Source organism: Haemaphysalis longicornis, unplaced genomic scaffold (assembly GCF_048455015.1).
Source record: "Haemaphysalis longicornis isolate Haplotype H1 unplaced genomic scaffold, Haemaphysalis longicornis Haplotype H1 scaffold_8, whole genome shotgun sequence".
In the NCBI taxonomy this organism is placed as follows: domain Eukaryota; kingdom Metazoa; phylum Arthropoda; class Arachnida; order Ixodida; family Ixodidae; genus Haemaphysalis; species Haemaphysalis longicornis.
This window is the reverse complement of record NW_027526445.1, coordinates 187,630,872-187,744,143: the sequence shown is the minus strand read 5'-3', so window position 1 is coordinate 187,744,143 and position 113,272 is coordinate 187,630,872. Positions and strand designations below refer to the sequence as shown.

At 48.5% G+C, this 113,272-nt stretch overlaps 1 protein-coding gene across 1 annotated transcript; it reads right to left on the bottom strand.

Moving 5' to 3' along the window:
- Positions 1 to 30,356: 30,356 nt before the first annotated feature.
- LOC144148625 (uncharacterized) lies at positions 30,357 to 87,334 on the bottom strand. The gene is made up of 8 exons (XM_077680136.1): positions 87,321 to 87,334; positions 69,673 to 69,738; positions 65,641 to 65,886; positions 61,542 to 61,689; positions 53,050 to 53,171; positions 43,057 to 43,177; positions 40,431 to 40,604; positions 30,357 to 30,512 (listed from the first exon to the last, which is right to left on the bottom strand). The coding sequence occupies exons 1-8, from the start codon at positions 87,332 to 87,334 to the stop codon at positions 30,387 to 30,389; spliced, it is 1,017 nt and encodes a 338-aa protein (XP_077536262.1). The 3' UTR covers positions 30,357 to 30,386.
- Between the last annotated feature and the right edge of the window lie 25,938 nt (positions 87,335 to 113,272).

Below are 113,272 nucleotides of genomic sequence, written 5' to 3'. Positions count from 1 at the left end.
CTTCCGCCGATGCATGGATGTACATGTAACCAAATAAAGCAATGTATTAGCAATCTCCTCCCGCAAGAATTTTGTTAAAGCGATGAGTATTAGCTGAGAAATCGTAAATCAAAAACCGCGCATTATCGTCGCGCCGCGTTTCCTCCTCCTTTCAACTTGCTCTTCGCTGTTGACGGCGGCGAGCCTTCCCTCCCATGATGCTGCGCTCCTCAGCGGTGAGGTACTTCCGCTATTGCGATGCTAAGACTGCCGTCTGCTACGGGCAAGCTTTGTTGACACCATGAATCCCGCACTCCGCTCAAGGCTGGAAAAGCGAACGAAAAATCTGGCCGCATGTGTGCGGCGGCCTGGCCTTGCCCTTTCGCGGTGTACGTTGCTTCAGTTGCTATCGGCGGTGAACTCGCAGCCGCACGGGGAGGATCGTGCGCTCGTTCCCTTGATGCTCCGCGCACTGTTTATCCAAAAAGCGCCGTATCAGATGTGGCCCCGCTGGTGCCGGGTCTTATTTTGCGTCGGTGGTAATTCCTGCCGGCGGCATGTGAAAAAGACATTTTAAACCGATACAGAACCCGTGCACAAAACCCTTCAATCATGTGACCAGTTCAGCTTGGGCGACGCGTGGTGGAGAGCGCCAACGTTGGCAAAACATGCTCCCCCGCGGCTCTGAGCTTTCTAGCGCTGGAGCCAGCGCCATTTCTTTGACAATCTCAAACATCAGTTGCCTTGGCAACAAGGCACAAACCGCTCCAGAAGTCAGTTACGGTTCCGTGATCCCGGTTCAGCTCGGAACCCCACCTCGCGACATGTGGGCACTGCAGGCGTACCACTCGCTCCCATTGGGAAGTGCGAGATGCGTTTGGCATTACAGGAGGCGATGGTGTGTGTGTTGTGGACGCCTTTGTTTCGCGATGAAATGCGACGCTTTGCTTCTGCGGGTGAGTAGTGCTTCCCATGGTCTGGATTATCTTTGTAGAGCGACGTACGACTCAACCTCGCATGGGGTATGTGCAGTGTGCGTGGCTAAAAGCCATGTCGGCTTGTGCGCCAGAGTTAAGTGACTTGCTGTTCGTCCCCGCAAACCGCGCGCGAGGTGAGTGCCGAATTTACGACGGGCAGGAGGAGGCAACCCATCGTCTGTCAATCGCGGTTCAGACTTTCAACGCATGTTGTAACGTTGTGTTCGTTCGGAACGCATCTCTGGATTGTTTTGAAGTTGAATAAAGTGTGTGCGTCAAACCCGGAAATTCGGCTCGGGGAGTTATCTGCGATTGCACGAAAGAAGTGCCACGGGGCTTCAACGCTTTCTTTATGGAACGTACTCAGGTAAGAGAATATGCATGTCGTGTTATGGCCGTGTTGCATTCAATACGAACGGTTAAGCGTTTGTTTACACTTGTTTCGTTTGTCGTAAAATGCCCAAGCACTCCGGCACTCCGCTGGCAGATCAGCCGGCGAGCCGACGCTGAGCAGACGACTCATCTCTTTGCCGGAAGTGCGTGAAAAAGCCGCCCAATAGCAGGATGTCTCGCTCATGACGAACATATGGGAATCGATGACGTAGACATGTCAAGATGGCGGCGTCTAAAAACACGAAGGGATGGGTGAGAAAAAAGCGACAAACTTTGCAACAAAAGTGTGAGCTTTGCGCTGCGCGTAAAGAGTAATACTTGGCACAGACGACGTTGACGACCCAATCTAACGATTGCGCTACTTCATTTAGTGTGCTCAAAATGCCTTTTTGGGCCCCTTCAAGCTTTTTCCCAGAAATAAAAAAAGTGATGGCTGAAAGGGTAAAGTCGTTTAAAGCTGTGTGCTATTATTTACCTCTGTTTGTGTTGGAACCGGATGTTCTGAAACACTTAAGACCGAATTAAAACTGGGTAAGCGGTCCTTCGACCTCCTCATACTCCTGCTCTGAATATACACCACTGGTCTCTAAGGAAACGGTCTCTGCACTTTTTGAGCCGCTTTCAAGTTGTTGGAACGCTTTCAGAACGTAAACGACGAACGCTTCCATCACATTAGGTGGCCAGCTTATTTCTAAGGCAGATGTTACTGCGAAGGCATGAACAGTTAACAATCCGGGATTGTGGCCAAGAGATGGCACACAAATAAGGACAAGGCTAAGATTTTTTTTAACATATCAAGGAATGCTTTTATCAGCGTAAAGTTATACGCTGATTTAAACAAAGTAATTCAGCGGAGAAAATTAGGATAATTTGGGTTTCCCTACTAGACGAGCCTGGCGGGTACACTGTTCACAAGAACGTATCGCCAGTGGACCCAGTAATTGCGTCGAGGCCTTTGAATTGGAGACGTGGGCTAGGAACATGTATTGAAGCCTACATAAGTGGCTTAAGGACGCCGATAACGCAACTGCAATTCGACGAGTACTGCAGCGGCTTCCCACTGAATGTCACCGTTGCTATACTTTACCAAGCGAGAAAAAAAAAAGATAAAGCACAATGAGAGAAAGCGTTCGCTGATTTGACACAAATGTTTTTGCAATCCCCAAATCATAAGGAGTGTACAGGTGTTTTCGCAATTTACGCTTTACATCGCATGTCTCCACATTTTTACAACTCCATACATTCTATTTGCCGGTGTGATATCACATAGGTTGTACTGCACTTTTTTAGCCTGCTTGCGGTCAGTTGCTTAAAAAGCATTCGATGGCCAAATTGAGAATAATCGCAGCAAATCAACTTAAAGAAATCTTGAAACGCTTCGGTTGTGGCAACCACGGAGCATCGTGCAAGAGCAGCATGTTCATGTGGAGCAGCCACTCTGTTCGCAAATGGGGTGTGTTTACGAGAGTGTAAATGTTTCCGACGCGATCTTAGTGTGGTGCATTCGGCCTGCGCAAGCGCGGAGTGTGTTTCACAGGCCAGCATCACGGAACCGTCATATGCATGGAGCTGGTTGTAGTTACACTGCCCTGAAATTTCCTGATAGTGTCTCCATATACAGCTTTTCCTCACATGTTCATGCCACGGCTACACACTACGATGTAAATCGGTTTTGTGTGCGTACATAACCTAGCGGAGCACTCATACCTGGAAGCATGCCAGTTGCATTTGCCAATGTTGTACTTCCTATATTGACCACCACCATTGACAAACCAGTGTGTCTTAATTTCGCGAACGTTCAACGAAAGCTCGATGGATAATGCAGACTTATACTCGGGGATCAGCACACGATAAAGGGTCGTCTTGCCGTGACGTGAGCACCCGTAAGCATTGATCTGCTACACATATCCTCCGCGAGAAGCGCGGAGATGGAACACAATCTACGTTTGCGACAAAGCGCTTCCTCGAAACATCGTCACATGGCACAGGAAGCCTGCAGAATAAAGCACAAACTAAAATCAGGCGGCCTTATCAGATACAACCATGTTCCAACGACACCTTTCATCGCTTGTGAACTGCCTATCCTGAATGCTTCCAAAAATGCGCCCACTGAACGACCAGCTGTTCGGGGAAGTCGAAAATCAAAAGGTTTGTGCGTTTGCTTACTAAAACGTTAATTGCTTGATTTCGCTCCGAATTTGTACACCCACAGCGTCCGCCTCCCCCGCCCATGTCTAGCGAAAAAACTCCCACCTCCCCTCGCGGGAACCCCTGTGTAGATGCGACGCATAGGGGGTTCCGTTGTTGTTTCCGTTAGATTGATGCTCCCATCGCGTGAAACGTGCCGTGAACCCCCTGCCGCGGCTATGACGCAACGTGCCGCGGCTATGACGCAACACAATCCAACACAATCCACTTTAATCCAATCCAAATCCAATCCAATCCAATGCCCCTCGCGAGAGAGTGTTCGCTATCGGAGAGGAGAGGGGGTGAGAGAGAGAGAGAGAGTTGCTTTATTAAAGGGGCCCTGAAAGGCGTTTTGAGCACACTAAATTGACTAGCGCAATCGTTAGATTGGGTCGTCAACATCATCTGTGCCAAGTATTACTCTTTTACGCGCAGCGGAAAGCTCACACTTTTGTTGCAAAGTTTGTCGCTTTTTTTTCACCCTTTCCTTCGTGTTTTTGGACGCCGCCATCTTCACATGTCTACATCATCGATTCCCAGATGTTCGTCATGAGCTAGACATCCTGCTATTGAGCGGCTTTTTCACGCACTTCCGGCAAAGAGATGAGTCGTCTGCTCAGCGTCGGCTCGCCGGCTGATTTGCCAGCGGAGTGCCGGAGTGCTTGGACATTTTACGACAAACGAAACAAGTGTAAACAAACGCTTAACCGTTTGTATTGAATGCAACAGGGCCATAACACGACATGAATATTCTCTTACTTGAGTACGTTCCTGAAAGAAAGCGTTGAAGCCCCGTGGCACTTCTTTCTTGCAATCGCAGAGAACGCCCTGAGCCGAATGCCCGGGATTGACGCATACATTTTATTCAACTTCCAAACAATCCAGAGATGCGTTTCGACGTCACAACATACGTTGCAAGTCCGAACCGCGATTGACAGACGATGGGTTGCCTCCTCCTGCCCCTCGTAATTTCGGCACTCACCTCGCGCGCGGTTTGCGGGGACGAACAGCAAGTCACTTAACTCTGGCGCACAAGCCGAGATGGCTTTTAGCCACGCACACTGCACATACGCCATGCGAGGTTGAGTCGTACGCCGCTTGAGAAAGATGATCCAGACCATGGGAAGCACTATCCACCCGCAGAAGCACAACGTCGCATTTCATCGCGAAACAAAGTCGTTCACAACACACACACCATCGCCTCCTGTAATGCCAAACGCATCTCGCACTTCCAAATGGGAGTGAGTAGTATGCCTGCAGTGCCCATATGCCGCGAGGTGGGGCCCCAAGCTGAACCGGGATCACGCAACCGTAACTGACTTCTAGAGCGGTTTGTGCCTTGTTGCCAGGGAAACCGATGTTTGATATTGTCAAAGAAATGGTGCTCGCTGCAGCTCTAGAAAGCTCAGAGCCGCGGCGGAGCATGTTTTGCCAACGTTGCCGCTCTCCACCACGCGTCGCCCCAAGCTGAACTGGCGTTTTTTGCACGGGTTCTGTATCGGTTTAAAATGTCTTTTTCACATGCCGCCGCCAGGAATTACCACCGCCACAAAATAAGACCCGGCACCAGCGGGGCCACATCTGATACAGCGCTTTTTGGATAAACAGTGCGCTGTGCATTCAAGGGAGCGAGCGCAGGATCCTCCCCGTGCGGCTGCGAGTTCACCGCCGATAAAGAGTCGCGTGCCGCCGATAGCAAAGTTCTGCAGCAACGTACACCGCGAAAGGGCAAGGCCAGGCCACCGCACACATGGGGCCAGATTTTTCGTTCGCTTTTCCAGCCTTGAGCAGAGTGCGGGATTCATGGTGTGAACAAAGCTTGACCGTAGCAGACGGCTGTGTGAGCAGCGCAATAGCGGAAGTACGTCACCGCGGAGGAGCGCAGCATCATGGGAGGGAAGGCTCGCTCGCCGTCAACAGCGGAGAGTAAGTTGAAAGGTGGAGAAAACGCGGCGCGACGATAATGCGCGGTTTTTGATTTACGATTTCTCAGCTAATACTCATCGCTTCAACAAAATTCTTGCGGGAGGAGATTGCTAATACATTGCTTTATTTGGTTACATGTACATCCACGCATCGGCGGAAGGTATTTCAGGACCCCTTTAAAGAGAAACGAAAGTTGACTCACCCGATAACTGCCTCTCGGGTTGAGGGCACCTCAATCAAGACTGAGTCTAGGAGGGGGATAGAAGAGGGTGGACAGAAAAAGGTAGAAAAGAAATCGTCGACTATTGCGAGAGAGTGCAAGCGTAATGCGGACGACCGTCGAGACTGTCGGAGCGCGGCATGCCGCTTTATATTCACAGCCTTGTAAGACAACGGTTCAAGCCGCGCAGCATGGACAGTACTGACGGCATCATAGACGGTCCGAGAATCCCGTGTCTCTTAAAAAGTCCAGCAGGGCTCGGAACGCTTTTTCGCGATTTGATTTATGACAATCCGGGAACAACGGGTTTGTTGAGGTGCATGGAGGCAGTCCCAGTTTCGCATACGACGCTCTCAGCGCTGATCGAGCCTGCGAATGTTGTGGACACTCGCACAGTGCATGCGCGAGTGTCTCTATTGCAGGACAGTGTGGGTAGGCGGGTGAACTGGCGATGCCAAGCCTGTGACTTCTTTCCGCGCAGCGGTGACAGCCGATTCGCAGACGAAGGAGGAGAGCACGGTCAGCTCGGGTCAGTCCCCTCGAAGGAAGCACGTGCGGTGGCTTGCCAGATGCAACTCGCGAGTCAGGATGTATGGCTTGCAGGTCCCTTCGGATAAGGTACCGCGCGACGTCCAGGGGCCTGATTGCCTCACTCATCGAAGTGGATGGATGAAGCGCTTCTTTTGCCAGACGATCAGCCTCCTCATTTCCCTTGATGCCTACGTGAGCCGGTAGCCATTGCAGATGAATGCTAAGGCCTCTGGTGCTGAGGCTGTGCAGTTTTCTGGCAAGACTTTGCACAGCGAGACAGCTGAGGTGGGCCCGGTCGAGCCTCAGGAGAGCAGCCTTCAAATCTGAGAGGATTGCTACTTTGCGGTTGGTGAGGTTCGGCTCGCACTCCTTAATGATGTCCGCAGCCAAGTGAAGGCCTGCGATTTCTGCCGTTGTGGAGCTGCTGGCCACTGGCAGGCGGCATTGGAAGCGAAGGCAGGCGCGATGGATGCTGCAGCCGCCGCCCCCTTGTCTGGAAACACGGACCTATCGGTGAATATCAGCACGTGCCCCTCAAGGTTCTCCAGGCAGGCCGCTGCTTCATGCCTTAATTCACAGAGTGGAGTTATTCCTTTTTGAGGTCACGTGTGGTAGAGTTGCACTTATGGTGATCTTACTCGTCACGTGGGGTGGAGGAGGTATGATGTGATCCGTCGGGGGCTGGCCGATCACCGTTTCGAAGGTACGGACAATCATACCCATTCGAGAATGAGGTCGTTCTCGTAGCCGTGCGAGGAGGGCGCCTCCGTCTGGTGCCCTATGGAGCCGCTCGACGTGATTGAGAGCTCGCTGTAGGGCGCGAAGTGCGAGGGGCCAGGCACCGGCTTCAGCATGAGTTCCCGCGCATTGCAACGATCAGGGCAAACCTAGAGCGGTCCGAAGTGCATTTCTGTGCTCGATCTCGAGTTTCCTCCACCGCGTTGGCTTGACAGTGACAAGGGGCATAGCGTAGAGGACTGCGGAGCACACCATAGCATCGTAAATTCGTAGTGCCCAAGTGTGTGAGCACCCACGCCTCTTGGCCAAGAGTTGACGGATGGCTTTCAGGACACGACTGGACTGGCCGAGCAGCTGTTTGATTGCCGGGCCCCAGGTCAGGCGCAGCTGGCGCGGCGAGGAGAATGGGGGAGGGGCGGACAACATCGACGACGACGACGACGACGACGCCGGAGGGACAAGGCGAGTGAATCAGATGCTCTGCATTTAATAGCAGTGCATACCACGTCTACTTGTTCTGGTGAGACCTACCTGGCTTAAGTATCTATATATGAACGTCTTTACCATATCAGAAGCTGCACAGGGTTTTTTCATTCCGGTTAGAGCTATTCTGTTTCTTTCAGACCAGCACAGCTTTTATTTTTTCGCGGTTTCATTACCTTTCCTTGGTTCTTGCTATAAGGCGTGAGTGGGCACATATTTAACTTAGCACAGCCTTGTAATATACTTAACAGTTTCGCATGGCTTATGTTCTTTAAAAAGCATTATTTATTGTCTTGGATTAGCTAACCACGTACCCGAAACATATTTTTCTGCAATGTATATATTCGAAACGAAGCCGCATTCGTTGTCCATGCAGCAAAACGAAACCAACCTGATACTGGCACAGTATACTGTGCCAGTATCAGGTCTAAACTAGGCTACAGTAGAATGCACTTGTGCCTGATGTATTAGCAGCTGACATGGGTGATATGTTGCTGCCGTCGCCGACGCCCGGTAGAGGGGCGACGAGGCCCGCAGAAACGCGTCCCGTAGCTCTTGTTGGCGTTCGAGTACTCCACGTAGACCCACCCGCTTTCTAAATGACCTAAACGTGCCCTTTGCTGATAGACGTCACCATAGAAAGTTTTTATAGAGTGCGGAAATGCGAAAAGAAGCGAAACAGAACCGAAACACTGCACGACCCCTATCAGACACGCAGCGCAAATCCCGTAAACGCAACGGAGAAGCGGCGGCATGCGACGCAGCGAGCGCGAAGCTCGAGGCGTATACTTTGTGAGCACGCATGTAGACCATTTACGGCGAGCAGTGGCCACGCCTATTGGCGGTGAGATGTTTGAGTGGCGCCCCCTGGCCCTGACGTCGGCTTAGGGATTCGCGCCGCTGTCGTCTGCTACACTCCGCTTGTGAGGGGCAGCAGCATCTGTACTAGAAATCGCCCGCTGTGTTGCTTTAGTGCATTAAAATCACAGTTCTAGTAATTCAGTTATTTTTGCCAGTTTCTGACACATCTAAATAATTTCAAGATGCATCTCCCAAAAGTTTGCAACACACGAGGAGATAGAGAACAACTTTCTTCAGAGCATCGGTCAGAAGATCCCGTGTAGCTCGTGCCCTCCAGCCTAATAGCGAGGACCAGCGCTCAGAGCTCCTCGATAAGTACTCAAAATGCGTAGGCTCCCCTGCGGTATATTGATATGCTCTTATGAAGACTCAGAACTCTAACGCTACTTACGAAGCAGCGGGCCCCTACACGCGTATCGCACAGCAGGATATAAAACGGATGTCTTCTATTTCTTTCGTTGTTGTTGACTTGTAGCAGATGGTTTTTTTTTTTTCTGTGACCAACGCATTAATTTTTCTGCACCGTCACAAACGTCTTATTCGGAGGTTTGGGGATGTTTGGTAGGCTCACAAAGATAGTTTTGATTGTAGATGCGACGCTCAGAGCATCTCTTGTCGGCGGCCCTGTCCTTCCTGCGTGCGTCCGTTGTCCGCAGCCACTCTCCCCCTCTCCTCTCCGATAGCGAACACTCTCTCGCGAGGGGCATTGGATTAGATTGGCTTGGCTTGGCTTGACTTGACTTGGATTAGATTGGATTCGGATTGGATTGGATTAAAGTGGATTGTGTTGGATTATGTTGCGTCATAGCCGCGGCACTCTCTCCCGGGTCTCGTCTCCTTCGGGCGCTCTGCGCATATAACCGGTGTGCCGCTCTCCGGCGACCTTTCGGTCGACGGTTGCTCTCCGCTTGCGCTTGAACCCCCCTCAGCGTCGCACCACACCAGGGTTCCCGCGAGGGGAGGTGGGCGTAATTTTTTTCTTCAGGTTGTATGGCATACATTTACTTGTTCACAAATTGGCTTTCGTTACGGCTGCGCGCAAGAAGGTGCATATCGGCAGCGTGCGTTGTTTATTCACATGCAACTACAATGAGGACGTTTGTGCTACGCCACCGCGATCGCGCCCCAGAGAGAGAGAGAGAGAGAGAGAGAGAAACTTTAATCACAGTTGAAGTGAGCATATTTGTGGTCGAGGTCTTCAGTCCAAGACTCCGTTGGTACGACCGGCTGTCTTCGCCCTTTCCGCTAGCAAAAGCTGCGTTTCAGGAGAAGAGCTGGTCAGCGTACTCTCCCACTGCTCGCGTGAGGGGTTGGGGATGGGGGAAAGATCTGGGTTCAGTTGACATTCCCAGACAATATGGTACAGCGTGCCTGGTGCTTGGCAGTGAGTACATAGGGGATCGTAAAGAGTAGGATGGATGGCCTATAGTCGTGTTGGGTGGGGGTAGGTATTAGTCTGTAGTTGTCTCAGGATGACTTCCTGTTCTTCGCTCCGACTTATTCGCTCCGACTCTTCTTTCGGTTCCCGGTGGGCGAGTTTTCGGGCCAGGACGTGTGCCGTCTGGTTGCCGCGAAGAGCAGAGTGGGCCGGGGTCCAAATTATTGTGACCTGCTTCTGCGGTGGGCGTTGAAGGAGAATCCGAAGCGCTTGTCTTGAAACCCTACCTGCTTGGTATGCTCGGCAGGCGGCTTGGCTGTCCGTAATAATTACGCTGGCCTTTGTATTGGAAAAGGCAAGGGCGATAGCCGTCTCTTCAGCCTGCTGGGTGTTTGACGACCGAAGCGTCAGACAGGAAAGGAGGTCGGTTGAGGAGGTAACGGCCGCCGATCTTACCCCGTACCTCGCGTATTCCGCCGCGTCTCTATATACGACGTAGTCTTGTCCTCCGTACTGTTTTTCTAGCGCAGTTGCTCTGGCTAGGCGTCTTCCCTCGTGATGTTGAGGGGACATGTTCCGGGGTATTGGACGGACAAGAATTCTGGTCCTTAGTTCAGGCGGGATGTCCACTGCGTTTTCCGTGTGCCGTGTAACCAAGCGTAGCTAGCGTTTCCCTACCCGTTGGGCTTGCTCCGAGTCTTACTTTCTGCGCCGTTAGGTGGGCCTCCATGAGCTCTTCGATGGTGTTGTGCAGTCCCAAAGCCGTGAGTCGTACTGTGTACGCGCCCCAGACAATGTTGTCCAGAGTACTCGAAGGCGGCTTTTGGGCTCCGAATGTCTATCGTAACCGTTGTTATCATAATGATAACATGATTACTGTGTTGAAGGCACGGTATACTCGCTGACTAACGCAGTAAATAGCATATGTGCATATATTACAAGAATCGAAACTGATGAATATTCCCAAGCAGCTCTTTATTGGTTTCCAACCATTCGAGGTGCAATGAACCAATCCTATTGTACTCAGGATGGCATTCTATGAATTGAAGAAAATTACTCGTACTCTCTTGTCCTCGACCCGGCCCACTAACCAGTTCGATTACATTGTTAAATAAAGTTTTATCCTCCTCTGTCTCCTCCTCCTCTTGATTGCAGCTTTCCTTAACACATATCCGAATATTGGGAAGATATCGCTGTGGGAAATATACCGAAATATCCCTCCAGGTCTGAACAAACATATTGTTACTTTATCTTTACCGTATACGTGACTCGTTTTGCTCAACAAACCTCCATACTAGGTAGAAGCCTGGAAGCCTGGTATAAAACCAGCCTATACACACACTGGGTTCTTTGGAACTCAGCCTACAGGCTTTGCAGCCCATAGTGCATGTGGGCATACTGTCATGCCATGGCAACGCAAAGAGATATGATACAATATTTTCGAGCGCTCAGCAAGGTTGCAAGAACTGTTATACCTTACATATGATTACCGGGAATCGTAATGCCTTGTGTCAAAGCCGAGAGCCCTGAAGACCTACAATTTGTTTTGGCCTTGTGTTTTCGCTGTTGTCGCTTACTAGCAGCGGGCTATTCCCTTTGTCGAAAGATTACGTAATACAAAAGCTGACGCCTCGCTCTGAATCTTCGCGCTCCGCACAGGACAGGCTTCGTGAGGAATGGGGCTAGGCCGGCAATGTTTCTTCCGAAGCAATATCGAAAAGTAATACTTTAACTCACAACTTTAGTATGCGATTTTAGGCCTATTATTATGACAATAAGTTACGCACACGCCAATTCTGGTGCGGACAAGCATCAGACGTCGACTGAGCGCTAAGAAACAGCAGAGAGAGAGAGAGCCTGAGTGAAGAAGACGACAAATGCGACAATCCCTAAGCCGACGTCACAGAGGCGCGCTTCATAGCGCCGCCCGTGTTCGCGCTCACCGTCAATAGGGACCAGGCAGCTGGACGGGTGGCGCCACCACTCGGCGCTCCCCTCGTCAGTGGAATGAGTCGGTGCATTGGACTGCACAGCCTCCTGTTGTTTTTGTCGTGTTTGCTTCGGTGCTTTGAATGTTTTAGTGGTGTTGTGGGCGGACATATGAGATTAAACGAAGTCAAGACAGATGTGTTGGGTTCTTGGATGCAGTAATGGCTACGCAAACTTGTCGGACGCTTCTAAAGTTGGGTATCGGCTACAATGGCATGAGCGCTTTTTGCAGCGATCTACGCTTGGCTCCACCCGTTCTGAGTACGAATAAAAGTACTATTAGATGCAGAGCATCTGATTCACTCGCCTTGTCCCTCCGGCGTCGTCGTCGTAGTCTTCGTCGGCGTTGTCCACCCCTCCCCCATTCTCCTCGCCGCGCCAGCTGCGCTCTCCGCCGCTCACCCCCTCTCCTCTCCGATAGCGAACACTCTCTCGCGAGGGGCATTGGATTGGATTCGATTGCATTGGCTTGGGTTGGATTGGATCGGCTTGGATTGGCTTGGCTTGGCCTGACTTGGATTGGATTGGATTGAATTTGGATTGGATTAAAGTGGATTGTGTTGGATTGTGTTGCGTCAGAGCCGCGGCACGTTGCGTCATAGCTTCGGCACGTTGCGTCATAGCCGCGGCAGACGCGCTGGGGCCGGCGCATGTGCAGTACTCTCTCTTCCGCGGTTTCCTCTCCTTCGGGAGCGCTGCGCATATAACCGGTGTTCCGTTTTCCGGCGAAGCAACATCCACGCTTGGCTCAAACACCTAGGGTCCACGCCGCTTTACAAGTACGCGAACGTCGTCATCGACTGGGACCGGCTTACACAGTACCCTCAACGTTATGCGCGCTATAAAACGCGGTCCCTTCGCCGCTCCGCCTATGCGTCGCATCTACACAGGGGTTCCCGCGAGGGGAGGTGGGAGTTTTTATTAGTATTAATTTCTTAAATGCACTAACGGCTACATAAACTTATTTGACGTTTCTAAGTTTGGGAACGGGCTACACTGACATAAGCGCTTTTTGCAGCGCTCTGCGCATAGCTCCGCGCGATCTGAGTAGGAATAAAACTAGTATGAATATTAGTATTCATTTCTGCCACAATAAATTATCTTCACTGGCTTTAATGACTACGGTTTCCCCTCCAGCCTTAGCGCTGGAATACCTCGATACGTGTGCTTTGATGGATTACCGTGTAGCCGTAGAAATGTTGCGGTAGTTTACAATTTCTTTCTGTAACCGTGAGCTTTGTGCCTTCGGTTTTGTTGAGCGGCACTGTGACAGCATGGGAGCCTGAATTTAAAAGTGGAACTCCCACGTTTGTGGTGGTCATTTTATCAGCCAAAGTTATTCACCCACCCAACTCCCCAAGCTACAAACCATCCCTCCTCCCTTCCCGTTTTACCACCTGCGTGGAATAAATGCTGGCACCGATAGTTAGAAATGTGACAGTGTTAACGTCAGCCGGTGTTTTTTAATGCTCAAGTATTCTTTACAGAGTACCTAAAAAATCGTGTAATGCCTTGTGAAGACGCCAAAAACGCGCGATTAGTTGCCTCAAATTGGAGTGCATCAGCCCGAGTCCTCCAGCACAGACACATTTCCGACACGCTGGAAAAAGTTTAGCTTTAGAGAGTGGTGCATGGAAGTTCAAAATTAAACAGCAAGATCATCTAGCTCTCCATCTAATGATTACCATGGTTGAACGCAAAGCTTTCTTCGCACGAAATCGAATGGGAATTGGCCAAAGACGCTGCGATCAAAAGACCAAACTGCGTGCTGGTCAAAGTCGAAGCTCAAGTAGTCAAATTTTAAATCCAGAAGGCAACCAATGAAACCCGCACGAGAAAGTTTTGCGAGAAACCATCATCGTCGTTAGACGGAGAAGTGCATGATTTTTCAAGGGTACGTGGCAGCTTGTAAAACGACCGCGGCATTCAGTTGTGAAACTGGGTACAGGTTTTCGGCACCCTTCTGTCTATCGTCCTTCAGCCACGTAGGAATTGGTTTTTGAAAAACCATTAACCAATACTAGCCAGCAACCATTGCAATTCTTGTAAAGCAATGCTTCTCCACGACAAGCAATCACGTTCTACCATGCGGTATTTATTCTGTAAACAATTCCCGATGACTGCAGTAAGGGCATTTCTGTGAAATTAAGCACGTTTCAGCCATAGTTAATGAAGTTACGGAAGCATCGTCCATCACAATTTCTGTTTTGAGGTAAATCTTAGAAGGCACCCCCCAACTTTGTTCGATTGTGCACGACACTGTTTCGTCGTCAACTGCCAAAGGCCAGCGCCGCAGCATTCCTGAATCGGTTGCACACACAGGCTTTGTGGGAGCATTTAGCTGCAATATACTCCTCGATACGCGAAACTGCATGCAGGCATGAAAAAATTGCATGAACGAAAAGACTTTCACTTCCAGCTTGGCGCATTGAGCGTCGTCTGCTATTTCTAAATACTGAGTATGGGTGTAAACCACACACATGGCGTGCCTCGTAAAGGTCACATCCACGCTCAAGATTTATCTATCTGAAAAAAGCCCCTGTAGTTATCTACGCTTTGCAAACCGCACCGCAGCAGAACGACAGAAAGCTATGCACAACATCGCTGCGCTGACCACCACCGGCATTCCACTGACGAGCGGTTCGTCACGGGCGGCGCTGTTCGCTGAAGCGACGGTTGGGGCTGGCACCCCGATCGCCATCACTGGCCTTTGTGCACTGCTATTTCGGTTTCCGCCATTGACTGCCATGGTCCGCAGCGAGGTGCGTCGGCAGCAAGATATAGAAGGCGCGAGGATAAGCCACAATTTCATGCTGTCGACGCAGTCGCAGCAAAAGTTGGTCGTACAGAAATGGAACAATGTTCGAGGAAATGCTCCAATGTACGGACACATGCGAAGTTCTCAGCGCGCCGCCAGTATTATCGATTCCTATAAAATGAAGTGTCCGACTGACTGACTGACCGACCGACCGACGGACCGACCGACGGACCGACCGACTGACTGACTGATTGACTGACTGACTGACTGACTGACTGACTGACTGACTGACTGACTGACTGACTGACTGACTGACTTGACAGACTTGACAGACTTGACAGACTTGACAGACTGACTTGACTGACTGACTACTCATCAAAGCCCAGCTAAAACTGCTGCATCTGGAGACTTGAAATTTCGGGAGTACATTTGCAACATTACGTAGAGGCTCACTAATAGGAGACTTTTGGAAATTATACTCCTAACAAAGAGAAAGGGGGGAATTGTGTTTTCTTAAATTCGTGATTACGTCCTTCCCTCGCTCACATTTTGAAGCGCTTTTTGCTGATATATGTAACCGTTAAGAATATATAAAAAGTAGTATTTGGATTTGGCCCTAACCAACACTGTCGAGGCGATTCCGCATTCCGGAAAAAAATGGTGTTCCTAAAGGTTCTAAAGAAATCTTCCACCGGTTCTTTTATCCAACTGATTTTTGCCAGCATATGTTAGTCATACAAATTCGGGGAACATTTTTTAAGGATTTCGCCCTGCGACGCCGCTAAAGGGGCCAAATTGTTTTTTTACAAATGACACGGCTGGCGAGCCAAAAAGGCCGAACAGGTGATGTCCACGCCTAGCCAAACTGCTCTTTCAAGCGGTTTAGGATTTTATGAGCACAATGTCATTAGGGTGTTGGAGGTCAATATTGCTGAAAATTCTAAAACTTCCACCATGGGGAGAGTGAAAAGCGGTAAAATAGTTTTTCAGATATTAATTTTTTTGCGCATGCTATTTGAGATATTGAACTGGTTTTTATTGAGATAGGTAACTTCCTCAGGTATCTAAACACTGTTCAAAATTTTTCTATGACATCCACCTAATTGAGGCAAGTAGAACTTCGGGAAAACAGTGTTTTTACACATTCGTCAATCCCCTCGCAGCCAGTTGATACATCGCATTCAGTTTTGCTTGCAAACGGTGCCCGTCCAATTGCCCGAAAATCAATTTCAGCATTTTGTCCTAACATGCGGATAAAAAGCAAGCGAGGTTTTTAATTCACACCCCTCTGGTCGAAGAATTCAGCTGAATTTTCCCTCGTTCGCGTAGCGCTCGCCATCTTTTGGCACTTTCTGCAACCACGCACCTACCGTAGGAGCACTATCATCTATACCTATAAAATGAAGTGCCCGACTGACTGACTGACTGACTGACTGACTGACTGACTGACTGACTGACTGACTGACTGACTGACTGACTGACTGACTGGACTTGAAAGTCAGCGCTAGTCCTGTCCACTTCTTTCTTATTGTGTCCCTGTTAGTTCGTGCTGTTCCCCAAGATGACTGACTGACTGACGGACTGACCGACTGACCGTCTGACCGACGGACCGACGGACCGACGGACCGACCGACCGACCGACCGACCGACCGACCGACCGACGGACCGACCGACGGACCGACGGACTGACGGACCGACTGACCGATGGACCGACGGACCGACCGACCGACCGACCGACCGACCGACCGACCGACTGACCGACCGACCGGCTGGCTGGCTGGCTGGCTGGCTGGCCGGCCGGCCGGCCGGCCGACCGACCGATTGACCGACCAACCGACCGACCGACCGACCGACCGACCGACCGACCGGCTGACTGGAGTCATCAAGGACCAGCGAAAACTGCTGCATCTAGAGACTTGAAATTTCGGGAATACATGTGCGACACTGCGTAGAGGCTCACTAAGGGGGGACTTTTGGAAATTGTACTCCTAACCAAGGGAAAAGGGGAAATTGTGTTTTCTTAAAATCGTGATTGCCTATTTCCCCCTTCACATTTTGAAGCGCTTTTTGCTGATATATATGAAGCACTTAAAAATACCTAAAAAGTAGTTTTCAGAATTCGCCCTAACCAACACTATCGAGGCGGTTCGGCATTCCGGAAAAAAAAATAAGTGTTGCTAAAGATTCTCAAACAAATCTTCCACCGATTCATTCGTCCAACTAAATTTTGCTAACATATGTTGGTCATTGAAATGCAGAGAACCAGGTTTAAGGCTTTCGCCCTGCGATGGCGCTAAATGGGCCAAATTGTTTTTAAGTGCAGGGAACTTTAGGTGCTAGCCTTGTCGTCCTAGCTCGCTCGCTGGAACCAAGCATATCGCCACGGCACTACGGTGTAGCCTGTCACGGTACCTTCGCCGCGGGGTAACCGAAAGCCAAGCTGTTTATATAGTCATGAGCGCTTGAAATACGTGAACCGCCGGCGCTTAGCAGTGGCTTAGCTCGGCTATGCCAGGATATACGTAGCGTGAGCTCAGGTACAGCTGGTTATTCTTAGCTTTACTAGTTGTCTAGGATTAGGTTATTATCATGCTTACTGCTGCTCATCATCCAATCCAAATCTAATCCCAATTCAATCCAATCCAATCCAAAACTAATCCCATTCAATCCAATTCAAGCCAATTTAATCCAATCCAATCCACTCAAATCCAATCCTCGCGCTTGCGCAAAATGTGGCAATGCAACGCCGGCACGTGCGGGAAGGAAAGCACAAAGAGAACAGAACTCTCGCTGGCGCAGTTTGAGGCAGGGGGCGCGCGAGCACTGCGAAGCCGGGAAATTTGATTTGCATGGGGTGGCAGCAGTAGGCGGATAACGGCGGTACAGCTATTTATGGCGAATCACTGGTCTGCACATCCGACAGCTTTCACATTGAGTGGAACGGCTTTATTTTTTTTTACAAATGACACGGCTGTCGAGCCAAAGAGGCCTCACATGTGATGTCCACGCCTAGCCAAACTCCTCTTTCAAACGGCTTCAAATAACATGAGACCATTGTGATTAGGGTCTTGGAGGTCAATATTGCTCAAAATTCTAAACCTTCATCCACAGGGAGAGTGAAAAGCGGTAAAATCATTTTTCAGCAGATATTAATTTTTTATCGCACGTCATTTGAGATATTGAACTGGTTTTTTTTAGATTGGCAACTAACGTATCTAAACACTGACCTACAACATTTTTCTATTACACCCACCTAATAGCAGCAAGGAGGATTTCCGAAACACACTATTTTTAAGCATTAGTCAATAGCCACACAGCTAGTTGATATATCTCATTCGTTTTTGCTTGCAAATGCTGCCCGTCCAAATGCCCAAATATCAATATCACGATTCTGTCCTAACATGCTGATAAAATGGCAAGCGAGGTACTTCATTTACACCCTTTTTGATGTAGAATTCATGATGTAGAAACCGCGATGTAGAATAATGAATACCTTCTTCTGCAAACGGGAGAGCCGGAAGTGAATGTGGAGGAGCCCGAATGGGGAGCATAAAAATGAAATAGACTTTATATTATGCGATAGAAAACCCTGGCGTCGTGAACGATGTGGAAGTGCTCGGAAGGGTAAGGTGTAGTGACCACCGTATGGGAAGATCTCGAATTATGGCAGATTTGAGCAGGGACCATAACAAGCTAGTGCGAAAGAAGCCGATTAATGAGCTAACAGTAAGACGTAAACTAGAAGAATTCAGCATCGCGCTGCAGAACCGCGCTCTTACCGAGGAAGCAGAGTTTACGACACAGAAAGCCAGCAACAACTTTACACGCATTATCACGGAGTGTGGAGTAGAAGTCGATGGCACGATGGCTGGACAGGATACTAGTAAACTTTCCCAGGAGACGAAAGATCTAATAAGGAAACGGTAAACAATCACAATCTCCAACCCAGCTGACAGAATAGAACTAGCGGAGCTTTCGAAGTTAATCAATAGGCGTAAGACAGCTGACATGCGAAAGTATAATATGGAGAGGATCGAATACGCTGTAAAGAACGGAGGTAGTTTGAAAGCAGCGAAGAGGCGTCTTGGCGTGGGGAAAAATCAGATGTATGAACTTAAAGACAAGCAAGGCAATGCCATCACAAATAGGGATAAAGTAGTCACAGTAGCTGAGGAGTTCTGTAGGGATCTGTACAGTAGCCGGGACATCCAGGATAATGCCGAACGAGAACGTAGTTCAGAGGAGATAGGCATCCCACCAGTAACGACCGAAGAAGTAAGGAAGGCTTTGAAAGAAATGAAAGGGGGCAAACCACCTGGTGAGGTTCAGATAATAGCAGACCTCTTGAAGGATGGTGGAGAAATTGTACTTGAAAAACTGGCAAACCTGTATACGCAATGCCTAATGACCGCAAGTGTACCGGAATCTTGGAAGAACGCGAACATCATCCCAATCCATAAGAAAGGTGAGATGAAGGACTTGAAAAATTACAGGCCGATCAGCTTACTGTCAGTCGTCTACAGGGTACTTACCAAGGTAATCGCCAACAGAATTCTGCAACCTTAAATTTCAGTCAACTTAAAGACCAAGAAGGGTTTCGCAAAGGCTATTCAACAATGAACCATATTCACACGACCAATCAAGTGATACAGAAATGCGCTGACTATACTGAACCCTTATATATCGCCTTCATAGATTATGAGAAAGCAAGTGACTCAGTTGAAACCTCAGCAGTCATTCAGCATTACGGAACCAGGGGGGTAGATAAGCCCTCTGTAAAAATACTAGAGGATATCTACAATGGGTCCACAGCTACCATCATCCTCCGTAGGGAGAGCAGTAAAATATCTATAAGGAAGGGCGTCAGACAAGGACACACAATATCTCCAATGTTATTTACAGCATGTTTACAAGAAGTATTCAGAACGTTGGATTGGGAACAGGTGGGAGTAAGTGTTAATGGAGAATACCTCAGTAACCTCAGATTTGCTGATGACGTTGCCCTGCTAAGTAATTCGGAGGACGAAGTGCAAAGCATGTTTTCCGCACTGGACAAAGTAGAACCGTTGGCGTGAAAATTAATACGAAGAAAACCAAAGTAATGATGATTAACCTCGGGACAGCACAGCGGTGTGAGATAGGTGGCGAGGCAGTGGAAAAGTAAGCGAATGTATCTGCTTAGGCCAAGTTGTGACCCCGGATCCCAACCATGAGGCAGAGATAATTAGAAGGATAAGAATGGGCTGGAGTGCATACGGCAGACATTCTCAGATAATGGATGGCAGCCTACCATTTTCCCTGAAGAAGAAAGTCTATGACAACGCCACCTTAGCGGTACTCACCTGCGGGGCAGAAACTTGGAGGCTCACTAAGAAGGTTCAACTTCAATTGAGAACAACTCAGCGGGCAATAGAGCAGAAGATGATAGGTGTAACATTAAGGGACAAGAAGAGAGCGGAGTGGGTCAGGGAGCAAACTGGTGTTAAAGACATATTAGTAGAAATTAAGAAGAAATAAACGTGGGCGGGGCATGTAATGTGCAGGCAAGATAACCGTTGGTCATTAAGGGTAACACAGTGGATCCTTAGAGAAGGCAAGCGTTGCAGGGAGCATAGAAAGTTAGATGGGCAGATGAGATCAACAAGTTTGCGGGGATAAATTAGTAGTAGTTAGCACAGGACCGGGATAATTGGAGATTAATGGGAGAGGCCTCTGCCCTGCAGTGGGCGTAGATAGGCTGGTGATGATGATGTAAAATTCAGTTGAGTTTTCGGGCGTTCGCGTAGCACTCGTCATCTCTTGGCACTTTCTGCCACCACGCAGCTCCCCTAGGAGCCCTGTCATTTATCATAAATCTTAAAGTGCAGACGGACTGATAAAACCGCAAAGGTTAGCGCTCGCAATCTGTTGGGACTTCCTGCAAGGCCACACCTCCTGTAGGGAGCCCATGTTACTTATAAACCTGTACCGATGAGCATCGTTCATATCTGCTGAGATAGCACTTACGATGAGGAAGAATACCCCTCACCCAGTCGGCCTCCATCTTGTGTTAGCAGTGCAATCTCCTGCCGAATTCAAGTTGTGCTAACAACCTGGCACTCTGCCTCATATCATATTAAGAGTGCAAGCAAACAACCTCCCCCTTCTTCCATCCACTCTTCCCACCCATGACCTGCGGGAGAACCTGAGGACTAACAGCGATCTGGATGTCCAGACAATTCTTCCTCCAGAGCGAAGAGCGCCCGCTTATCACATGGCTTTCTGAAATTAGGAATCACTCCCACTCACCGGCTGAATAAAACTGTTTTCACTCACTGACTCCCTCGCTGGAGCGCATAATCTTGGCCTTTTCCATTTCTTCTTCATGCACGTTAACCTGTGATACGCCAGAATTTCGCTCTTATGATTCCATCCCGATGTACGCTGTGCTCATAGATGCCAAGGGAATTTGTAAAATCATTGACAGTATCAAAACATCGTCCGCTTTTGGTGTTGGCTCTATTAATCCCAAGTTCCTTAAAAGTACTAAACAGTGTTGTTTCATGATGTTATCTAAAAGTTTTCAACAAACATTAGACGACGGTGAACTGCCATCGGAGTGGAAAATAGGGAAGGTGGTTGCAGCATTAAAATCAGGGGACAGACATTCACCTTTTAACAATCGACCCATATCAATCACCAGCGTTCCGTGCAAGATTCTTGAGCACATACTTTTTTCTAGCATAGAAATTGTTTTGGAATCTAATTCATTTTTTCATCCAGCACAACATGGTTTTCAGAAGAAATTTTTATGCGAGACGCAACTACTGCTATTCACTCACAAACTGCATAGTATTTCTAACCGTAGTTGTTTTGCCGATTGCATCTTTCAGATGTTGTGAAAGCGTTCGATAATGTTTGGCCCGATTACTCCTATTAAATTTCAGAAATTTGGGTCGTGATATTAATAGGCTAAAATGGATGGAAAATTTTCTCGCTAACTGCCGACAATTTGTAATGGTTAACGAGACAAGCTCTTCATTCGAGCCTGTCCTATCGGGTGTCCCCCAAGGCACAGTACTAGGGCCACTACTTTTTCTCATATATATTAATGATTTACCTAACTGTATTTCTTCCCCAGTATATTTTTTCGCTGACGACTGTGTCCTTTTCGTGAAAAAACCACAATTACTGATGCGCATGCGCTACAGGATGACATTACGCTATCTCTCTTCCTGATGTGGTAAGTGGCAGATTACCTTAAACGTTGACAAGTGCAAATCCATGTGAATCTGTCGTGCCACTGCTAACCCGTTTTTATATCACATAACCGGCCCTCCTCTGCAATCTGATCCATCTTAGAAATATTTAGGCCTTCATATTACACCTCACCTATTACGGAAAGTTCACATCGAATTCATCGCCAACAAAGCTAACCGAATGCTTGGTTATTTAAAATGCAACTTTCACTCCGCCCCGTCGTCCGTAATACTTCATTTTTACAAAAGCATCCTGCGCTCGCCACTTGAATACGCATCATCCATATGAGATCCTTTCACGGAATCTCTTACTCATTTGCTGGAAATAGTTCAGAACAACTCGACACGTTTTATTAACTCAAACTACCACCGGACAACCAGCGTAACCACAATGAAAAACAATTTGGGCCTTCCACTGCTAAGTTCACGTCGAAAAATCGCACGTCTACGCCTCTTTCATAATTTTTTTTTGCAGCGCTTTGCGAGATTGTTTAATCAATTCGCCATCATATGTATCATCGCGTCTATATCACACGGGCAAAGTCGGCGTCATCAGTTGTGTTACTAAGGCTTTTTAAATTCATTCATCCCGCGTACGTTCAATGACTGGAACCACCATCTACCAGAAATTGTTGAAATTAACTATGTCAAATTGTTTCGCTCTCTATTGTGTAGTGTTACTTTAATAAGCCTGTCAAATTGTTTCGCTCTCTATTGTGTAGTGTTACTTTAATAAGCCTTGTTTCGTGCACACACAAATTACTGTATTACTCCCGAAATGTATATAAGTGTAAAATTTGTATGTCTATAGAAATGTGTTAAGTATTTTCTTCTACATTGCTCGAGCCAGCTTGCTAATTTTTTTGAAATACCTGCCTGTTTTCATGCTTTTTTTCCTTAAACCTACTACCGTCTGTAATGTATTACCCTGAGGGTACCAGTAAATAAATAAAAATAAACAAAGCGTAAATTGCGATGACCACTTCTTATGATTTGGGGATTGCGAAAACATTAGGGCCAAATCAGCGAATGCGTTCTTTCTTTGTCTTCATATCCTTTTTTACCTTTTTCTTCTCTCGGTTTGCTTAGTCATGCAAAGGCGACATTTCGTGGGAAGCTGCTGCGGTACTCGTGGAATTGCAGTTGAGGTATTGGCGTCCTTAGACCACTCATGTAGGCCTCTATACATGTCCCTAGACCACGTCTCCAATTCGAGGACCTCGACTCAATAACTGGGTCCACCGGCGATCTGTTCTTGTGAATAGCGTTCCCGCCAGGCTCGACAACCAGCGAAACCCAAATTATCCTAATTTTCTACACTGAATTACTTTGTTTAAATAAGCTGTATAACTTTACGTTGATAAATACATTCTTTGATTTTTTTTAATTTTTTAGCCTTCTTTTTTTTGTCTGCTAACTCTTTGCCACAATTCCGGATTTTTGACCCTCGATGCCTTCGCAGTAACATCTGCCTTAGAAATAAGCTGTTCACCAAATGTGATGGCAGCGTTTGCCGTTTATGTTCTACAACTACAACGAGCGATCCAAGCTAGGAAGCACCGCTGCGGAAAGCGCTAATCACTCTCCTACGCTCTTGCAGACGCACGGCCGCGGGAATCGTGGCCTCGGCAACGAGGGACGTCATCGAAATCGGACACGTGCCGACATCGAATGGTGGATACCGGTCGGATCTTGCAAGTCGGCGTGGCTTCAACTGGCCACGTGTGAGGCATCTGCGGCTGCGCACAAGAGGACAAGCGGCGACAGGCGACTACAAAAGGGCATGCCGAACCGGGGAGCCGGCACTGCCGGCACTACAACGAGCGATCCAAGCTAGGAAGCACCGCTGCGGACAGCGCTAATCACTCTCCTACGCTCTTGCAGGGTTGTGAAGCACGATTTTTTTTAATTTATTTATTTAGACAAGCTTGGATCTCTCGTTGTTGTTATGGCGGAGAAGGCACCCTCGTCGATAAAAGAGCTGTTGAAATTTGTTATCGACGCAAATGCGGCTTTAAGAAAAGAAATGCAAGACGAGAACGCTTCCGTCAAAAAAGAACTTGATGACGTAGTACGGGGTATGGAAAACATGAACAAGACTTTTGAAGAACTGCGCAAAACGAAACAGGAGCTTGATTCACTGAAAAAAGAGCACGCCACACTCAAAATAGAAAAGGAAGAACTTGAGCGATACGTGAGCGACATGCAAACATAAATGACGCAACTGAAGCAGTTCACTAGGAAGCAAAACATTGAAATAAAGGGCCTCCCACAAGAACCTAAGGAATCGCTAGTAGAAATCATCCAGAGAATAGGAGACAAAGTGGAAGCGAAGCTGAAGCCGTCAGACATAGACGTAGTTCACCGCGTGCCCACGAAAGAGCCGACCAAGACTAACATAATTGTTAGGTTTGGGTCACGGTCAGCCAGAGATAAGCTACTGCAGGCCGCAAAGAAGAAAAGGCTAACGACTAGCGATATTCGTTTCGCCGAAACATGTCCAATATATGTGAACGAGCACCTGTGTCCCGAATACAAAGTTCTGCTCGGCATGGCCACCGCCAAAAAGAAAGAAAAGAAATGGAAGTTCGTATGGGTGGCTGAATCGAAGATACTTTCCAGGAAGACAGAAAACTCCAGTGTAGTTCACATTGCTACTCGGGCCGACTTAGCCAAAATAGTGTGAACACCCATTTAGCGTTAACGGCAAACCGACAACTGCTATGGCGAACATTAGCTGCAGCACTTTAAACCTTCTTCATTGCAATGCTAGAAGCCTTAACAAAAATTTTGATTATTTAGTAACCTTAGTGTCTCGGCTCACGTTTCCATGCAACATAATAGCCATAACGGAAACATGGTTGAAAGAAAAAGAATTTATCAATATGCCTAATTATAATTTCCTTTCACTACCTAGAACAACCGATTCGAGAGGAGGTGGTGTTGCACTTTACTTGTCTAATGCAATAAAATTTAAGGAACTAAATGACATAACGGAAACAAAGTGAATACGAAATGATGTTTGTCGAGCTCGATGCAGAGATTACAATCGGTGTGATCTACACGCCATCTGGCTCACGAATACAGGTTTTTCTAAAACGGTTTGAAGAAATATTGCAACACTTTGCTGCCATGAACACAAATGTGATAATTTGCGGTGATTTCAACATTAACACAGCAGACTGTTCAAGTACTGATTATCAAAACTTGCTCTACTCATATGGCTTTAAAAACCACATTACACGCCCTACTAGAGTGACTGACGTCTCTTCCTCGATCATCGATCACATTCTAATTTTTGTCCGGATTTAACTGAAGCGGGCGTTATTGCGAAAAATGTCGCGGACCATTATCCTACCTGCATCATTGCCCCAAACAGTCGAATTTCGAGAGTTAAATCTACAATACATAAATCACAACGATGGGACTATGTAAAAACAAGAACAATAATAGAACAAAGAAGTTTTAACGAAGATATCGATACTGATATTAACTTATTGTATGAACGTTTTTCTAAAACATTACAACAAAGCTGCATCAAAACAGCGAACAGCTCGCGTAGAGCATTGCACTTCTCAACTCCCATTTGTCCCTGGATGACAACTGACTTACTTAAAGTGATTAAAAAGAAAGATCACTGGTTGATTAAAATGAATCAACACAAAGATAATAATTATTATAAAGAACAATATAGAATTCTGCGTAACCTGTCTCTTTCACTGATACGCAAGCAGAAAAAAGATTATTATAATAAATTAATACTAAAAAATAGTGGCAACTCAAAAGAAATCTGGCGCATCATAAACTCTGTTATAACGTCTTCACACAAGCTTAGCACACTTCCTGATTTGAGCGTTTTAAACTGCGACCATGCTACCCTTGCTAAGCAGTTCAATGATTTCTTTGTTAATATAAGCAACCAGATAACTAATACCTTCAGCGATGAACAAACCGCCATGCTACCTCCGCCGATTATTAACAGCTTCGCTTTCAGAGAGATAACCGCCTCAGAAATAATCGATGTGAGTATAAATATGCAATCAAACAAGGCAATGGGTCATGACGAAATATCGATTAACATATTAAAACAAAACATTGACATTTTGTGCTACCCACTGGAAAAAATATTTAATAAATCTTTTTTGACTGGAGCGTACCCCGAGCAGCTAAAAATTGGGAGAGTAGTGCCCCTATATAAAGGAGGTGATCCAAACTTAATTGAAAACCACCGTCCGATAACAATTTTATCGTGTATTAATATACTGTTTGAGAAGCTAATAGCAAAGCGGGTAATGGAATTCATTGAAAAATACAATATCTTAACAACGAAACAACACGGCTTCCGAAAAAATTACTCATCCACAACGGCAGTTAGTGAAGTTACAGAAGTAATTAACCAAGCCCCAAATAATAATCGTGTTACAATAGGCATATTTCTTGATATTCGAAAGGCTTTCGATTCCGTTGACCACAACCTTCTTTTGCAAAAACTCGACCGTTATGGGTTTCGAGGGCCAGCATTAGACTTTTTTCGCAGCTACATGATGAACCGGAAACAGTTCGTGCAGATAGCTGACAGCAAATCTGACTTAAAAGCTGTCAAAGCTGGTGTACCCCAGGGGTCTGTACTCGGTCCCATATTATTTTCTCTATTTATCAATGACTTTCCAAATTCGCTAAGACACGCCGAAACCACTATCTACGCCGATGATACAGCTTTACTCATCTCTGATCGCAATTTAAAAGAAGCCGAAACTTTAGCCAACCTAGAATTACGTAATATATTGAAGTGGTTTACCAGTAATAAGTTAGCTCTCAACATTACAAAAACAAATTTTATAGTCTTCTGCTCTAATCGAAAAAACGTAACAGTAGATTGCAAATTATTCTTGGGAAATACCGCACTTAGAAAGGTTGAGCAACATAAATATTCAGGAGTAATAATTGACAAGTCGCTAAACTGGGCACCCCATATAGAAGCACTTAGCAAAAAGGTGTCGTTTGGTTGCTACACATTAATTCAAGCACGGAAACACTTTAACAGTAAAACACTACGATTATTGTACCATAGTATTTTTCACTCTCACCTTACGTACTGTATAGAATCTTGGGGATTCATATATGCGTCATATAGTGACATTATTGCGAATCTTCAAAAGAGAGCGATTAGAATATTGACGTACGCACCTACCACTGCACCATCATCCCCGATCTTTTCAAAACTTAAAATCATGCCATTTATTGTAGCAAGAGACTTCAAGACAACATTACTGGCCCAAAAAATGCTAAACACACCTAACCGGTCATTCAATTTCATACAACCCAAATTAGATACCAGACACGCCCACCAATGCAACTTAAATTTACCAAAAATACACAATGTATATGGTCGCCGTACCATTTCCTTGTTGGGAGCCAAACTATTAAATAATATACCAGTCGAATTAAAACGAAACAGACATAGTACTCGTTCGTTAAAAAAATACTTCATGTCTGAGCTTTATGCTTCACCGTGTTAAATTTGCACAATATATTTTTCCATTGTATTTTATCTTTATAATATTGTGTTGGATTGTGTTTTTTGTGTATATTATGTTATGGATCCATTACTAGCCATGTCGGCTATGGATCCAGATGACTTCTCACCTATTTTTTCTATCTGATTTTTTTCATGAAATAAAGATTTTCTGATTCTGATTCTGAAAGCGTTACTACAACTTGAAAGCAGCTCAGCAAGTGCAGAGACCGCTTCTTTGAAAACCAGTGGTGCATATTCAGAGCAGGAGTGTGAGGAGGTCGAAGGACCGCTTAGCCAGTTTTAATTCGGTCTTAAGGGTTACAGAACATCCGTTTCCAACACAAACGGAGGTAAATAACAACACAAGCTTTAAACGTCTTCACCCTTTCAGCCATCATTTTTTTATTTCTGGGAAAAAGCTTCTTTCAGTGTGTTTTCCTTAATACTTGGACCCTATAAGCGTACAAACGAAACTTGAGCTTGTGGGGGAACTTATTATCGATTTATGGGCATGGCGTGTACTTAGGTCATCAGGTAATCAAAATATTCAATTCCAGCAGAACTAGCTTTTTTTTGCTTGTTTTCTGTAACTTTTGACAGCACTGAGCCTACAAACAAAAATAAAAAAATAAAGCTGGTTGTGCAAGTATTTTAGATTTACAGCCATGTGCTCAAACTAAGAGTTCGGTCGTTGGGGTAACCCCAACGTCAGACTGGTCATTACTGCAACGCTTTCCTCTTGCTAGCGCCCAGCTGTAGCAAAAAGCTAACAATGGTATGGTGATATCTATCGAAAGGGCACCCTTGAAGAACTTTCTCCCAGAAAATTACCTGTTTTGGTTTTGTACTCAAGTTGCTAGAATAATTTTGGTTAATGTCCTTAATATAGGACACAAGCACCGAATCTACTAATATACTAAAACTGAAAAGGTACAAGCCACAAACAGGCCGTCGAGTTTACTGGCGATCATTCATTTCTAGAACAGCTGCGAATGACATGACAGGGTGCATACCTCCTTTAGCGCTCTTTTCCGAACGCGAAGTAGGCTGCTTACGTATTGCACAGGCTTCTATTTCTACTATTATTAGCTGGATGCGAAAAGAGAGAAAACACGATACACTGCGGGCAATTATTTACGCACCATTTATTCGCGATAGAGAAGTATTTAGCCAACGCCATGAAGGTATCGTAATAAACATGTAAAAAAACCAGCCGCAGTCAATCATTTTTGATATTTTTACATTGCCGTGGTAGGCGACACGCCGGAAATTGTAGTAAAATGTCGGGGACTTGCAACACTTCTTAAAATGTGAGCCTTTTGCCGGCAGCTTGTCGCAGTTCACGCCACTGATTCTGCAAAAGATTTGTGCTCTTGTTCACTGGAAAAGGAAACGAGTGATGGAAGAGGGACCCGGAAGTGGGCGGTGGAAAGGAAAGAGTCAATTTAAGTAAAAGTCCTCCTTGACTCGGGCAATTCTGTCGAAGAATTCCGGTATGCACTTCTTCGTCTTATCCACCCTGTGGACGTTGAACAGGAGAATCGAGAAGTTTTTTCGCGGAGGAAGGTTCTTCACGAAGGCGACCTGCGGTGCGCGCGTTTCGGGAGTGCGTATGTTTAAGTGCAGGACATAGGATCGCATTTAAATGAACACCGAAGTCAAAATATAGATTCGTGTAGAACAGCTGCTTAGCTGACTGAGAACACAAATACACGACTCTTACGCGTAGCTTTTTAAAATTGCGGTAGCAGATAGCGAAAATGAGAAGGGGGATGCCGCCGTCACTGGAACATGCACAAGATCTGGTTAAAGTCTACGGCGTCCGAATCGCCTTTCCTGGCTGCCGCTAGTAGGCGCTACTCGTTCACACTTGGGACAGCGGAACCGCCTTTCCTGAAAGCGCGTATGCTACGCCAAGTGGTTTATTCGACATGCAACATTCGCGGAGCTTCAAAAAGATATGTTTCCTTCAACAAAGCATCAATACTTGGTCTCTTTTTTTTTTTGTCTGCTGAAAGCAGTTCTCAGAAGCTCCAAGCAGCTCCTCGCGGGTTCGATTCCCGGCCGCGGCGACCGCTTTTCTGATAGAGGCCAAAAGCAGAAACGCCCGTGTGTACGAGATTTCGGCGCACGTTAAAGGTCCCCAGGTGGTCGAAATTAATCCGGTGCCCTCTACTACGGCGCGCCACATCACCTTCGTTGCGTCGGAGCGTTAAACCCCACAATCAATCAATCAATCAATCAATCAATCAATCAATCAATCAATCAATCAATCAATCAATCAATCAATCAATCAATCAATCCAAGCACCTCCGCATTTTATTTGCCCATAGAAGGCCTATGGCGGGAGCAGTTTTGGGCTGCTCGGAGCTGCTGAAAGCTGCTCTGAGCCGGCAAAAAAAAAAGAGACCAACTGAAGGCTCAGAGGGCTCAGGGCTCAGGAGCTAAGGCGTTGCGCTGCTGTGCACGAGGTCATGAGTTGGATTACCGGACGCGGCGGCAAAAACGCCTGTGTGTGCGAGGTTTGGCCGCACTTTAAAGATCCCCAGGTGGTCAAAATTAATCCCGAGCCCTCCACTTCGGCGCGCCTTATCGCTTCGTTGCGTCGGAGCGTTAATCCATACAATTAATCAGTCAACAGTCATTCATCGACATGGTGACGTTATGGTCATCCCTCAGAGTGAACTGGTCTTATTGCTGGTGATGGCTAAACTTCGCTGGCTACCACCCTTACCGGGAGGCGAAGTTCCGTTCCCTTGAGGCTACAAGCCCGTCATTTCCTGTACGCACATAGCGCCACTACTAATTTTCTTTCAACACTCCTGCTATCGTTAGGAACAACTTCTAAAAGAGCGGCGTAGTTCCGGCTGAATAGCCTAGGAGTAGAACGGTGGGCTTATGTGCGAACGAGCTGTGTTCGAACCATGGCAACGTCAAATTTTTTGCGAGACCCGTTGTAGTATTTCTGCTGTAAAATGTTCTGTTGGCCCAGATCTACGCATTATTTTTGCAAATAATGGTGGTTTGGTGTCTTTAGGTCGGTTTAGGGGCGGGGTGCGGTATATCAACACGTTTAATTAACTTTTTGCATCACACTGGGTGTGCCTGGCTTGTACCCACTTCGGAACGGAATATCGGAATAACGGAACGGACGTAAGTGGGCCATTGGATTCACCAAGTCACCTGAAATGAACACCCATGAAAGGCACTTCAACTCACCTTCTCTGCCATAGTGCTTACTGTATCCGCCAGGAACACGAACTTGTCTGGTGCAATGAAACCTGCTTGATAGCTCGAGTTGATAACCTTAGACATCCTATTATCACTCGGGCAGATCTGGAACAGAGCGCGGAGGGCAACCTTGCAGGACATCTGAACGATTCCGCGACAGCGTCGCCTTTAAAATGGGTCGACACGTCCTGTGTGCAGGGAAGATGTACTAAACATATTTATTATTTCCAAGTAAAAAGCTACGTTTGAACGACTCTCTTAAAGCAATTCAGCAATTCCGATTGCAATTATCGGAACGCATCTGTACCTTAGCATACCTTAGCATACCTCCCCTTCAAATTGGTGAACATAGAATTCGCTGCCCCTACAGTTGTAATTCAAAGAATTTCGTTAACTGCTGGCCGGTTTAACATTTGTAATCACTGCTCGAACAGCGTGGGATTTTTGTTTCGTCTCTTGCGTTAGGAGTAGCTGATGCCTGTGAAAAAGTGTTAGAACCTTGCTTGCTTGTGTGTTCCAGGAGGAGGAATAACTTCATTTCGTCAGAAAAGGTCGTAAGGGAAGCCGAGCTGTAGGTCACGGGGGTGGCGACAAGACCATGTCTTAAAGCGACATCCAGTGCTCTTGTCACCATCTGAACTTCAAATAACAGGTCGGGAGTCATCTTCGGCACCTCCCACTACATGGAGTTAGCCAAATGCACATTACTAATCGGGGGATCCTCGGAGCAGCCATACACGATATGGGTTAAATATGCTCGTTTGGCATTTCGCAAGGAGCAGTCGTGTTGGTAATCTCCTGGATAAATCAGGGATAGTTGATACAACAACAACAAACGAACATTTATTAAAAGGGATCGCTCAAGGCCACATGGGGAAGAGGAGGGAGGGGAGATGAAGACTTCAATAGTTGATAGGGGTTATAGAATGTATTAGTCTGGAGCTGTCTCCAGGATACTGCCTGAATATTGCTAAGAGATTTATTGGGTAGAGGATATTGAATTACCTCGAAGTGGTATTGCATGGCGGTGTTTGTTCATGGAGAAAAATTGTGGTCGATCGCTTTTTCACAGGAATCGGTAAAATACGAAAGTGGAAGGGGCCTTCACAGGAGCAGTTGAATATTTAGGGAACTCCTTCATGTGCGAAGGGTTCACGACCCTGACACCGCCACGCGAAGTGGCGCAGACACGCAAGAAACAAAAATAACCAGTTTATTACAGGAAAACAAAATCAAATATGACATGCACAGAGACAGCAGCTTGAACACATAACGGTCATGGGAATAGCGCTACAGCGGGAGGTGCCTCAATTCACGCGCATCTCCCGTACACAAAGGCCCTGGCATCGAGCCGTCAACTGTCGGCGCTCATTAGCGTCATGGTGGGCTACTTCGGCTCTCCTCTCCTATACAGCAGCTCCACCTTAATGAGTCATTGGGAAGGACATAAGGCGCGTTCGGAGAGTGGCTACATCACTGTTCATAGCGTAGTCGGCAGAGCACCGCGTTCCTCCCATTGTGGCGAGAGACGAGAGAATTCGTGGGCTCGAATCCGGGCGCCGCTGCTTCAATAAAACTTTTTCTGGCGACGTCCCTTCCGTGACGGATATGACGTCACTGAGATCTTGGTGTACCCGTGCACAAAACACGTGCGTGTTAAAAAGTTGTTTCCCGTGGTGTCGGGCTCCAGTTGTGCACACCTTTTGTATACCCAACTGTTGTTTGTGGCTTGGTTTTTGTCAGCTGGCGAACTTCTAATGGTGGCTCTTCCAAGCCCTGAATGTCATCAAAGATTCGCATCTTGTCTGTGTGCCAGTGAGCCTGGCAGTTCTTCTTTGCTGTAGAGCAGAAAAAATTGGCTCAGCTTGCACCTGGGGTGCAAGGCTGGCGGAACAGCAGAGCTGGCATCCCCTCTCCCTTCGTGAAATACCCGGCTGTCAATCATCATCATCATCACCAACACATTAAACCCACTGCAGGACAAAGGCCTCTCGCATCGACTTCCAACCGCTCCTTCCCCGCGCTGTTCGAGTCCATTCTTTGCCTCTGAACCCTCTTATTGCATCAAGCCATCAAGTAATTGGCCTTCGTCTTATTTAAGACCCGTCCCTGGTTGCCCGCTCTGTCACCCTGGTAGCCAAATTGTCATTTCGACTAATTATGTGGCCAGCCCGTGTGCATATCTTTTTCGTTATTTGAACTATGAAACATCAAGTATAGTTTGTTTTGTGATCCACGAAGCTTGTTTCCTGTCGCTAACTGTCACTCCGATCACTATTCCTCCCATGGCCTGTTGAGCAGAACCAAGTTTGCTTTCAAGTTGTTTGGTAAGGCGCCGCCAGGTTTCCGCTGCGTACTTCATCACCTTACTTAAATGAACTTGCCACTGAAAGTTCTCCATGACTGGCAGGCCCGGATCGTTTCGTCTGAAGGCGTTAACATCTCTTCCAAAGTGGACCACGTTAGCATGCGCTAGAACCAGCATCCAAGTCCAAAGCCAACATCCGCGCAACGAACCCATAGGAAATGCGGTGCGCCCAGGGCGAGATGATAGCTCAATCGTATAGATTCCGGTTTCATAATGCGAGGGACCAAGGTGCGAATTCAACCATGGGAAGCACTTTTTCTTCCAAACTGGCTGCACATGTTATTGTTCTCCACCGCTGATAACACGCGCCCCTCGGTCCTTCACGGTAGCCTGGTTGTCAGGTTGCCGGCTTCACGGCGTAAAGGTCCTGGGTTAGACTCCTGAGACCACCTTAGCAACATTGTATCCTTGCGGCTTCAGGGTTTTCAGGAGTAAATCACCGTAGGGGCTCGGGCTGTCGGCGTCTCCAGAATTAGGCCCGTTCGTCACATGGCATTTCGTCATAGGCCCGCTCGTAATAGGCCGTTTGGTCACATAGGGATCATTCGTCATAGGCCAGTTTGTCCCTTAGGAAAGTTTGTCACAGGAACGTAAAAACAAAATTCGTGGCTTTTTTAGACGTAAGTGGTGATGAGGCATGACTATAGCTGGTGTGCAGTGGGAGGTGTGCAGTCGCACACGTTTTCGCAGTACCGGTCCTCTTAGCGTCTGCGACGCCGATCCTAAACTGGTAGTAAGGCACGCCCCAAAAATGTTTGGCTTTTGGGGAACCCGTGCACGAATTATCCTGGTCCTGCAGTCCAAACCACTCCCATCCGTCCCCCTTGCATTTCATATGAATGTCACAGTAGCGGACGCACGCTCGCGCGACTAATTTGCAGTGGCCGTAGCACTCCTTTTTCTCCAGTGTGAGCCGGGGCCCACACCAACTCCACCATCTTTTGAGGCGGGTTACTCTGAATGTTGCGGAGGGCTTCAGAAGAGATGGTCCCCCGTACAAAATGCAGCAGAGCCAGCTTGGAGTCCGTGACTATCTTGGGCGGGGTTGGACGTTGTGCGAGGGCCAGCGCAATGGCCGCTTCCTCTGCAGTCATGGGGGAGGTAGTTAAGATGTTAAGCGTGCTGAGGGGGGTGCAAGCGGAGTTGCGCGTTACGACCAGAGCATAGGCGTTGTGATGGCGGTATTCCGACGCATCACAGTACACCGCTTCCGGCCATTTTGCCAGTTCCCGATCCAAAGCGCGTGTACGGGCTTGGCGGTGCGCTAAGTTGTAGACGGGGTGCATGTGTCGGGGGAGGGGCCTTGTGAATATGTTTTCCCGAATTTCAAGTGGAATATGCATGACACTTTTAGCTTGTTCAGACAGCGGAATGCCTTGAGTAGCGGCGAGAATAGACTTGCCCGTTTCCATTAGTTCTAGGCGATTTCTCTGGGATGATAAATGGGCTTCAACTAATTCGGTGGCGGTGTTAAAAACTTCGAGATGGAGCAGACGATCCGTGGATGCGTTAGGGGGTATCTGCATGGCGGCGAAGTAGACCTAGCGGGTCAGGCCATCGATCTTGTTCAACTCGACCTTGAACGCTTGTATAAATGGCAGAGTATAGAGGAGGCGGCTGATAAAAAGGAGTGGACTAGGTGAAGGCGGTCCCTTTCATCTAGTCCATGGTGTCGGTTGGTTACCCGCCGAAGGAGTGCAATAATTTGGTCGACATGAGATCCGAGTTGTTGTATGAAGAAAGCATTGGATCGATTCTGCTGGATAAGTAGGTCAGGGATTCGGAGGCGGGAGACTTTAGGGACTGTATGGCCTTGTACCGTTATTTCGATTTGGGGTTTTGCTGGAGTACGTGTACGAGGAGGGAGGATTAACAGCTCGCATTTGGAAGGGGAGCAGGGGGGTCCAGCCAAGGTTGCCTGAGAGCTGACCGCATCGGCGCCTGCTTGGAGAGTGCTTTCAATATGTCCATCATTACCTCCTGGGACCCAGAGTGTATTTTCATCAGCGTACACGCCAATATGAAGGTGCGGGATCTGTTTGAGAGATTCGGCAACAGGCAGGAGGGCGAGATTGAAAAGCGCAAGGGTAGAGGACAGCCCCTTGGGGAGTACCTCTGCTGGTGTGTGGGACCAAGCGTATGGTGGCTGTTCGGTCACTCAGGAAAGCTCTGACATAGTTATACACCCTCAAACCGGGGGAAATGGCTCAGAGGCCGGCTATTATTGCATCGTGAGTGACCATGTCGAAGCCATTTTTAAGATCAAGCGCCAGCATGGCTGCGTTGTCCACTTTGCTGGGAGGCTGGACAATTTCATTAGATACTTGTAGTAGTAGAACTTGAGCAGAGAGTTTAGGTCTGAATCCAAGCATTTCTTGTGGAAGGGTTTCGGTTTGAATTACGTGGTGGGTAAGTCTGGCTAGGATGACGTGCTCCAGCACTTTGCCAACGCAGGAGGTAAGCGAGATGGGGCGGAGCTGATCTAGGGCTACAGGTTTGCCGGGTTTTGGGATGAAAGAAATTGCTGCTGTACGCCAGTCTGGGGGGAGAGCGCCACTTCGCCAGTAGTGATTGTAGTATTCGGTTAGTTGTGTGATGGAGGCGTCATCTAGGTTGCGGAGCATCTTGTTGGTTACAGGGTCGGGACCGGGAGCTGAACCAAGTTTGATGGTTTGAAGTGCTGTCCTGACTTCTGCTTTGGTGATGTCAGCGTCGAGTTGGTCGTTATCTTCTCCGCGATAGGCTGGGAGTTGTGTTCATGGTCCTTCCGGTATGTATAGGGAGCGAAGCTGGGTCATGATTTCGGAGAGGGAGCCAGGGGTATTGTGCATCAGTTTCTGTAGTTTTCGAGACTGGGCCGTGCGTGTGTTCTCAAGGTTGAGTAGGTGCCGTAGGAGGGTCCAAGTTTTGCGCATACTGAGCGCTCCCCGCATCTGGTCACAAATTTGATGCCACTGTTCTTGGCTGTTTGATATAATCCTGTATGGTGTTGTCAAGTTCAGTAAGTTTACGGTGGATGGCCCGGTTTGTCTTGTTACGCAGCCAACTCTTCTGTATGCTGCGGTAAGCCTGCCACAGGTGCTGAAGGCGGGAGTCGACTCTGTCAGAGGGGATATCCGGGTCAATGCGGGCGCTGGCTGCTTGGGTATCTTGTAAGAGTTGCTTGACCCAAGTTGTGTACTTGTCCGCAGCCGGAGGTGTTGCAAGTTGAGGGTGGGATCTGATCTGACGGAACTTGTCCCAATCCGTAATGTGAGCATGCCGGCATAGGGGAGTGTACTGCTTGGCGATGGAGACATCCGATTGTAGAATGTAGTGGTCACTACCCAAGGTGTATTCGGTGCAGGTCCATTGCAGCTGTTCCACATCCTTGGATAGGGTTAAATCGGGGGCAGTGTTCCTCTGCACACTCGTACCCAGACGGGTGGCCGTGTAAGGATCTCATTCCGGAGTGAAATTACCTTTTTGAATTTGTTCCACCAATAGGCGACCTTTTTTAGTGGTATAAGCATAGCCCCATGACGTGTGAGGGGCGTTGAAATCGCCGACAACGAGGAAGGGGTGCTTGGCTGCTTTCCGCGAAGCTGCAGTGAGGAGAGAATTGAACCTGTGTTGGTGCTCTCTGGGGTTGTGTAGATGTTTAGAATGGAGATGCTATTGTCACCCTTGCCGCGAGGGAGCACTTCAATGAAAATATGTGGGATTGTTGTCTCAGTCAGGGATAACTGATTGACTACTACGTTGCGGTGGTCTAGAATGGCTGTAACATGGTGACCTGTGTGTTGAATGCTTTGGTAACCCGGTAGTATGACTGCTATCCCAGTTTCATGGAGAGCGATCATATCAGGGGCTTTGTCTTGGGATTGGGTGAGGAGCAATAGCGAGTTTCTCTTTTTCTTGTAGCCCCGGCAATTCCATTGACAGATACGGAGCATGCTAGTAGTCTTGCGAGGGGTCATCAGGAATATCAGGAAGAGGTTGCGAGCTTGACGATGGGACCAAAAGGGCGGCAAAAGTCGTTTTGATTTTATGGAATTGAGTGAGGCAGGCGTGTATCTCTGTCTTTAAGGCTTCTACCATTGCCTGTGTGGTAGCTTGGTTAGTCAAAAGGTTTGATGAAGATGGATGTATTCAGCTTTTTGCTCGGATAAAGCGCTATGGCAAGTATGTTCAACGGCTGCAATCTGGTCGACGAGGGAGGGTTGGCTGTCATCAATGGGAGAAGTCGATTTTGTTGCCCGTCTCTTCGAGGGAGGCGATGTGTTGGAGTCTACCGACATTAATGGGGGAGGAGGAGGAAACATAGTAGAGCTTTGTGTGCTCTACTCTTTGTGTGGAAGAGTGGGGAGGAGGGGGGTTAATTGGCATTGTCGAGGGCTTAGCGGCATGTTTGAGGGCAAGGTTTTCTTGTCTTAGCATGGCATTTTCCTTGCGAAGGTGTGCCAATTCTTGTCGAATTCTTCGTAGTCCTTGAAAGAAAGCGTTAGGGATGTTGGGGGGATTGTGCAGTGAGCTAGAGACAGAGGAATGCTGAGTGCTCACCTTGGTGGCTTCAGCATTAGGGTCACGGGGTGGCTGGTTGGCCTTGTTCTTCGAGTCTTGTTGCTTCGTGGGCTTCCCCAAGGCAGGGGATTGTGAAGCCTGTCGCTGACTCGGTGAGGCCCCATCCCTTGAAGTCCGAGCGGTAGCAATGACTTGAGAGTATATGGGGGCTTGTCGTCGTGGTTGAAAGCGCCTCGGCCATTCAGCAGAACCCGTTAATTAAGTGAGCCCCCCCCCCACCCACACCATGAACCTGGGAGTACACTTGTGTGGGTCCGGTGGGTTGACGATTCCGCACTGTACGCAGCGAGGCGGTGGCTGGGTAGTAGGACAGTCGTCCTTGCGATGGCCGGTGCGCCAAAATGGGGTGCAGGCTTCCGTGTTTCGCTTGAAAGGCTTGCAGCGGTAGGTAACAGCGCATTATCGCTCCCAAAACGAAACGGTCGTGCCTTCGAAGAGGATTTGTATACGATGTTTGAACAGTTCAGTCTCTTCGCGTCCAGAATACCTAGATCGGGATTATAGTGCATGAGGCTGTGCTAGATTTGCTCTGCCGTGTCCGTGCTGGGAATATTGAAGATTACTCCCAGTGCCGTGTTGGACGGTGCAGAAACGTGGGCTGCGACCGGGCATTGTTGCCCGCTGTGGTTGATGGCTGTCATACTGGTGTATCGTATACGGCTCGTTCCTCGTGAGGGTAGCTGATGATTATGTAGTTGGCTCTAGCTTGGATGCGGACTTGATTCTCGTCATTGTGGGTGAGTCCTGCAGCTTGCATGATGATATCAGCAAGCGTAGCCGCGGCGATGGAAACGACGGCCCGTCCACCTCGCGGGCGGAGGATAACTTTGATATCATTTTCTTGCAAGGGAGTGACGGGAGGCTTACTGTATTTGGGTTGGCGGCGGCGGTGTTGTTGCCCGGCGTCGCTGGGTGTCGTTGAGGCACGCGAGTCGGCGGCAGGAGTGCAATTGTCTGCGGTCGCGGTCTTGCGTTGAAGGCAGCGGCGTAGTGTAAGCCACCCGGGTTGTTGGAGTTCGGTTGGGTCAACGTCGGTACCTTCGACGGCGTAATCCATTTCGGCGACGAAGGAAGCGCGAGGGGTTGCTTCAGGCGGAGGGGTAGACAACGGAAGACATACGTGGTGGGGCGCGTCGAGGCGGCGGGGAGGCGTCCGCCCCGCCAAGCCTGATGGTGAGGCTTAGCAGTGGAACCGGCGTGACGCAAATGGAAAAACCGTATAAAATCCGCTGGGAACGTCCGATGGTCACAACTGGTGTCAGCAGACTCCGCGAAACGTTAGGAAGTTCGCACATCACGTATGAAGGAATAACTGGTAAAAGATCACATGGAGAACGGCAAAAAAAAAATCGGAGCCGAGGTGAGCCCGGGGTATCTGCGGCGGCCCCCTGGTGGCCCGAAGGGCTTTGAGCCGTGGTCGGCAATACAGCTACATCCAAGTTTAATGGAGCGAAACCAAGACTCAGCCACACTAAGTCAAGCTTTTGCTTTGCATATCGAAGATTAGCTGAGATAAGCCACTTGTATTTCTGGGTTTGTTTGTGTTGTTATGATTTATTACTTTTGTTTGTTCTCAATATTATTTGGAATTTTTTTTTTCTTTCCTGAATCCTATAATTGTCCTTCGCGCCCAATGAAAAATCCTGCGTGCGCCACTGAAGCCGACATAAGAGAAGCCCAGCTCCGGTGTTTTAGCAGATTTCACACTGTGGGGAACAGGGTTCAACGTTCTCTGTCTCTACCATCGCTATGGTTTTTTCGGTCTTTTTGCGCGAATGCCTTAAGCCAGCTCCTCGTTTGACGTGCTCGTGGCGTTTCGTTCAGGTGTCACCCGACGCGCACTATTCTACAAATTTTTAAAGACGATAGTCTTTCTTGGGCTACTTAAACCCAGAAATTTTGGTCTGTCTGTATGTCTGCATGTCTGCCTGTCCGTCTGTCTGTATGTGACTCGATTCAGCCACCCGGCCAAAGCAAAGCAATTGCCTGCGCAATAGTCTTATATAGTCACAGCTAAATCTACCCGTCTATGTCCGGTGGAATGTTCATACTTGTCAACATTGTTGAAGAAGAACAAGACATTACGCAAATATGAGACAACAAATCAATACAGAAGTGATGGTTGCAGTGTTCCTTTATAAAAAAAATCAAACATGCTTGACTTTTCGGAAACTAAATACTTCATCAACTGCAGAAAAAGAATTCACTCCGCCGTCGCCTGCTGTCGCCCGCGCCACTATAGCTTCTGGCGCCATTTTAAGAAATAAACCGGCAACAGTTACGCAAGGTTCCACTAGATAGGTTCCACGTTCTGCTTGCAACGCACGTGGAGTAGGGAAACGCGGTTCTATAAACTTTGAAGTATGGCGCCTCGATTAACGCGCGTCTTCGCCGTACGGCAGCGTTCTCATCGAGACACCCGGTTTGGTGCAGTGGAACGCAAGAAATTTAAAATGAGTTAAGCAAACCTTTGGCGTCTTCACCTTGGGAGGAGCACGACGCAAGAGGAACAACATGATAGGCGAGCGGGAAAGCGACGGGAGGCATTTACTTCGCAAAAGCCGATAAAGACTATCGTCTTTTGACGGCATTTGCAACGAAAGGAGCAGATACGCGGCCAATTTTGTTTCAGTTTTTCCGAATTTTGTAAAGCACCCGCATTATCATCTCAAAGCTCGCGATTTCTGGTCTATCCCCAAGAAACTAAACTTTTTCCTGTAATGGGGCATTTTAAGGTTTTGCCTAACAAAATCCGGTTAATAACCTCCCTCTTCAGGGAGCAAACGAATTGTGGTGGGGTCACACGACACTTGTTCTTTAGGCTACTGCCTCATGAACAGACAATGTCAGCGTCTCAGTAACATAAGGGCTGGGGAATGAGTGGTCGTAACGCTCCCCGACAAAACTTGCTCACAGTCTGTTCCCGAAATGGCTAGACGGCTGCAGTCAATGGTTTACGAGTAAGCAAAACGCACTCTAACAAGGTCTCAGCGCTCAGCAGCAAGTCCTAATCTCAAAACATAGTGTTGAGATTGACTACAATAACGTTCCAGCCCCAGGCAGATATGATCCTAAGTTGAGGGGGGACTCACAATTTCCGCGCTGGTGAAGCCGCTGCTGGTGCACTTTGCGTACGCGATCTGGTCGGGGTTGGGGGCGCCCTGGTCCAACGTGTAGGTCAAAGTGGCCATCTCCATAGAGAGGCCCACGACAGCTCCGGGGTTCTTGTACTGGAAACTCGGCTTCACCAGCTCCCCGTGGCGCTGCTGCACGCGCCGACCGTTCGCACATAGGTGAGGTAGGGTTGCGGAAAGAAATGTAACGAAAAAAATTGGCCTTTTATCTGCTCACTTCGTTGCAAATGTCGCTAAAAGACGTTGCCGTCTGGCGCCCTGCCATGTAAATGCCTCTCTTCTCTTTCCCGCTCTGCTCTAATGATCTGCCTCTCCCGTCTCTCTCCTCCCAAGATAAACACGACAGCGGTTTGCTGAAGTCAATTTAAATTTACTGCGTTCAACTGTTGCACGTCGAAAGCCTCGACGCCAGCGCTGCCGTACGGTGGAGACGCGAGTGAATCAAGGCGTCCTACTACCTCAACGTGCGTTCCAAGCTGAACGTGAAAACTATCTAGGGGAACCTTTCGTGCTGTTTCATTTCTTGAAATGCCGCTAGGGAAATCGCGGGCAGCCGCTTTTGTATTTTTCTGGATGTATCTTTAATTAAAGCAACCATCTGTGTATTTTTAATAGAGAAAGCACTCCGAATTATACTTATGTATTGATGTCATGCGTCAGAATGCCCAATATTTTGTTTTTTGGCTCAACAATGTTGGCAAGTATGAACATTGCCACCTGACGTATGCGTTTAAATTTGGCTGTGGATAAATAAACCTGATAAGCAGCATCTGTTTAAATTTGGCCAGGCGGCTGAATGGCGAGACATACAGACAGACAGACAGACAGACAGACAGACAGACAGACAGACAGACAGACAGACAGACAGACAGACAGACAGACAGACAGACAGACAGACAGACAGACAGACAGACAGACAGACAGACAGACAGACAGACAGACTAAAAGTTTCACGTTCAAATTGCCCAAGAAAGACCATCGTCTTTAAAATTGTTGATGCGCCTTCCAATATTTCGGGTCAAACACCTGCCATAGCGCAATTCAAATGAAATAAGCTCATGTGGCAACGAAGTCCTAGAGCAAGAAAGCTGGATTTGTGGTAAGCGACATTTCAGTACCAGCGGGATTGACTCGATGACATGGTTTCAGTGCTAAAATAGAGGAACACGTGAAAAGCCACAGGCAAAACGTTCTGTCGCTTTTCGGAATCGCTTGTCCTGCCACTTTTGAAGTGTTCGCTTATTTCAGCGCTAAAACCCTGTTTTCAGGTGTCCACCCCGAGCAACAAGTCCTTTTCAAGGGAGCGATTTTCCCTCTATGCCCGGCAGCGGGAGCACGAAAGAAACACTTCAAATTACCGTAAGGAAAGTCGAGCAAGTTGGTGTGGTTGCATTCTTTGAACAGCGCTAACACGACGGGGACACGGAAAGAAGGATGAACACAGGCGCTGACTATTAACTCAAATTTATTCAAAGGAGAACAACGTTTACATGCACATATATCTGTTCATTCCCAAATGATTGCATATATCGATGAAAAGAGCTGCAAAAATTTTTATCGAAGAATCGAGAATTTTATTGAAGAATCGAAGTTTTTTTATCGATTACTGTTTACACCGATAAAAGCAGCAGGAAGAATTTTTTAGCAGGATAAGCGCACTAGAAGCTGGTACTTCTAGTGCACTTAGCCTCTTATGGTGAGAACGTGAAGGAATAAATCGAAAGTATGAAAGTACCTGCAACGGTGGCTCAGTGGCTAAGGCGTTACGCTGCGGAGCACAAGGTCGGAGGTTCGATTTCCGGCCGCAGCGGCCGCTTTTCTGAAGAAAGCAAAAAGCAAATACGACCGCGTGTACGAGATTTAGGCGCACGCTAAAGATCCCCAGGGTCAAATTCAATCCGGAGCCCTCCACTACGGCGTGCCTCGTCGCCTTCGCTGCGTCGGCGCGTTAAACCCTATAAAGAATCAATCGTAGGTATGAAAATAAGCAGTGTACATCCGAGTCAACCATTACGCGGTAACTGAGAAGAACTTCTTGCTGGACCACTTGGTGAATAGATGCCATGATTTAAAGCGCAACAAAAACACCCGGACGAAGAACACACTAGACGAGACAGGCGCTAACATCCAAGTGAGAGAGAAGCAGTTGGAAGTTAGCGCTCTGTTCTTCGTCCGTGTGTTTGTGTTGCGCTTCAAATCATGGCATTCTGCAGTAAGTTTGAAGCCCCCATAAAATACAAGTAAAAAGGTGGACGGAGATCAAAAGGACCCTCAACTGGCAATCGCACTGGTAAACACACTTGGGGGAGAAGGGGGGTGGGGGCAGGTGTGCGCATCGCTGGGGGACAGACAGACAGACAGACAGGCAAATTTTCGCATTATTTAGCCCAAGAAAGGCTACCGTCATTAAAAATGCTGTTTTCAATGCTTAAGCTTCCCCGGTCAATTAAGGTGCTGGGGATGGCATTTATTCCCGTTTTTTGGTTTCTTTAACTTTTAGCAACATATTTTTTCTACGACAGCGCAGAACAAGGTAACCTAGGGAGTATATAGTCAATATTTAGCGATTGTGTGGGGTACTCACTAAGGAGGGGAAGGAGTCATATGGTGAAGTGGTCGCCGTGGGCGGTGCAGCTCGGCATTTTGCCTGGGATTGGCGGAAGCCCGTCGAGCTGATGGCGATCACAGTGTCCGCCTTGATGGTGCTGCATTGAAGAAAAATGGACGGGAGTGAGGCATCAGCTCTCGCTTCTGTGCGTTGCTTTTGGCGTGGCACGGTGTAATTATTCATTGGTTACGGTAATGATGCCCATTGGCAACACTCTCTCCACCTAATGGAACCTTCTTGAGCTTAAAAATGGCTGACAATTCCAATACTCCCTCATGCAGAACTTGTGCACAGCAAGAACTGCATTCTTCTCGGTCAAGGCGCATATCTGATGCGTCTCAGGAAGTCATGGCGTAGTCAGCGAACGCACGTCGGCACGCGCTACTCTGCTTTTATCTAGCAGTGCGCCACCGCTGCCGAGCCTGTTGTAAATCGCGTTTGAAACTACCCTGCAAATTTCACGTGGTTTGTATGAGCCACGCGACGAGGACGACGACGAAGGACCCGAAGGACTGATGTACATGCAGCACGCAGGGCGTCCACGGCTTCTGTGCTTTTCGAGAACTTGAAAGAACAAGACCCTTGCTTGCATAGATACCTGGTTTTGCGTTTCCTTTCTCGGGCGCCACATAGGCGCCGAGTGCGGTTTTCACAATCGTGTCTTACGCGGCCTTGGCATACTGCTTTCCTCGTACTTACGGAAGAGCGTCTCGCGCCGCATCGGCACACCGCCCTCCCCCTTACACTTTTAGCCACACTTTCCTCATACGTTTTCTTTCCCTTCGGTGTCCCGCCGATCGCTGGGTAACGAGGACAACTGCAACGTCAAACTAGAGTAGCGGGCGCAAAGTACTTACCATCAAAATATTCGCATCTACTCGCTCACCTTGCGACTAGGAAGAAACACCGCATTCTTCGAGGAATTAAACTGTATTTGTTTTTTTTTTATTTCAGATCGTAGATGCATGTCCGGGATGAATGATCCAGGAATCAGTAGTGGTTACACACACTGCGCCAAAAAACGAAATGGCGCTTGCAAGAGCCACATGTGACGTATCTACGGCATATTAGCTTGTAATTTCTCACTCTTTCCTTGCTTTCCTAACGACTTATTCAAATATTCATTGAAAATGAAAACTGCAATATAGAAGCACAGGGGATGACCTTGTTGACATTTTCATGTGTGAGGGCACCCCCGGAGAAGGGATGCATCAAACCCCAAGGAAAGGAAAAAAAAAAGAACAAAGATACGGCCATTTGAACTGCTTACCCTGAGTGCACCAATGAGCGAACGCCACAGCATAAACCCTTAGGCATCATGGTGAAATATGGTAGCGCGCTGGTCAGCCAGTTAGAGAACGCAGTGCAGGCGTGCAGGAGACCAGTGGCGTGATGACCATGTATGGGAATAAACAAGCAAGGAGCCAATGAGAGTGCGCCACGAGAGAGCCCAGAGGGGTTAAAAGCGGGGCGCACAAAGAGAAGCGAGAGACAAGAAACGGGACGCCAGAAACCAGGAGGCGGTAGGAGCATGTGACCTTCAAGGAACGAGCCAGGGGACGTGGCCAGTACAGCGACTATGACTGCCAACCCTGGGCGGGAGCGGGCCGATTTCGCATCGGCTGCGGCATCCTAGGCGCACCACGAACCTGTTTCTTCGTGGCCCCAGCGGCGGCAGTCGGGCACCTGCGGCCGACGTCCACGCTTCGTCGACCTTCGTTTCGACGGCCCCGAAATGCTACGTTCGTGCCGAGCCTATCTGGGACCTATAGTGGGAGCAGGCTACCAGGGGGTAGTCACAGAGGAAACTTCAGGACGCGCGAAGCCCACGTCGTCCAATAAACGGCCGCGTGCATCGAGCGCCGGCATCAAGCACCTCCAGCGGGAGCGGCTACAAGGGGGTAGCCACCAAGAAAACAAGTGAGGACGCGCGGAGCCGACGGCGTCCAAGGAGTGACCGCGCGCATCGAACGCCGGCACCGAAGCGAGACGAGGACGGCTACCACCGAGTCCCGGCCACGCAAGGGTGCGACACGTCATCGCCGACGAACCAGGTAGGCTAGAATAGGGACGCAGTCATAAAAAGCAACTAGGAGGTTGGGGTGGTAGAGAGACCACTTAGGACGTGATGCAATGAGCTGATTTGAACTAGTTGTATGGAACTTTATTGTCGAGACATTTGGGCTTTGCCTGGAATTGTATTTTGGGATGTTTAGTAAGGGGTTGAATGGTTAGCAGTTTTTGTGCAATTTTCTTGAGTGGTTTGCTTTAGGGTTTTCCAAGTGTGCATTAAATGTATCTTTTGCAAAACACGACAACTGCTTTCTCTCTGTGAGCTGCTGAAGACAACCCTCACCATCCGTTCACGTGACAGACATTTTGTCACGTCACTGGGTTATGGGTGTCGTTTACATCTTCGCTTCCCAACCACCTTCACAGGGTGGATTGATGAACATTTTTATGTGCTAGTTCTATCTTCAATTGCTTAATTTACCTCCATAAAGTGGAACGTTCATTTTGAAGGGAAAGAGAAACGCGATATTTAATTAATACTAACTTGTTTTCACACCAGTTAGTGCTAACCCTAACTGAAAGAGGGGATGTAATCCGCCATTTACGTTTCCCTGCTATTGTTTACGCTAACAATTTCTGCGTGATTGTAATTACATGGTTGTAGCAGCTACGGACCGCGGGGTCTACGACCGGCCTTAGAACTAGCGACCTGCCCATTCTCGGCGATTCGCCGTACCGAATTTGTTATTGCTTATTTCGTGTTAATTTTTGTTGTGTTTTCCGACACCCCTGCAGCAGTTTCCGCTGCATTTCAGCCCCACTTTCCCGTTGTATACGAATTGCTCGACCACCCGTTCCTGTTATATCGTCTTTTTTTTTTTTTCTGTCCATTGCTCTCATTTTTGGCCGATTCACCCCGGGAGAAGTGCACGCCTTCCGCTGCTACGATGGAGTGTGTAAATAGGAGTTTTAAACGCAATATGCTTCCTTGCTAAATTGGCAAAAAGAACACATCCGGCCAGAGTCCTTCGAACACGCAACAACCTGGATATCTCCCGAAACAAGCCTCCACAACTGTTATTCACTTGCTAAAGCGTCCCAAGGCGTTCCATACGTTGGTTAGTGCGTGCACATCGGAAAGAATAGAACACAAAAACATTCACCGCACTCTGTTTCATAGGATGCACCTGAAAATAAACACCAAGAATCAATTAACGTGCACAGTTTTCTATTGTGCTCCAATAAAAAAAAAAGAAGCGGTCGGTGCACGGTCAATTTTTATTGGCTTACGATGCGTTTTGTACTCCGAGTATAACACGAAACACGAAAGTATAACACAAGAAGACAGACGTTTTGCCTGCAGCTTGTTTGGCCTTTTAAGCTTCTGTGGAGGCAGTGTTGCTGAAGCATGCACAGTTATTATAAAAAAGCGTGATAAGGGGAAAGACAACACAGCTGCAAGACGGAAAGAAGCTGGACACACACGAGCGCTGACCTGCGCAAGCACAGCCCAGATTCACGCGAAAAGAAATCTTCGCGATGTAAAGGCAAAGTCGATCTTTTTTTCTAAGGCGTAAAGGAAAGGCAATGCTCGAAAATTAGGAATGCTTGTCGAGCAGGCAGATATGGTAGCAGGATTGTTTACTTGCGTACATTGAAGATTGCATAGCTAAGTGGGCCCAGACTGAACCGTAAATTCTCGGTCCTGGCAGTTACCATAAGTACAGCAGCGCTATTCCAGAAGGCCCGAGATAGCTCGCTCCCGAGTTTCCAATTGCTCGAGTTAACAAAGTAATGATAGTAGAGCATCCGACAAAACTCGAGCGACACCGCTTCATCGCGCGGAGCGCGCTTGGAATTACCAGAACGCCAAGCTGAGGCTGCTCGTGCACGTTGAAAAAGCGCGGCTTGTGCGGACGTCCGCGTGCAGCGCCGTCTAGAATTGAGTTCCAGTAGGCACTCCGTTGCGTAAACTAGATAACTTAGCTATTCATTTTAAAACTTCAGCTTGGCCCCAGCCTTCTTTGGAAGCTCCGCCCTCCAAAAGCGGTGTTGGGCGGCTCGGATTTTCTCGGTGTGCTGTTCTTTAACGGAAATGTGTTTGCTACGTGGTTTGAGGGTGGCTAAAGAGCAGCTCACCGCAAACCCAAACCAATTAAGCCGAGGAGTTCATTGTAGCGAAAGGAACGCACCCTCCTCCCTACTCTGTCGGACGTGACCAGCTTTGTTTACCGGCGGACGTCGGGCGTAGTATCAGAAATCGTCCGAATTTAGTGTGATCATGCGCGTGTTTCAGCATTAACGAGTGCGTTTTGGATGTTGAAGGTGTGTCATCTGGTGTCGCTTGTGTTTTTACTCTGTATAAATACAGCTGCCATGGAGAAATCTTGTCGTCTTGGCCGTCCTATCGTTTGGACGTGATTGAACTCTTATTCAGGACCGGAAACCCCCGAGACTGGCAGCATTTCACTCACGGTGGCCTGGCGACTTTGTTCATTCTTTCATGTTGGGCTTTCTTACCGGAGCACCAAATGCAAGTGACTTCGTGGCTGCGATGCTATTCCACCATCGAATTGGACGCTATGGCAGCCATGGTTGGATGGGGCTTCGGTCGCAACGCCGCGCCCGCGACTGAGCTGGGTGTGTTTGATCGACACGAGAACTCGCAGGAACTTGGGATGGATATTGCACGGCCGAGTCGAAGTCGTGCCTCTCGTGGTGGCGGCTGCTGCGGCATAGGTCATTGTTCACAGTCGCCGTCGCAGGCAAATATCTATCCCGACAGAGTTTTTTCTTTAGCGGATAAAGGATTTCAGGTCCTCTTTCTTCTCTCGAAAGTACTATGCATCGTCTGTGCAGTCATCTGGCACCCGACCTCCTTCGCCACAAATTTGAGGAGGCCTACACTCCATCACAGCCGCGGAGCGAGTGTTGTGAGCGCTGCAGTTTTACGCGACAGACACCTTTACGGAAGCGCTGGTAGCGATGGCACCTGCGACCGCCACCAGTTGACAGTCTGCCGGTGTGGGCTCAATAAGATTAGTGCAGACATTTTTTTCGTGCAGGACATGGCTTCCGCAGATTCTACCATGCGTCGCGTCTGCAGCAAAAGCGTACGCTTCAGTCGGTGCTGCTCGATGAAAAGGAACCCGCCACGGTGGCTGAGTGGCTAAGGCGTTGCGCTGCTAAGCACGAGGTAGCGGTTCGATTCCCCGCCACGGCGGTCGCTTTTCTGATGGAAGCGAAAAGCAAATACGCCCATGTGTACGGGATTTCGGCGCATGTTAAAGATTCCCAGTTGGTCAAAATTAATCTGGAGCCCTCCACAACGGCGCGCCTCATCGCCTGCTTGCGTCGGCGCGTTAAACCCTACAATCAATCAAATCGACGAAAAGGAGGTTTCCATCAAGTGGTCGTGCTTCAGTTATTGTCTCCTAGGAAAACTTTCGAATGTGGCGCTGCATGGCCGTGCGCTTCATTTATCGTCAGCGTGGCAGAAGGTTTCGCTTGAGGCGTTGCGTGCCAAACCATTCTTGCGAAAACAACACTGACACGATAGCATACAATCAAAAGCGTGTATCTGTTATCGCAGGTGATCTCTACGTATTTCGACGGGTTTTTCCCAGCGTCTTCGTCATCTGGCCAGAAGTGGAGAATGCAAAGCTTGTGGAGGGGAGAGCTGAGACCGAAAGAAACAGCGTGACTCGAGAACGAGGGTAAAGAAATAGAGGGAGTGATGGGATTAGAGTCCATAAAAAAACCGACTGTAGACTGCCACAGCGAAATTAAAAAAAAAAAACAAAGCAAATTTGAAAAGCTGTGGTTATGGCTATTCCTTTTTTCGTATCACGTTCCCACTTTGCTCACTTGCCCGCAATTTGGAGCTTTCAGGAGCGAATAGGCCGGTTTTGAAAATTCACAAAACTGTGAATTGGAGAAGTAAAAGTTGTAGAATAATGCGCGTGGCGTGACTCGTGAACGTGATGGAACTTAGCAGGGAAGGTGCACACCAGCCGCCCAGAACACCAATTGCAGGGAGGCTGCGGTGTGTGCCAGTCCTCTTGCCGAAGAGCTCACTACCAAATGAAAGAGAAGAAACTGACGCAAACACGGTATATCAGAAAAGGAGGCGGTCGAAGTAATGAAAAAATTCACGCCGAAAGAAAACGAAATAAAAGTGAGGAAAAATACGCAAGTGCAATATATCAGTTAAAATAATCGCAAGAAAAATGTATCAGTTATTAATAAGTATCACAAGTACACTTAAGCAGTTGTTATTGAGTATCGCCAAGGTTTCGCATTGAAATCATGGCACGAGACTTGAGCGCCCGTAGCAAATCTCGAATCGAAAAGTCAACGGAGGGTTTCGATAACACCTAGCAGCAATTACTTTGGATGCGGTGCGTTTCCATCACCGACTATTTTTTTTTCACCGGCCTTAGTTACGTAATTGTGTTGTCTGCCACCGATGACAGAAATGGGCAAAAACTACTTCGTAGGACTGAAAATGTCAAGCAAAAAGATCACATGATTGCCTAAAATAAAAAATAGGTGAACTTTGTAGCGAAATACTGATTAACAAAATAGAAGCGCGGTAAAATAAATAGTTGGAATTTCTTGCCCCCAGTGGCCACCAGTGCAGTAGTGGAGCGAGAGAACGAAGTGATAAATGCGCCACGCCCGTGTTGCCCCTCCTTGAAGCGCGCTGCCTTCGACCGGTTACGTTCCTTCCATTATCAAAAAATAGCACGAATCGCTTTTTTTTAAAGCCCTTGAACTCTGTCTCGAAATACAATGATTACGTTGTGTGGGCGTCGCTAGAGCTCGTGTCTCCCAATTTCCGCTGAATATCGGGCCTTCTGCAATAGCACCCCAGATCAGTTCAATTGCTATTTACTTGTGTGGCCGCTGCATTTTACGTGAATGATCGCAAATCTCACAGAAAGCGAAGCGAAGCTAGCGAGGATGATAATGATGATACTTAGTGGCTTCCGCTTTCTAACGGGGTAGCGTTGCACCTTGACCTTAGTCGCAACGCCCCTGTACAATCACCTCGCAAAAAAAAAAAAAAAACATCTTGTGGAATTTTCGTGCTAGTCTGACTTCTTTGTTTGCATGTCTTTTCAGATACTTCTCTGCTCTTTTCCCACAAACATTCTAAGCTTCTTTTACTTACCTCTACTGTTCTCCAATTCACTTTTTTGTTAACATTAAAGCCCAGGGATTCAAGAAGCCGTATGTCTCTCTCACCGCGTCTCCCTGTATGTCTTCCTCATCTTCTTTTTCCAGGTCATTGTCTGTGATTCTTTCACTTCATTTTTTATTAGCTTGGTCGTATTCCCTGTGCTTCCACGTTTCATAAACTTTGTCCTTGGCCTTCTCGTTCTTTTTGTACACTGCGTGTCCACGCTTTTCATGTAAAGATACCGCAATGCTCTGGCCAGCCATGTCTGGTCATCAATATTTCTAAGTCGTTCTTCAAAACATATTTTGCACTCTGCTTCTCTCACTTCAAATTTAAGGAGGCCCATCACATGTTTCCTTGCACTGCCTCAATTGTTGTTTCACTCTACGCTCCTAATGCCAATCGATCTACCGCCCTCTGGTTTACTTCTATCCCTGATGGAATCTCTGATTTGGCACACACTACTGCGTGTGAAAAGGTGAGTGCTGGTACCACTACTCCGATCCTGATTCCTCTCACTACTTTGTATCTGTTATATCGCCACGGTGCTCTATGCCTCATGATAGAGGCGTTTCTATGGCCTTTCCTTCTAAAATGCTCCTCATGAGTTTTTAGATACACCTGACCTTCGTTTATCCATATGCCCAGATATTTGTATTCTGTTACCCACGGTATTAATGCTTTTTGAACAACTACTGAGTCGTTACAGGCGTCATCATTAAAAACCAGAACCTCTGTGTTAAACTCTAACACCAGTTCAGTGGCTTCTTCCCAGAATATATCTGTGAGCGGTTCTGGTCACTGTTCGCTATCTGCTAATAGTACTACGTCATCTGCAAATATCAGTACCAGAACATGTTGTTCCATGGCATGTAATTTCTGACTATAACCCAGCTTGAAACCTACTTTACAGTCTTCAAGCTTTCTTTCTAGCCTTGCCATGTACAGCATAAACAGCAATGGAGACACAGGGTAGCCCTGCTTTAAACAACCATTTGTGACTACCTCTTATGCTCCCCGCTAATTTGCACCTCGCTCTCATTCTAAATTCCCTGGAGCAGCTGTATAAAGTAATGGAGTAATCGCTCCCACTAAAGTAACTTCCACAGAGGTTTTCTATCTACATTGTCCTACGCTCTCTTTATATCCAGAAATGCTAACCAGAGTGGTCGCTTGTGAGCCATTGACATCTCTGTGCATTCGGTTAGGAGAAATAAATTGTCATCTAAGCGCTTGCCTCGTCTGAATGTATTTCGTAGTTCTCCCAGAATGCCATGCCCCTCTATCCACGCTTGTAGTTCCCCTTTTATGGCTTGCATTGCCAGCATGTATGCCTCTGAGGTGCCTGTAATATGCCAGTATGAGTTGGCTTCAGCCCTGTCCCCTTTACCTTTATATATCAGCTTCATCCTGCCCTTATGTGAATCGTCCAGTACTTGGTTAGCTTTTATCACTTTTTCTATTGCTCGATTCAGTTGTGCTGTGCTTTTTGGTCCCAGTAGGTCGACCCGCTGTATAGGCATTACGCTGTAACAGCTGGAAATTTTGATTGGCTTTTTTCCAGTTTAGTTCCTCCAGCTTTACCTCTTTCAGTACGCACCTCTGTGTCCCCACCCTGCAAATGCTTTAGTCCTTTCTCCGTTCTGTTGAACTTTTCTTGTGTGATTGAGCGAATGTGAAGTACCACGTCTTCCATATTAGTAGCTGACTTTGTGGGGATCGCGACTTTTATGCGAACCCCTTTTTGCCTAGCTTTCCACCACGGCCGGCGTTGCACACGGTTCCTCGCTCGCATGATGGGAGTGAGCCAGCAACCATAGGATTTGTTGTCACCGGGGTGGAGTTGATCTTTTTCCCCTTTGCCTTACCCGCAAACCAGTTCATCCTGCGCCCTAGCGCCACCGTTCGGGGAGGTCGGGCGGGATGTAGCTTGACAAGACGACGGCCTCTTGCCTTGGGGATACGGTTGCCTGGAGACGTTTCGGCGCGCTGGTCCGGACAGGGGGAACGCGCCACAAAGGGGCGCTTCCGTGTGAGTTCGGAGACTACACCCGCGCTTGCACGCGCGGCGCCCCGCTGCTCCGGTATTCTATCGGTTAGTCGAACCATCTCGACCTCTAGCATTCTTCAATGCCCCGCTCTGAATGTTATCGTTATGGTCTACAATTAGTCTGTATGCAGTATATTTGACTTGCACATTGAAATAAGCGCTGCCATTGGTGTTTTGCCCTTGGCGCTTCCTGCCTTTGTGTGTCTCCGAAAACAATGGACCCATCCGCCGCCGGCGCTGGCAAGGCTTGTTTAGCTGAGCGCAGATGGCTGCGGGGTGGGGATAAATAGTGTGTGGAATGCATAATCCCACAACTATCACCGTTTATGACATGAGGTTGTACTTTTTCGGTGTTTTTGCTTAATTCCTATACATGTTTTCATAACTTTCTCGGCGCGCCTTTTTCCTTTGTCCATATCTTCAGACACATCTTCACTTTCTCGCTTAAGTTATTGCTGTGCCAATTTTAGTACTTCCAGCTTTTGAACCACTAACCAATTCCACTTCAAAGTTATTTCATTTCTCTGCATTTTCACTCACGTGGCCTCTCTGTGCTTTCTCGTTGGTTGCTGTCTCTGTGTTATAGGCTGAGGATTAAATTTAGTGCCACCAGACGAGCGAGCCGTCAATACGATGTAATTTTTCGGCACGCTGGCTCCCGTTGTCCCGGGCTGCTATGGGCAGGTCGCTATATATTAAGCCGGTCGTACTACGAACTTACTCGACTGCCTGCTTGAAGAGGATTCGGTACATGGCCCATGCGTCCTGTGCGCTGTAGTCGTACAAGCCTATGGCTATGACGGTCCTGCGCTTCACGTTGCCGCCTTGAAGGTTTTTCAGTTCCTGCACGGAACGAGGAGAAATATCGAAAAAAATGAGAAAACTCTTAGAAGCACCCTGTCGTGAATTGTCAGAGGGTGCATAGGCCTACACCACATTGCTACACATTGAGCGTTTTTATAGACGGCTTCACTATTATACAGAAATGCATTCCCGGAAAGATTTCTTCAGAGGAATCTAAGGAGCTTGATACGAAATTGTGAAGTCCCTGGTACATTTTATTAACTACCTAATTGAGACTGAGTGTACCCTAGAAGAACTGTCCACCGATTCGCGTTAAAGGGACTCTGCAACTCTTCAGATAAACGCTTTCGTTCTTTCCTTCGCGTGTGAAAGTACTGCGAAAGCTGCAGTTATCACCAGAACGGAGTGGCACTGCGGGTTTGGCTCGTCGAGGTAGATGCGCCTCCCCGTCCTGCTTTGCTTTTGTGGCTTTCTTTTTAAAAGCAGCATTCCTGAGACTAGAGCACACCCGGCCGATAGCCGCTACACCCTGTAATGACATAATTTCAGCGGTCGAATAATGCCAAGACCGGAAGAGAAAACTGTCTTGAGCAGGTTTTGGGCTATCTGATAAGCATAGAGCAGTAATTTTTCGTGAGGTTGTTCGTGGCCTTTTTTTCTAAGTACTGGATGTGTTTTGTGACTACGCTTAGCAAACAACTCAGATTGCGAAAAAGTTTAAGAAAGTGTTGCAGGGTTTGATTACAGGCGGCACCACCGCTCTACACGAATGCGGTGCTAGAAATGTTTTTTCAGGAGACACGCAAGCATGCGAACATACCGAACCGGCTGATGATGGTGGCATTGATGGTATGCAGACTTATAATAAATCTATGAAGGCCCTAGAGTATTCTATTACGTATGTTATTAAGAGATCATGTATTCCGGGAAATTTGGTCTACACAATCAGTGCATACAAATTTTGGTTCACAGCTAAGCGTATGTGAATTGCTAGAAAGATACTCTTCAGAGGCCAAATCAGTGGTCCTGCAAGAAAACAAAAATGTTTACGCATATATCCAAAATGAACACCATCCGTTCATTTGGGACTCGTCCATACCAGTATACCATTTAAGTCACAGAAGAAGGAGAGGCGTTGCAGCCGTCATTCGCCGCAAGTGCTACTTTTGGAGCTCACTAGCGCTCCGGCGAAGTTACCACCCGGGAGCAGCGCTTGTTCATCAAGGCACTGTGCCACGCGCATCAAGACACCAACTACGCCGTCTGTAATACGTATGTTCGGGTTTGAAGTTTTCGGTCGCGCTTGCACTGCGTTCTACTGGATGTGCGCAATATTTAATTGTTTGATGTCGTCCAAGTGATCTTCAATGCTGGAATTCTCAAGACGGCCGGCTTTCTGTCGCGACCTCAATGTAAACATTTTGATCTGTCAGTCACTCCTATCAGACAGAAATGGTGCTGATGGGTGGCTTATTGGTGGGCTGTTAACCCACGACTTTTCGTTCGCTGAATTGGGGCTTAAAAATGACTTACGAAAATGGAAAAGAATGAGAGAAAAGACGCAGAGAGTGAGGGAAACAGGTTAGGGAGAGGACGGAAAAAAGGCCCTGAAAGGGAACGGGCAGATGAGGTCTCGCAAGGGACTGGTGAAGTTGACACAGAGGGGCGCGATTGGATGTGGATTAGGAGAGGAAGGGGCAACCGAGAGGGATGGGCAGAAGGTCTTGTGACTGAAACTGGATGGGAGAGATTCAAAGGGGGAAAGAGGATAAAAGAGACAGAGCAGAGTGAGAGAAGGTAAAGGGGGATGGTGAAGATAAAACTTGTAGAGGAAGGGTGGGGTCTAGGAAAGAAGGAGAGAAATGGGGAGAGTCAAAAGGGAAAGAGACGGGAGGGGCTCGGAATGGATTTTAAAGGGACACTGAAGTGAATTTGTCAAGCTCCCGTTTTTGCTCAAATTAGCACACTTTTCATCGTTTTTACGATTGACAAATCGGTAATTATTTTACAAAGCGCGAAAGAAGAAAAACTACCATGCGCGGTTTGCGGCGGCCGCACCAACTAAAGCTGTGACGTTAGGAGGAGCGGGCACCGTGATTGGACGATGCCCAAGGTGAGCAACCAAACAAGTTTCGGTTTCGGTTTCGGTTCTCTAAAACAACCGGTGGCGTTGTTGGATGGGCATTCTCAATGACTCAGTAATCATCGTACCGCGCTTCTCCCATGTTGTCAGCTGTAAAAATGCATAAAGATAAGCCTCCTAGGACGGCTTGGAATCGTAGCATTCACTAGCCGAAACCTACGCAGTGCATGAACGCCCTCCGCGTACCCGTAGACGCCTAAATGTCATGCGCTTTTACCCCATAATTGGAGCTTGCCTCCCTCATGCCTGTATCGTAAAAAGCGTGTTCGCACCAGGCCAAGGGTCTGTTCATTCTGGCCTGTGCCCACTGCCTGCAAGCAGTCGGTGCTTATGGCAACAGCACGCCAACGAGAACTCGCTAGCGCGCCATGCATGTGCCAGCCTGCGCGCGTTTTGTGAACTAGTTCGTGTAGCCATGAACGTTGCGGCCCAAAAAAAGGTTAACTCAATATAGAAACAATCGGCGGAAAACAAAAAAGTTAACTTACAAAAAAAAAAAGCACGAACCCGCGGGGATTCGAACTCGTGACTTAGAAACAATCGGCGGAAAACAAAAAAGTTAACTTACAAAAAAAAAAAGCACGAACCCGCGGGGATTCGAACTCGTGACTTGCAAAACATTTGCGGTGACATACCCAGCGCCTCAGACTACTGAGCCACGGAGCGGGACGGGAAAGCATTGCTAATATAGGGTATATATTGTACAACCGGTTTACACTTTTATTTAGTTTTGGCATTTCAAGCAGCTTAGGTGACTATTTGTTGTACTGCGATCATGCAGTAAGCGTCGCCCGAGTTTCCACAGTAACTCACGTCTAGCAATTGCATTTCGTAGACGGAAAAGCGTTCGCAGATGCGTAGTCGTGCTGCTGACCGCTGTGCTTGTTCTCCCAGCGCAAAAAAGTGCTTCCCGCGCCCTAGTTTTACGCTGTACGGTAAAAATATCAGTTGATTTTATTTCCTTAGTACCTATATTGACTTCGCTGACTCTTCTCCCGCCTTCAAGAGGCCTTATATTTTCCTACTGGCGTACCAGTCAGCGAAGCGTCGCATGTGCGCTTGTGCAGCACTTGTGTGAAGCGAACTTGACTTGGAGCTAGATACAGTGTACAAACAAACCAAGTAAAGAAAGGCACATTCTTCCATTCACAAACGTGTCCTGGCTTCGTTTCAACTAAGCGAACGAATTGCGACCAAGCAATTTTTTTTAACCTCCTTGATTGCGACGACCTGCCGGCGGCCGGCGGACGAAACGCTGGGCCGACTGACTTTGTCGGCCGGGGAGCCGTGCAGTAGCGCAGCCGTGGCGCAGCCAATTGCCAGCTCATCCCCTCCTGACGTCACACGAAAACGCCACAGAAAATGGGCGAGCGTAAAGAGAGGAGGACAGCATTTTCGAATTAGTTTTTCTACTAAATAAAATCGCGTAAACGCGCCTAGAGTGGTCGAAACATGGCCTGGGGACTCCGGACTACAATTTGCGCTAGTAATCCCGCAATGTTTACATATCACTTCAGTGTCCCTTTAAGTGCAGCTGATGATATCAATAGCGTGCACATGAGGAGGATGGGAAAGGAAGAGGTTGGTGGAAAGTGTACTGTAACGGGGCTAATTCTGAGAGGGAATTTCGAAGTGCTGTAGATGAATATAAAGTGATAAATAAAAAAGTGTGAGGGGGTTAGGAAGGCAGGAGGCAGGAGAGAGAAGGAGAATGGATGGTGGTGAAGGATATTGCAGGGGGGAGCTTAGGATGTAAGGATATAAGGGGTATAAAGATAAAAGGGATATAAAGATATTGCATGGTATTAGAGGAGGGCGGCACGGGTGGAAAGGCCGACGGAGAACGCGGTAACGCTGCAAAGAGGTAATAAACACAAATTATTGAGCTTTAAACGGGGTTGAGAGATAGATGGCCTAGGCTCCGGCTCAGGGGAATACCAGTGCCGTAGATTTGGTCACAGATATTTCGAAAAACAGTGCTGGTTGTCGAGCAAGCGGCTGCCCATGATAAGCCTCCAAGGCCTATGAGGGGGACGAGGGAAAAGGGAATTGTGCTGGTAGTGGCGACTTGTGTTTGTGCAGTGCGATGTGGCGTGAAACTTAGAGACGGTGGGCGCCGGGTCGAGAAACGCTGGGAGAAGCTGGCGAGAGACCCGTGTTGCGGCTGCATAGCCAGACCGCGATTGTGTCAGCGCCGCACGACTTGCACTTGGGGTTGGCTAACTTGTCAGGATAAAACTGGCGTAGTTTATTAGACACATGACCGTGCTTATTTGGAGTCTTCCTAGGGCTGTCGGGGATGTCCTTGTGAGGATGGGATGAGGATCTGGTAGCCGTCGACTCCTTGCTCAAAAAGATGCGACTTCGGCAAAACTCCCAGAACGTCGTGTATGAATTCCACCGATTAGTGTTTATTTGTTACGGGTGTTCCCGGAAGAGGCCGGCTGAGGGCGAATTTGAAGGACTCAATGCTTGTGCGCCAGGTGGGTTTAGAGCGCTGGCCTCGGCGTGAGCTCGATCATTGCCCCCATTGCCAGAGTAGGTCGGGGTCTAAATCAGGTGAAAATTTGTGCTTGTGTGGCAATCCCTTGATGAACGGGTGAACAGAATCTTCTTGGCTACTTCGAAAACGATGTCGTAGGAGAAGTTTCAGCACGCCTTCGTGGAGTCAGAGCCAACATCAATGACGCAGTAAAGTACTGTTCGTTCTTAAGCAATGGCCCAGGCAGTAGCCTCATATTCGGCTTCAGAAACGTCGACGTGTATCAAAATTGCCATGGTGGAGACAGTGTTTCTACTTCCATCGATCCCTGCAGCAACCACAATTCTTTGATTGCGGCCAGCGCCCATATTGTGCAGTGGTGTGGCATCAGTTAAAGTGCCGCTTTACGGTTTGCGGCATAGATGTGTGATTCGGTGGTGGTGCTCTTTTCGGCTTGCGGTCTCTGTGTAGCCTCCGGTGCATATTCTGGAGGGATCCGGTCGATAGGAACGGAGAGAGAGAAAAAAACTTTATTCTTTAAACAGCCCTAGTCCGGGCTGTCGTGCCACAGGATCTTCATTTGGAGATGGCTGGTCTGTAGAACTTCCAGAGGTCCACACTAACACGAAGGCAGTGGGCTGCCAAAAGTTCTGTCGATTTGACATCTCCCAGGACCTGGGTTCAACCAGTAGTCCAAGGAAGCGATGCTGGAATGCAGGTATGGTGGTAGGTCTGGCGGATGGCACTCCCATTTAAGGTGTCGTACTGATGGGCAGGGAGGGTAGTTGGGTGTCGGGCAAGTGGGACGCGAGAGGATGCCATGCATGTAATGTTATGCGAGATGGAGTGATAAGAGAGGAGGTTTGTGCTTTCCCGACCACAGATGCGGCTTCACGGGAGAGGGCGAGGTGGGGGACCGGGAAACACTGCCTGCTTGCGCGTTCCGCGCAGAGTAGAGGATGATAGGTGTAATGTTAAGGGACAAGAAGAGAGCGGAGTGAGATCGGGGAAGAAATGCGTGTGAAGGACATGTTAGTGGAAATGAAGAAAAATTGGAAGTGGGCAGGGCACCATAATGTGAAGGCAAAATAACCATTGGACATTAAGGGCAACAAAGTATATCCCTAGAGAAGGTAAGCACGACAGGGAGCGCCAGAAAGTTGGGTTGGAAGATGAGATCAAGAAGTTTGCGGGATGAATTGGTCGCAGTTAACATTGGAACTGGATAATTTGAGATCTATGGGAGAAGCGTTTGCTCTGCAGTGGGCGTAGACATATTCGTGAAGATATGGATGATGATGTTGTTGTTGACGATGATGACGACGACTATGATGTTATGGTTTTGATTATGATGATCGATAGATAGTCTTGTCCGCCATGATATCGCTAGTGATGTTTTGCCTCAACTCCCGGGAGTTTCCTGCGTCGAAAAGCCCAAATAGTGTTCTACGGGTACCCTCATTTGGGTTGTGATCATATGGGTCATCATATGGGTTGTGCTTCGTTCTTCGAACGTGTTACAGAGGCCTACTTGTTCTGGTCTGTAACCATTGGTTCACTTTTGTGGGCCTACCGCTTGTTTATAGCGCTTCGGTATAATAATGCCAATCTCTTCAGTTTCATGAGCCCAAAGGCTGAGGTATGGCGTGCTGTAAACGATTCCTAAATGACAAAGTACTTTATAATATCCTCGTGACATCCAATTTTTTTTCACACCACGGTTTCTGGTTGCGATTCTCCTGGTGAGTCGAATGTTCATTGGTCGATTTCAGTTTTTCATTCATGGTCTTGCTGCATCCCAATTTTCGAAGGTGCAGCCGGAGGTTGAGTATCTTGGAAACTTTATTGATCAGATGGTCACATATTTGGATTGTTGGTCTCTCAGAACTGCGGACGTTACTAGGGCGCCTGGGGCACGTCAAGCAGAAGCAGGGGTCAAAAAGAGCCCTGGAATAGGGTCATTCAGGTCCTCCGAGTCCTCCTCTCCACCTTCAGCTCCAACACCCTTTTTGCACCTTCTTGTCCCTCCACCTATCTGTTCTCCTCGCTCTATACATCCCGCATTGCCTCCCCCTTCCCCACTCCTACATTCCTATTCCTCTCACAACTCTCGCTGATTCCCAGTTGTCAGTGGTCCATTACTGACCAGGCTTACTAGTAAAACTTCTGGCTGAATTGAGTGATAGACACGCCGACAGACAGAGACAGAGACAAGCATACAGACAGACAGACAGGCAGACAGACAGACGCAGACCGACAGACAGGCAAGGAAGACAGGCAGATGCAGACAGACAGTCAGACAGACCGACAGACAGACAGACAGAAATATTTACGTTTAGATAACCCAAGAAAGACGGGCGTCTGAAAAAGACCGCCTGCTTTGTCGCCTCCTGCGACTGGTCAGGTTCATGGCCAACGGTAAAAGGGCACCGCCTCTCACCGTTCACCAGTCTCGGTCAGCTAGCTTTGCCAGTTTTCTGCGGTGGTACGCGACGTTCATCCGCAACAGAACAAGTCGTTCCCGATACCAAAGCGGTTCCCGTCACTTGAATTCATCCCTACAGGGACAGCACACCGGGCCGATTCCACCTCCGTGCCAGAGGGGGCATGCGGCAGTGTGAAGAAATACTATGGTATTGGATAGCAACAGACCGCGTTGAAACCCAGCACGACATCCCTATGGTGATTCCTGATGCAACACCGCCTGTGTAAGATGCCTCCCAAGTCCGTCTTTTTCCAACCGAAGCCGTAGGGACTCCTGCTGTATGTCCGCCGGTGCGCGCCACACCACGGATGAGCGCAAAAACTGGGCATCTTAGGGGCAAAGATGGAAACCTAGGCTCGTTAACTTGCTAACGCTGTACTAAACTGTAAATCGTTTCGTATAGTTTTCGTTAGGCAGAGTTGCCAGGTTAACAGTACTCAAGCCGGCAGAACGCGGGAAGGTTAGCGAGTGGTGTATTTCAGATTAACAGGTTTGCGAGATCAACAGGAAAGTGGGCGTTTCACCATTACTAGCATAAGCGATAGGCAAAGGCGGCGTCGCCTAATGTAACCGCTTTGAACGCAGTGTATTTTATATTCCTCAAGATGTCCGAATAAAGTTACAATTGAGACTTCCGTTAGGGAAAATGTGCGACACTTCCAAAAACTGTTTCACTTTTTGCTTCGTGCCTGAAAGCGTTTCGAAATCGCCAACTTCGAGTGGCACAGCAGATGCAACTTCCAGTTCGGACTTTGCTTTTGTTCGCTTCCTAAAGCTGGCGGTAGAACTGAAGTCAAAGAATGCGGCCAATATCCCCGCTATCAGTTGAATGACGTCATTCGAGCGCCGCCTGAACAATGCCCAAAGCGATGAAGAGAAATTTTTTGTGGTTGTTTTCAGGTTGTGAGCTGGGCGTAGGGCAACAATATTTGGCTGGAGTACTTTGTGTCATTCTGATATGAGTACAAAATGCTCTTGTTGACTAAAATCCGAAAACATTGCAGATTTTGAGAATTGTTGCAGAAAATTTGAAGGAACTCTATTAACCAGGGAATTACAATACCTTGTATTACAGTAAACCCTACAATTTTAATGGGAATACGACGAACACGCTTAGATGTCTTTTTGGAGGAACGTCACGACGGAAGGAGCAGGAATACGGTAACCATCACTGCTCAAAAAAGTTTTCCACAAATCACAGTGTAAGGTTAACCTGTGATGTGATAGTCTACATTGACGCAGGTGGCTTGATTATTAGCCTTGAGGGCGTGACAAACGGTTATGTTGAAACATACTCACTTGCATTACTTCTGTTGTGTTGTCTAGCAATGGCTTGAGGTCACTCGCTTCGGCCAGTACGTTGAGGACACCGTAGTGTGGAATATTCTCCTGAGCCAGCCCGAATAGGACGTTCTGAATGCCGTTTATGCCTTCCACTGTAATGTAGCTGCAATACAGAGAATAGTGTAGTGAGGAGATGCTAATATTGGCGTCAATTCTAGGGAATGTCGCTGAGGGTGGAATAACTATTTCGCCGATGACGACCAATGACAATGACAATAAAATGAAAAACGATTCCTTCAAGGGCTGCACACGAATACAAAGCATTTACAGTGCACTACCGTTAATATAAAGTCCACAGAGACAGCAAAACTTTTCGAATGAACCGAAGTTCCAATTAAAAAATAAATGCGGTTGATTCTTCTGTCATAGGATTCGGTGAAACACGAAAGTGAAATGTGCAATGAAATCTGCAGTTGAGCATGATTTGCCGGTTTGCGGCGGTCTTGTAGGTGTCCTCAGCGAGCGGCGTCCTGCTAGCGGGTCGCTTTGTCAAAGGTGTACTGGCGTCATTTCTGTGGCGGATATGACCTCAGTGAAATCTCGGTGTATCCCGACACAAATCACTTTCATGTTAAAATATAAAAGCTGGAAACGAACTACCTAAGCATAATGTACTCTTTAGTACTACAGGGTGCTTCCCCGCAAGAAGACTGTGTGCAGGGGTACAGCCTTTACAGGCCGCTTGCTTCGTTGTACTGGCTTCATTTCCGTGACGGATATGACGCAAGTTAAATCTTCGTGGATACCGGAATAAAACTTTCCTGTTACAAGAACACGAAAAGAATTGTTATTAGCCCACAACAAGTCTCTCTTCTTGATCCAAGTCGAGCATACGGCATAGGTTCGCATAATAGTTGAGACTTTCCGCTCAAATGGAAGCCAGAAGTCTCCACCACTAATACTGCTCACCCAGCGCTGTACGCAACGAAGAAGGCTGACGACCTCAAAAGAGAAAAACGCGTACGCTGGCGCGAGTCTCGACTGGCCTGCGGCCTCACAACCTGTGCGATCCTCACTTGCGATGGCGCAGACATCAGTACGAAACATGGCACTGTCGTTACGCTCAAAAATTTAGACTTATCAACAAACAAAAGTCACTTCCGTGCTTCTTGCCTGAAATAACTTCCAAGTAACCGATTTAGCTTCGAATTATCTAGCAATTTTAACCAATCAATTGCATGTGAAATTACCCGGACGAGGTCATCATTTATATTTACTCGAAATTTAAAATCGACGTTTTCAAATTAGCGAGGGTCGACTTGACTCTATCAGGTAAACAGCATTTGCAGTAAGCGTACGCCTAATTGTGATATTTAGATTCTCCGCCGCAGTCGCGACTGACCGACAGACCGATCGAATGCGTGGCTGACAGACGGACTCACTGATTGACTAGAGCGTAAATCGATTGGTCGATTGAAAGAACCAAAAGAAAATTTTCAGGGAACTTAAATCTTTTTACCTTCTTTGAAGGCGAAATTATTGCTTCCCTGGTTATACTCATCGATTACTTTTTACTGGTACGTCGTGTTTGCGTCCCTTAATTCGTGTTTGTTAGTCGTCTTTTGGCACGATAGCTTCGACAGTACCACTGGCGCAAATCGCGTAAGAGCTCCAGAACACGGTTCTTCGTGACAGGACTGCCCATGTTCTACTCGCGGGCCGTCACGCTCAACTGTCACGTGATATGACGTCAGCTCAGCACGCACCAGGCTAAATCATATATTCCGACGATGGAAACCTGCTTACGTAGCTTGGCAACAAGGCTCTTGGCTTCTACTGTGAACACCCAGGCTTAATTCCCCATACCAACACAAACTTGTTTTCAAGCGAAAGCTTTCCTAGCGCTACCAATGACATCCTGTCAAAAAACTAGTCCCTTTCTACACAGACCACTTCATCTACTTAAAAGCTCTCGTAAGGTCTCTGGACAAACTCCGCATGCGTGAAACAGGGCTTCCGTCGTGTCAAAACGGTGACTTGAACATCGCGAAAAAGGAACCGTAACGGACAGGACAACACGCTCGTCGATAACGAGGAAGGAGTACAATAGTATGCCTCTATCTCAGAAACCACCTATCATCATCATCAGCTATCTACACAAACTTCACGGCAATGGCCTCTCTCATGGATCTCCAATTATCCCGGTCCTGCGCGAACTGAGACCAATTTATCCCCGCGAACTTCTTATCCCATCTGCCCATCTAATGTTCTGCCACTCCCTGCCACGGTTGCCTTCTCTGGGGATCCACGCTGTTACCCTTAATGACCAACGGTTTTCTGGCCTTCTCATTACGTCCCCTGTCCACGCCCATTTTGTCTTCTTAATTTGTATTGATATGTCCTTAACAAGCGTCTTTTCACTAACCTACTCCGCTCTGTTCTTTGAACTTAATGTAGGACCTATCATCTTGCGTTCGACTTCTCGCTGAGTCGTCCTTAATTTAAAGTGGACCCTTTTAGTGAGCCCCCAAGTTTCTGCCCTGTAGGTGAGCACCGGTAAGGTGCAGCTGTCATACTCTTTTTTCTTCGGGGACAATGGTAGGCTCCCGTTTATTATCTGAGAATGCCGGCCGAATTCTTCAACCCAATCATATCCTTCTTATCATCACATATCGATATACACGACACCACGTATTGATATACATTGAATAGTTGGTATACACAGAAGCCTCTGGATAAACGGAACTTCAAGGGACCAAAAATATTAGTTCCGTTAACAGGAATTCCGCTTACTGAGATTGATTTGTGAGATTGATGTTGCATTCATTGCGTTGACACGCCTGACACCTACTGAGACGATGCTTACGAGGCGAACGAGGTTAAACAAAACATGGAGTCAAAAAAAAAGCGAAACAGCCGGAACAGTAAAAAGCTGATTCTCATGACAACGCGTTTGACAAGAAGTTCCATTCGTAGTTCCGTTTATACGGTGACGCGGAAGTTTTAATTCCGATTACTGAGTTTTTTTACGTTATCTGAATACAAAACCAACCGACTTACAGGCTACTGTTCCGTTGAAGCAGCAATTCCGTTTTAGCGATTTCCTTTTATCGAGAGGGTACTGTGGATAGATTTCCGTAGTGCGGGAACAAATATCGCAAGGGTTTATTTTATGTCCGCGATTCGGATTTTTGGAGGTTTGACGATCGAGGAGATTAACTTTCAGCAAATGCTTTGACCTATTTTTGACGAAATTTTGATGTTAGGAAGGTTTTGCGCTTCTTTCAATTTTCTTTAGGAAGGAATTACACTTTACAGCGGGGGCCCTTCAATACCAAACAACAAAGCTGGCGTTTCGAACATCAAGGCACTCAATGCGTTCGTCTTAAAAAATGTAACCCCGTCGGCCCGGAGTGAATTCTTCTGAAACAGCGCAGCTGTGATTCTATGATTCTATTGTGTGGGCTCCAAACATGCAGCAAAAATGTATATAGGAGGAAAAACGGAGACTTGCGGTTGGCGCGGGCGACAACCAGATAACGTTACAAATAAGACTAATGCCGAAGAAAGCTCCGTAGCTGCAACGACGTAAGTAGCGGTAGCGGCACTTGATGGACGAAATGGTAACGGTCACACTTCATTCCGCGCAGTGGAGTGGAGTGCAGTGAAATGCCGATCGCAGCGACCACACCATTTATCCTCCCGCTACAGATGCGGTTAGCCTAACCTAGCCAAAGCGCTTGAGGCGTTATCTGATCGCCCTAGAAAGCGACGTTCCCCCGCCCTGCCTTTTCTTACTCCATCGCTTGAACGTAAACGGACGCTCGTCGCAGAACGGCAGCACTTTCGCCCGCCAAATTTCTAGGTTTATGCAAAGAAGTCGGCAGCCAAACATACACAGGCGGAGGGTTCCTCCCCTCTTCCCCCGATAGCTTGAGGGAGAGGAACCTTCCCCCGCAGAGAAAGAAACCACCCCCCCCCCCCCGAGATCACTGCGCCCTCTATCGCTGCGTCTGAGAAGGGCAGGTGAGGTGGTTCCCAGACAAACGCGTAGAAAACTTATCAAAATCATGGGCAGCGTCCATGTAGCCGTGAAGTTGTGTACACAACTCACCGGGCATCAAAGGCGGCCCCGCCCTCCGTTCGAGTCCGTTTCTTCATCTCTTTTTTGAACATCGTCCAACTGGGGTCGCCGACCGCATCGTGCAGCTCGTACTGTTGTTGCTCGTTCTTCGTCACAATGAGCTCGCTGTAGTAGATGTAGGTGCACATCCCGTCCGGAGGATACTTCCACGGCACCACCGCCACTTGATTAATGCTGCACAGCAGCTCTTGGATGACTGCGGCGAAATAAGGCACACTATGCATTTGTGTACCCGTTGAGATTATCTCTGTGTGGCGAGTGTTCAACGTGAGTTGGCAGTCCACGTCTTGGTAACCTGTAAACAGCACCCATGGTTCCTAGAAACAGGCAACCCAATTACGCAGCGAATATAATGTCTGCAGTAAATGTGCCGCGTCGACAACAGCGGCGACACAGTGCCTCCAGATACAAGTAATGGGCAGGCGTTATGCTGTTGAATCGCACATGCAACGCAGCGTTAATTAGCGTGCTTTACATTACTCCCGCGGGCTGCTGTACATGTCTCTAGTACCTGTGCTACACGGCTGTTTCAAATGTCTTTCAAAGGCGTTCGAACCAATTGTCAATTGCGAATACATAGCGCGAACTTCTTTTTTTTTATTATTAGAAAGTTTGCCCTGCGGCACAACGGTGCACGATTCACAGGTACACGAACAACTTTGCTTCTCGTATAAAGACTAGAAGGTGCCTATGAAATGGTCCATGAACCCAACGGTGCAGGTCTGGAGGGCGGCCAGGGTGGAGGCCGGTTGCACGAAGGTGCCGTAATCGGATCTGACGCAGTCCGGGGCAGGTCCATAGCAGATGCTGCACATTCACATTCTGTACGGCGGAGTCGCAGAATGGGCAGGTAGAGTCGTATGAGCCGCGGTACTGCGATGGCCAAGAGGCAGTCACAGACGGTGTAAGGGCCATCCCAACGCGTATTCTCCGCAGCGAAACCTCCTCTCGTCGAGTTAAGTCACCAGGGAGGTTTGAACCACACGGGGTTATGAGGGCTCGCGTGGGGCGCCGGAGAATTTCCTTCTGTTGTGCCAAGTTTCCACTTGGATCTTCGGGGAAAAGTGGTAGTCGTCGCATCAAGGTATGCGGGCGACTAGCCGTGTCTGCCTCCCTACTGCCGGGTACAGCTGAACGGGGTACCCATCCAGCTGTACCCGGCAGTTCAAAAGAATCATTCAGCAGACTATTGATAGTTACCGTGTAGTAGATGCATAACGCACCTTCGTTGTCTGCACATTTCGCTTCCCATGGTCGCAATGTTTGGTGGGCAGACGTTGTTAATAACTAGGCAAACTTATCGATGTGCCTTCGGAGAGCACTTCGAAGTACAGTCTACTCACGTCAAGACGAACTCGGTTATAACGAATTGCATGGTTAAGAAGAACAACCATTTTGCTCTCCAGTGTCATATGCAATGCAAAATAACGTCTGCTTAAGACGAATTTCTGATAATGCGAACAGATTTCCATTGCACCCTCGAGTTTGCATTAACAGGAATATGCTTTAGTATGAAGAAGTGGAGCCATAAATTTGCCGGTGTTGTTCAGGTTTTATGTGGCCGTTCTTGTTATGGGCTAGTGTTACAAGATAAGATAAGGAACCGTTACATAGGCCCGCAAATGAGCAACAGCGGCCATTTAGGTGTTTATCAGGGCTGCCAGATGGCCCTGTACTGCGGCCTCACCGCTAACTTTGACAAGGTCATTTGTAAAGAACACTGCCGACGACCAGCCACACGGCATCTTCGGACACATTTCTCCACCTGAGATGCTGCGAAGCGTGTTATCTTTGATGCGCGTTCGTGACGACGCCAGTCGCGAGCAGCCTCAGAGCAGGGAGGACAAGCGGAGAGGAGACTACCACAATTGACCGACAGGAAACGCATGAGCAATAAAATGGCGGGGCACATGAACCGTCGCACTGTAAACAAATATCCCGTGATGCGACCGGACCAACGATCCTAGCAGCGGCACGGAACAATAGGAGAAAAGAGTACGGTACTCTGTAACCTTATTGAAAGGAGCGTGTGCATGAATCCCATGTTTTCAATCCTTGCCCACTTTTTTTGCAACGAGTGGAAGGGGCGCACGTGCTGGCATGATAGTTTATTCGTTATCGCCTTCACCACGGCTCGTGTGGTGTTGCACCACGCGGCAGGCCGCACCTTGTGCATTTCATCCCTGCCGAAGCCGGGCATCGGCCTTCAGATGTCGTTGAGAGCGTAAAGCCTGCTCGCACGTGCTCGCCTTCCACCCTGCCCCCAACCACCCTGGATCCCACCCCTCTCTAGCCGTGCACGCATAAGTGAGCGCGTCCCGGTGACGCGTGCGTACCTGGACGGGAAGTGGAGCGGCAGAAATGTCGCTCCTGGGCCCCTCCTGAGAACGACACACCGAGCCTTTGATCAGTTGGCCATATTTTGCATGACATCGTTATCGCTCTGATTTTCTGTACTACCGATTTTATTTACGAAACTGTGACCTCACAAAGCATTAAGTTAACTATGGAGATAAAAGGATGTGGAGATATGACAACGGATTTTGAGCCGGATTCCGGCACGGCTTTTCTTTTAAGGCAAAGTTGACTTGCGAGATTAAACCGCAAGGCAATTCGAAAAAAAAATCAGGCGTCCGCATGGCGAATAGCTAAGTTACATTGGAAAAACACAAACTTATGTAAGAGGGGTGTACGGTGCTGTCTATGACGTAGAACGCTGCTTTTCATGCCGTCGCATATACCATGTGCTGTAACGACAGACAGCGGCACGTTGCGCATACTAGATGAATGAAACTTCCCTCTTTGTTGCTCATCGATACTTTTTTGAAATATCTCTGCTGCCCATTCTGTAAAACAAACAGCGGCACGCTCGCACACATACTGGCGGAGTGCACTGAACTCAAAGCCCCTATACCCCCCCACCCTCCCTCCACCCCCCCCACCCCACTCCACGAGCAATGGGAGACCTTGCGGTCCAGCCCCGCCCTGCCGACCCAGCTCGCGCTGACGGCCAGGTGCCAGGAGCTGCTGGCCCAATACGGTTCCCGCGACCTGGGAACCGCTCCGTCTGGCGTCTGAAAACGCCTCGAGCTCAAATGAAGTCACTACTACTACTACTACTCTGATGTCGGTCAAGTGAAAGGATAGAATTGTCCACCCAGTCTTTATTTGAAGCACGACTGGCACTATCTTGAAAGACCTGACCAATGCTGGAACATTTGGAGAGTAGCTAAGCTGAAATAGAACCGCCAGCCGAGGTTACTCCGAACATTCGCTTACGTCTATTGTGCATATTGCAGACTCAGGTGAAAACTTTGGCGCAGAGGACGCGGACTATGAAAGGAAGACATAACGCAAAATCAGTTTCTGCACCGAATGGTTTCCCACTGATTTGGATAAAGTTCGCTACTGCTTTTCTTTCTGTGGAAATATAAAGTTCGAGATCAGACGTATATCCTTCGCACATGGTTTAATTATTTTCGGCATTTGTTCTATTTATTTTTCAAGGTAAAAGAACAATATGTCGTCCTCTTCGCGTCAATTTAATTTCTTTCTATACATCAACTTGCTTCCTGCAGGTGTTTGAGTCATAAACCCATTGTAAGATTACATAGCGCACAATAATGGCCAAAAACAACAGTTTCGCAATCACGCAGTGAAGTAGGAGTTTTTACGGGGACTGAAATGTGTAAAAAAAATAAGGCCTCCGACCTGTACAAAGTTTTCTGACAATTGCGTCTTTATAACACATGTGCAGTGCATCAGAACCACATTATGGGTATCCGTTAAGATACCATTATTTCCTATCCCCGACAGGAATGCGTGCGACATCCTTTGGCCTTTGCTTTGGCCAGCCTCGCTTTGGCCAGCAAAGCGAGGCCTTTGCTGGTATTATTGTCACACAATATACCAGCGATCGTTACAACCCATACTATGAAGGTACGCATTGTCGTCTCAAACGAGACTTTCAAGGCGCGCTTGCCTTCAAGGGCACCTACTTACTCGGTCTCTTTGTTGTAGTTGTCGTAGTGGTAGTCGTAGTCGGGGTCACAGTCAAATTCTGGGGACCTGCAAATTGTACACGTGGGAGCGCTGCAATTAATATTGAGATTAGAGAAAATGGTGGTGGCTGCTTTATTATGAATTTTGCCCGGTCTTTGCGAATGAGAGGAAGGTTGCATTCCAATATTTACGACAGCAATACCGTCCCCATAATCAACGACAAAATTGCGTCAGTGCTCTACTATACTAAGGTACCACTTAAGGACTACAAAACAAGTTTCCCCTCCGGCTCCTCCCCGCCGCCCGCCGTTCCTGCGTTACTAGAAAAAGAGTTCGTTAGTCTAGAGCAGTGTTGCGGAATGGGCGTCCCTATTCCATTCCAATTCCATTCCGGGGAATTACAAGTTGCCTAAATTCCATTCCTTTCAATTCCTTGGAATGCTGGAACATCGCCCATTCCCACTCCGGGAATTGCCGGGCAGTTCAATTCCATTCCTCTAATTCCTCAACGTTTGATCGGGTGATTATCAAGTTACCAATGAACCCACCATTAAGCTGATGTTATTACACGCGTTAAGAACTGCTAAAATGCGCAAAACACGTAACCAAGGTCGAGGGATAGTGGCTTTGTGGCATGTCTCGTTCAGTGCAATCACCCTACTAGTTCCCACAGGGGCAGTTCTCCAGGTAGTTATTATAGTATTTGCATGGTCAGCACGTCTTTACGAGTTGTGATGCTTTAATATTGTTTAAGTGTGAATGTGTTAATGCTAACGTGACGACATGTTCTATTTTTGTGCTGTCAAAAGTATGGTTGATATAACATGCAACCATACAACCATAACAATATAAAAGTATAACACGCGTATAACATAACACGCGTATGGAGCGGTCGTGAGCATGGTTAGAACTATAATTTTGTTAACGAGGAACAGAACCTCCGGATTTGGTGGTATCAATTGGGATTACCGCTCGAGCACCTTGTCCTGCCTTTGCACCAAATACGGATCACGGGCCGCAGAGGTCGTCAGCACTCACGCATGTCAAGCGCGCCTTGAAAGCACGGATAGGTTCAGAACTTCCTGTGTTTGCGTGTGCGCAGGTATGCAATGTCGCCCTTGCCGAAAAGCTTAGTTACGTGCGTCAGGTATCATCCACTGCGCACGAGCGGTGTCTCGATGAGAACCAATGCACCGGGAGAATTCTTTTTTCTCTCGTTAGTGTATACTGGGATATTGCATTGGTTCGTATACTAATGTGCGTCTTGTTTTTTTTTTTTTCTTTTAGAAATTGTGAGATTGCTCATACTTTAGCACCATGCAAACTTTGGCTCTAGCTAACTGAAGAAGGACTTAGAGAATGCGTTGCGGCCTTGGACTCAGCAAAACTGAGTCCAAGGCCTGCGTAACTAATTGTATAACTGAGGCCTGTATGACTAATTTGAGGAGTGGCATGCAGTGGAGTAGCAATGAAGGTACCCCCAAGTGTCCTCTGATCTGGGCGATCAACCGAAAGAAAAGATGTAAAGAAAAATGATAACGATAATAATAGAAGGACACGTTCGGCAGCCGGTCAGTCTAGTGTTGTGGAAATCCCTACGCCAGAAAAAAAGTGCGTAGGTGTCCTCGTTGATATGTTGTAGAGTTTAACGCGCCGACGCAACGCAGGCAATGTCGCGCGCCGTAGTGGAGGGCTCCGAATTAATTTTGACCACCTTAGGCCGAAATCTCGTACAAACTGGCGTTTCTGCTTTTCGCCTCCATCAGGAAAGCGGCCGCCGCGGCCGGGAATCGAACCGCGACCTCGCGTTCAGCAGCGCAATTAGGTCTCCTCGTGAATTTTGTATGCTGCAATAAAGGCCTCAAGCTGCCGTGAAAGGTCGAAAAAAGTTTATTTTGGTTTCATTCATCAAAATTATGTAACAAAATGGTGTGAGCCGGGCTAGGCTCACTTCACAAGTGAGCCGGGTTAGGCTCACTTGTGAATGACCGGCCCCGGCCGGGCCCGGGCTCGGCGTTACGGGCCCGGGTCGGGCTCGGGCTTCACAAAGCGGGCTCGGGCCGGGCTCGGGCCTTAAAATCAGGCCCGTGCAGTACTCTGTTCGTTACTGCGAGTAATCTGAACGTAAAACAGGTCGTTTCCCTGCTTTCTCGCACTTAATCTCCTTCTAAATAAGTGCATGGTTGGCTAATGAATTCCCGAGAAAAAGCCCCGCCACGCATTCAGTACAATATCCTCACAAAACGCGCACGTTGACGTTACGGGTCCGTATACCTTCGGCGGGGTGACACACTACACCAGCTATCGCCGTTCTAAACATGCACCCGGATATGTATACTGATTGCCTGTTTATTTTTCTCTTTTGCTATGTTGTCAAGATCGCTCACCAAGTTGGCAAAAGCGCATCTATTTCAAATCCTCTTTGGCTTTCGCCGAATGAAAGGACATGCACAAATAAGAGAGACGTTACTCTCACGAGGGTATTTTTTCCATTTTAACTGTGTATTAAGACGTTTAGGTAGACGGTAACATATTCATTACAACGTTGTAAATGCAACGCGGATGTTATAACAAGCACGACATATTGGCCCTTCATTTTAATACGGGACATTACACCAACTATGAAACAGCCACCTTGCATAGGTGGCAGTGAAAAGGTTTTTTTCCTGGGTTCAAGTACCTCGGACGCCAGCACTTGCGTCTCCAGGATATAAGCAAAGGGGTGAAACATCAGTAGCGACCCTATTCATCAAAACAATAAACGCAGAAGCAAAAGTGAAATTATAGCACGTGAAATAAAATGTTATTCACTTCGTATAAACAACGCCTGATACAATTATTACGTATGTTTCAGTGTTGCATGAACGAGTCATTGTTCTTAAATTCTTCCTACATTTATGGGCCCCAAATGTACTAACTCGTGTATTTTCTAGCTTTGCTGTTATAGCCGAGTCTTGGTCAGTTCACAGAAAAGCCCGATGAAGTTCAGCGTGTTCGGTACCGGGCATACTGGTAACTTATGGAGCTTTGGAGAATAGAGAAGTCGGCGAAGACACAGAACTAGCTATTGCCCGCATCCCAAAGGCTATTTACGCGCAGATGTTGGGTAACAGGATTGTGCACTGTGAGAAGAAGAAAACACCAATATTTTCTCGAAAATATTTATTAAACACCTGCCTCAGTACAAAAAACAAGAGAAAAAAGACCGAAAGAAGATTGCAGCAGCCCAGCTGACACCAATCTTAAAGGGGCCCTGAAAGGCATTTTGAGCACACTAAATGAACTATCGCAACCGTTAGATTGGGTCATCAACGTCCTCTGTGCCAAGTATTACTCTTTTACGCGCAGCGGAAAGCTCACACTTTTGTTGCAAAGTTTGTCGTTTTTTTCTCACCCTTTCCTTCGTGTTTTTGGACGCCGCCATCTTCACATGTCTACATCATCGATTCCCAGATGTTCGTCATGAGCTAGACACCCTGCTATTGGGCGGCTTTTTCACGCACTTCCGGCAAAGAGATGAGTCGTCTGCTCAGCGTCGGCTCACCGGCTTATCTGCCAGCGGAGTGCCGGAGTGCTTGGGCATTTTACGACAAACGAAACAAGTGTAAAAAAAACGCTTAACCGTTTGTATTGAATGCAACACGGCCATAACAGGACATTGATATTTTGTTACCTGAGTGCGTTCCATAAAGAAAGCGTTGAAGCCCCGTGGTACTTCTTTCGTGAAATCGCAGAGAACGCCCTGAGCCGAATGCCCGGGTTTGGCGCATACATTTTATTCAACTTCAAAACAATCCAGAGATGCGTTTCTAACGAACACAACGTCACAACATGCGTTGAAAGTCTGAACCACGATTGACAGAGGATGGGTTGCCTCCTGCCCGTCGTAAATTCGGTACTCACCTCGCGCGCGCTTTGCGGGGACGAACAGCAAGTCACTTAACTCTGGCGCACAAGCCGATGGCTTCATAGCCACGCACACTGCACATACCCCATGCGAGGTTGAGTCGTACGTCGCTCGAGAAAGATAATCCAGACCATGGGAAGCACTATCCACCCGCAGAAGCACAGCGGCGCATTTCATCGTGAAACAAAGACGTCCACAACACACACACTATCGCCTCCTGTAATGCCAAACGCATCTCGCACTTCCCAATGGGAATGAATGGTACGCCTGCAGTGCCCACATGTCGCGAGGTGGGGCCCCGAGCTGAACCGGGATCACGGAACCGTAACTGACTTCTAAGCGGTTTGTGCCTTGTTGCCAAGGCAACCGATGTTTGAGATTGTCAAAGAAGTGGCGCTCGCTCCAGCGCTAGAAAGCTCAGATACAGTGTACTAGAACAGAGCCGCGGCGGAGAATGTTTTGCCAACGTTGCCGCTCTCCACCACGCGTCGCCCCAAGCTGAACTGGTCATATGATTGAAGCATTTTGTGCACGGGTTCTGTATCGGCTTGAAATATCTTTTTCACATGCCGCCGGCAGGAATTACCACCGCCGCAAAATAAGATCCGGCACCAGCGGGGCCACATCTGATACGGCGCTTTTTGGATAAACAGTGCGCGGTGCATCAAGGGAACGAGCACACTAAAGTTCCTCGATAAACGCCGATCGAGGGACTTTAGAGCGCACGACCCTCCCCGTGCGGCTGCGAGTTCGCCGCCGATAAAAAGTCATGTGCCGCCAGCAACGTACACCGCGAAAGGGCAAGGCGAGGCCGCCGCATACATGCGGCCAGATTTTTCGTTCGTTTTTCCAGCCTTGAGCGGCGGAGTGCGGGATTCATGGTGTCGACAAAGCTTGCCCGTAGCAGACGACAGTCTGATCAGCGCAATAGCGGAAGTACGTCACCGCTGCGGAGCGCAGCATCATGGGAGGCAAGGCTCGCGCGCCGTCAACAGCGGAGAGAAGTCGAAAGGAGGAGGAAACGCGAAGCGACGATAATGCGCGGTTTTTGATTTACGATTTCTCAGCTAATACTCACCGCTTTAACAAAATTCTTGCGGGAAGAGATTGCAAATACATTGCTTTATTTGGGTAGATGTCCATCCATGCACCGGCGGAAGGTATTTCAGGGCCCCTTTAAGCTAATGCTACGCGGCGGGCCTGCCATTATCGCGAGAAACCGCTCTGATATTACAGCGGAGCTGTTTAAGCTTGAGCTTACTCTGGCGGCATTAGCAAACAAAGTATGAAAAAAAGGAACTGGAAATTACCAAACTTCCTAATGCGATATTTGGGTGCAGCAGCAGTTCGCTGAGGCAGCGATCACTCGTGCGTTCTCTCGCCGGCAGCTATGGTGAGCCTCTGCGGCGGCGTGCTATGTTCGCCTCAGGAAGAGACCGCCTATATAATCACGCCCACGGCCCCCTCCCGTTTTCGCCCCAGCGTCTTATTCTCCAGCACCGCATCCTCTACCCCATGCATACTTTTGGAGAGCGCCGGCTCGCGCCGTAACGGCGAACAGCCCTCCCGTCCCAATTTTGGGACCCTCTTCTCTTTCTTTCATCATTCGCTTTTGTTTTCCCTCGTCGGTACAGGCCAACGTTCCCTCGGTTACGCCGACAACCGGCTCAGCACAAGAGACGGCCGCAAAGCGCTTAGCCCGAAAACTCCTTTGTTGCGAGGCGCACAGCATGGCTTTCTCGCAGCTGCGTAGGCGGAGCCAAGCCTCACCCAGCAATGACGTCGCTGCGACAACGCGGGGACTTCGGTTCACATGGCTGGGCCGAAGAAGTATGTAACTGACTAGGAAGAAGAAGGGCATCGGCAACGCGGTCGTGTCGCAGCTGCGTCGTACAAAGCCTAGCAAAGCCAAGCAAAACTTGGCAGAACCGAGATAAGCTAGGCCTACCACCAGCAAGATCCGCTGTTTCTCCAGCCTTGCACCATTAGCGCAAGCTGCGCACACTATTTGTTTAGGTTTCGAAAACCAATGAAGCCCTGTGTACAGAATCGCTCGAGAGCGAGTGGAACTCATCGTCCTGTCTTTCCTGGACTCCCCGCCCAGTGCGAGGATAAGTGAGCCAATCTTCGTCGATGCATTTGTTCATTGTGCAACCACATCGTAACAACCACGGTGAGCTTCCCGACGACGCACAGACTTCGGTACTGGATTAACTATCAAGCCCTTTGGCGGAATCGCTTTCGGGGATATTTGTGGAAGCTTCTGCATTGCATTTAACTCTCCTTCGCTGAGCATTGCGCAGTGCGGTTGCCAGTCAGACACACATATTTGCCAGCAGCACTTTTATAGACGATTAAACTAGCTCTTTTCTACGTTTCTACATTTTATTACCAAGTCAACGAGCATTTTCCAGTTATCCTCGTTATCTTGAGGTCCAGATATACCTGCGTTTTAGAAGCAGGCTGCTTCGTATTTTTGCGAAGTCCTATGCTTTTATAACTGCCCTTGTGGATGGTGGGTTGTATTCCGTTACCGTCGCTGTTACTGGGGTACCTAGGCATTAAACACCGGCAATTTGTCAGTGATATTAGCTAGAGGATTTGTTCTCCGGTGCATAGTTAACACTAATGCGGAGTTTGTCGTTGCAGTGCAGGCGTCTTGTAGAGACACAGTGAAAGGGCCCATTTAATTTATAATACGGGGTTGATGGGTCATAAATTATAATAAATTCCGAAAATAAAGCCTGCACATGTTTCATAGGCTGCGGCTTGGATTGAAAGCTACCTTGAATGTGCTGGCATGTTGGCTATTGCGGTGTGTGCAAGGCCATTGCTTTAGTTTCGCAGGCTTTGAACAAGATTAAGAGCAAGGTTTGGAATACAGTTCTGGCTGTGCGTCACGCCGCGGTAGGAGCATGCTCCCCGACCCCCGCGGCGGTTTCCATTCCCACCGATAGAGGGCGAAGTGGTCTGGCAGAGCGGGTCCCTCTCCACCCCACCGCTGGCCTTTCGCTATCGATTCCTTCGCGCGGACCGTGAAATTGTCGAGGCGACGGCACAGCCGTTCTCGGGAGAGCGGCCGTTGTCATTTGGTCCGACACAATTTGACCATAACTCTATTGCTTCAGCAGATTTCACACTGGATGGAACTGGGATTAATTTTTACGCTTTCAGTAATCCCGCTCCAGCCTCTCAACGCCAGCGAAAATTTTCACCGTGGTTCACGAGGAACCCTTATCAGCACCATATCACGTGAATGTCTGCCACACTTCTTATTTTTAGTGCGGGGGGGTTTTCAGGTGGAGAACTATATTTTCTGTTCAGAACAATGGCAGGTATAAAGATAGAGACGTACCAGTAGGCACTGTAATCACTGTTTTGGCTCCACCCGACGGCCCAGGATTCGTTAGGTACGTCGCACTGTGACTCAGGTCTTCCTCTTCTGTGGAAATGGTGAAGCATTACAACCACCAGTGTATCAGCGTTGACAGTAAGCACATGCAGCGTATAAGGGCAACCATTTAAACACGGCAGCGGCGTGTTTAACCGCTTGTATCATGCACTTCTGAGCCGAATACAACATAACCGAATGAAACCGTTTTATAAAAGCGATATTTCGCCTGCAGTGAGCCTTTTCTTAGAACGCTAACCAAGCGTTCATTTTAAATCAATCAAACAATGAGATTTTATTTTTACCAGGGTCAGTACAAGGGATGAAAAAAGCGGACGTAGAAAAAGCTGCAACCATGCAGCTTGACAGGGCACCATCCGCTGACGCAGCAATGACAGGCTAAGAGCTTAAAATGTACAAAACTAAAATACAACAACAAAAATGACGAATTACAACACTTAAATAAACGTATCTAGGAAGCCAGAATGTCCGTTTCCTGTTTGTGAAAATAATTGAGTGTGTTGGGAAGAGTATGCTTTAGTAGCTGCTGTGCGTAGTGAATCCGTGATGGTGGGGTTTTCTACGGAGGCTTATATCAGTTTTCGTATATATTTAGTTTCATTTCAATATGCTGGGTCTATAAAAGTATCGAGTTTGCTTCGATTTGCTAAGTGTAGGTACGAATGAGTTTATATCGATACACGTTTTCAGTCTAATATTTGCTGTTTCAGAGATAGTAGTTCTTTTGCGTGTTTGGAAAGGGACATTTTCAACTGCCTGAATAGTTTTTTTTTTTACAGTTTTGTTATGTTATGCACCTTTTGCGAGGTCGCCGTTGGATGGGATCATGGTGGTGTCGTCCATATCGAACTGGCTTGGGCGGCATCGAATTATTCAAGGAATATCGCCACGCTGAACGAGGCAGCGGCCGCTGGCATCGCAGGAACGCTATTCGCTGGTAGAGTTTATCTATGTAGCTTCCGTAGGGGAGCTAAGAGTTCTGCGACCATCCGCCATATTATAATTAGAATTGGTACGAGAAGCCACCCGACGCACGTGCAGTCAGCAGAAGCGCCAGGGCGCTTCTGTCGGCGGCTGCGCTTATGCGTAAGACTCCAATTGTGCATCTAGGTACGCAACACATCGTCACGCCCTGTTGCGACCGAGTGGGGGCACCCGATCCGAGCTCCGTGGCCTCCGACATACGAGTGGTATCGTATATGATGCGAGCGGCCAGCCGCTGTTGCAGCCGTGAAGATCGAAGTCCAGAAGCCGTAGGCTAACGTAACTGTTTACTTCATAGCGAGAGGTGAGCCGAAGCCAAAGAACAATGCCCCGACGGGCGAGGTTACAATACAGGACTCGAGCAGAGCGACAACATCGATTCGCTGATCTAACAGGAATGGTTTACAACGCTTGCGGGGGTCTATTTATACCCAAAAGCGGTAACGGTCAAAACGCCAACAAGCGGGAACACGCACGAACATCACAGACACACACAACACTCTTTCCAGAGTTCGTAAGCCGTTATAGCCTCGGGCACGTTGAGTCCGAGAGAGGGGAGGGAGGAGGACTCCGTTGCGATCGACGGGGCCTCTGTGTCCTTGAAGAGCGTGGAGACGAGCCTCGCAGGCAGCCGCCGAAGTTTTGAAATGCGCGAGAGCAAAGCGTCTGACGCGGCTTGTCGCAACTTGTCGCGCCTGTTTTCGAAGGAGCACGAGTGGCTTCGCTGCACAGCCGAGGAGTGATGCGGGGAAGTACTGCGGCGCTGGCCGATTCGTAACAGCTTCTCCGCCGGGGGTCCGAGATCCCGATGGATAAGGGTCTTCAACCGTTGTCCGGAGGGATGCTGTCGAAGTGAAGTGCTCGGAAGACGCTCGACTCCAGGCCTGGGCTGTACGACACTGTGCTGGAGCTTCACCGGGCGGGTCACTGGACGAGTAGTGGCTCCCCAAGAACGTCTCTGGCTTGGTCAGGCAAGCAACAGAACAACACAGGAAGACACAACCGCATCGCCGGCAAGTGCGAAGACAAATCCACACTGAAGCTGTACCAGGCTTTTAGTTGCGATAAAATGCGCTAATAACTAACTACTCTAGTTATATTTTAGCCCAGCAGTACTTTAGACAAGTGCACAAACTTGAAAGGTGACATTTCACATGATTGGAAATGTCCCACACACAAAAAAAACGTAATCGTAAAGGGCGAAACCTGCTCCAGGAAAAACAATCAAATTGAGAAAGTCAGGCGTCTACAGGCCACTTCTCGCGTAGAGAGCTGCGATTTGAGCTCTCGTCATTGCCCCGAGTTTTTCCCTTTTTGTACCGCACTTTAGGTGCGCCTGCTCTCTGAAAGCTGCAGCGACCGCGTGAGAGGACACCGGCCGTTGTTTTCGACAAAGGTCGAGCGCGCGGATGAGCGAGCGGGATTTTCCAGCGTTCAAACGCGAGGCGCGCACTCCTTCTTGGAGGCGCCGTTCCCTTGGCGCGATGCGAGCTCACGGCTTTGCCCCTCGGCGTGCCTAGAGTTCCTGTATATAGCTCCCGCAGGGAGCTATGAGTTGCGCGACCGACCGCCATCTTTGTTATCCGTATTGCTGCGGGAAAGCCGCCCGTCGCGAGTGAAGGAGCCTCGCCGCCACGCTTCCGACGGCGGCCGACGCGAGGTGGGGGCGCTTCGGTCAGCGGCGCCGCTGGTGCCGCCCGCGTCGGCGGCTGCGGCGCAGCCGTAGTGGGGGCTTCTCTGCGCGGCATGGATAACCGGAGTGTCGCAATCACGGCGGCGCGTGGAAAAGGGTCGCGCAACTCTTAGCTCCCTGCGGGAGCTATATACAGGAACTCTAGGCGTGCCCGCACTGAAACATGCGCCGCAAGTACCCTCGGAAGTTTTTGCTATCTCCTCGTTGCAAGCGTTTTTACGAACGCGTTCGGCAGGCAAACGCCAGAACACGTTTACGTTCTCTCCTCTAGGCTGGTCGGTTCCCGACTTCGGCTCAGCCACAGGCGACACCGGAACCTCAACTAGCTTAGCCCATATTGGCCTATCGTCGGCAACATAAGCTGGGAGTGACAAGGGCACGACGTGCTCATTAGACACCTCGTAGCATCCAACGGAACCTATCTCGGCGTCCCTCGCCTTTTCCGCAACACCCTCAGTAAGCGAACACCGAAGGGTGTTTTCGTTCTTTCGGCTTTCAAGGCTACACTAGATCCAAGCTGCCCTGTCTCAAAAGACAGCTCAGCCGCCAGCGACACCTGAATCTCTACGAGCTCGGCTGGCTGTTGCTCGAGGTCAGCAAGGTCAGCTACCTGAGCTGGTGGCAGGACGGAATCGGCTTGCTCAGTGGCGAGATCGTCATGACTCCCAGCTGAGTTGTGCAAACCGCTCGCTGCTTCGACTGCAGGCTTTGCCACCAAATCGCTCGTTTCTGTCCTACCGTCCGAAGGAACAACCTCCGTTTCGGCGGACTCGTGTTGCCTTTCGGTAGCCTCATCGTTTACGCATTCCTGCGAAACGTCGCTATCTCGCGATGTGTTCACGTTCAAGTCGGTAGCCGTTCCCAAGGCCTCCCGCGAATTTGAACCGTCCGAACACCCCGCCGAGATCTCCAAAACAAACGCCGACACATTATTGCACTCAGTGGACACGCACTGCCCTCTGCCGCCTCTGCCGACAGTCTGAGCTAATGCGCCGTCTTTAACTCTTTAAGCAACCTTGCCGCGCTGCGGGGCAGCAACCGTCGCCTCCGACTCGCGCTCCCTAGCGTCTGCTACTGGCAGCGCTGACACGGTGCTTTTCTCGACAACGAGGTCTTTTTCGAGCAACAATTCTAACTCCGGCTTCACTTCATCCTGCTCGAGTTGAATTTTGTGCTCTAGGTTCTTGTTCTCCCGTTGGAGTCTCTCTCTTTCGAGCTTCTTTCTTTCCTGTTCAAGGCGCTCGAGCTCGAGGTCGTACCATCGCATCTTTTCCTCGTGCTTGAGCTTGCGTTCCTGCTCTTGTTTCTGCCACTCGAGCTCCTTACGCTGGCGCTCAGCCTCTGCCTCCGCCTCTGCGGCCTGACGTTTCGCGGTCTCCCTGCCATTGATCCGTTCAATGCATTCCGACAGCTCCTCATCGTCAGCGCCGACAGCGAGTATAGCCTGTATCAGCATTGGCTTTCTCAGCGCGTCCGTAACATCCAAGCGCAACTCTTTTGCAAGCTCCAACAACTGCGGTTTTTTCAACGCTTTCAAATTCATGGACGGTCTAGAGTACTGCTTTCCCACTGCTCTAAAAATGTTTTGCGCGAATATCCCACGCGACAAAAACAGACGCCCTACCAGCTATCCTCAGAAGCCTGGTAAAACTCAGTGAAGAAAAGTCCCGCACTCACCCTTGACCGCCGTGAATTCTGCGAAGTCCGAAGCCGCCTTGACGTCCGTGGTGTTGGGTCTCGCACCGCTGGCTTCAGGTGTTACGAAGTTGCCATCCGACCGCTGCCAACCAGTTGTTGCGACCGCGAAGGCCTACTGCGCCGGGAAGACGTCCAGAGCTGAAAGGCCAACTTAAACTGTTTACTTCATAGCGAGAGGTGAGCCGAAGCCAAAGAACAATGCCCCGACGGGCGAGGTTACAATACAGGACTCGAGCAGAGCGACAACATCGATTCGCTGATCTAACAGGAATGGTTTACAACGCTTGCGGGGGTCTATTTATACCCAAAAGCGGTAACGGTTAAAACGCCAACAAGCGGGAACACGCACGAACATCACAGACACACACAACACTCTTTCCAGAGTTCGTAAGCCGTTCATAGCCTCGTGCACGTTGAGTCCGAGAGAGGGGAGGGAGGAGGACTCCGTTGAGATCGACGGGGCCTCTGTGTCCTTGAAGAGCGTGGAGACGAGCCTCGCAGGCAGCCGCCGAAGTTTTGAAATGCGCGAGAGCAAAGCGTCTGACGCGGCTTGTCGCAACTTGTCGCGCTTGTTTTCGAAGGAGCACGAGTGGCTTCGCTGCACAGCCGAGGAGTGATGCGGGGAAGTACTGCGGCGCTGGCCGATTCGTAACAGCCCCTGCGCAAAGGCACACAAACAGCGTACACGCTCGCGAAACTACAGAGCATGCGCAGGATAGCACGCTGCACGCTCGATTCCTATGATGTCGCTCACGCTGCTGCTGCTGCTGCTGCTGGGCGGGGCCGTTTTCGGGATGGCACTTCATTCCCTTTCGAAGTCACCGGGGCGACGCATGGAAATGGGTGTCGCAACACTTGTATCCCTGCAGAGGCCGTATAGATGGACTCTTTTCGTCAGCGGCCATTGTGTGTACCGTCTATGGCCTCCGCCCTGCCGCCGAGGTAAGTAATGCTGTCGATTACAAATAAAAAACGACCTCGTAGTGGGGCGAAAGCTACGTAGGAAAGCGTACAGCGCTGTTTGCTGCAGGAACGGCCGGTGTCTTAAAAAAATAATCGGTCCATTGCGGCCGGCTGTTGCAGTCAACGCATTTATCAAACGGTAGCTCTCTTTTCCCAACCCCTTTATAAAAAGTGAGACGGTAATCGCGTACCTTCGTCTCCAGCTGGAGTGAGGAATAGGACGAGTAAGATCAAGCCGAGGCAGAGACACAGGGTGGAGACGATAATGGCTATGATCTTGCTTCGGTCGTACTCCCTGAAAGTGAAATTATAAAGAGACGCTGCAGAACTTTTTTTATCTCCAGGTATTTATAAATCGAAAAGGATTTCAGAACATAGTCAGCAAGCGCGTTCGGTACGATCTACAAGGGCCGCTCAAAATAGAACCGAAAATACGACCTCCGCGTAAAGTTTGGGCACCAACAAAGAATCGCTTCGCTCAGGAAGAATTCTTAACGCCATGCATTTGCTGTCGTTACTCGCCAAATAAAGCCAGCCGTGGCACCCAGAAAAGTAATGGCAAACACTTGGCTTCAAGCACACTTGCTTCAACGATTTCCGGTGCGCTCGTAACAGCATGGCCGATCTTGACACGAGAACGGGGTGGGAATGCAGCACGTGGCTTCTTTGACATTGGGATAACACTCCTGGTATGAGTACCGTTAAAGCAAAAGCTTTCTTAGTGGGACCCATGGCGTCGAGTCAAAAATCTAATGCATTTTCCCGTAGACTGGTTGGTCGACCAAAAGTCTCTAACAAGATCTCTGCACACACGGCGTGTGCGTAAAACCAGAGTCCTTCAATGCATTGAAGGGCTCTGGTAAAACCGAGCCCCTTCTATTGTGTCAAGACGGTTATTTGAAAATTAAAACAAAGGAACGCTTCTAGGTGGTACAATACACGCACCGGTCATGAAGAGGTCTACAACAGTATACCTTTAATTTATAAACTACGTATATGTATACATTTAGATTGTTTTAGATGCGCTTACTTGGAGGGCAAGAAATCGCAGGATGAGTACATTCTTCGTTGGCGATGCGGGTCTTTTAAGTTTTCACAATCGAGTGGACGCAATTTTAGCGAAGCTTGGACGCAGTTTTAGCGAAGGTTTTGATGCACTCTTAACGCAGCTTATTTTTCGGAGAAAGTGCTCGCACTTCTCTCAACTACTTATTGGAAGAGAAGGTAAACTTTTTGTTTAGGCTGTGGCCCTCAGGCTGCAGGATTACTCGTACAGGCTGCATACATGGGCCTGGCTTGATACGTTTCGAAATGCGTTTAATCTGACAAAACTCTCGCATAGGATCTTGCTGCACTGTGCTCTAACTTAAACTGTTTGTCTAGCATGGTGGCCAAACTTCACTTATTGTTTTGAAGAGTCAATCTAAAATACGACCACGAAAGAACGTTCCCAGTGTGCGTTCCGTCACCTGTGTTAAGATTGCATCAAACTGGAATCGCAAAGTTGGGTGAGAAAGGAGCAAGTTCCCAGATTAGAATTGTGTAGCTTCGAGATATGCCTCGAAGGAATATGCAAAAAAGAAACAAGACTTACTCCTCGTCCCTACTCCGAGCTGAAAATGGAGCCGGAAAGAATGCAGAGTTAGACGCAAGAAAAATCAGAAGAAATTTTTCCCCCGCTGTGAAAAGCGGTCATATGTTTACCCCATCAGTCGGGGCACACCACGACGAAACCGTTGTTGCAATACATACTTTATATTTCTATTCCCGGAGCGCTGGCTGGTAGCCGAGTCAATTGTCGCTTAAGGTTCATTGTTTTGCAAATCACAAGTTCGAATTCCCGGCTGCGTGTTGTTTCTGAATTCGTTTATTTGTTATTTGGCAATAATTTTCATCCTGAATTCACCATTTTTCTGCAGTAACGTTCATTGCTTCCCAAGCGAGTTCGCAGACCGCGTGCAGACTGACACCGATACGCTGGCGAGTTCTCGCTGGCGTGGTGTTGCCATAAGCACCGCCTGCTTGCGGCCACAGTCCAGATTCGGCGGACCCTTGGCCTGGTGCGAATGCACCTCTCGCGACACAGGCACGAGACAGGCATGCTCCAAAGGTGGGGGAAAAGGGCATCGCATTTGAGCGTTTGCGGTGACGCGGTGGGCGTTCATCCACTGCGTTCTCGGCTAGGGATAGTTACGAATTTAAGTCGTGCTGGCAGGCCTATCTGACGCATTTCACAGCTGACAATACGGCAGAAGTGCCGTATGCTGATTACGGAGATATCGAGAACGACCATCTAATGATAACGTCGATAGTCAAGCATGTTGTTTCCAGAACCGGAACCGAAACTGGTTTCAATTCTGATCTTGGACATCACCCACTCACATCGCGCCTTGTATGGACGCACTCCATTACTTGGTGAGGTCTTTGCAGTCCGCAAAATGGTGGTTTTTCTTCTATCAGGCCTTATAAATACAAATCGCCTTAACGACCGAATAAACGACGAGAACTGAGTTTATTTGAGCTGGTCCACTCAATGCAAGCTAAAAACCGAAGCTTTACAAAATCACTTCAGTGTCCCTTTAAATGCCTTACATTTCTCGGTTTCGAGCAATTCTCAGTTGCTATTGAACGAGCAGCACGACTCTAATGAAGGCGTCGTTGTACTTACGTATGGGCCTCAATCTTGCAACTTGAAAGCAATAAGAAAAGAATGTTTGGCAAAGACTTCGTGCAATTTCTCTTAATACGGTAACTGCTTGGCAGGCAGATTTCGTGAGATGAACCCAGCTTAGGATTATCACTGCACTCACCCGACTGGGCATACGGGTCGCTGTGATAATCTGCAAAGAGAAAACAATTCCACTGAAACTCAGGACTGCTTACTTACTTGGAAAGCGAAAGATAAGCACGGCGGTCATCAAACTTCTTCACTGCTACATCGTGTTTGAGTCTTTTTTCGCTTTCGTTTCATCTTCTTTTTGAGCGGGTTACCACGACAGGCACATCGGCCACAGTTCTACTGCGGAACAGCCCGGGTAGGCATCTTCCGCTCTGACAGCAATTTAGGACCTGAAATCTGTTCGCAGATGGTGAAAACAAAACAGAACACACACACACACACACACACAAGCACTGCAACCGCTAACTTAACGCCAAACCACCACGGTTCACTCGGTAATGCACGGGTACCGAGCAAACGCACGGATAGAACGGAGCACTTAACAGCCCAGCGCGGGGGTTTCGGCTGTCCCTTCTTAGACAGCGGTAACGTCTGGTCCGAAAAAGCAAATGGCGGCGCCCACCGCTAGGAAGGAAAATGGTGTATAGTCGTACTCGCTCACAGCCTTTCCCACCCACTCTTATGACGTCACAGGGACAAGTTTGTGTGACTGGGGACCAGTGAGAATAACGCTAATAAACTTAATTTGAAATCCTATCAATGACTATGGTTCTATTTATTCTCCATGTGAGCATGTAGTAAACCAACCGGTTAAACATATTTTGGTAATGACGTCTTAACTAACGGTTTATTTGCAGGAAATTTGAATGTTAGTTAATTTTACGCCCTTCGGGGCTAGCTTTGATGTATCTAGTGTTCATGGTGCGTCCAGTTTTGTACCCGCAGAATTCAGTTGCTGTGTGAAGGTGTAAACAAGCCAGGCGAGTTTCTGTTATGTGACATGCTTCTGCAATACATCTGCACGAGACTTGCACTTCGTTTTCTGGCGCGGAACATTTTTGTTTAGGAGCTTTTCAATTCATTCCAGACGAATAAGGATTGTTTCAAATACAAGCGACACGACATTGCAACCAAAAATTTACGCAGTGTACTCCTCTATTGGTGGTCAGATAACAGTCGAAACAAAAAGTTTCGTCTAGTTCACTATTGTTAAGTTTTTATTTTGGCGGTATTATGCTGCAGGAACACAGTAGAGTGATTTACATCTTTAAGGGGAATTTTCACTGTGCATAACAACACCCTTCCACCGTATGAAAAAAAAAGAAACAGCCTTTTCAAAAACTGTATAGTGTAACTAATACCTTTACACCCTCTCCAAAACACAAGAAGACATCCTTTCATGGCGTGTTTTCTCGTTTATAACACCCTCAATACGTTAAGTTTTTCGTAGGGTGTAAGGGTGTTATGGACAACCATTCCCCTTGTGGTGTAAATCATTTTGCAGTGCAATGACGGTCACAAAATTCTCTTCCATCATATGGAATACGCCCTCTAAGAGGGTTCACAGAGCCACAGCTGCGCGACAACCTCTCAAGTTGCTCCTTCTAGATAGCAGGAAATTCAAAAGTGGGTTTGAAGACGTACTCAAAGGGAACATAAATACAATTTGGATACAATTTGGTTGTGTTGTAATGACTTCAACAATAAATGTGTAGCTGCTATAAACCCCCTATGACTCTTTCAAAGAGCAACTGACCGGCTAAACACAATGTTGCGCACGCTGTTGGGTATTCTTCTAAAGCACTACAAGACTGCTTGCTCCCAACAAAGAAAGAGTTCCTTAAAATTTGGGAAGCATGACAAAGCATCCGAATGAAGTGCAGATAGAAGTTCAAGTGCGTGTGAGTCGGCTATCCATACCCGTTCCCCGTGCCATCTTCTTCTTCGAAATATTGTTTCGTATTGTACCATATTGTACCATACCTGAAACTGGTTTCAATTGTAATCTTGGACATCGCCCAATCACGTCGCATGTTGTATAGATGTCAGTGCATTACTTGGTGCGGCCTCCGCAGACCGCAAATGGTGGTTTGTCTTCTTTCAGACCTCATCAATTAAAATCGCCTTAGCGACAGAATAAATGACGAAAAGAGTTTTTTTTGAGCCCGTCTACGCAACGCTAGCAAAAACCCGAAGATTTACAAATTCACTTCAGTGTCCCATTGCAGCCTCTACATTTCTCGGTTTCGGGCAATTCTCAGTTGCTATTGACATAGGAGCACGACTCTAATGGAGGCGTCGTTGTACTTACTTGGGGGCATCCATCTTGCGACTTGAAAGCAATGGGAAAGAATGCTTGTCAAAGACTTCGTACAATTTCTCTTATTTGGGAAACTGCTTGAAAGGCTGATTTCGTGAGATGAACCCAGCTTAGGATTATCACTACACGAAAGGAAGGTAAAGTAACGAACCTTCTTAAACGCATTGTTATTCATTCATTCGTGATATTTCTCAAAGCACTCACCCGAATGGACATACAGGTCGCTGTGGTAACCTGCATAGAGAAAACAATTCCAATGAAACTCAGGTATGCTTGCTTACTAGGAAAGCGAAAGGAAAGGGCGGCGGTCATCAAACTTCTTCCCTGCTACATCGTGTTTGAGTCTTTTTTTCGCTTTCGTTTATTTTTATTTTTGAGCGGACTACCACGACAGGCAGATCGGCCACAAATCTCGCTGCACCTTCCTCACAATCAGGTCTCCATGGCTGCCGGATGCCTGTTTACCCACGTGCCTTCACGTGCCATACCTCTAGGCCAACTGCTACTTTCTGTCTGGTAGTATTCACGCAGTGCTAACGCATTTATTCCCTGCTGTATAGTCATGAGTGGGTTTGAATCCCACACGCACACAGACGTGTTTTAGTGCGCGGCACTTAACCGTCCTCCACTGTGGATTGGCGGCTTCGGTGGCAGCGTAAACGAGCGAACGAAGGAAACACCGAAGACAAGAAAAACGGAGGAGGGATGTGTTGCTACAGTTTGAGGAGAAAGCGGTTTGCTGAGGCAGCGCAAAGGAAACACAGCGCTCACAGCATGATGTACGTGCAGAATTCTTTGGCGTCCTTCTGGTAACACCTTTCTCTTTCAACAAAGAAACTCTCTCTCTCCTTCTTGTTGGGTGGATCATACAAACCACGTGATATTTGCGCGGGACGTTCAAACATGATTTACAACAACATGCTCGGTGGCGGTGACGCGTTGAGTGATTACGGCAGAGTAGAGCGTTCCAACGTTCGCCGATCACGCGATCACTTCCAGAGACGGAGCAGCTATGCACAGTGACCGAGACGACTGCAGTTCGCCCTGCGCACAAATTTCGCATTAAGGAGTATAGTAATCGTCAGCCATTTTTTTGTTTTCTGATTTAGTTATTTTCTTATTCGTTAGTTATCTCATTTATTTTTTATTTAACCCTTTTGGTGCCATTCGTGTTGACGACGCCGCCGTCAGCGCCGCCACTGCAGACGTCGACCGCAATAACTTTTCGCGTTTGATGAGGAATATAAGGCTTTCACATTAAAATTTCCTGCAACAAGTTGCTAGTATTTAACCCTACGCCATAGTCCGGTTCTAGCATTTAAAACGTGTTCTCTTGGATAATTGAAATAGCCGCCTTGATTGCCTGCCCAAGTTCGGGTCTTTGCTTGATAGCGTCCAGTTAATCCTGTTGTACGCTTTTCCTACTTATTCAATCAATTACTGACTGGCCCAGGATAACGCGAACGATATCAAAAGGGTCATTTGCATGCAGGTTGTCTAGAATTTTTGTAACTCTCACCTTCTAGGGAAGCTTCAACTTTTAATTGAAAGCACACAGGCAACCGTTCGCCAGCGGGACCTTCAATTTTTGGCGTTGACCAAGTGCTTTGTAGTGGCTGTAGGTAGTACGCTGAATAAGCGAAAGAACGTTGCTCGCAGCGCGTCAAATGAACCATTCAATTTGACCAAGTTTCAAAAACAACGTCTACAAGCGACTACCCGAACAACTGCGCTCAATATGCATTGCACTTTAAAAAACAGTGAAGACGAAGTAATCTTCACAAGCAAACTTGTCACACCGGACTTGCAATCACAAAACGTTTAAAGTAAACTGTGATAAATTATGCTTGGTGACGTGGGAAAAGATGCTATAGCCGTTACTCACCCACAACCTTTTCCACCCCACTCTGATGGCGTCACAGGGACTAGTTTGTGCAACTGAAGTTATATCAATAGCTATGGTTCTATTTCTTGTCTATGTAAACAAACCGCTTAAACATATGTTCGTAATGACTTCCCAACTGACGGTTTAGTTGCGGGAAATTTGAATGTTAGTTAATTTTGGAGAACTCCTCCTGCTAAACAGAATGTCCTTCGGGGCTAGCTTGCATGTATCTTGTGTTCATGGTACGTCCAGTTTTATACCCGCAAAATTCAATTGCAGTGTGAATGTGTACACAAGCCGGGCGAGTTTGTGTTATGCTTTTGCAATACGACATCAGCACGAGACGCACTTCGTTTTCTGGCACGTAAAATGTTTAAGTCCTTAATTCATCCCAGACGAATAAGGGTTGTTTCAAATGCAAGCGACCCGACATTGCAAACAAAAATTTACGCAGTGTACTCCTCTGTTGGTGGTCGGCTAACTGTCGAAACAAAACGTTTCGTCTAGTTCACTATTGTTAACTTTGTATTTTGGAGGTCTTATGCTGCAGAAATACTGTAAAATGATTTAATTCGTTAAGGGGAATTTTCACTGTATATAACAACACCCTTCCACCGTATGAAAAACAAGAAACACCTTTTTCAAAAACTGTATAGTGTAACTAACATCCTTACACCCTGGCAAAAACAAAAGAAAGCATTCTTTCATGGCGTGTTTTCTCGTTTATAACACCCTAAAAAAGGTGTTGCGTTTTTGGTAGGGTGTAAGGGTGTTATGGACAGACTTTTTTCTGGGGGTGTAAATCATGTTGCAGTGAAATGAGGGTCACATAATTCCTATCCATCATTTTTCATGTGCCTAATTAGAGGATTCACAGAGCCACAGCTGCGCGACAACCTCTGAAGCTGCCCCTTCTAGATACTTTGACATTCGAAAGTGGGTTTTCAGACGTACTCAAAGGGTACATAAGTACAATTTGGGTACAATTTGGTTCTGGTCCAATGTTTTCAACATTAAACGCCATTGGGTATTCCTCTAAAGCACTACAAGACTGCTTGCTCCCAACAAAGAACAAGTTCCTTAAAATTCGTGAGGCATGACAATGCATCCGAATGAAGGACAGACCAAAATTCAAGTGCGCGTGAGTTGGCTTTCTAAACCCCTTCCCCTCCCCATCTTCTTCCAAATATTTTTCCGTATTATACCGTGTTGTATATTGTACCGTAACTGAAACTGGTTTCAAGTCTAATCTTGGACATCGCCCAATCACATCGCATCTTGTATGGACGTCAGTGCATTACTTGGTGCGGCTTCTGCATTCCGCAAATGCCGGTTTGTCTTCTTTCAGGCCTCGTAAAAAAATCGCCTTACCGACCGAATAAACGGCGAAAACAGTTTATTTGAGCTGGTGTACGCAATGCCAGCAAAAAACCAAACCTTTAAAAATTCACTTCAGTGTCCCTTTATATGCCTCTACATTTCTCTGTTTCGGGCAATTCTCAGTTGCTATGGATTTAGGAGCACGACTCTAATGAACGCGTCGTTGTACTTACGTGTGGGCCTCAATCTTGCCACTTGAAAGCAATGAGAAAAGAATGTTTCGCAAAGACTGCGTGCAATTTATCTTACTACGGTAACTGCTTTGAAGGCAGATTTCGTGAAATGAACGCAGCCTAGGATTATCACTACACGCTAAGGAGGGTAAAATAACGAACCCTCTAAAACGCATTGTTATTAATTCATTCGGGATATTTCCCAAAGCACTCACCCGACTGGGCATGCGGGTCGTTGTAATATTCTGCAAATAGAAAACGATTCCACTGAAAGTGAGGTCTCCTTGCTTACTTGGAAAGCGAAAGGAAAGCATGGCGGTCCTCAAACTTCTTCGCTGCTACATTTGTTAGAGTCTTTTTCCGCTTTCGTTTCTTATTCTTTTTGAGCGGGTTGCCACGACAGGCAGATCGGCCTCAAATCGCGCTACACCTTCCCCACAATCAGGTCTTCATGGCTGGCGGGTTCCCGTTCTACCCACGTGCCTTCACGTACCATCACCTCTAGGCCAACTCCTACTTTTCTTCTGGTAATATGCCAAGCATACGCAGTGGAAACGCACTTATTTCCTGCTGTATAGCCATGGGTGGGTTCGAATCCCACACGCACCCAGACGTGTTTTATCGCGGCACTTAAGCGTGCCCTACTGTGGATTGGGGGCTTTGGTGGCCCCGTAAGCGATCGAACGAAGGAACCACCGCAGACAAGAAAACCGGAGGAGTAATGTGTTGCTAAAGTTTGGGGGGAAAGCGGTTTGCTGAGGCAGCGCAAAGGAAACACAGCGCTCACTGCATGATGTACGTGCAGAATTCTTTGGCGTCATCCCGGCTGCTCCTTTACCTCTCAATAAACGAACTCTCTCCCTCCTCTCTATAAACGAACTCTCTGTATGATCCACCCCGTTGGGTGTATCATACAAACCACGTGACATTTGCGCGGGAAGTACAGACATGATTTTCAACAACATGCTCGGTGGCAGCGACGCGTTGAGTGATAACGGCATGCAGAGTAGCGCACGTCACTGTGCGTTCGCTGATTACGCGATCACTTCCAGAGACGGAGCAGCTATGCGCAGTGACCGAGACGACTGCAGTTCACCCTGCGTACAAATTTCGCATTAAGGAGTGTAGTAATCGTCGGCCATTGTTTGTTTTATTTAGTTTTTTTCTTAATCCTTAGTTATCTAATTTATTTCTTATTTAACCCTTCTGGTGCCTTTCGTGTTGACGCCGCCGCTGCCAGCGCCGCCGCTGCACACGACGGCATCAATAACGTTTTGCGTTTGATGAGGAATATAAGGCTTTCAAATTTAAATTTTCCGCAACAAACTGCGAGTATTTAACAGTACGCCATAGTCCGGTTCTAGCATTTAAAAACGTGTTCTCTTGGATAATGGGAACAGCCGCCTTGATTGCAGGCCCTAATTTGGGTTGTTGCTTGATAGCGTCCAGGTACTCCTGTTATACTCTTTCCCTGCTTATTCAATCAATTGATGACTATCCCAGGATAACGCGAACGATATCAAAAGGGTCGTTTGAAGGTTGTCTACGATTATAAAGAACTGTCGCTTGCTAGGGAAGCTACAACTTTTAATTGAAAGCACACAGGCAAGCGTTCTCCAGTGGGACCTTCAATTTTTGGTGTTGACCTAGTGCTTCCTAGTGGCTCTAGGTAGTACGATGAATAATCAAAAGCACGTTGCACGCAGCACGTGAAAAGAAACATTTATTTTGCCCAAGTCTCAAAAAAATGGCTACAAACGGCTACCCGAACTACGCTTAAAGGAGCCATGAAGACAAAATACAAGTTTGGTTCATTCAAAAGATGGCCTCGTTAGAATTATACTGACACCAGTTTTAACGTAAACTTCGGCCAAATAAGCTATATAATTAGGAAAAAGGGGAACGGCCATGCGACCCACTCGCTCATTTCCCGCAACTGAACCTATGATGTCATTCGGGCCTGCTCTGCGATTGCCGCAGGCCGGCAAAAGCAAACGCAAATTAGGCTGAGCTTATGGGCTTCAGAACGAGCTATTTGTGCTTAAATTTAGGGCACATTCTTTTTAAAGCAATAAGAATGGTGGGACGAACAGTGGAAGTTACGAAAGCACATGTAAACATATGATGCGTACTGCTGTTGGTACTGCGCGCCCTATGCTTGGTTTAGCTGCACAGCACTGCGGGGCTTTGTGGTTGTCTCAGAAAACACTGGCCGATGGACGCAAGGAACGGTGTCTTACGTGAACATATTTGCCGAGTGAGCACTGTTTCACGAAATGATTATTTTCTCCCAGAACAAAAACAATCCAGGTTTAAATACGGTCAAACACAAACCGAAGGCAGAAAATGGCTTGCCACGGTATGGTGGCGCCATCTCTGTTGCAGTAGAACACCTCGACGATGTACCACCGTACAGGGTAGAGACACCGTTTGAACGACCCCGTGCCGCTGCAATGAAGTCAACGTGCTCAACGCGTTGTTCTTTTCGTTTCCCACGAGAACCAGCCACGCAAAACACATAAGATGATTCAAACTTCGCTAGTAAACTGCGTTGCAGCGATAATTTTAGCGCAGTTTTGATGCAATGACTTGCTTCGGCGGAGCGCGAGCGACCCAAAATGGCAGCGCGAGCGTATATGTGTCTCCCCCCTGTACGACAAACGCGTGAATCCAGGCGCCGTCGCATGGAGGAACACCCTAAGCTGCAGAGCGGTCGGTTCCTGTGATGTCATTGCAGACCACGAAAACACACGATTTAGCGGGAAAATCAAAATTTTAACTCAAATTGAATAATTTTTCAGTGAACGAAGCATCGTTTGTATCCGGCCAATCGCTGGGGGCACTATAAAACACGAAATCGTTCGAATAAAACAAACTTGTATTGATTGATTGATTGATTGATTGATTGATTGATTGATTGATTGATTGATTGATTGATTGATTGATTGATTGATTGATTGATTGATTGATTGATTGATTCTGGGGTTTAACGCGCCGACGCAACGCAGGCGATGAGGCGCGCCGTAGTGGAGGGCTCCGGATTAATTTTGACCACCTGGGGATCTTTATGGTGCGCCGAAATCTCGTACACACGGGCGTTTTTGCTTTTCGCCTCAACAGAAAAGCGGCCGCCGCGACCTCGCGCTCAGCGAACCCGTGACCTCGTGCTCAGCAGCGCAACGCCTTAGCCACTGAGCCACCGCGGCGGGTAACTTCTATTTGGTCTTCATGGCTCCTTTAAAATGCATTGCAGTTTAAAGAATAGTGAAGACGAAGTTATCATCACCGGCAAACTTGTCACACCGGACTTGCAATCAAGAAAAGTTTGAAGTAAACCTTGATGAATCAGGCTAGGTAACGGGAGAAAAGATGCTATAGCGGTTACTCACCCACAACCTTTTCCACCCCACTCTTATGACGTTACAGGGTCTAGGTTGCGCAACCGCGAAACGTTGACAAAAACACTAATAAACTTGTTCTGAAAGTATATCAATCGCTATGGTTCTATTTATTCTCCATGTGAGCATGGAGTAAACACACTGGTTAAACATATTTTCGTAATGACGCCTGAACTGACGGTTTAGTTGCGGGAAATTTGAATGTTAGTTAGTTGTGGGGGCCTCCTCCTGCTAAACAGAACGTCCTTCTCGGCTAGCTTGATTGTATCTTGTGTTCATGGTGCGTCCAGTTTTGTACCCGCAGAATTCAGTTGCTGTGTGAAGGTGTAAACAAGCCGGGCGAGTTTCTGTTATGTGGCATGCTTCTGCAATACAACATCTGCACGAGACTTGCACTTCGTTATCTGGCGCGGAAAATTTTTGTTTAAGAGGTTTTCAATTCATTCCAGACGAACAACGATTGTTTGAAATGCAAGTCACCCGACATTGCAAACAAAAATTTACGCAGTGTACTCTTCTATTGGTGGTCGGCTAACAGTCGAAACCAAAAGTTTCGTCTAGTTCACTATTGTTAAGTTTTTATTTTGGCGGTATTATGCTGCAGGCACACTTTAAAGTGATTTACATCTTTAAGGGGAATTTTCACAGTGCATAACAACACCCTTCCACCGTATGAAAGACATGAAACAGCCTTTTTAAAACTGTATAGTGTAACTAATACCTTTACAAACTCGCAAAAACACAAGGCATCCTTTCATGGCGTGTTTTCTCGTTTATAACACCCCAATTACGGTGTGGGGTTTTTGGTAGGGTGTAAGGGTGTTATGGACACACATTCCCCTCTGGGTGTAAATTATTTTGCAGTGCCATGACGGTCACAAAATTTCCTTCCATCATATTGAATATGCCCACCTGGAGGGTTCACAGAGCCACAGCTGCGCGACAACCTTTCAAGCTGCTCCTTGTAGATACTAGGAGATTGAAGAGTTGGTTTTAAGACGTACTCAAAGAGAGCATAAATACAATTTGGATACAATTTGGTTGTGGTCTAATGATTTCAACATTAAATGTGTAGCTTCTATAAACCCCTATGAATCTTTCAAACAGCAACTGACCAGCCAAACACAATGTCGCGCACGCCATTGGGTATTCCTCTGAAGCCACCTCAAGACTGCTTGCTCCAAACGACAAAAGAGTGCCTTAAAATTCGTGAGGCATGACAATGCATCCAAATGAAGTGCAGATCAAAGTTAATGTGCGCGGAGTCGGATTTCCAAACCCGTTCCCCTTGCCATCTTCTTCCCAATATAGTTCCGTATTGTATATCGATACCCCTCCTGTGCTGAGATACTCTTTTTCAGCGTTTGCCATCCATAAAGCTTCTTGCACACTAATCCTTTCCTTTCTGTCCAACGCGTCATTTCTTTCCACATCACTCGGCCCTCTTGTCGTTCATTGAGAAGAACTCAACTTTTTTGAAGCCAATATACCCGAGCAACCCTTCTTTCTTTTCCTCTTTCATCGTGCCATGAAAGAGAGGGGCAGATACAGTAGTGGTCCCAGAGATCGGTTTTGGGGGGGGCAATTTTTTTTTGGGGGGGGGGGGGGAGGGGGGGGGGCGGGCGAGGCGAATAAAGAATCGCTCCTTTCCTTGCGCCAATTCTGCGGAGGTGGTGATAACTATGGAGGCGTGTGCGCGTATGCGGTGCGACCCGCTGGGATTTTGAAAGCTTAAAATAAATTTCGGTCGACTTCTGTGGTATCAAAACAGCGCCGGCAGAACTGGACGTGATGACCGACCCATCCGTGTAGACATGGACCCGGTCTCTGTATGCCTCATGTAGAAAGAGTAGGGATAGCTGTTGAAGACCGCTAGGTGGAAGGTCCGCCGACTCAACCGCTTCTGAATTGGCAGCTATTCGGGAGGCCCTTCGATTCATCCAGCAGGAATCGCCAGAAAAATGGGTTGTGCTATGCGACTCGAGGTCCGCTCTTCAGTGCATCCAATCTCCCCTCCGCCGCGGCCCATACGAACAACTTGTGGCTGAAATCCGGTGCTTATATGACACATTAGTCAGGCATAGACATGATATCGTTTTCCAGTGGCTCCCAAGCCACTGCGGCATTACTGGGAACGAACAGGCGGATAGAGCGGCTCATGGCGCCCACACAAGTGCAAGATTGACCCGCGTCCCTCTATCACGCACTGATGCTGCAAGGTCGCTGCGGTCCATTGCCCGGGAAATCACTCTCGCTAAGTGGAATACACCCGAGTTCTCTAACGCTCGTCTTTACTCGCTCGACCCAGATTTGCAGCGCCACCTACCTAATAACGTGCCACGCTCGGACGTCACCTTACTTTGTCGCCTGTGGCTAGGTGTTGCCTTCACCGGTGCTTACTCCTACACCATTGGAATGGCCAACAGCCCTGCTTGTGATGCGTGCGCCACCGACGAGACGATTGAACACCTTCTGTGCCATTGTGACCGCTTCATAACGCCGAGGCAACAGCTCTCCACCACACTTCGCCGACTCGACGACCTCCCCTTTACGGCGCAGACAATTTTGTGCCATAGGCGCTGTCCGACACAGGCCGAAAAGGCTATAAAAGCCCTACTGCTCTTTTTGAAGGACACGGGCCTGTCTGAACGATTGTAGGGACATTACTATAGTGCAGTGCCTTTAGTTCGCCCAATTTATCAGTGTACCGTATTAGTTTTGTGCATTTTCCGGTTGTGTGCGTTGTTTGTACCGCCTTTATAGTTGCCTGGTCACGCCTTGTGTTTTTTCTACTTTTCTTTCTCTCATTTTCTCCTTTAATATGTACCGCTGTCCTTTCTTTCCCTTTCATTTCCCGTATCCCCTCCCCCCTGAGTAGGGTAGCCAACCGGACAGTATTCTGGTTAACCTCCCTGCCTTTCCTGTACTATGCCTTCCTTCCTTCCCGCTGGGATTTAACTTCGCGCAAGTGGAATGCTTAAAAAAACTAAAAATAAGAAACTGAGGACCTCTTTGGGGGGGGGCGACCGCCCCCTTCGCCCCCCCCTTGGGACCGCCACTGGGCAGATATGTACTGTAAACGTATAACTGAATGTACCTGAGAGTGAGGGCCGTATTCCGAGTCCCTCCTGCCCTCCATTTCCTCTCTCCACTCGGCTGAGGGGAGGATTGCGCAATGCTTATGCATGGGGAAATCAATTTCAGGGCTCTCTTCCACTGGAGACTCCAGTATGGGAAGCATTCAGAATACCAGGCTAAATGTCCAAACACACGTGTGGGGAACGACACGTTTTCGCACGCATTTTCATTCGCCCTGAAACCGGCATGCATCAAGGCTACAGAGCAGCTTTTGGAAAAGGAAAAAAAAATGCGTGCGGAACCGCGTCGCTCGCCGTACGTGTCTGGCACCTAAATAAATGTACAAAGAAACGAGTTTTTGGGGAGTGCATGCCCTCTATCTCAAGTGAAAGCTAGCGTTTTACATATTTAGGTAACAGCAAGGAATTGTCAAATAAATGGGCAAAAATATTTCGAATTTCGCGGTAAAATTTTTTCAGTTTGAAAGATGGCGACTTGTATGTCTACACGTGACACTACGTTACGTGTCCAAACAATTCTGTCGATTTCAACGCGTCATTCAAAAACCCCATAAAAATTAGATAGTTTACACATTATTGTGTGTTACCTGGGGACACGTTTTTAAATAGCTCACTTAATCTCACGTGCAGTTAAAAGTGTGTTGCCCCACGGCACACTGCCACGGTTGCCAGCATTCCTTCCCGCAAGACACTTACGGCTGGTCGGCCTAAAAATTTCGATTTCAAAAGTTCTGGGGAGCTATCAGCAAAACGGCTCCGGGCTAAGGCGTTCTTTAGGGGAGCTCTTTCATTTGGGTTAAAGAAAGTATATTCGTCACAAATGGGTTGTCGAGTTTCGGTTGTTGAAACCACTATTATAAGCAAGAGCATGCAGTATCACTCATTTCAGCTGTAGTTTTGTGCAATAGGCTCCCTTTCGCAGAGTTTAATTTTGTTGCTATTACAGCAGAAAAGAGGGGTTTCCCAGCAAGAAAACAGCGCGAGCGTAAAGTTGTAGCCAGGATTGTCCAACCTTCTTCCATGTCTCAGGCTTCTGGTACGGCGGCCAGTCTCCGCGAACACCGAAACGTTGGGTCTCGAAGGCTGAAACGAAAGTTAATGACGCTGTCAAGTTGGTGCTTTTTCCAACCAACATCAACTATGGCTTCACCAAGTTTCAAAAATCACGGATAAAGTACACCTTGTGGCACTTCTCAGCATTTCACATGAACAGTACTGCACAACGAGAATGAAGCAAAACTTTATCCAAATGTGTGCAAAAAACACCCCGTTAAAAGCGGTGTCAGTGTTACTGTAAAGAGTCCATCCTTCGAATGAAGCGAGTTTGCGTTTTGTCTTCGTGGCCCCTTGAAGAAAGACTGGGCACTAGTCAAGACATTTTGTGCGTGCGATTGACTCACAACGAAGGAACAAAAGGCTTCATAAAATACAGCACACCCTTTACCTGCTTTCCTCTTAAATTTGCTCACGCCTATTTGCGCACGGGGACGCGTTGGTAAAGCAAGCGACGGCAGAGGTGTCAAGCCACAAGGAAACCAAGAAACGAGGTATTCTCCAGTCTCACGGCAACCATGAGATGTAGTGAAAAATTTCTCATGGAAGTTGCTCTGATTGGAAAAGAAGGCCACCCGGACATTATCTAGGACAAATATTCCCCCGAAGCTCGTTCCTACTGCTGCTGCTGTGGCGTTGTGGTATTGGTGGAGTGCGCGACCATGGGGACCGCTGCGAAAAGCGTCTCAGTGAAGCCAGCTTAGGGATTCTCGCATGTGTCGTCTGCTGTACTCGGGCTCTCTCCCTGCTGTTCCTTGTGCGCGGTTGACTATTGACGCTTGGCTGCACCAGAGTTTGCGTATGAGCAACTTTTTATAATATTGACGTACTGAAAATGGCATACACTAGCTCAAGGCGATTTATAAATAGTTTTTGATACCGCTCCGGAAGAAAAACTATTGCCGTTGTGGCACCATCGCTGCGAATTGTTCCTGTGAGGAACGCGAAGAGTCAGAGCTGGGCGTCAGCTTCTGCATTCAGCAATCTTTTGAACAAATGGAGCAGCCGAAGTCTAATAACCGACAACCGAGAAAATGAAATACCAAAACAAATTCCTGGCCTTCGGGGCGGTCAGCTTTGGCAGTAAGTATTTCAATTCCAGGTAATCGTATGTAAGATAAAAACATTTTTCGCAATCTTGCCGACAGCTCGAAAGTATTGCATCAAATTGCTTCATGTTTTTATGGCTAGAAACTATGCCGAAATATATTTAGTTTGAGTTCGAAATAACTGTGTGTACAGGCGCGTGCTGATTTTATACCAGGCTTCTAGCCAGTATGGAGGCTTATTGAGCAAATCGCGTCACGTGTATGATAAAAGACAGTAACATATGTTGGTTAATACCTGGAGGGATATTTCGGTACATGTTCCACAGCCATATCTTCCCAATATTCGCATAGCGTTATAGTAAAACTGCAATCAAGAGGAGGAGGAGGTGCGAGAGGAGAAGAAAAGCTTACTTCACAATAAAATGGAGCTGGTTAGCGGGCGGGCTTTTCGGTACAGGACATAAGAGTAAGAGTTATATTTCTTCAATTCATCGAACGTTATCGCGAATAGACCAGGATTTGTTCTGTACGCCTGAAGGGATTGGAAAACAATAAAGAACTACGTGGACATATTCATATACTTCAATTCTTGTTATGCCTAAACTGGCGCGTATACTTATTATTGCGTTCGTTATCGAGTATATGAAGCATTCAACACCGTAATCATGTCATAGCTGTTCGGGTTGAGATTCAGGTCGTTACGATAACTATGGTTACGACAGAAATTCGGGGCACAAAAGCCGCCTTCTCTGGATAACGTTGCCTGCGCCATTCCGCGGTGGTATAGCACATACCTTCTCATGAAATTTCCATATGGACAAACAACACACGGTGAGGGTATGAGCCTTCTTGGTCGCATCCATAACTGGAAGCCAATTTTTCGAGAAGGTACTGTATGCCTTACAGCCCACAGAAAATATCCAAACGCACTGTGTGAAACTGCCAAATATCCCCAAACCTCCTGGTAAGACGTTTGTGACGGTGCAGAATAATTACTGCCTGAGGTGCAGAAAAAACATTCATCTGATACAAGTCAACCACGAAAAAATAGGACAGCCGTTTTATTTTCTACTGGGCGATGCATCTGTAACGACCCGGTGCGTAGTGTGTTGCATTAGAGGTTATTGAGTCTGCATAAGAGCATATCAAAGATACCTGACGGAACCCTACGTATTTGAATCCTTATCTAGGAGCTCTGAGCCCTGAACCTCGCAAATAAGATAGAAAGGACGGGTTACACACGATCTTCTGTGCGATGTTTTAAGAAAATTGTTTTCTCTCTCCTCGTGTGTTGCAAACTTGTGCGCGATACAGCTTGAAACAATTGAGAAGTGTGAGAAGCTGGCAAAATAAATGGACTACTGTAAACACGCTTTGTAATGCACTAAAGCATCAAATCGGGTGATTCCTAGCACAGGCACTGCTGCCCCTCACAAGCGGACGACAGAGGCGCGAGTTTAGCATCGGCGCCAGTGTAGCAGACGACAGAGGTGCGAATCACTAAGCTGGCGCAGAGGCAGGGGACGCCACTCAAACATCTCATCACCAAAAGCACCCGCCGCGGTGGCTCAGTGGCTAAGGCGTTGCGCTGCTGAGCACGAGGTCGCGGGCTCGATTCCCGGCCGCGGCGGCCACTTTTCGGATGGAGGCGAAAAGCAAACACGCCCATGTGCTCAAGATTTAGGCGCACAATAAAGATCCTCAGGTTGTCAAAATTAATCCGGAGCCCTCCACTACGGCGCGCCTCATCGCCTGCCTTGCGTCGGCGCGTTAAACACAACCATCAATCATCGTCAAAAGCACCTGCTTTCAAACGAGAAGACTAAGTTTCGAGGCCTGCCCAGGGAAGTGTTTTATTGCGCAGGTTCTCGGAGTAACCGAGGAAACGATGGCCTAGACCGAGAGGTGAAAAAAAAAAATTAGTGGTAGCTTAGCTCTGCTATGCCAGGCTATAAGTAGCGTGGCCTAAGGTTCAGCGTTCCAGCCCAATCCAGCCCAGTCCAGTCCAGTTCAATTCAGGCACTGCTTCTCGCGCATGCTCAGCACGGCTCTTCACGAGCCATGCGAAACGGTTAACAAGCGGCTCCGGTGCAGCTTCAGACTTGACTACTGCGCAATTGAGGCGCACACCTGGGCACGCGCAGGAGCCAGTGCGTCTGCCGCGGCTATGACGCAACACAATCCAACACAATCCACTTTAATCAAATCCAAGCCACGCCAAGCCAATCCAATCCGATTCAATCCAATGTCCCTCGAGCTTCCGCAGAATGTTCCTTTACGGCACACGCGAAACTGCTCAACCTCGGCCGGTGTAGCTTACGCTACAAAAGCGAACGATGAAAGAAAGCAAAGGAGGAGAGTGTCGCTAAACTGGGAGCGGAGGGTGGTTCGCCTTGGCGGCGCGAGCCAGCGCTCTCCGAAAGAATGCGGGAGGGTGGAGATGTGCCCGCATGAAGTGCTCGATGGCGGACACTGGGGCGAAAACATGAGGGGACGTGCGCGTGGCAATAATATCATCATCATCACCATCGTCACCAGCCCACTACACGCCCACTGCACGGAAAGGCCTCTCCCATTATTCTCCAATTACCCCGGTCCTGCGCTAACTGCGACCAATTTATCCCCGCAAAGTTCTTGACCTCATCTGTCCATCTAACTCTGCCGCCCCCTGCAACACTTGCCTTCTCTAGGGATCCACTCTGTTACAACCCTTAATGACCAACGGTTATCTTGCCTTCGCATTATATGCCCTGCCCACGTCCATTTCTTCTTAATTTCTGCTAATATGTCCTTAACACGCGTTTGTTCCCTAACCCACTCCGCTCTCTTCTCGTCCCTTTATGTAACACCTATCATTTTCCGTTCCATTGTGCGCTGAGTCGTTCTCAATTTATGTTCAACCTTTTTAGTGAGCCTCCAAATTTCTGCCCCGTAGGTGCGTACCGGTGAGATGCAGCTGTCATACACTTTCTTCTTAAAGGACAATGGTAGGCTGGCATTAGTTATCTGAGAATGCCTGCCGAATGCCCTCCACCCCATTTTTATAACCTTCGAATTATCTCTGCCTCATGGTTGGGATACGGGGTCACAACTTGGCCGGGGTAGATATATTCGCTTACTACTTCCACTGCCTCGCCACCTATCTCAAACCGCTGTGCTGTCCCGAGGTTATTGATCATTACTTTAGTTTTGCTGCATATTAATTTTCAGGCCTACGGTTCTCCTCTGTTCATCCAGTGCGGAAAGCATGCTTTGAAATTCGTCCCCCGAGTTACTTAACCAGGCAACGTCATCAGCAAATCTGAGGTTACTCAGGTATTCTTCATTAACCCTTACTTCCACCTCTTCCCAATCCAATGTTCTGTATACTTCTTGAAAACATGTTGTGAATATCATTGGGGAGATTGTGTCTCCTTGTTTAACGCCCTTCCTGATAGGTATTTTACTGCTCTCCTTATGCAGGATGATGGTAGATGTATACCCATTGTAGATATCCTCTAGTATTCTTACATAATGCTCATCTACCCCCTGGTTCCGTAATGCCTGAACGACTGCTGAGGTTTTGATCGAGTCAAATGCTTTCTCATAATCTATGAAGGCTATATATAGGGGTTCAGTATACTAACCGCACGTCTCTATCACCTGATTGATCGTGTGAATATGGTGCATTGTTGAGTAGCCCTTACGGAACCCTGCTTTTTCTTTAGGTTGACTGAAATCTAATGTTGCAGAATTTCTGTTAGCGATTACCTTGGCAAGTACCTTGCAGACGACTGACAGTAAGCTAATCGGCCTGTAATTTTTCAAGTTCTTCATGTCACGTTTCTTATGTATTAGGATGATGATTGCATTCTTCCACGATTCCGGTACACTTGCGGTCATTAAGCATTGCGTACACAATGATGTGCCTTTACTTAAAACGCAGTTCGCCGTCCCTTCATTTGCCGCACTTCGCCCCCCCCCCCCCCCCCCCCCCGCCGCCGCGGAGGCTCACCACAGCTGCTGTCTAGAGAAGCCATCAGTGAGTGCTGCCTCAGCACTGCTGCTGCGCCTAAATATTGCAATAGGGAGCATCGTAATGGCCAGTTCTTTAAAGCAAAGCTTTCTAGCTGTACCAGCCAACGGTTCTTTCATGGAGTGCGGGACAACAAACTCCCTACGCGGCTTAGACCAACGTTACTAGAATAGCTTCAGTCGTAAAACTTGGCGGTAGAGGTGTGCGCCGAGACGTCGGCGCGCCGCCGCCGACTGTTCTGGCCGCGCCGCCGCCGCCGACACTAACTGATCGGCGCGCCGCCGCCGCCGCCGCCGCCGCCGACGTATTGTTTCTGCGTGATCGGCGCGGCATTTACGTATATAGAATAAAAATGACTTTTAAAAATTAATCCAGCTTTGTTTGAGATTTCGTGTTTTGTTCAAATTTTTTTTCATGCCTCGGGCATTTTTCAATGTCACGTAGGAGAATAATGAAGCAACAGAAAACAAAAGCAACCCTGCTCTCCGCTCATCTGCGCATGCGTGTCGTCTCTAGCCAGAGCAACGTGGGATTGCCTAACTACTCTTTCGCGCGCAAAATGGCTCAACGAGAAGCAGCGGCCTCTGCTACGGTAGCCACGGCCTCGAAACGCCGGAATGACGGCTTGACGGTCGCGTGTACTGAGGTTGCGGATGGAATCGGCGACATATCTGCAACTTGTTGCGAGGAAGAAATTCCTGGCCCCGATGTGTTTAAGATGCCGATTGGAAGTTTTCGGATTGTTCCTCTGCATTCGAAGGGGAAGTCTAGTTTTGTTTGGAAACATTTTGGACGCCTAGCATACATCACGGGGGGAAAGCAGAAGACAGTTGGAACGGACTACTACTGCAAGAGCTGCTTGACCAACTCCTCAAAGAAGGAAGACTCAAAGCCTTTCGAATCGTAAGTAGCGCTCCTTTGTTTCTCTAAGTAACTGAACCGTTGGCTGGCGCCTCGTAGGAATTGTGAAATTTGTGAGACTTAATACCGTGTAGTGCGCTCCTCAGCTGTTGTGCTCGCGAGACCGGCTGCCGTTTTCGCGACCGTACATCAGGACGCCCGTCTAGAGTTCAGAGTTCACATACGTTGAAATTGACGGTGAAATGCGCGCATATCACCTCGCAGGAATTAGCATAGTTTCGGGTTCGGGTGAGGGGGCCGGGGGTGGGGGGGGCGGAATTTCATAACGCCTACCAAGGCGCCTGCCAAACCGTTTGTTGTGAGCAGCCTAATCGTTTAGTTGTGAGAGTTTAAATAATCGCCTGTTTCCTCCGCAGCTGCAACGTGAAACACTACGCGAGCACCGTAAGCACGTCGAACATGCAGAGACACTTGATGGATGTCCATAAACTGCAAGACGACTGCAAGAAGGCGGCGACAGTCAAAGATTATTTCCGAATGGTTCCTGTGGTTCCTGTGTGTTGGGCACGGCCTACACAACTTGGTCATCAAGGACGGATTTGGAAGCGTCCCAAGACTCCACGATTTGCTGGTCAACTGCCGTGACATTGTGAAGACTGTGCACTACCGGGTCTCCGACCTGGAGGAGCTCGCGGACTCGGAACTGAATGCTGCAGTACAGTCGTTGGTCAGTTTTCACCAACAGTTTGCAACGAGTACCCGTCTATAGCGTAAAAATTTTTCGAGGCATTTCTTTTCTTCGTAAAACACATGTGTACAGGTTTTTTTCAGGTTTAATGACATGTGCCACTTGTGACACCACAGCTGAATGTTGTCCAAATCGCGTTGGATGTAGCGGAACGATTTTTTTAATGGCTGGCCTTTTTTTAATTTGCGGTTCCGGTTTCGGCGCCGCCGGCGCCGCCGCCGCCAACAAAAATTGGCCGTGCGCCGCCGCCGATGAATACCCGGCGCCGCGCCGCCGACGCCGCCGCCGCCGACAAAAAACGACCACCACGCCGCCGCCGGTCAAAACCGACACGGCGCACACCTCTACTTGGCGGCGCTGCGCGGAACCGCCGCGTGCCCGCGCGCCTCATGGCGCTGCAGTCGCATCGAGCTTCACTTCTCCCGTTTCCCCCCAGCCGGCCGCGTCGACGGGCGGGACGAAGCAACGTGGAGCGAAGCAGGGGCGAAGTGCAGGGAGCAACTTTGGTGTGTTACGTGGCTGTCGGTTGGCGCCAAATTTCTTCAACAAGAATTTAGAGCCCTGCACTAGCCCGGTTGACCCGAACGCCGGGGCAAGGAACACCTGGCGGGCAGGGCCATGCGGCCCGTAGCGTTAATAGGCCGGCCCTAAACGGGCCCGGGCACAATGCCGCGGGCCCGTGCCAGGCTCGAGCTCGACGCCGAGGTCCTGGGTAGGCTGGTTCTTGAAGCCATGGGCATGGGCCCTAAATATTTCCTACGTGAAGTGTAGAAAAAAAACATTGAAAAGAACGTTCAGAGTTTACTTTCTCGCGCTTCCAAATGTTAGCAGAATACGTCTTAAAACAAAACGCACAACTAATACTAATAGTAACGGTACTTTTATTTTAATTGAACTCCATGCAATGCATCAAGATTTTAAATTTGGGCGTTTGACATGCCAAAGATACGATTACAAGGAACGCCGTAGCCGGGAACGGATTATTGATTGATTGTAAGGTTTAACGCGCTGACGCAACGCAGGGGATGAGGCGCGCCGTAAAGGAGGGCTCCGGATTAATTTTGACCACCTGGGGATCTTTAACGTGCGCCGAAATTTCGTACACACGAGTAGTAGTAGTAGAAACTTTTATTTTGCCCGTGATTCGTACACACGAGCGTTTTTTTTTTTTTTTTGCGTTTCGCCTTGATCAGGAAAGCGGCTGTCGAGGCCAGGAATCGAACCCGCGTCCTCGTGCTCAGCAGTACAACGCCTTAGCCACTGCGCCACCGTGGCGGGTGGAGAATGGATGAATTCAGACGACTTTGAGCTGTGCACCTATGTATATGTACACGTGTGTTTTACCTGTCGCACACAACAAAATGCGGCCGCCCTGGCCGGGAATCGAACTCGTGAGCTATAGCACCGCTAAACAACCATTGCAGGTAAAAAATTTCAATGCACCTACAGTACGAGTGTATTGAAACGCGGAGTAAAATATTTCAGCAAGCAACCTTTTTCAGGGACACTTGTCTGGCGTCGCCAAGAATATTGTCACCAAAGGTGATGGTGGTTCTGATGTAAGGATACGAGCTATTATTACGCCAACGTGACGTGAACTGAAGACGTTGGAATCTAACGTGTGTGCTCTACTTTATCTGACATTTTCGCATTTCAGTCCATGAGTAAGTAAACGTACACTACATGCTCAGTCTGATTTCCCGCTGTCAAATGCACCCAACGAAATTGATAAACAAATTTTCGTCACCGTCTAAGAAATAAATAAATGACCGGGCCCGGGTCGGGCTCGTGGTGTCAGCTATATAATGTTGACGATACACTGGTTTACTTTGTTTCCTTCATTTGTTGGCCCACAATAGTTGGGCTGTTCTTTTTGTGCATCGATCATAAATGTGTTAAACTACCCGTTAAACTGTCCTAACGTTTCTTAAGAAGCACACGACATCGGATTGATACGGAGCGCAGATGAGAGGTAAGAGTAACTTTAATTTCCTCCTGAGCATTGACGGCGGTAATTTCGAAGTCACACATACACTCTTACGTGCAGTTTTCTTTTGACTACTGACTTTGAAAAAAAAAAATCCCACCTCCCCTCGCGGGAACCCCTGTGTAGATGCGACGCATAGGGGGTTCACGTTGCAGCGTTGGACAGCGGAGGAACGGCGCTGGAACGATGGAGCGGAGCGGCGCTGGCACCGCGTTTTATAGCGCGCATAACGGTGTGGGGACGCGCCGGCGCCAGTGCGTCTGCCGCGGCTATGACGCAACACAATCCAACACAATCCACTTTAATCCAATCCAATCCAAATTCAATCCAATCCAAGCCAAGCCAAGCCAATACAATCGAATCCAATCCAATGCCCCTCGCGAGACAGTGTTCACTATCGGAGAGGAGAGGGGGTGAGCGGCGGAGAGCGCAGCTGGCGCGGCGAGGAGAATGGGGGAGGGGTGGACGCCGACGATGCAGGGACAAGGCGAGTGAATGAGATGGCTCCGCATCTAATAGTACAACATTTGCTAACTAGCCTGCTCGAAGTGCATATCCAAGTAATGAAACGTATGGGTTTAAAGTGTAAGCCATGTTTAAATTTTGAAAGTGATGCGTATTCAATAATGCGACTTGCTTGCGGTCGAAATCATGCTTTGAAGGGAGCGCGACCTTGGTGGTTACCGCGTGCTAATATCTAACACACCAGGAGGTTCGTTTTCCAACGCATCACGGAATAGAGCGCGATGCGCTTCACACTTGTAGCCTCGGGAGTTGTCTTTTTTCGCACATAACAAGTACCGTGGAACCGTATAAGCTCCGCATTAAAAACAGTACGGAGAAATTGTGCCGCGACACCTCAAAGGTAGTGCACTAGCCCCGAATTACCGGTAGCGGCGAAAACAGGAGAACGACGCAGGGGACACATCTGCTTGTTTCGCCATGGCACGCGATATCAGCCTACAGAGCATCAAGGATAACTTAAGCAGAGCTTAAACACTTCTTCCGGTGCTTCTGCACTGTTTCAAACTTGATTCACGCATCATCACATTTTTTATGCGTACACGCGCGTATGTTTATGCAGAATTCCAGAAAACCGCGACGGCCACCGATGGAGACCCGTTTTTGAAGTAAAATACGCGGCGAAACATAGCAAGCCACTGTGTGTGGGTATCGGTTTCGTCTGGTGTAACAATTTCTTCTATTGAGAACGCCCGCACACGTGAAACTACGCGTAAAACACCCGCAAGCAATCCGTCCGCAGAGGGTTGTTGCGACTGGCCACCCGAGCGCAGTCACCGGTGTAGCGATGTTGCCTTGCTCCGTCCGCTATCGACGCGGCGCAGAGCAGAGCGACGAAGTCCTCGAGCCGACGAAGAGTTGAAGTAACATTTATATACAGTATATACAGGGTAAGCAAAAGTTACATCATTCGCACAAAGGCGACAGCACCCTTTCACTCGGTGCTTCCGAAGAGACTGGTGCCGGAGAGAAGCCGCCGAGGAATGCCGACGATGAGAGCCTCCGGGCTTCTTTTATAGCCCGGGAGTTCGTTGTGGCCCCAAGAAGTTCGAAATGCTCCAAGCAGGGCTCTCGCTGCCTGAAGTTTGAATTCCGACGAATGGTAGCGCAGCGGTGAGTCAGCTGCGCCGCCAATGGGGAAAGGGAGAGCGATGCCGCCGCCGTCTCCGTGACCTCGCCTCCGGGCGTAGCGACATGCCCTTGTTTGGGTCGTTCTCCGCTGAGGGATTCGGCCGCGCCGCAGCGTTTCGAGATGCAGGAGTCGGCCGCGCCGCAGCGTTCCGAGATGCAGGTTTCGGCCGCGCCGCAGCGACGAAAGGGAGAGGCGTGACTCAGCCTCGCTGTCGGCGCGTCGCCTCGTGCAACGCCTTTGGGCCAGGCGCTCTGGCACAACAGCACCCCCGCCGCCAGACAATGCGCCGTGAAGACGAGCTGCCTCCACGTGGCTCGGATGCTGGGCGCGCTCGTTCGCCAGGCTCATCCAGGTACACCTCCAGTGCCCCAGGAAAAGGGCGGCTCCCCCAAGTTCCTCTCCTTGAACAGGTACCGCCTGCCAGGTCCGGATCACAGGTACCTCGCCGTGCTGCCCAGGTGTCTCGACCAGCTTCGTCCGGCTCTTCCGGTCTGTCCTCAGCACCGGTTGCTCATCGTTCTGGAGCTTGCAAAGAACCGACCGACAACAGGCAACACCCAGCGCACGCAAGCACCCTCTGTCCTCTGTCAGAACACCAGACTCTAAAGCGTGACAAACTCTCCTAGCTAAGTATCTATCCCCAAATTTGGACCCTCTACACCAAGAGGCCCATGCTGGACGTACAACTCTTAAAAGAAGAACTCACACTAAGCGTCAAACGTAACACACGACATTAAATGATAACTAAGGCTGATTACTTGAAATCACGCGGTGCGGAAATAATCAACTGAGGCAGCAAATGAGGGCAATAATTTTGCTCCCATCTACCTGCTAAGATAAAAGCTGCTCACGAAGAGACGAAACGAAAGACACGGGGAGGACGAAGGCGGCCCTACTTAGAACGCCCGGCCTAGTGCGTCTGCGTTACCGGCTACAGAGCACGCGAAAATTCTGAACAGCCCACACGACGCAGCCACATTCCTTTCCGGAAGTACTGTAAGCCTCTTCATTGCAAGTTAGCTTGCGACTGAAGTCCAAAACTGGTCGCTCCCGGCCGTTCGCATCCTCTTGGCATAGTACAACTTCCATGCCCCGATCGCTCGTATCGAATTGAATAACGAACCTTTCGAAAAGTCGGGGACCGTTAGAACTGGCTCCTCGGTCAAGGCTCGTTTCAGCGCTTAAAACGCGTCCTCCTACTCTGTCCCATTCCACCTTAACTGGATCACTCGTTATAAGAGCATCACTAACGGTCTAGCCAGTGTGGAGTAATCTTTCACATAAGTCTATCCCTATCCAGTCAAACCCGAAAAGTCCTTATCTCTGACTTAGTCGTTGGTCGGTGATAGTTTACGACTGCGGCCACTGATTTCCGACGGTCTACGTCGGCCGCGCTACCACCGCCACATGCGCTAGATACGTCACTTCGGTGTATCCTATGTGACACTTGTAACTGTTTGACTGTAGGCCTGCTTTGAGCCTGCTCAGCACGACTCGTAAGTGCTCTACATGCTCCTTACCGTGCGCTAGAAAAGCTGGCGACATCGTCGAGGTAAGGGAGCGCGTACTCTGACAGGCCGCGAAGTACATGATCCATTAGTTTCGAAAAGCAATACTGCTAGTGTTTGAGTCCGAAGCTGAACATGACGGGACGGACTGTCCGAACGGGGAAACGAAGAACGCAGCGTTACAACTAGCTCTTCCCCACAGGCTAGTTTCGTCATTCGAAACGCGTTCTCTTTCCCAAGCCTCGCAAAGCTGACACCCGTAATCTCGCGCGGAGCTGATTTCAAGGCCAACATAGCGGCCGGCACGCATGCCTCCCAATCGCGTTTCCGCTCAAAGCAGAAAGCTCTGATCGTTCGCTTTCGCCCCGGGGACCTTTGCTCCACTGGGTTGGAATGCGGGTGAAAGTGCCCCACCTTGCTTTCAAGCAAGCCATCGAGAACTGGGGACAACGGAGAGTTCGCCTCGCAACGCGCGGCCACCTGGGTTTCCCCGCCGATGCGGATGGCGCAACCCGCTTCGGCCGACGGCGGCTCGACTAAGCTACTGCCAGAGCTTTCGGTCCGCTCACCGCTCAGGCTTCGTTGCTCGCGCGTCTCTCGTGTCCCGCTCACAGGCTTTGCCACCACATCGCCAGAGCTAGAGCTCGCACCCGAAGGAACGCTTTCTGTTTCCGGGGGCTCTAGCGGCCTCGTCTGGCTAGCTTCGCTGTCCAAGGTTTCCCGCGAAACCTCGCTATCTCGCGCACTGTGCGCGATCCTGTTGGAAGTCGTCCTGAAGCCTCCGCTGATTCTGAGCGTTCTGCCGAGATCGTTGAACCCGAGACCGACACATGAACAAGATCAGCGGACCCGCACGGCCCTCTATCGGACGTCTCAGCAAGTGCGTTATCTACTTCAGGTACGCCATTGCTCTCCGAGACGGCGGTACAGTCTCTGTCAACTTCATTCGCTACGAGTCGACTGGATTTCTCTCTCGGCAGCGCTTCGACCTTGAGCTTGTCTTCGCGTAACGGCTGATCGGAAAACGGTGACAACGTACTCTGTGTCACCCGGCTGCGTTTCTCCACTGAAGGATTTCGCGCAACCCCGTTCTGTTGCTGGCGGTTCCACTAGCCTACCACGACAGTTTTCGGTCGGCTCGTAGTTCGGGCTAAGCTTCTCGGCGTCCTTTCGCCTCTCGCTCGCTGGGGAAGAGTCAACATTCTCCGAGAGCTTCCCCGCTTGCGAACTCGTAAGTGCCCTGCCCTGTGCCATGCACTGGCCACTGCTCGCGGACTGTGCGCGCGTTTCGAAATCTTTATTTCGAAGCGGCCTCTCTGCCTCCGCGCCGTTCCCGCTCTCTTGGCTCGCTTCTCTGGCCAAGAATACGAGTGCGGTCGCTTCGCGTTTGCCCTGGGACGCTCCGTCTTCCGGCCCTGACCTCTCAACAACGAACGGCGGCCGTTGGTCCTGACTTCTCGGCCCGCTCGCCTGAAACGTTGGACAAGTCATGCTAGGCGCCGGCGAACCCTGCCGGAGCTCCGACTCTAGCCTCATCAACTCGAGCTCCATTTCGGCTAGCTCTCTCTCTAATTGCCTTTCGGCTTCCTCCTTGCGTTCCTTTCTTTCGGCTTCCTCCCTGCGTTCCCGCCTTTCCGCCTCCTCGCGCTCACGGCGGTCTTTCTTTTCGGCTTCCTCCCTGCGTTCCCGTCTTTCCGCCTCCTCGCGCTCACGGCGCTCTTTCTTTTCGGCTTCCTCGCGCTCACGGCGCTCTTTGATTTCAGCCCTAGCCTCATTGACTTCCTCAGCCGTTACGTTCTCCTTCCGCATGATCTCAAGGATCGCATGCTTCCGTTTCGCACGGCCTAAGTCAAGGCTCAGCTCCTCGCAAATTTCGATGAGTTCCTTCACTTTAAGGTCCTCCATCGTTTGCACTGGCCTCTTGCTGCTTACCCGCGTTAGAATTCCCTTGCCGTTCCTATACTATCGAGCTACTAGTAAGGCACGCGCAAGTAATTCTCTACGCTCCTTTGTTTACCTCTCGGCACTAGCTTTGGTTTCAAAACACTCTCTAGGCATGAAGCACTCAAAGCTATACACAGTGCTTCACCCAGCCCTTCTCTAAACTACCATAAACTGCGCTAGAGAAGTCTGGTGAACTGAGAGAAAACGTCGAGCGCTTACCACACCAGGTAGTAGCCGTTGCCGGTCGATCCCGCAGCTGCCATCCACTGTTGGGAATGAGGATCCCACCGTTGGCACCACTGTTGGGAATGACTATCCCAGGGCGGTCGCCAAGGTTGTGACTCGCCTTCCTGCTCGTCACCGAGGTTGGGAATCAGCCATCCCGACGCTGTCTCCGCTGTTGCGATGTTGCCTTGCTCCGTCCGCTATCGACGCGGCGCAGAGCAGAGCGACGAAGTCCTCGAGCCGACGAAGAGTTGAAGTAACATTTATATACAGTATATACAGGGTAAGCAAACGTTACATCATTCGCACAAAGGCGACAGCACCCTTTCACTCGGTGCTTCCGAAGAGACTGGTGCCGGAGAGAAGCCGCCGAGGAATGCCGACGATGAGAGCCTCCGGGCTTCTTTTATAGCCCGGGAAGTTCGTTGTGGCCCCAAGAAGTTCGAAAAGCTCCAATCAGAGCTCTCGCTGCCTGAAGTTTGAATTCCGACGAATGGTAGCGCAGCGGTGAGTCAGCTGCGCCGCCAATGGGGAAAGGGAGAGCGATGCCGCCGCCGTCTCCGTGACCTCGCCTCCGGGCGTAGCGACATGCCCTTGTTTGGGTCGTTCTCCGCTGAGGGATTAGGCCGCGCCGCAGCGTTTCGAGATGCGGGAGTCGGCCGCGCCACAGCGTTCTGAGATGCGGGATTCGGCCGCGCCGCAGCGTTCCGAGATGCAGGTTTCGGCCGCGCCGCAGCGACGAAAGGGAGAGGCGTGACTCAGCCTCGCTGTCGGCGCGTCGCCTCGTGCAACGCCTTTGGGCCAGGCGCTCTGGCACAACAGGGTTTAGGCTGAGGCGGGCTGCGGCGGAGCGTCTGCTGCGGAGCTGGATGGAGCGGCGCCGCCATCTGGCGGCGGGCGAAGGAGTGGAGACACCGGCAGTATGGGCGCGGGTCTTCTGTGCGGCCTTCTGTGCGGCCCGAACT

Excerpts from the sequence above, each read along its gene's own strand:
- LOC144148625 (XM_077680136.1), bottom strand. Across the intron at positions 43,178-53,049 it reads CTCTTCAAGCAGGCAGTCGA|CACCATCAAGGCGGACACTG; the intron begins GTAAGTTCGTAG and ends TCTTCAATGCAG. Across the intron at positions 40,605-43,056 it reads ATGACTCCTTCCCCTCCTTA|CAGCGCCACGGGGAGCTGGT; the intron begins GTGAGTACCCCA and ends CGGCGCGTGCAG.